The sequence below is a fragment of the Plecotus auritus genome (genome assembly GCF_963455305.1).
Source record: "Plecotus auritus genome assembly, chromosome: 1".
In the NCBI taxonomy this organism is placed as follows: domain Eukaryota; kingdom Metazoa; phylum Chordata; class Mammalia; order Chiroptera; family Vespertilionidae; genus Plecotus; species Plecotus auritus.
In genome coordinates this window covers 244,327,926-244,460,928 of record NC_137770.1, presented here as the reverse complement: position 1 = coordinate 244,460,928, position 133,003 = coordinate 244,327,926, and the positions used below count along the sequence as shown (strand labels likewise).

At 54.8% G+C, this 133,003-nt stretch overlaps 4 protein-coding genes across 5 annotated transcripts in view; 3 read left to right on the top strand and 1 right to left on the bottom strand.

Annotated features, from left to right (window-relative positions):
* TMEM128 (transmembrane protein 128) overlaps window positions 1-507 on the top strand; it is a 22,628-nt gene extending 22,121 nt beyond the window's left edge. Inside the window, exon 5 of the mRNA XM_080658332.1 lies at window positions 390-507. The gene's annotated coding sequence lies outside the window, so the exon portion shown is untranslated. The remainder of the gene's footprint in view (window positions 1-389) is intronic.
* The window catches only part of OTOP1 (otopetrin 1), a gene marked incomplete at its 5' end in the record, with an annotated part of 21,842 nt that extends 11,516 nt beyond the window's left edge, over window positions 1-10,326 (top strand). Inside the window, 5 exons of the mRNA XM_080658311.1 lie at window positions 394-526; window positions 999-1,057; window positions 4,538-4,668; window positions 6,574-7,493; window positions 8,830-10,326. Of these exons, the coding sequence (XP_080514437.1) occupies window positions 394-526; window positions 999-1,057; window positions 4,538-4,668; window positions 6,574-7,493; window positions 8,830-9,000 (1,414 nt within the window). The 3' untranslated portion in view covers window positions 9,001-10,326. The remainder of the gene's footprint in view (window positions 1-393; window positions 527-998; window positions 1,058-4,537; window positions 4,669-6,573; window positions 7,494-8,829) is intronic.
* A 9,232-nt stretch (window positions 10,327-19,558) lies between these two features.
* On the top strand, window positions 19,559-20,992 carry DRD5 (dopamine receptor D5; the record flags this gene model as incomplete). Its single annotated transcript, XM_080672948.1, has 1 exon — window positions 19,559-20,992. The coding sequence occupies one exon, from the start codon at window positions 19,559-19,561 to the stop codon at window positions 20,990-20,992; it is 1,434 nt and encodes a 477-aa protein (XP_080529074.1).
* A 22,789-nt stretch (window positions 20,993-43,781) lies between these two features.
* SLC2A9 (solute carrier family 2 member 9) lies at window positions 43,782-100,997 on the bottom strand. 2 transcript variants are annotated; one of them, XM_080649408.1, is made up of 13 exons: window positions 100,935-100,997; window positions 94,669-94,770; window positions 88,312-88,410; window positions 80,447-80,607; window positions 76,959-77,083; window positions 73,971-74,116; window positions 71,493-71,625; window positions 65,963-66,150; window positions 61,052-61,162; window positions 52,181-52,282; window positions 51,164-51,239; window positions 47,964-48,091; window positions 43,812-45,469 (listed from the first exon to the last, which is right to left on the bottom strand). In XM_080649408.1, exons 2-13 carry the CDS (start codon window positions 94,729-94,731, stop codon window positions 45,215-45,217), a joined length of 1,587 nt encoding a protein of 528 aa, XP_080505534.1. In that variant the 5' UTR covers window positions 94,732-94,770; window positions 100,935-100,997; the 3' UTR covers window positions 43,812-45,214. The 2 variants fall into 2 exon arrangements, with proteins under 2 accessions (XP_080505533.1, XP_080505534.1); XM_080649407.1 differs by lacking the exons at window positions 94,669-94,770; window positions 100,935-100,997 and adding an exon at window positions 91,693-91,832 and having other exon boundaries at window positions 43,782-45,469.
* Between the last annotated feature and the right edge of the window lie 32,006 nt (window positions 100,998-133,003).

Genomic DNA, 133,003 nt, shown 5'->3' with positions numbered 1-133,003 from the left:
TTTTCCTTTTGATGTGGCCCAATCTATCTACTTTTGCTTTTGCTGCCTGTGCTTTTGGAGTCATAGTCAACAAACCGTCGCCAAGTCCAACATTGTACGGATCTCCCCCTACGCGTTCTTCTCAGAGTTTTCCAGCTTTGGGTTCTGCATTTAAACCTTTGACTCACCCCGAGTTCATCTGTGGACATAATCCGTGAAAAGTCGGGGTCCAGCTCTCTTCTTCCTCACCCTCATTTGTTGAAATGGCTGTCCTTTCTCCAGGCAGTGGTCTCGTCTCCCTTGTGGGAGGTCGTTCGAGCACGTGTGCGAGGGTTTGCTATAATCTACTGTGAAATGCTATCAGTGAGTAGTAACCCTTGTATGTGTGTTTCTGCCCCTCGCCCATGCAGGTAGCATCGCCTTGTTTGCCGTCATCACCGTCGCCCTTGGATGCCTTAAAATCGGGTACTTCGTTGGGTTTTCTGCCTGCCTGTCCGCCACCGAGGGCGTGTTCCCCGTCACACACGCAGTGCACACGCTGGTGCAGGTACAGCACGCTGTTAGCTACGTGCCTCTGTATCCCAGGGCATCCAAAACGGGACCCGTGCGGCCGCGTGAAATGACTGGCTCGGATCAAGGCTGCTTTTCACGTGAAGCACTTGACCTTTGCTCTGGACGCCGGGGTAGGAGCTGTTCACCGGGTGATGGAAGCAGGTTAACGGGGCGAGGACAGGCGTTCGTGCAACATCCTCAGTTACGGCGACACCATTTCCTCCCAAACCTGGAGAACCCCCTCTGGTTCTCACCCCTGCTCCCAGGCCCTGTCCCCACCGGGAAGGGCTCTGCCCCCCGAGATGAGGAGAGCCGGAGAGGCGGAGAGCGACTCGCCATGCTGAGGGCGGGAGGCCACGGGCGCCCCAGCATTCACGCCCCTACCCCCGGAGTTTTAGAGCCTCTGGAGTGTGCAGACAGAGCGATGGTCCCCACTGAGGCGCCCTCTCTCATTTATTCCCGTCCAGGTGTACTTTCTCTGGGGACACGCCAAGGACATCATCCAGTCTTTCAAAACCCTGGAAAGGTAAAACCGGGACCATGCTTCACGCGTTGAGCCCGGGGTTCCTTTAGAACAAGCAGAGCCTGCCAGGGCCCTCTTGCTGGGTTACAGACCTGTGACCAAAGCTCCCTCCATCCCAACAAGCAGAGCCTCTGCTCCTGGCCGGGAGGAGGCCCTCTGACCTTCAGGCCCTTCCTGCAGGGACAGGGAAAGCGACGCAAACATCAGTGATGAGAGAGAATCATTGACCAGCTGCCTCCTGCACACCCCCTACTGGGGACTGAGCCTGCAACCTGGGTGTGTGCCCTGACCGGCAATCGAACCGTGACCTCCTGGTTCATAGGTCGATGCTCAACCCCTGAGCCAGGCCAGCCGGGCTCGCTGTTTTTGTTTTTTTATTTCATTTATTTTTTAAAATATATTTTATTGATTTTTTTTACAGGGAGGAAGGGAGAGGGAGAGAGAGTTAGAAACATCCATCAGAGAGAAACATCGATCAGAGAAACATCGATCAGCTGCCTTCTGCACACCTCCTACTGGGGATGTGCCCGCAACCAAGGGACATGCCCTTGACCAGACTCGAACCCGGGACCCTTTAGTCCCCAGGCCGACGCTCTATCCATTGAGCCACACCGGCCAGAGCTGTTTTTGTTTTTGTTTTGTTTTTTAATGTGGCCACTGGAGAATGCAAGACCCCACACGCGTGTCTCGCATTACCTGCGTGTGGACAGCGCTGCTCCAGGCAGGGGACCGGGCATTTCCCGCCAGGGCCTCTCCTCCGAGGGGACTCTGAGGGGCAGGGGTGTGCTTGTGGTGTGGTTGCACACAGTCTCTCTCTGTCTCCGCCCGTGCGTGGTTTGAACCAGGTACGCACACAGCTGCACATGCCCTGTTTTGCTTGAAGGAGCAAGCGTGAAACGTTCCCGAGTTACTCACCACCTTTAGGTTTATTTATTTATTTATTTATTTATTTATTTAATTTTTTTAAAGAGGTATCTTTTTTTAAAAAATATTTTATTGATTTTTTACAGAGAGGAAGGGAGAGGGATAGAGAGTTAGAAACATCGATGAGAGAGAAACATCGATCAGCTGCCTCCTGCACACCTCCTACTGGGGATGTGCCCGCAACCAAGGTACATGCCCTTGACCGGAATCGAACCTGGGACCTTTCAGTCCGCAGGCCAACGCTCTATCCACTGAGCCAAACCGGTTAGGGCACCACCTTTAGGTTTAGACTTTCCTAGGAAGATGGGAGGGTTTGGCAATCCCAGTGTGCAAGGCAGCAACGAGCTGGAGCTGTGCGCTCGAGGGGGCTGCCCCTCCGTTGCTGCAGTCCCCACCCCGCCCTGTCGTGCCCCGACTCGCTTTCTCCATCCTCCATCCACGTTTCCGGCCGGGCCGAAGGCTCGGGACTTGCCACCGGGACTTGCTGCTTTCTCCTGCCCTTTCGCGACCATCTCCCAGCATCCCGTGCTTTTAGTACATTCAGGGCCTTTCTCCGGATCCAAGAATTCCTCTCACCGGTTCGAGTCCTTTTCTTTTCTCATGAGTGAGGGTCAGCGGAACAGTCATTTGGAAGCAGAGCTGAAAACATACGCTGAGATCAGGAGCGGCTCATGGAAGCCGTCTCTCGTGTGGTCTGGGGCCATCGGAGCCGCGCACGAGAGGGCGGCTGGCAGGAGGCCATGCCGCCTGCCCTGAGCTTGCAGGGCCGTTTCCAAATCAAACCAACAGGCGCTGCCAGCTCCAGGGCGCATGACCTCCTCGGGCTCAGGGGGCCCGGACTTGGACAACCGCCCCTGGGGCCAGAAAAGAGGAGGAGAAAGGGGAGGTGAAGTAACGCTGGCGGCGGGGGGACAAACGCATTGCCTGCATTTGTGAAGGGCTCTGTCCCGTGGCCCCGGCACTCTCAGGAGGCCGGTTCCTTCCCCAGGGGCGCCTGCGAATCGTGCAGCTGCCAAAGGAAGCCAGGTTTTGCCCGCGTCACTCGTGGGAGCTCCAGGGGGGTCAGCTGGGGTTAGAACTCAGAGGAGAGTCAAGGCCAGGGTTGAGGACCCACTTGCACGGCTGTCCTGCAGGCTGATCATGGCACGCTGTTCTTGGCAGGACAGGGAGGGGCAAACTTCCTCTGGGTCTGCTCTCCAAGGAGGAGCCATCCGTACACGCCAGTTTCAAGGAATTGCCGCCACCCCCCCCCCCTCTGCCCCGCAATCACCAGCTATGCCTGCTACATGCCAGGCCCACTGCTACCTGCCCTGGAAGCTACCAAGGTGACTCCGTCACAAACCTGTAGGCAGGGGGGGATGCTGGAGGTTTTGAAATAGGCAGTGACCCCATTAGAACCATAGTCCCTACACATCTCCCTGTTCCCCCGAGGCCAGCATCCACCTCCCTTTTCTTCCTTCTTAGGAGGTCACATGGCATAGAGGCCAGGGCAGGTCTCTGGGGTTACTGACTCTTCACACGCAAATATCACTCCTTCCTCTATTTGGGACCTCATTTCTGAACCTGTCGGAGACATCAGAAGCTCACCAATGTCGTCACAGACAGGCTCTTTTTAAAAATATATATTTTGATTGATTTCAGAGAGGAAGGGAGAGGGAGAGAGAGATAGAAACATCAATGATGAGAGAGAATCATTGATTGGCTGCCTCCCGTACGCCCCCTACTTGGGGATCAACTCTGCAACCCGGGCATGTGCCGTGGCCAGGGGTAGAACCGTGACCTCCTGGTTCGTAGGTCAATGCTCAACCACTGAGCCAGGCTGGCCGGGCCAGAACAGGCTTTTTAATGTTTCCACTCTGCCATCCTCCGTGGGTTAGGGTCTCATCCCGTGCTGGTTGCTTCATGGTCACAATATTGCTGCCAACATTCCAGCCTTCATGTTCAAGGCTGGGAAAAAGGGAAGCATGACAGTAAGTCTGCCTTTCTTATGCTTACCTTACTCCTTAAGAAAACAAACGCTTCCAGTCCCTCACATCCCACTGCCACCATGGCTATGCCTAGCTGCAAGGGAGGCAGACAGCAAGTCTGGGCTTGGCTCAGTGTGGTCAGAGGTAGGTGGCGAGGCCGAGGGGGCGGATGATGATTGTTGGGTTGGCCAACCAAGTGTAGTGGCGTTCCCAACTCTCCCGACGTCCGCTGTAGCCCTGCCATCGCCCCCTCATTCTTCTCTCCTCTTCCCCTCTAGGAGAAAGGGCCTGGGGTATCGTTAGGGTTCATTGCCCGCTTTTAACAAATTCCCTTCCCCACGTCCCTGATTCCAAGACCCAGTTTCTTTTTGTTCCAGAGACAGTGAGTTGAGGACTGGCAGGTTCAAGGTTAAGGGGGAATGCCGAGGCGGTGGTTTAGGTAGTTCTCATGGAACTGCCCCTCCCAGCCAGTCAGAGGACCCACCCAGGGACCGAGCTGCCAGATGAAGCCAGGGTCATGGCTAAGAAGGAGGCCTGCGTGTGTGCATGTGTGTGCACATGCGTGTGTATGCAATGTCTGTGTGTTTTGCAGGTTCGGGGTGATCCACTCGGTGTTCACCAACCTGCTTCTGTGGGCCAACAGCGTCCTGAACGAGTCGAAGCACCAGCTGAATGAGCACAAGGAACGGCTCATCACCCTGGGCTTCGGCAACATCACCATCGGTGAGTGTGTGCGTGGCCGCTGCCGCGCTGGCGCGTCCAGGAGACCTGCAGACACCAGAACGTCCCGAGGCCTGGTCGGCCAGACAGCCCCCCCACCCCGCCCCAGTCTGCCTGCTGGCCCTGTGAGTGGGGGTGCTGAGTGTAATGAGAGGGTTCCTCCGTGACTCAGGGCTTGTCAGACCCCAGGGTGATCATCTGGGTCACCCTCTGCACGGCCCAGGTTGGCATGGAAATACGTGACTTTGTGTACAGCTGTGGGAGATTGGCGGTTGTGTCTGCCTGTGTTTAATTAAGCCCGTACAAGCCTCTAGTTCTTTCTACTGAAAATATAGCTTTTAAAAACCCAGAGCCGTCTAATGGTAGGTTTGGGTTCATTGGTTTCGGTTCATGTGAAGTTTGCGTCGAGGTCTACGTTGCTTGTCCTGTCGGCCCTCCTCGATCCTCCTGCTCCCGTGGGAGAGCCTGCAGGACTAAGCACCTTCCTGCTTTCTCCCCAAGTCCTTCAGCTCTTCGGGTCTGTCGCTTCGACACTGGGACCCTGGGGCGGAGAGGAACGTGGGGTAGAGGAAGGGCCAGGGGACTGGGGACTGGATTTGGGTCTTGTTCCCATCACATGTTAGCTTTTGTGGTGTATTTCATCATTTACCCCCAGCAGGTCCCCTGCTGGTTATGGAGCGTGTCTTTGTAACATGGCCAGTGCCTGCCACTGGGGCTGGAGGTGCTGTCTTAGGCCCCCCCGGCGGCATCGGATGGTCTCAAGAGGAAAACATCTGCTGATGAGATGGGCCTTTCCCTCACGAAGTTATTATTTTTAAAAAAATATATTTTATTGATATTTTACAGAGAGGAAGGGAGAGGGATAGAGAGTTAGAAACATCGATGAGAGAGAAACATCGATCAGCTGCCTCCTGCACACCTCCCACTGGGGATGTGCCTGCAACCAAGGTACATGCCCTTGACCGGAATCAAACCCGGGACCCTTCAGTCGGCAGGCCGACGCTCTATCCACTGAGTTAAACCGGTTTCGGCATGAAGTTATTTTTTAATGATAATGTTTAAATCACACATGTAATCACATTCACGCTGAGAGTTTAGAAAGCACAGGGAAGCAACATCGAGAAGAAAACCAGGGACTCTGCACCGTAACCTCACAGTGCTGAGTGCTGGTTGTGTCTCAGTGAAGCTGGGGAAAAGGGGCGTATAAAAGTTTCCTTTGCTGGAAAATAGAAAAGAAACACCAGTGGCCATTTTCCTCCCAGAGATGACCATTGTTTGCATTTTCATTTATGTCTTTCCAGACTTTTCCATGTCTGTCATCTATAGATCTGTAATTTACAAAAGCAGAGTCATGCTCTGGATGCTTTGACCAGCTGCTTTAAAAAAAATGAAATTCTGTTTTAAAATACATTTTTATTGATTTCAGAGAGAGGAAGGGAGAGGGAGAGAGACACACACACACCAATGATGAGAGAGAATATAGATCGGCTGCCTCCTGCACGCCCCACACTGGGGGTCGACCCCCACAACCTGGGCATGTGCCCTGACCGGGCATCGAACTGTGACCTCCTGGTTCATAGGTCGACACTCAACCACTGAGCCACTCCTGCCGGGCGGCAAACTGCTTTTTGGTTCAACGATATCTTGCGCACATTTGTGTATGTTGCTAAGTCAGTTTCTATATTTCTAATAGATTGATACTACGATAGTTCAATGGGTGGATAAAAGGTGATTCATGTAATTAATTCTCTGTTGGGGGTGTTCATGGTTGTCAATTTAGCCAGGGTATTAAATGCGATAATGAGCCGTGAAATCGAGCTTTTAATTCCCCGGGGAAACCCACGCGAGCATGCCCGCAGCGACCGTGCCTTCGGCTGGTCCATGTGCCCGTGGCCCCTCTCTTCCCAGTGCTAGACGACCACACACCGCCGTGCAACTGCTCCCCGCCGGCTCTCTGCGCCGCCATCTCCCACGGCATCTACTACCTCTACCCTTTCAACATCGAGTACCAGATCCTGGCTTCCACGATGCTCTACGTCCTGTGGAAGAACATCGGGCGCAGCGTGGACGGCCGTCAGCACCGGAAGATGCAGTTCCGGTTCCAGGGGGTGGCGGTGGGCTCGGGCCTGGGCCTGGCAGTGCTGGCGGCCACCATCGGGGTGGTGGCGGTGTACCTGATCCGCATCGGCCGCTCCAAAACCAAGAGCGAGTCTGCGCTCATCCTCTTCTACCTGTACGCCAGCGCCCTGCTGACGCTCATGGGGGCCGCGGGGCTGGCCGGCCTCCGGCTTTACAGGCTGGACGAGCAATCCCTGGACGAGTCCAAAAACCCGGCCCGCAAACTGGACGCGGACCTCCTGGTGGGCACGGCCTCCGGCTCCTGGCTCCTGTCCTGGGGCTCCATCCTGGCCATCCTCTGCGCCGAGGCCCGCCCCGCCTACACCTGGTACAACCTGCCCTACTCCGTCCTGGTCATCGCGGAGAAGTACATCCAGAACCTGTTCATCATCGAGGCCACGCACCGGGCGCCCGGCACGCCCCGCGAGGACATCAGGGCCCTGCGGGTGGCCGTGGTCTGCAACGGCAGTGACGCACCCCTGGCTTCTTCCTGCCTCAAGAGCCACCCTGTGGCCCGGGACCTGGGCAGCCAGATGCCACCTGCCGCCAACGGAGGTCTGTGCCTGAGAGAAGTCGGTGGCCCCGGGGAGGCGGACCCGAGCTGGCCAGGGGCCCGGGGCCCGGCCTGCCGCCCCCGCCTCTTGCAGGGCCGCACCCAGAGGACCCTCCTGAGGAACATTGCAGCCTTCTTGTTTCTCTGCAACATCTCGGTAATCTGCTTCCCTCCTTCCCCAGCCCTGCACCCCCAGCTTCTCTACAACCTACTGCCGCGTACGAAACCACCCCCACGCTCGGCAACGTAAACGCACCCACGTTATTTTTCAGGGTGTCTCCGGGTCAGGAATCCAGCCCTGGCTGGCGCCTCTGCTCAGGGCCCCTCACGGGCTGCAGTCATTTCAAGGCTTGACTGTGGGTGGGAGGGGACCGGTGTCCGCCCCCCTGTGTGGCTGCTGGCAGGCTGCAGTTCCTTGCTGACCGCAGCCCGAGACCTCCTGCGGGTCCTGGCCACATGGCCTCTCTGTAGGGCAGCTCACCACGTGGCAGCCGCTTCCTCTCCTGCAAGAGGGGATGAGCGAGGTGGGGCCCAGGGTCCTGGCAACCTAATCCCAGAAGTGACATCCCCTCACTTTGTCCTATTCTGTTTGCTGGAAGCGAGGCCCTAGGTTCAGCACAACACGGGGGGGCGGGGCTCCAGGAGGCTGTGACTCCCAGGAGCGGGGTCCCAGGGGTCATCCGAGAGGCTGACTGCACCGCCTGGGCGGGAGAGCTGCAGAGGCGAGCGGTGTGACGGAGAAGTGGACCGGAGCCTGACATCTAAGGGGAGGCGGAGGAACAGGGACAGGGAGACTGAGGAGGGGGACCAGTGTGTAGGTTCCACGGGCAACAGAAATAATAGGTCTTGCCCATTAGTTGCCATTGTATTCTCATCGGAGCCCTCTGAGACAGGTGTTAGAATGCCCATCTTCCAGGTGAGGAAACTGAGGCTTGGAGAAGTTGTAGCCTAGCGGTAGCAGGAGTAGCATGAACTCAGGTCTGGCTCCAAAGCAGGTGCTCCTCCCTCTGACCAGGGGGATGCGGGCAGGGTCTGGGCTGCTCTCTAAGCCAAGGACAGGCCAGCGAGGACACCACAGAACTCACAGCCAGACCGTGTGGCCGAGGGCTCCAAGCACCAGTGTAGGCACGCGCAGGTGGGTGTGGCCCACAGGCGACCTCTGCTCTAGGTAAACCCTGGGGGCGCAGGGAGCACAGAGGGAGTTCCTGCCCAGACTGGGTCCATCCAGGAGGGCTTCCTGGGAGAGGTGGTGTCTCAGGACTTGGAGGAAGGTAGGATTTAGCAGAGGGAAGCCAGGTGGTCCCTGATAGAGAGAGAGGCAGGAGGCAGCCCTGAAGACTCGGGAAAGGAAGGCACATTGGGGAGCGCACAGCCCTGGGGCAGAGGCTGCGTATCACTGACAGGCGTGCCTCAGGCTCCCTGCCCTGGGGGCCCCGGGATCGGCTGGGGTCTCCTGGGCGGCGGCGGCCAGGACGGTCTCCCTTCTCTTGCAGCTGTGGATCCCCCCCGCCTTCGGCTGCCGGCCCGAGTACGACAACGGCTTGGAGGAAATCGTCTTTGGCTTCGAGCCCTGGATCATCGTGGTCAACCTGGCCATGCCCTTCTCCATTTTCTACCGGATGCACGCAGCTGCCTCCCTCTTTGAGGTCTATTGTAAGGTCTAGTCTGCGTGCACATGAAAGGCCGGGGCGCGGGGTGCGCGAACAAGGGCGCTCCCCGGAGCCACCTGGGGTGGCCAGGCTGGGCAAACATTGCCTTACAGATGCCAGGCCTGCCTTTTGTCTGCCAGGGTTGGGTCCCGTGGGCCGGATGGCCCATCACCCCGGGTGAATGTCAACAAGTTAGGTCAAAATCGATGAGGCGGCTCAAATCCGTCCCCTGTTCGTTCATTCTAGTCAAAGCCCATTTCATCTCCTTCTAAACCGAGGGCCTCTGTTTTTGAAGAATGTGATCCTCGGCTGGAAAACTGTTTATCCCGTTTGTTTTTCATAAAAACCACCTTGTGTTTGCAATTCATCATGTGACTACATTTAGCCTTTTACTACCATCTGCGTAAGCGAATCACCCCATAGACTGCATCCTCCCCGGAGCTGGCGAATGTTGATACAATCACATGTAGTCTCTATTGTACTTGCTGCCTGTGTTTAATTTTTTTAAAATATATTTTATTGATATTTTACAGAGAGGAAGGGAGAGGGATAGAGAGATAGAAACATCGATGAGAGAGAAACATCGATCAGCTGCCTCCTGCACACCTCCCACTGGGGATGTGCCCGCAACCAAGGTACGTGCCTTTGACCGGAATAGAACCCAGGACCCTTCAGTCCGCAGGCCGACGCTCTATCCACTGAGCCAAACCGGTTTCGGCCTGTGTTTAATTTTTTAACCAAGTTATTTTTATGGTTTGGGTGGAAATTTGTGCGTCGATCCATCTAAAGACATATTTCTTACCTGAATCTTGGCACATTTTCGTTTGTGATCATTTTGAGGTTTTTTAAAAATACCGACTTTACTGTGTTCTCTCTCACGATAAGCGCACACGTGCTTTTTTAGAATGTTTGGACGGTCCAGAAGTCTAGAGAGACAAGAGTCAGCCAGAATGCCGCTGGTAAGCAGACAGCCGTCTGACGTCTTGGCGTGTGCCTTTTAGCTGCGGATGCTGCGATGCTTGTCATGGCCGCCACTGTCACACTTGCCCGTGACGACGAGACAGCGCCCATTTCGTATGCATTTCCCCCACTTAGCAACCTGCCCCAGACCTCTCTCTGTTGCTATCCACGCTCTGTAAGTACCATGTTAGTGCTGTATTATAGTCTGCCCAGGGAATGTGCCATGCCTGACTTGGTTTCCTGGTGCTGGCTTTACTGTCTATAACTTTTTGCCTTTATGAGTGACTCTGTGGCAATTAACCATATTTGTAAAGCCTTTTCTACATTTAGAATTCTTCGTGAAGGTGTGTGCTTATGCTCAGAATGCCTTGTCTAAAGGTTGTGGCTATCTGAAAGCCTTGTGAGGAATACGGACGGTTGGGAAGCCTTTGTATGTGTTTTTTCATACTTATTTTAAAATCATAATAAAGTTAGTTTACTTATTACAAATACGAACATCTTTTCATCTGATTGCTGTTGTTTTTTTTTGACAGCACAGGCAATGGGACATTAAGAAACACTGATGTTTTTACATGATTAAAGTATGTTATGTTTATTTTATGAAAAAACACAAAACTAAAAATGGGCAGATACACTAAAAACAAAGCAAAACATCACCGAGGGCGGTGGCTCTCCAGCTGCCGCAACCTGTTCCCTAGGGACCCTACAGCGATGTTTGCAGATGTTTCCATGGCTACCATTAGGGGGTGTCACTGGCATCTAGTGGGTAGAGGGCTGGGGTGCTGCTGAAGTTCTGCAATGCACAGACGGGCCCCCACCACAGAGAGTTATCTGGCCCCAAATGTTAATAGTGCTGAGACTGAGAGATTGTGATATAGCCCGGCCTGCGTGGCTCAGTGGCTGAGCATCGACCTATGAACCAGGAGGTTGCGGTTTGATTCCCGGTCACGGCACATGCCAGGGCTGTGGGCTTGATCCCCAGTAGGGGGCGTGCAGGAGGCAGCCGATCCATGATTCTCGTCATTGATGTGTCTCTCTCCCATTCTCTCTGAAATCAATAAAACTTTTTTTTTTAAAAGAGGGAAATAGTGATATAGAGGTAATTGCTGTTAATCGTGCCACCTAGTTAACTATTAGTATACACACACACACACACACACACACACACACACAAATGGATTGTTTTTATATATACTGAATTTGCATGTAACTTGCCTTTTTAAAAAATATTCTGACCTGCTGGTCATGTTCTTCCACAGCAATGCTGTGTACATTCAGGGCAGAAACACCGACTGTTGGAGGACAATGGTGGGTGCAGGGTGTCCTCGGATGAGGAGAGTCCCCAGCTTAAGGGTGGCAGGGATGGCACTTTCCTGGGGTCTGATGGGAGTGATCGTGACCTTCGCTCCCCCTCAGAGCAGGCCTGAAGGGGGCACGGGGAGGGTGAGTGGTGAGTGCAGGGTTTTAATGCTCAGAAGGGATGGACATTCTGGCCTGCTGTTGTAGCCACACTAATATGAAACACCACGACAGTGATGATAATGCTACTTGTCCAAAAGATGTAAGTTAAATCAAGTCGCCTGCTAAAAACCCATCCATGGCTTCCCGTTGCTAAACTCCTAACCGTGGTCTATGGGGATCTTCGCGAGCTGGCCTGATACTCTCCCTTCTCCTGCCAGTCCCTTCCTCTGCCTCCCTCCCCCAGGCACCCAGGGGCGCTGCTGCGGCCACATATGTCTCCCTCACTTCCTCGACTCTCCCAAACGCTTCTGTGCTCCGGGACCTTGGCACGTGCTACTCTGTCTTGGGAGTGTGTTTCTCTGGCTCCTTGAAATGGATCAGTCTCTTTCTCATCCTTTAGGCCCTGTGGGAGGTCCCTACATAGTGAGGTGTGCTCTGGCTATATATATATATATATATTTTTTTTTTTCAATCCTCACCCAAGGGTATTTTTCCATTGATTTTTGGAGAGAGTGGAAGAGAGAGGGAGGGAAAGACAGACAGATCAATGTGAGAGAAACACATCGATTGGTTGCCTCCTGCATGAGCCCCAAGGAGCCTGCAGCTGAGATAAGTGCCCTTGACCGGGATTGAACCCGGGACCCTGTGGTCCGCAGGCTGATGCTCTACCCACTGGCCCACCCCGGCTAGGGCTGCTCTGGCCAACTGCATGCACACTGCCCGTTACCCTTCACCGCGGCACCTTACATTGTGTGTGCTTGTCTCTCCTGCGGAGGACTGTCTGCCTTGTGAGAGTAGGGACTTTGCTGCTCTCTCTCCCAGGCTCTCACCACACAGTCACATGAACACGTGGCTGCCTCACACCACCGGACTGTTGCAGGGCGTGGGGCAGCGCCGGGAACACGGTGGGCTCCTGTGATTGGTGAGTTTCCTGGAATCGGTTGTAAGACCTTGGCCAGACTCTCCATTCGCCTGTCAGACACAAGGTGGCGCTGGAAGCCTGGCTGGCAATAAAGAGCTCAGCAGAGCCCGTGGGTGTGGCTCAGTGGTTGAGCTCCGACCTATGAACTGGGGGGTCAGGGGTCAGCGCGCAGGTCCTCAGTAGGAGGCGTGCAGGAAGCAGCCGATCAACGATTCTCTCTCATTGGGGATGTTTCTATCTCTCTCCCCCTCCCTCCGTCTCTGAAAATCAATAAAAATATAGATTTTTAAAAAAGAGTTCAGCAGAACCCTGAGCTAGAACGCGCTCCCCTCTGCTTGCTCCGACGACCAGGAGTGGGGCCGCCTCCACGGAGACGGCGGGCTCTGCTCCTGTCCTTCAAAGGGAAGAAGCACACGCTCCTCCGAAGCAAGCATGTCACACTCCAAGGCTACCGGAGGCCCCATGGACGGGGCCTGAGGCTGGCGCGTGTGACGTGCTCGCTCCAAAGCCCCTGGAGGGCACACACTGTTCGTTGCCTTTCCGGTAGTGATGCCTTTGCTTGCTAAGAAAACCCTGATTTTGGTTGGGACCGCAAAGCGCCCCGTCTCAGGGGACGGGCCATGGTTTGTTTAAGACAAGCCTTGGCCTTCTGTGCCCTTTGCCTTGTACCTGAAACAGTTTACGGTCTGCCTTGTGGCCAGGGGCGGCCATGTGATTCAGTTCTGGCCAATGGGACATAAGGTCCGTCTAAGATTTTCTTCACTGCTGACGGGCAAGAGACACATAAAGAAAAGTCGCTCTGATGTGGCTTCCCTGGAGTTTGGATTTGGTCGTGGTGCCTGAAGCTGTAACAGCCACCCGGCGACCACGAGGCTCCAGGGTCACAAAGCCACAATGTGGATAAAGTAGAGAATTGGGTGAAAAGAGGAAAAAAATGAAAAGAATCTGGGTCCTCAGTTACATCGCTGAGTTTTTGCACCAGCCCTTGCCTGCTTCCTCTTAATTTCCTGTTACATTGCAGGGGTCCTCAAACTTGTTAAACAGGGGGCCAGTTCATTGTCCCTCAGACCGTTGGAGGGCTGGACTATAGTTTAAAAAAAAAAAACTATGAACAAATTCCTATGCGCACTGCGGGCCCGGACGAGTCGGCTGCTAAGCAGGACAGGCAGCGGCACCCGGCGGTCCGGATAAATGTCCTCGGTGGGCCGCATGTGGCCCGCGGGCCGTAGTTTGAGGACACCTGCGTTAGAGAATTAAATGTCTTTATTGTATAAGCCACGAGCAGTCAGGTTTTCTGGCACTCACAGCTGAAGGCATTTCTAATCAATATATTCATTTAAGATTTCTTTTATTCTGAGATAATTTCAAACTTATGGAAGAGTGTACAACCTTCCCAGCTAACCACAGACCAGTAGTGAGAAACAAGTGTTTGTTGTTTTAAGCCACTAAATTGGGGGGGGGGGGCTGTTTGTTATGCAGCATTATAACAATTCCTGACTAATACCAACTTACCATTTCCTAAGTACAGCATGTCATTTATTTATAATAGCTCTGCATAGTAAATATTGATGTTAGCATTAAAAAAATTTTCATTTTAAATTACAGTTGACATTCAGTATTATTTTATATTAGTTTCAGGTGTACCACTTAGTGTTAGACAATTACATAATTTGCAAAGTGACCCTCCCTATAGTTCAGGTACCCACCTGGCACCATACAGAGTTATTACAATACTAGAGGCCTGGTGCACAAATTCGTGCATGGGTGGGGTCCCTCGGCCTGCCTGGCAATCAAAGCCTATTGGGGGGGGGGGAAGGACCGTGGGAGGTTGGCCGGCTGGGGGGGAAGTTGGCCAGCCGACCCCCTGATTGGGGTCAATTGGGGGACTGGCTGGGAGGATGGGTTGTGGGAGGTTGGCTGTGGGAGCGCACTGACCACCAGAGGGCAGCTCCTGCATTGAGCATCTGCTCCCTGGTGGTCAATGTGCATCATAGTGACTGGTCGACTGGTCGTTCCTGTCGTTCAGTCGTAACAGTCACTTAGGCATATACATACATACACACACACACACACACACACACACACACACACACTAATAAAAGGGTAATATGCTAATTAGACCGGGAGACCTTCTGGACAAAGCCATGGTGGTGGGGCTGAGGCAGAGGTGATTAGGGGTGATCAGGCCTGCAGGGGGGGGCAGTTGGGGGTGAGCAGGCCAGCAGTGGGGGGCAGTTGGGGGCAAGCAGGCCGACAGAGGGGGACAGTTGTGGGTGAGCAGGCCGGCAGGGGGCAGGGGGTGGCAGTTGGGGGCTATCAGGCCAGCAGGGGGTGGTATTTGGGGGCGAGCAGGCCAACTGGGGGTGGCAGTTGGGGGTGAGCAGGCCAGCAGGGGGGCAGTTGGGGACAAGCAGGCCGGCAGCGGGGGGCAGTTGGGGGCAATCAGGCTGGCGGGGGGGGGCACAGTTAGGGGTGATCAGGCCAGCAGGCAGAGTGGTTAGGGGCGATCAGGCAGGCAGGCAGGTGAGTGGTTAGGAGCCAGCAGTCCTGGATTGTGAGAGGGATGTCCTATTGCCCATTTATGATCTTCAGAGATCATAATAATCTGGCCACTCAGTGTATATATGATTATTGACTATATTCCTTATGCTGAACTTTATATCCTTGTGACTATTTTGTAACTACCAACCTGTACTTCTCAATCCCTTCACCTTTTTCATCCAGTGCCCCAACGCCTTCTCCCTTTAATGTTACCATTTTATTTTATTTTACTAGAGGCCCAATGCACAAAATTCATGCCAGGGGCTGGGACCTCGCAGCCCCAGCTTCGTCTGGAAGGTCGTCCAAATGGTTGTTCCACTGTTTGGCCGTCTGGTCTAATTAGCATATTATGCTTTTATTATTATAGATTATTATTTTTTAAAAAAATATAGTTTTTATTGATTTCAGAGAGGAAGGGAGAGTGAGAGATAGAAACATCAATGATGAGAATCATTGATCAGTGGCTTCCTGCACGCCCCCCACTGGGGATCAAGTCCACAACCCAGGCATGTGCCCTTGACTGGAATCAAACCGGGACCCTTCAGTCTGCAGGCTGACGCTCTATCCACTGAGCAACACCAGCCAGGGCTAATGTTACCGTTTTAAAGATGAGGAAACTCAGGCTCAGAGAGGTTAAGTAACTTGCTCCGGGTCCCAGAGCTAGTAAGTCAGAGAGGAGGGATTTGAACCCAGGACTGTCTGACTTGCAAGCCCATCTCCCTTCCTCAATCTGCACGCCTGCGCTACCTTCTGGCATAACTGTTTCCGCCTGCCTGACACGCTGCTCTCGGCTCCCCGTGCTTCTGAGCTGTGGAGGGCTGGGACCTGGGCACTGACCTTGGGGTTTTCGAGGCCTCAGGTCACCATCCATCAGGGAGGTGGCTTTTCCAGCCGCAGGGTGGATGCGGATGACGGGCCATCTCTATCCTTCTGCCTGGGCTCTGCCGAGCCAGGCTGAGCACATCAGCAAGGGCTGGCGCCAGGGGAGCTCAGGGGCGACCTGTCACCAAGGAACCAGCCCCGTCTGGGTGTAAAACGGCGTGGATTCTTTGATAGCAGCCGGGGCAGCCGCCACAGCAAATCCTGGCTGTGATCCTATCGATTCAGCCATTTGTCTCAGGGAGACAAATCCCTTTTAGAATCCGCCTTCAGAAAAAGGAGGATCAATGAGTTTAAACAAAAGAATATTTGCGGACCGGATTAGGAAAACCCCGTGGGCTAAAAGGTTCTTAGAAAATCCTCTTAGTACACTTTTCCAGGATTCAGGCATGTGAGGGGATCGCCTCCTCGCTGTGTCCTCGGAAGACAGGGCTCCGGCTGGGACCCGGTAAGAGATAAGGAGTTTATTAGCGTCTAGTTGGGGAGAGTCCTTGCCAGCGAGGCTGGCTTCTGAGGTTGACTGAAGACACTCCTCGCTTGCAGCTGTCTACTCTGCCCGCTCTTTTAAAAACCGTGGGCCTGAGTGAGCAAGGGCAGCCACCGCCTCCACGGAACCATTGCCCCCGGCACGCTGCTCCGGAGCCGTCCCGGTAACAGGGGACAGACTGACTGCATACTGTTACTTTGCGTGCAGAAGGTCTTATCGGTGAAGAGAAAAGTCTTAGAGTTCTGAAGACCTACCCATGGAGCGTGGCGCCTCTGAGCCTTTGCACATGCTGTTCCCTCTGTATGGAATGTCCCTCACCCCGGAATGCTTTACCCGCAGCCCACGTGTCCTCTCTTCTGGGCAGCCCTATCCCGGCCAGTCCACCCTGTTGCCCTCACACCGCCATCTGACTAAGACACCTTGTTTATTTCCTGTGCCAGGCAGCGCCTTCTCAGCTGCAGGTGGCAACTGAAACTCAACTCAGATACGTGTGAGCCAAGGGTGACTTCCTGGTTTTTGTAACTGCAAAGGCCAGGCTGTGCCTGGAGCTAGAGGCTCAAAGACGTCCTTTTTCTCTCGAAGACACAGGTACAGCCAGAGGGGAAGGGCGGCGCAGAGCCACTCGTGGAGGATCCACTTGCCTTTGAAACTGCTGTGATCAACCCATTTTGCAGATGAGGAAACTGAGGCTCAAAGATATCAAGCAACTTGCCCAAGCTCCCACAGCTAGTGAATGCCTGTTCCTGCCTGCCTCGCCTTCCCTTCTCCCTGTCTTCCCTTTTGTCCACTTCACTGTGATTTCAACCCAAAGAGGGACTTCCCCAGGGAAGCCTTCCTTAACTATCGGGCCTCGGTCAACCCCTCATAATGCTCTGTACCCTTCCTTCCTAGCCCGTGGCACAGCTGTAACTTTCTCGGGACGATTCTCGGGTTAAGTCTATCTCCCACACTGGACTCTACCCTTGAAGAGAGAAAGGATAATACATACCTATATATTTTATACACTCTTGCATTCCTGGCAGATAAAACAGCATTTGGGACGTAACAGGTGCTCAATAAATATTTGCTGAATAAAAGAATCAGAAACTGAAATTCAAACCCGTCTCCAAAACCCAAGCTCTTTTCTGACCTCCTAAGTTGGTGTTCTCCAGGACAGGAGGGGATGGGGCCTCCGGAGTGAGGGGTTACCGTGTGACCCACTAGGAAGATGTGTATGCGCGTGCGTGTGCAGGATAGTGGCTTGGATCCACTGTCTATGGACGAGGAGGAGCAACAAGAGAAGCAGGAGGATCCAGCAAGGGCAAGGTGATGACAAGAATGAAAGACCTCACCTGACTGTCTAAGGATGGGGGGCGGGGGGGTCACAGGGAGCTCCCAGGGCTGTCCGTCGGGGGGTGACACGCTCTTAGTTATATTTGACAAGGATCCCTCTGCCTGCCGTTGAGCGGAGGGTGGACAGAGGCTCACAGCAGAACCCAGAGTGCCCGAACCCAGGAGAGTGTCACCGTCACCATAAAACAGGGTGGGGAGGACACAGTCCTGGACAGGGACGCCAGCGACCGAGAGGAGTGGTCCAGCGCCTCGGAGGTGGGGAGACAGGTGGCGAGTGTGACTGCAGTTCTAGGCGTAGGCATCTGGACAGATGGTCTTGCCATCCCCCACAGCAGAGAGCAGGGGGGCGGAGTGTGAGGGGGAAGGGCTGAGCCAGCTGAGTCTGGGACGCTGGGGCCCTGAGGTGTGGCTCCAGGTGAAGGCGCAGGTGGTTCTGAGTGGAGGGGGGAGGGTCCAGGCCCTGTTTCTAGACCTCACAGCGGGTCTCAGATGGGAGGCTGCAGCAGGCCGGTGCCCCATTCATTTCTCGCCAGCAGCCTTCCCATGAGCGGCACAGGGCAGAGATGGGCCGGTCACAAGCGGAACTTGTCCGCGGGAGGCGTGGTGAGATCCTGGAACAGGTCTCTCCCTGCCCAGCCTTTCTCCACCTCTCTCTCTCTCTCTCTCTCTCTCTTTTCTTAATTTTAGCCCTGCGCCACCCATTGAAGCCTCAGTTTCCCCTCTGTGAAGCACTGAGGTGCTATTAATCCATCCCTCTCAGGGCGAATATGGAGGAAGCCTGTGCTGGCGCCCTGCAGAGGGGAAGCCCCCCAGCTGGGGCCCCTTCCTCTCCTTGTCTCCGGGTTCTCAGCAACTATTCCCCAAAGCACAGAGGCTCTACAATTGGGGGTGCTGGCAGGGAAGAGGCCTCTCCCAAGGCCAGGTGAACCCCCCCATCTTAGAATGTGAGTGGAGGGGAGGCTGGGAGGCGTTCCTAGGAGACAGCCTCCTGCATAGGGGGCCCAGGTGAAGGGAGCAGGTGGGCCTTCCCTGGCCCGTTTCAGGGACCCTTCCACCACCCGCAGGCGTCGGCATCATTGCCCCATTTTGAGGATGAGGAACCAAAGCCCAGGGAGGTCAAGTTTCGCGCTCAAGGTCACACAGCCTGGAATCAAGTCCGAACTGGGACTCAGGTCTGTGAGAAACCCAGAGTCACCCCCTGTACCCCACAAGCGCTCTTTCCCAGCCTGCAGGCCAGTGCTCCCGCCCACCCCGCCCCCATCCCTATCCTACCCCACCTTCCTGCTTATTAAACATGGCCATGGCCAGCACCGGAGCAGGGCTGGGCCACGCGCCTATTTGTCTTCCCGGGCGCGTTCTGCCCGGCGCGCTGCGGGACTCTGGCACTGGGGTGCCTCTAGGACCTGCGGGTTCGTCCCCAGACTCCGTCAGGCAGGGCGCCGGGAGACCCTGCCCAGGCACCGGCCGAGCGGGTGAGCAGGAGAGGGCGCCCCGGAACCCGTGGGGCGGGCGGGCGCGCGGGAGAGCGAAGACGCGGAGGCGCGGGGGCAGGAGCCAGGGCCCGGGAGCCGCGGGGACCCGGGCAGCGCCGCCACGCTCGCCTCCAGCCGGCCGCCCCCGCCCCCGCCCCCTCGGTGGTGACTAGCTCCGTGCGTCTCCGGCTCGGAACCAGACACAGCTCCGCGCGCCGGGGCGTTGCGGGCTCCCAGGGACAGCCCCGCGGGCCCGGCTACTTCCTGTCCCCGTCCCCAGCGCCAGCTCCGAAGGGGCGCACCGCGGCCACCCACCCGGAGGCGCCCGAGGCGAGAACAGTCCCCGCGCGCCCCGGGGTCCCAGCGCAGCGCACGGTGAGCGCCCCCCGGGGGCTCTGGGATCCTTGGCCGCGGGTTCCCTCGCGCTACCCCCGGGTGCCCGATGGGGCCGCCCGGGGGGCACAGGGCCGACGTTTGGAGCGCACGCAGCCCGCCCCTGCCGCCGAGTCCGAGTCCGACATGCTGCTGCGGGGGCGCAATGGCACGGAGTACCCCGCGCGATTCGGGCGGCGGCTGCCGGCTCCAGGAGGCGCCCTGGAGGGAGCGGAGGGGGCGGCGCCGCTGGGGCCCGCGCAGGTGCTCACCGCCGGCCTCCTGACCCTGCTCATCGTCTGGACCCTGCTGGGCAACTTGCTGGTGTGCGCGGCCATCGTGCGCAGCCGCCACTTGCGCGCCAGGATGACCCACGTGTTCATCGTGTCTCTGGCTGTGTCCGACCTCTTCGTGGCCTTGCTGGTCATGCCCTGGAAGGCTGTGGCGGAGGTGGCCGGCCACTGGCCCTTCGGGGCCTTCTGCGACGTGTGGGTGGCCTTCGACATCATGTGCTCCACCGCCTCCATCCTGAACCTGTGCGTCATCAGCGTGGACCGCTACTGGGCCATCTCCAGGCCCTTCCGCTACCAGCGGAGGATGACCCAGCGCGTGGCCCTGGTCATGGTGGGCCTGGCCTGGACCCTGTCCATCCTCATCTCCTTCATCCCGGTCCAGCTCCACTGGCACAGGGACGAGGCAGGCTCCCCGGGCGCGGTGGACCCGCCGCCAGCCGACCTGGCCAACGGGACGTCCTGGGGGAAAGCGGGGGACCCAGAGGTGCGGGAGGAGAACTGTGATTCCAGCCTGAACCGCACTTACGCCATCGCCTCCTCGCTCATCAGCTTCTACATCCCCGTGGCCATCATGATCGTGACCTACGCGCGCATCTACCGCATCGCGCGGGCGCAGATCCGCAGGATTGCCTGCCTGGAGAGGGCGGGGCAGCGCGCGCAGCGTTGCGGGAGCCCGGTGGGCGGTGCTCCGGTGCCCGGCCTGCAGGCGTCCATCCAGAAGGAGACCAAGGTGCTGAAGACCCTGTCCATGATCATGGGGGTCTTCGTGTGCTGCTGGCTGCCCTTCTTCCTCCTGAACTGCATGGCCCCCTTCTGCAGCCGCCGCCCCGAGGGCGCCCGCGCCGGCTTCCCCTGCGTCAGTGACACCACCTTCGACGTCTTCGTCTGGTTCGGCTGGGCCAACTCCTCCCTCAACCCCGTCATTTACGCCTTCAACGCGGACTTCCGGAAGGTGTTCGCCCAGCTGCTGGGGTGCGGCCGCCTCTGCTCCCCGCGCACCGGGGTGGCGACGGTGACCGGCAGCAACGAGCTCATCTCCTACGACCAGGACACCGTCTTCTCGAGGGATACCGCAGCTGCCTACAGCCACGTGGTCCCCAGGGAGGTGACCCCCCGCCACAGGGAGGGGGACAAGGAGGAGGAGGAGGAGGGCCCTTTGGATCACATGTGCCAGATCTCTCAGGCGTCCGCAGAGGGTGACCCTGCCGCCGAGTCTGTCTGGGAGCCGGACTGTGAGGGGGAGACTTCCTTAGGCAAAACGCCTTTCACCTCAAGTGGGTTCCATTAAACGGCATACAAATGCCCTTCGTGGACCTACAGAGCTGCTCAGACTCTACGAAGCATGGAGAACACACACACACACACACACACATTTCCACACACACATTTACACACACACATTTCCATACACACACACATTTCCACACACATTTCCACACACACACACATTTCCACACACATTTCCACACACACACACATTTCCACACACACACACACATTTCCATACACACACACACATTTCCACACACACACACATTTCCACACACACACACATTTCCACACACACACACACATTTCCACACACACACACACACACACATTTCCACACACACATTTCCATACACACACACACACACACATTTCCATACACACACACATTTACACACACACACACATTTCCACACACACACACACATTTCCACACACACATTTCCATACATACACACATACACACACACATTTCCATACACACACACACACACATTTCCACACACACACACACACACACACACTCATACACATTTACACACACACACACACATTTCCACACACACCTCCAGTGTTGCCCGGATCATCATCGCTCCTCTCTCTGTGTAGTAGCGTTTGTGCTTAGAAACCTTACCTGATTGGTTTGTTGTTGTAAGAATTGGCAGAAGCAATTGGGACAAATTCAGTCTAATACACCCCAGTCTGGCAGATGTGGACCGATGGTCCTTTTAGAGGTGGTGTTTGGTCCTTACAAAAAAAAAAAAAAAAAAGTGGGACTTGGTCTTAAAAATATACACTCTTCCCTGCCCCTTTAAACCAATGGATGGCTCAGTGACTTGGGCTCGGGGGCTTTTTAAATAGGTTCAGTGTGTGTGCAGTGCTGACAGGGCGGGTGGCCCTCCTGTATCTTGCTTCCCAGGGCCTGTGTTTAAGCTGCATCTGCTCTCTATGTCCTCCGACGGCTGAGGAACTCTTCCCGACTTGTCCTGGTGTCTAATAAACACAGATTACGTGTGTGATGGGGTGACTCTCTTGCTTTGCCAGGTTGGTCTGCAGGAACCATGAACGCATCCTTTCAAAGTCGGGAGGACCTTGCTGGGTCTGGAAGCACATGCTCCGTTTCTTTCCTTTACAGACAGCTTGACCTTAAAGAGGCACGCAGGGCCGAAGGATCTTTTTATTGTTTGTTAATCCTCACCTGAGGATATTTTTTCCATTGATTTTTAGAGAGCGTAGGAGGGTGGGAGGAGGAGGGGGGGAAGAGAGAGAAACATTGATGTGACAGAGACACATCGATTGGCTGCCTCTGCACACTCTCTGGCTGGGGTAGGGCACAAACCTGCAACACAGGTACGTGCCCTTGACCGGGAATGGACCCCTCGACCCTTTGGTGTGCAGGCTGATGCTCCGCCACGGAGCACACCGAGCCAGGGGATCTTCAAGAGCTTCGATGCCTCAGAATTTTTTTATTAGACACAGACATCTGGAGTCTGTGCTGAGAGCTAGCTTCAATGCCTGAGATTCTTTTGATCTGATTTGGAATCCTCTTTTTAAAAGAACATCACACGAAACAACTCTCTGATTCCTAGACGGGTTCTGTCAGCTCAGGGAGGCGATGGCGTGGCCTAACGGCGAGATCTGGCTCAGCCTCGGCTGGAGTGTCGAAAGGCATGTGGCTTTTGACCAGCCGTGTGTTCTGAGGGACTTTGACATGCTGACCTGCTTTGAAAAACAAATCCCAGTTTGAAACAGGGATTTTTACTTGTAGACAACAAGCAACGAGGGAATGCACTTTAACTAAAACGTAGGAGCCAGAGATGACATTTGAATGAACTTAAAAAAACCTGTGCATCGAGGGGCTCCCCAAAATGCCCAATGAGGTTCAATCATTTCCCTTCCCCACCTCACCCCCGCATTCTGCACAGGAAGGGGGCCGTCGTGTTCCAGAACCATCCCGGTCAAGAGCAGCTCGCTGCCATTGGGGCTAAGTCTGAGCACTGTTGGCGAAAGCGAAGGAAATGTGGATATGTAATTCCGTGCAGCCGGCCTCCCTCCACTTTGAAGCAGGTTTATCAAGACCCATTCGATCCATTGGGCTCCTCTTAGGGATCACTTCATTGTCCCAGTCCACTGACCAGCCATATCTCGTTCACTGTAAAATGTGCGGTGCCCGGCGCGGGATGTGTAGCAGGTCATTTGTTGAATGAATCAGTGACTATTCGGGAAGGGCGAAATGGAAAGCAAATCCTATTTGGAACATTCATTTTCCTATATGATTTGGAACATTTCATTTTCCTATATGATTTAGTCAAATCGATGCTGGAGTCTGAGTTCCGTTTCTGACCTCCTGTGAACCGAGAGCGAAATGGGCCCTCAGGGAAGCACTGGGACGGTGCAGGGTGCCTGCTCTGTGGTTCAGGAAGTGGCTGCGTGACCTTGAACGAGTGGACGCAGCTCCCTGGCCTCAGGTTCCCGCTGCATTTGTCCATTGCGCTCCGCGGTGCAGATGTGAGTGGATGGAGTCCAGGGGGAAACAAGGCTCCGTGTCCGTTTCCTCCCTGGGGCTGCCTGGAGCGTTCCCGGTGCAGCGAGAAGGCCCTCGCGGGAGAGGTTTTCTGCATTGTTTCCCACTCTCTGCCCTGGAGAACCCCTGTTAAAAGGGGAATTCCTTATCACGGCTCTCTGGAGACCACAGTGTCAGGGAACCCAGTTTGAGAAACTCCGCTTGATCTGGAAGTCTCGAAAATGCAGCTGTTTTAGACAGGCTGTTAGAGGCCAAAGCTTTTGTGGTAAACATTGTTCTAGACCAGGGGTGGGCAAACTTTTTGACTCGAGGGCCACAATGGGTTCTTAAACTGGACCGGAGGGCCGGAACAAAAGCATGGATGGAGTGTTTGTGTGAACTAATATAAATTCAAAGTAAAGGAGCGGAGGGGAGAGCAAGAGAACCGGATAGAACAGCCGGATCCGGCCCGCGGGCCGTAGTTTGCACACGGCTGTTCTAGACCCCAGTTCAAATGGTTTCTGTGTCGGGAAGTCTGGGTTATGTGAGGACTCTGGAAGCCCCTTCTGAAAGATATCAATCATTTCCATTATTTACACGACCATGTGGTGGGCGATGTTTTAGGGATCTAGTCACCCACCCAGTGCTGGGTGTCCTGAGCTGCTTTTTAGGGGGAGAGACAAGCAGATGGACCGGACGGGGCCAGGCTGGCGGCAGTGTGTGGCCCTGTGCAGACTGAAATGTCCCGCCAGGCGGTCATGACTGATGTGAGGCCACAGGAAACTGAGCGAGAGCAGTGACGAAGCTGTGTTACCCAGGGTGGTCCAGGAGGGCTTCTTGGAAGAGGCTGATGGAGAGAGACCCAGATGAAGCAGCAGGGGTTGGAACAACTCTCACGCCGGGAGGAAGAGTGCGCCAGGCAGAGGGGCTGGCTCCAGCCTGGGCCTGGGAATGGGACCTGGGGGGAGAGAAAGGCCGCTCCTGTGGCTGAGGGCCATGACAGGTCGGAGCTCTAAGGTGCTATAAGGCAGGCCCTGTCTTCACCAGCTCGTTCAGTTGATGCTCAGCCCGGGGGCAGGCACTTTTATCACCCGCTCACCGATGAGGCGATGAAGGCATGAGGAGGCTAACTCACCAGCCCAGGACCACAGAGCTTAGGAGCGGCAGAGCCGGACATGAACCTGGCGGCCTGGCCGTGGCGTCTACACTGCCCGGCAGTGGTGAGAGGGGCCACAGGGCGTCCCCCGTCAGCCACTGCACTAGCACCTGGACCAGAACAGCCCTCGTTCCCGTGTTAGGAGCTGGTTACCTGCGGCGTTCCCATAGCCACCTTGCCCGCGCACCTGCGTTGGGGGGGGGGGGGGGGTGAGCAGCAGGCAGCCGTGGGGCAAAGAGCCACGTCCTGAACCCGTCCGTGGTGGATCCTCATATTAACCCCACGTGCTAGGATTTTCCCATTTTACAGATTCAGACCCTGAGGTCCAGAGGGGGTAGTTGCTTGTCCAATGTCCTGTCACTAGAAAGTGGTAGGACCAGGGTGTGCACCTGGGCCAGTGGTTCTCAATTGGGGTGACTTTGTCCTCCAGGGGCCATTTGGTCATTTTGGGTTGTCGCAACTGCGTGTGGGGTGCTCCGGCCGTCTAGTGGGTCGTGGCCAGGGATGCTGCCAAACACCCTACTGTGCACAGGATGGCCCCACCCCCCCACCGGGACTCTTCGGCCCTGAGAGTGCTTGACCCAGGCTGGTGGAGTCCAGGTCCCAGCTGCCTGTCTACAGAACGCACCGCCCAGGCTTGGAAACAGCCCCCCAAATTAAAACCACAATGAGACAGCCCCTCAACCTGTCAGAATGGCTACCGTCAACGAATCAGCAAACAGCACGTGTTGGTGAGGGTGTGGAGAAAGGGGAGCCTCGGGCACCGTGGGTGGGAATGCAGACTGGTGCAGCCGCTGTGGAAAGCCGCGTGGATGGAGGTTCTTCAAAAATTAAAAATGGAGCTGCCTCATAGCCCAGCGATTCTACTTTGGGGAATTTATCTGAAGAACCCCCAAACACCAATTTGAAAGGATATATGCACCCCTATGTTGGTAGCCGTGCTATTCACAATAGCCAAGATTTGGAGGCAGCCCAAGGGCCCATCGCAGACGAGTGATAAAAAAGTCGTGGCCCATTTACCCAACGAAATACTACTTGGCCATAAAACGGAAGGAAATCTGACCATTGGCACCAGCATGGATAGTCCGGGAGAGCTCTATGCTGAGTGGAATAAGCCAGTCAGAGAAAGACAGGCACCGTATGATCTCACTCCTCTGTGGCATCTAATGAACACACAGAACTAACAAGCAAAATAGAGACAGACTCACAGATAGAGAGCAGGCGGACAGCTGTCGCTGGGGAGCGGGGTGCCGAGTGGGGGAGTGGAGGGATTGAGCAAAATAGAATAAAGGAAACACCTATGGCCATGGACAATAGGCGTGGTGCTTGCAGGGGGAGGGGAGGGGGCCAGGTGAAGGAGGGAATGGGGGGATAAATGGTGACAGCCGGAGACCTGACGGGGTGAACACACAACAGTGCCGAGATGATGTGTTGTGGAATTGTGCCCCTGAAACCTGTGTAATGTTGTTAACCAGTGTCACCCCAATAAATCCAATGAAAAGAAACAACAAGAAACTCCACAGCCCCAAGTTCAAATTTCAGCTCCCCCCGTTTAGTGGTTGGTTGACTCGGGGCACCTCTCCTAGCTTCAGTTTCTTTGTCTGAGAAATGGGCTCCTCAGCCCCAAAGGCGTGGGGGAGGGCTAAAAAGGAGTGTGCGAAACACTGGGGTTATTGTTGTGTTGTTCTCTTCTTTCCCCTTTTCTCTTCTCCTTTTCATAAGAACTCTGTGGTCTGACGGGAGCCTCTGGGGTTCCTAGCTTGGGCAGAGCTACACTGTCCTGGAAGCGAAGGGCCGTGACAGCTGAGACTCGTCTCAACTCTGCTTCCTCTCAGCCTAGAACAGTGGTGTCTGGCTCGGAGTAGGTGCTCTCTAAATGTCAGCCTCTTGACCTCGGCGTGTCTCTCTCTCTCTCACACACACACACACACACACCCCTCAGGTGTTTACACAGTGAGTCCCAGGGTGGTGTTGCCCAGGGGGGATGGTCCCCACAGTTGGGGCTGATCAGAGGCCTGCAGGGCTGCAAGCCACACAGGAAGTGTTATCATCACACAATACACATAAATGCTCTTTTATCCCAGCAAAGTGTGTGCAGTCTTCCCCCAGGGCTCACAAACACCTCGAGGCCCTTCCAGTCTGCCCATTGAAGAGAAGAGACAGGCCCTAGCCGGTTTAGCTCAGTCGATAGCGTGCCAGCCTGTGGACTGAAGGGTCCTGGGGTCGATTGCGGTCAAAGGCACATGCTCGGGTTGCGGGCTCGATCCCCAGGAGGGGGTGTGCAGGAGGCAGCTGATCAATGATTCTCTCTCATTGATGTTTCTCTCTCTCTCTCCCTCTCACTTCCTCTCTGAAATCAATAAAAATATATATAAAAAAAGACACACACACACACACACACACACACATAAGAGAAGTGACAGGTGACCTGGGGAGGGCCCAGAGGCTTATCAGCCAGAGAGACTCCCCCTGAACTTGGGGTTGGCCTTCTTTCCCGCACTCTGTCCAGCTCACAGGGCACAGAAGGGACATGTGACCAGGTGAGCCGGGAGCACTTCCTTAAACTCGCGTCTCACTCTCCTCACCCTATTCCGGGCTCCGTGTGATGGCAGGAATGACCCGTCCCCACTTGGGGAAGGTCCACGGCCTGGTTGGCGAGACACAAAGTGGCAACTGAAAAAATGACGCTTCGTCCTAGGGAACAGCGAGGGCCCTCAGCCATTCCCGCCTCCTGGAGGCCTCCCTCCCCCTGGCCTCTCCTGCGTGGGGGCTTCAGGGTAGGTGGGCTCCTTATAAGGGCTCACAGCTCACAGGTGTGCACCCGGGGCCGGGGGAGCCAGGTGGGCCCTCCGTCTCCTCTATGACTGGCCTCTGTGAACCACAGACATGAGTCCCTGAGGCCAGACATTGGTCAAGGGGAGGACATCAGACTCCGCTTCTTGATGGGAGGGGTGTCCAGGAATTCCCAGATATTTTACATTTTCTGTTTATTAAAAAATTATCCTATCTAATAAAGACAGAATATGCAAACTGACCGTCACTCCACGACAAAGATGGTGGTGCCCACAGCCAATAAGGAGGGAATATGCAAATTGATGCGACAGAGATGGCTGGGCCTCTGGGCAGTGCGCGCGTGCAGGCGCGGAGCGGCCAGGGCAGGGCGGGACACCTGCTATTGGGGGGGGGATGGAGGGAGCTACAGGAGGGCGGCAGGGCCGGAGTGAAGGTGCAAGGTGGCGGCCAGAGCAAAGGCCCGGGTCCTGGGTGCCGGAGGGAAGCCGGTGCCGGCAGCCAGGGGAAGGAAGGCCTATTCTTGCACAAATCTTTGTGCATTGGGCCTCTAGTTCTGATATAATATCAGACTTACAGAAAAGTTGCAAAATATTACAAAGGAATTTCTAAATGCCCTTGATTCAAGTCCCCCAAACATTAATATTTTACTATGCTACTTGCTTTATTCCTCTCTCTCTCTTTTTCTCTCTCCACTTAAGACACAATGTCCATTTACTCCCAAATATTTCATACTTCAGAGCATTTTTTCTACAAGCAAGGAGTTTTCTTTCTTTTTAAAATATATTTTTATTGATTCAGAGAGGAAGGGAGAGGGGGAAAGAGAGATAGAAACATCATTGATGAGAGAGAATCATTGATTGGCTGCCTCTTGCACACTCCCCACAGGAGATGATCAAACCCACAACCTGGGCATGTGCCCTGACCGGGAATTGAACCCGTGACCTACTGGTTCATAGGTCAATGCTCAACCACGGAGCCATGCTAGCTGGGCAGGAATTTTCTTATCAAATCTGCAGACCTTATTCAGAGTTCATGATGATGTCCTTTAGAACAGTTCTTAAACTGGACCGGAGGGCTGGAACAAAAGCATGGATGGAGTGTTTGTGTGAACTAATATAAATTCAAAGTAAAGGAGCAAGAGAACCCTCCGTTCTTTCGGCTCCGCGGGCCAGATAGAACAGCCGAACGGACCGGATCCGGCCCGTGGGCCGTAGTTTGCCCACGGCTGGTCTGAGCCTTGGGTGGGGACACCACGGAAGCGATGCCGAGTTCCTCCCAGAGCATCGTGCCAGGGGGTGTGTGCCGCCAACGGATCTGCCATGAGCAACGTTAGCCCCCCGCCCTCCGAAAGCTCTGTGTACCTTGTGCAGTGCGTACGTATCCTTTGGAGAGGTACTTGGAGGCTGTGGAAATACCCTCTTCACCTTCCAACTTTCTCCCGTTGGTTTTAACGTCAATGAAGGACCCTCCCCCGAGGCAATGATGATTGTGGTTGCCAAATGGCGTTTTTGAAAAATTCCACCATCTTTTTATTGTGGGTCTTCTACTTTAAGGAAAGGCATTTTTTTCTTGCTTTTTTGTTTTTGTAGATTCTGGGATGCCTGACGTTCTCAGTAGGTTGTAACCCTTTCCTCTCCACGTTTATCATGATGTCTATATGGCCCCAGGTTTGGCCAGTGGGAGGCCTTGGCGGTCAGCTCCCATGTCCTTCATTATTCTCTGAGCTGTTTGCTATTTCTTGGTACAAGACACCTTGTGTATCCCCTGCCGGAGCCCTGGAATCGGCCATGTCTCCAGCACACCGATTGCTCTCAGCAGAGGGAGGTACGTGGGAATCTAACCCTGGGCACTGGGGTGTCATTGCTCCTGGGGTGACACAGCTGCTAGGCCCCCTCAGAGGACAGAGCTGGGAACCAGATACACTCCTATGTGCATCTGCTCGGATCCTTAAGCAGCCGCATCTATTTCTGTGCCTCACTGTATATGTACATTAAGTACCGTGGGTTCATTCTGATCCTTTATGGGCATATTTTGAAAGAATGACCCCTGGCTTAAATCTTTACTTCCTTCATTTCTTAGTTCTCGAGACCAGGAAGGTAAAGGAATTCAGTTACCTGCCAAGGTGTTTTCCCCTCCCATATTAAAATGGGGGTAGCAACTTGTAGTTCGTTGGCAGGGTTATGTGACATGACCCGTGGCACGTGTGAGGCTACGCACACAGTGAGAATTCGGAAACCGTCAGCTGTGTGATCGGGTCTCTAAGGCCCGAGAGCAAGGGCAGGCCCACTCCGTGTCCGGGTAGCCCAGGGCCAGGAGCTCAGGGGCCAAGATCTAGGCGAGGGAGAGAATGAATCAACAGCAGCCCAGACTCGGCCACACCTGGAGCAGGAAGAGATGCTAAGCTTGATAAGGAGATAAACGGTTGGGAGCAGGGAGGGGTCAGAGGAGAATGTCCTGTTCTTCTTTTTGTTAAATTTATTTATTTTAGAGAGAGAGAGAGAGAGAAGGAGAGAGATATGGATTTGTTGTTCCACATATTTATGCATTCATTGCTTGCTTCTTGCATGTGCCCTGACCGGGGATGGAACCCACAATTTTGGCCTATCGGGACGATGCTCTAACCAACTGAGCTACCGGCCAGGGCCTGAAGGAGAATGTTCTTGAGGCCAGATAGTCGCCCTGGAGCTCTAGGCCAATGTGAGAAGAACTCACAGGAGCATGAGTGTCCCCACTCACAAGTGGGCACAGAGCTGGTAGCAAAGTGAGAGGAGGCGTGCGGGGAGGGGACAAATGCTTTTTGCGTGTAGGAGGGACGTGGCTGGTTGCGTGTGGAGGACAGACCAGAGGCAGCCTCCGCGAGGGCCTCCAGGGACCGCTGCCTCCGGTCTTCTCCCTGAGTAACTGCCTCCACTTGAGTGTGGCTGAACCTCATGGTTTGCGTCTCATGAACAGAATATGGCCAACATGATGGATGGATGCCACCTCTGGGTTTAGGTTCCGAAAGGACTGTTCTTTCCGTCTCACCCGCTATTTCTGGCCCTTTATCTTACTTTTTTTTTTTTTTTTTTTAAATACGTTTTTATTGACTTTTAGAGAGAGAAGAAAGGAGAGGGATATAGAGAGAGGAACATCTATGAGAGAGAAACACCATGGATCGGCTGCCTCCTGCACACCCCCTCCTGGGGATGGAGCCCTCGAACCCAGGCACGTGCTCTGACCAGGAATCCAACCAGTGACCTCTTGGTTCCTGGGTCTGTGATGCTCAACCACTGAGCCACACCAGCCAGGCACCCTTTCTCTTTCTCATTTGGGTGGAAGCCAGCTGCAATGCTGTGGCCTGTCCTGTGGGGGGGGGCAGTGGCATGAAACTAAGGGAGGCCTCTGGCCCACAGGCACCCAGGACCCGAGGCCTGCCCTAGCCACGTGGGTGAACTTGGAGGTGAAGCCTCGGCTGAACCTGTAGCCCAGGCTGGCACCCTGACGGCCGCCTGGCAGCGACCCTGAACCAGAACACCCAGCGCAGCGCGGCCTAGGCTCCCGGCCCCCAGGAACAGGGAGATAATAAACTCGCGCTGTTTCCGCTGCTACGTGTTGTGCTGATTTGTTCCTGAGTCATAGATGCCTCACTCAGGAGACAAGGGAGGAACATGCTGTGCGCCTCTGAGTTGGGGTCAGGGGGAAGGGTGCTCCCTGTCCTTGGACATCCGTTTCCAAAGGAGACCACCAGCCCCAAAACGTTCCTCCCCAGTCGTTCCTCCCATGTAAATGACGTTGGTGACATTATGCTTTCCCCACCACGCCTCCCATGAAGATGGAACATCATTCACTTGCTTGCGGATTAAATATAGGTGCTCAGCCCAGCCAGGTGTAGCTCAGCGGTTGAGCATCGACCCAGGAACCAAGAGGTCACCGGTTCGATTCCCGGTCAGGGCATATGCCCAGGTTGCAGGCTTGATCGCCAGTAGAGGGTGTGCAGGAGGCAGCCAATCAATGATTCTCTCTCATCACTGATGTTTCTATCTCTCTCTCCCTCTCCCTTCCTCTCTGAAATCAATAAAAATATATTTAAAAAATTTTTTAAATAAATAAATAAATATAGACGCTCAGAGATGCTCAGGACTTGATTAATCCTGATTGAAAGAAGTGTGGAGAATGGTCATTTACAACGGACCACTGTGAGCTCCTGGGAAGACAAAACAGCATTTCAAAGGCTGGTCTGTGTTTGCTTTTGGTAATCTACGGGAGAGAGTTTTGTTTTGTTTTCTGTGCAAAGTGGCAGGAAGCCATTTTCAAAGAAGAGTGAAGGGGGAAAAGGAGACTTCAACAATGAACTGAAAACAAACTCAGAGGCACTGGGTCTTCATCACGGCAAACTCCTGTGGGGAGAGAGGCTGTTCAACTACAATCCAGAATCGAAGCAACTTTCTGGTGAAATGATGGGGACATTTCGGGAGACAAAGAAGGAGTGTTAGGCAAGGAAGCGGGAATTTGGGTTTGAGACCAGTTGTGTGATTTTTTTTCATTTTTATTTATTTATTTATGTTTCTAAATGATTTTTTAAAATGGATTTTTAGAGAGGGAGGGAGGGAGAGAGAGAGCAAAACATCGAAGTGAGAGGGAAACATCAATCGGCTGCCTCCTGCACGCCCCCTACTGGGGATTGGACCTGGGTTATGTGCCCTGATGGGAATCAAACCGGCCACCCCTTGGTACATGGAATGATGCCCAACCAACTGAGCCATACTGGCTAGGGCCCCGTTGTGTGATTTTAAGTAAATGATTCAACATCTCCTGAGTTCGGTCTCCTCACCTCGAATAATGAAAACCATCATGCCTACATCACAGGGCCATTATTAATGTAAAAAAATGTATATTTCCTAGAGTTTACCCCCTGCCAGATGCCATGCTTGGACCTGTGCCCAGGAGTCTCATGGATCCTGTGGGGGTCAGAACAGGTCACCCCAAGGTGTGCTGCTGTGGCATGTGGATTGTTTTGAGCTAAAGGCAACCTAAACCCTGTGGCCTCAAGGGAAACTTCTGCCCTGTCCCTTAACTACCTAGGATAATTTGAATTAGGGCCTTGCCCGTAATAAGAGATGGTCAGAGATAACCTTTTGAACTATCTCTATGGTAGGGCAAACTACAAATCACTGAACATCTGTTCTTCTTATCGTTAACATCCTCCCCTCGGAAGCCCTAAGGTGCCTTACATCATCTTTAGCTCAGAATGTCATAGACACCTCATTTCCCCTTTCTGTCTCTGAGCCTGTCAGGTACGTGGGGTTCCCGTACAGACACATGTAGTTACATTTGGTTACTTTTCTCTTGCTAATCTGTCTCATTAGAGCAGCTGAAAGAACCTCGGCAGGTAGAGGAAAGTCTCTTCCTTCCCACAATCCTTTGTAGCAGCTTGCTGTGGTCTAAATGCTTGTGTCCCCCTCCATTTTATCCATTGGCATCCTAACCCCCAAAGTGATGGTATTAGAAGGTGGGGCCTTTGGGAGGTGCTTAGGGCAGGAGGTCAGAGTCCCCATGGTTGGGATTGGTGCTCTTATAAAAGAGATTGGAGGGAGTTCCCATCCCCTCTGCCACGTGAGGTTGCAGCTACAGCAAACACAGGGCTGTCTTGGAAACGAGCTCTTGCCAAACACTGAATCACCAGCACCTTGACCCTGGAGCTCCCAACCTCCATGCTGTGAGGGATGAAGTTCTGTTGCTTATATGCCACTTAGTCTGCGTTATCTATACTAATAAAAGAGAAATATGTAAATTGACTGTCCCTCTGCGACACCCCCAGCCAATCAGGAGTGAGTATGCAAATTAACCCAACAAAGATGGCAGGTTAATTTGCATACACAGACGCAGAGCCAAGACTGAAGGCTCCGACCCAAGCGAAGACTGAAGACTGAAGACTGAAGACGACTGAAGACCAAAGAGGCTTGGCTTCTCTGCTGCGGCTGGAGCGAAGGCCTGGGTCCTGGGTGCCGGAGGAAAACCGGTGCCGGCAGCCAGGGGAAGGAAGGCCTATTGCACGAATCTTTGTGCAACGGGCCTCTAGTTTTGTTATAACAGCCTGAGTGGACTGAGACACAGCCCTGTGCATAGGTGTGCTCATTCCCATTGTACAGCTGAAGATGCTCAACAGAGAGGTTCAGAGAGGTTATGCTGCTTGCTTCAGGTCACACAGCTAAGAAGTGGTGAGATCTGCCTTGACACTATCCCACATGGTAAGAATGTGATGTGCAAACAAACTGCAAAACCAAACCAAACCCACGAGTCCCAGAGACGTCCTGCCCTCCTGCCCTGTGCCCCGTGCCAGGAGCCCGGAATTAAAGACCCATCGGCAGCGTATTCTGTGGAGCCCTCAGTGGTGCTGGAGGAGGAGCCTGGTGGTGGTGGAAGGCGGGATGATGCTTTTAGACCAGCCGTGGGCAAACTACGGCCTGCGGGCCGGATCCGGCTGTTCTATCCGGTTCTCTTGCTCTCCCCTCCGCTCCTTTACTTTGAATTTATATTAGTTCACACAAACACTCCATCCATGCTTTTGTTCTGGCCCTCCAGTCCAGTTTAAGAACCCATTGTGGCCCTCAAGTCAAAAAGTTTGCCCACCCCTGTTTTAGACTCAGCTTCGGACTTGGGTGGAAGCTGCATGTGGGCCACCCAGGCAGGTGTATGAGGTGAGGACCAGAGCAGAGGTCTGGACCTGGGCCCCCGGCACCAAAGATAACTGCCAACGTTGGCCACTTAGTTTGTCCTGGGCACTGTGCCAAAGGTTTTGGGGTGTCAACCCAGTCAGTCCTCACAATGGCACAGAGACATGGCTGCTCTCAGTGTCCCGGCTGTGCAGAGCAGCGAGGGGACCTGCTTCTCAACCACATGCAGGCAAAAGCGAAAACCTCAAGGAGAACAACCTCGGACGTCCCAGGCCTTCCTCTTTGGGGGTTCCCGGCTCAATCTCACCCCTCCAGCTCCAATGTCCCCTCTACTTGAACCACTTTCAGTTTTCTAAGAGCTCCCGCACCGCACCACACCGTTGTTTGCTTCACGTGAATTCTCCTGGGCTCAGTGTGTGCCAGCAGTGTTCTCCCTGAGAGCTGGGAAGCATTCCTCTGGTGGTTGGGCTCAGGGACCCTCAGGGAAACACCTTCGCGTGCCAGGAGGGGGGCCGGAAGCCTCCCTTCCTGATCTGAAAGACAACCCAAAAGGGTTGCCACTGGGGATGTTGAAGGAAGCTCTGACTACCCGGGCCTGGCACAGGTCCCCCGCCCCGCCTTCAGTTTCCCTGCACAAATGCAGGCCATGTTCATGCTCTCCGTCCCCAAAGGACCAGGGCCACGAGGGAGCGCCCTGGTGGTCACGAGAGCAGCGCTTTATTGGGTCCGCGCTACACGCACAGGCTGCGTGCGAAACATTCTATAAACATTAGTTCATGTGGTGCTCACCACAAACCCAGGAGGCAAGTACAGTGAACAGGACCGCGTTACAAATGACAAGACTGAGGATTGGAGAGGTTCAGTGACTTCAAGGCCACACAGCGAGTGTGGCAGATCGGAGTCCTGAGGGCCCAGGGGGACCCTCATAGATCCCATCAGGCCACACTCCGTACCCCAGAGCCCAGTCTCCGTACCAAACACCTGCCTGTCGTGGCTAAGGCCCTTTTGGGGAGGGGGAAGCCCCCTTCTCCTCTTGGTTCTAAGGGCCGGTCGAGTAATTACAATAACATACAGTGGATTAACCGGAAAAAGAATCAAATGTAATTCCTATGCACAGGGAAGTCACATGAACATGACGAATTACAAAGACAGTGGCTGTCCCGAAGGCAGAAGGAGGTCTCTCTGTCATTGTGGACCGAGGAGAAGGAAGTAAGGCAGTTTACAGGGAGATGAAGAGGGTTAATGTTTAGTAAAAACTGTTCGCTGGGCCTCGTGAAGACAATGGGCTTCAGAGAGGACTTTGATCAAATGGGCCTGTCGAGGCTCCCCCCCCCCCCCCGCCCCCCTCCCCCCTGGCCTGCCACACCTAGTTCAGGTGAGACCGGTGGCCCGGCCTTCCATCCACATTCTTTCAGGCAGTTAGGGGGAGGCCAAAGGTTCTTCCTGAGCCTCCTGGCCCTTAAAAATAACCGCTTGAAAGAATTGATTTTCCAAAGAGGCATATTTGGGGGTGGCCAACTCTGCTCCCCATTCCCTCCCTTAGGCCTGAGTCCTGGGGCCCAGGAGGACCCTCATATATCCCATCCGGGCAGATCCATCCCATCTTTTCTTGAGCAGCCCTGGTCACAACGCTTTGAGGTTAGTAAGAGCGTTTTTTCTGACCCTGCCATCGCCATCTGTCGCTGCTCCCCAGACCATTCCCATGCTCACGGCTGTGCTAGGCCCGTGATGCTCATGAACGCAGGGGCCCTGGTTCACTTGGAGGCACCAAGTGCAAAGGAATGACATGAAGGGGTTGACCAGATGCCTCACTGGAAGGTGTGTCAGCTGTGGGCTCCTCGGCCACCCCACAGGAAGTCTGGGGCGTTGACCAGCTTTATCCTACAGCTGCGTTCCTTGTCTCTAGACCTGAGGCAGATGGCTTTCCTCTGGTTCTGAAACTCTGCCCCCACGTGCCTCTGGGTTTGGTTGTCTGGAGGCAACAGAGAGAGCGAGGAGGTCAGTCTGGCTGGAGTGTGAGGTGTCTGAAGGAAACCAGCCCAGGAAGGCAGGGGGAGCTGAGTCACATGGGCCCCCTGCCAGCCCAAGAGGACGGGACAGGGGAGCTGTGGGAGGCAGCTAGACAGACAAGAGCAGAGTGAGGACGATGGGCCAGGTCCAGAAGGCCACCAGGGCGGAAAGCCCCGGGTGCCTAGCAACAGACAGTTGTAGGGTGGGACCTCGTCCCCAGGTTGGCCTTTCCTCCCCGGCATATCGCTGGTGATGCGATTTCAACCCCTGACCTTTCCTCCCTAGGATAACATCTAGGCTCAGCTCCAGGCCCACAAAAGAAGCAAAACCAGACAATCAACTCCACGGCTGACCTCAGGACCGGCTGCATGGAATAGTGGCCCCCTGCCCTGACGCCCATCAATCAATCAGTGGAGACCCTGACCCTGAAGGACCCACCTGGAAAGCTGCTGAGTATTCTACTGAGAACTTCCCTGGGGACCTCCCCTACGCTCTGCCCTTAAAACCCTTAGGATGAGGACCCAGTGTGCTCTCCCTCCTGGGAGTTCATCTGCCCTCTGCCTTCCTTCCTCTCTCGTCCTCCCCCCACCCCAGGCCTCAGTTTCATCTTCCTCACTTCTAAGATCCAAGGGCCAGCCCTTCCTCTCCCTCTACAACTTGTTTCCTGTGTCCATTTCTTCTACAAATTACATCTTCTACCTCGGCAAGTTTCTAAATAAGTGTTTGAGTCTTGGCTCTGAATTCTTTCCCAGCTAGAACTCAAGTACCGCGGTTGCTGAACCCAAGGCCAGTCTGATCCCAGCGGTCTAACACCTGGCACCTTTCTCACCTCCCCCAACACAGCCACTGAGGGTCAGGCAGCAGGAATGAGCACAGCATTCAGATTCCTCTTCAGGCAGATCCGCCGAGCAGGGCACGCAGAGGACGGGACAGAAGAGTAAGAAGTAGGACGATGGGAGACTGTCCCGCTGGCCAGATTGACTTCGCGATGGGGCACGTGATGGGGAGGCGGCTGCGTTTGAGGACTGAGAGCACAGGAAGCCTGGTGGTGCAGAGGGGAGGCTGCTGACATAGCCTTGGTTACCGCACGGGCGAGTCCTGAGCCCCAAAGATGTTCGCATCCCAGTTCCCAGGGCCTGTGAATGGTACCTTCTATGGCAAAAGGGGGCACATTCCTTTAAATGGCAAGAGACATGATGAAGTTAAGGATCTTGGGCGGAGGGATTATCCCGAGAGGCCAGGTCATCACGAGGGCTGAGCCGGCATCTGCTGGCTGGCTCCCGACTCTGCACATGGCTGCTTCTAATGGTGCCGCAGGCTGTCCCCTAGTGCCGTGGTCGGCAAACTGCGGCTCGCGAGCCACATGCGGCTCTTTGGCCCCTTGAGTGTGGCTCTTCCACAAAATACCACGGCCTGGGCGAGTCTATTTTGAAGAAGTGGCGTTAGAAGAAGTTGAAGTTTAAAAACTGTGGCTCTCCAAAGAAATTTCAATCGTCGTCCTGTTGATATTTGGCTCTGTTGGCTAATGAGTTGGCCGACCACGGGTCTAGCGCCATAAAGCAGACCGTAGCAAATATGAGACCCCAGAGAGAAGCCGCAATACATCACTCAGAGGCGCTGCCGGCTGGCTGGCTCCTTTAACTCGCACAGGTCTGCGGAGAGGGGCTCCTTGCCCTGACACCCAGCTCGGAGAGTCGGATCCCCACCAGCTCTCACCTGCACCGCGTGCCTCCTCCCTCAGGCCTCCCTCGCCGCCTCCTCCCACCATCGCAAAGCATTTTTAGCCAGAGGACACGGCAATTAAAAATTCTATATACAGCCCTAACCGGTGTGGCTCAGTGGATAGAGGGTCGGCCTGCGGACTGAAGGGTCCCAGGTTCGATTCCGGTCAAGGGCATGTACCTTGGTTGCCGGCACATCCCCAGTGGGGGGTGTGCAGGAGGCAGCTGATCGATGTTTCTCTCTCATCGATGTTTCTAACTCTTTCTCCCTCTCCCTTCCTCTCTGTAAAAAAGCAATAAAATACATTTAAAAAAATTCTATATACGCCAGCGTTCCTTTCCCTCACCTTCCTTTTTCTTTTTTTAACTCCTCACCCGAGGACATTTTTTCCATTGATTTCTAGAGAGTGGAAGGAAAGGAGGAAGGAGAAGAGAGAGACACATCAACCGGAGAGAGACACATCGATTGGTTGCCTCCCCGGCTGGGCCCAGGGAATTGAACCTGCAACCCAGGTACGTGCCCTTGACGGGGAATCCAATCCACGACCCTTCAGTCTGCAGGCTGATGCTCTCACCACTGAGCAACACAGGCCAGGGCTTCCCTCACCGTTCTAGTAGACGTGCACTTGAGCTGGAGCGCCCGCTCTGCCTTATCTCCCGTTCGCCTTGGGATCCTGGCAGACGCCGTGCTGAGCGCCCTGGTGGCAGACACGCCCAGCTCTTTCAAGGTCACCTTGCCCGTCTCCCGCTATTCCACATGAAGCAGTGTTCCAAACACTTCCACCCAGGGGTCCTCAAACTTGTTAAACAGGGGGCCAGTTCACTGTCTCTCAGACCACTGGAGGGCCAGACTATAGTTTAAAAAAAAAACTATGAACAAATTCCTATGTGCACTGCGGGCCCGGGACGCGTTGGCTGCTAAGCAGGACAGGCAGCGGCACCCGGCGGGCCGGATACATGTCCTTGGCGGGCCGCATGTGGCCCGCGGGCCGTAGTTTGAGGACCCCTGCTCCAACCGTTCACACAAGCAGTGTGTGCAGGAGGCAGGCCCTGAGCCGGGCTGAACAGAAGTGTGTGGAAGGAGAGAAGGAATGGCGGGGTCGTAGAGGCTGCTGAGTCCACAGGAGGGCAGGCAGCTGAGATTTAGGTTGGTCCCCATCCCTCTCTGACCCTTCGGAGGGACTTTAGTCGGGGGGTCGGGGGAGGGTCTGTGCGGGCAGGGGAGGGGGGTCTGTGCACCGGAGCACCAGTGTCCCAAGGCTGCAGGCACGGGGAGTGAGGCGGCCCCGGGCACCTCAGGACGCTGTGGCCGTGGGCTGTCTTTTCCCTTCCGAGAAGCGCCCTGGTGTTTGCTGGCTCCTACCTGCTGCTTTAGCCTCAGCGAGGTCCCCCACTATGCCCAGCAGCAGCCCAGACGGGCAGAAGCGGCAGCTTCCCAGTCAGTCGAGAGCGTCTGCACCCTCACAGACGGGCCCGATGCCCCGCATCCCAACACCCACCCCTATCAGGGCCTGCGGAGGGGCCTGATTCCTTCGTGGGCTATTTATAAGCAAATCAGAGCGGAATCTTTAGGTAAAGAGGCCCCCCCTCCCTCCCAGCGTTGTCCATCTCTCCCCCTCACGTGACGCTCTGGCTGCAGGAATGAATTGGAAAGTGCTGAAGGCTCATCCCCTTCCTGTGCACAGAGCCTGCCTTGGACGTGGCCAGCTTCAGTTTTGTTTTCTGAACACACGGTCAGTCACATCCTCTCTGGTTCGCTCCGGACTCCCTCCCTGGTTCCAGAGGGCTCTGGAAGGGTCGTCAATCAGTGCCCTGTGCCCCGCCTACCACTTCTGGGTGGGGCATATGAGCAGCTGGGCCTCTTTGTGACTTGACCACTTGACGGGGAAACCAGTCTCTGTGAAGCTGATGCCTGCACTTTGCAGGCGGTGGGCTGTGTGCAGGGCCGGCCACAGTCACCCCAAGCTGGCCACGTGACTTTGGATGTGTCCCAGCAGGAGGTGAGATCTATTTCCCTTCCCCCTGAATCTGGGCTGGTCCTAGACTGGCTTTGATCAGGGGAGGGGTGCTGTGTGAGTTCCCAGCGTCAGCCTCTAGCGACTTTGCAGGTTCTGTTCTCACCCTCTTAGAACGCTGCTGCTCTGTGATGGCCGGGGCCTCGCTGGCACTTCATGCAGAGTCCACGCAGAGAGGGGCCCCTGGCCCAGCTGGCTAGCCATCCCAGTCGAGGCCCCTGACCTGTGAATGGGGCCTCCTGAGGCTCCTGACCTCCAGCTGATACCACCTGACCACAAGTGCCAGGGGGATCCAGAAACACTGCGTGCACCCAGAGAACTGCCCAGTTTGCTCACACACAGAACTGTGTGCAGGAGACTGCCCTTCCTTTTAAAAAATATTGTTATTGATTTCAGAGAGGAGGGGAGAGGGAGAGAGAGATAGAAACATCAGTGATGACAGAGAATCATTGATTGGCTGCTTCTTCACACCCCCTACTGGGGGTCGAGCCCACAACTCAGGCAGGTGCCCTGACCGGGAGTTGGTTGGTGCTCAACCACTGAGCCACGCCTGCAGACCAAAGGTTCCCAGGATCGATTCTGCTTGCAGGCTCCTCCCTGGCCCAGGCTCTGGTCAGGGCTCGTGCAGGAGGCACCCCATTAATGTGTTTCTCTCACATCGGTATCTCTCTCTGTCTTTGCCTCTCTCTTACACTCTCTCTAAAATCAATGGAAAAATATCCTCGGGTGAGGATTAAAAAAAAATCACCGTGATTCTAACGCAGTGACGAGTCCTCAGTAAAGGGGAATCCAGGCTTCTGTGGGGATGGAAAGGCCAGAACCGGGCAATCCTGGGGCCACAGGGAGCGTTCCAGCGGCCGGAGGGCCTCAGCGTCCTCGTAACAATGAACGGAAGTTATCCAAGCGGAGGGAAGGAGAGCCGCAGAGGCGCTGCCAAGCTTGGCTGAGCATCAGTGGTTTGTCTTTCTAAACATCTTCTCCGCTTCTTGAAGGGAGGGATTGGTGTCCTCCGTTTCTGTATCCCCACGACCTAGGACAGGTGCAGAGCAGGCGCTCGACAGACATTCGCAGGATGAACGAGCTGGACTCCACTCCAGAGAATGTCAATTCTGTCCTTGTCCGGGGCATCGTCTCTAAGCGGTGCAGCCTAACTCACCGAATGAGAACGTGTAGCCAAGAATAATGGGTCTGTGTCAGCTGTCTGTACACGATTGAACAAACCGTGCCCGAGCTTGGCAGCTTGAAGCAACACTTTCTTTTAAAAAATATATATTTTTATTGATTTCAGAGAGGAAGGGAGAGGGAGAGAGAGACTGAAACATCCATGATGAGAGAGAATCATGGATCAGCTGCCTCCTGCACACCCCACCCTGGGGATCGAGCCCACAACCCGGGCATGTGCCCTGACAGGTAATCGAACTCTGACCTCCTGGTTCATAAGTCGATGCTCAACCACCGAGCCACGCTGGCCGGGCTAAAGCAACACTTTCTTCTTTCTTGTGACTCTGTGATTGGTTGGGTGAGCCTTCTGCTGCTTTCCTGTGGACTCACCCACACAGCTGCATCCAGGTGGAGGTCACCTGGGGTGGGCTCAGCCTCGTATGGGTCCTTCCTTCCCAAGGAGGCTGGCCTGGGCTTCCGCACACGATGGCATAAGCATCTAAGAGGGAAAGCCCTGGAGCACAAGCCCCCATCGAGCTTCTGCCTGTGTCACCTTTTCTGACGTCTCAGTGGCCAAAACACATTGTATGGATTCCATGCGATGGAGGATGACACAAGGGCTGTGACGCTTCGGTCCACCACAGGTGAGGGGGTGGCGGGCTCTCACCGTGGAAGGGATCGATGTGCGGGTGGGGTTCCCAGGTGGAGATGCATATCAGAGTGGTTGTTCTGGAGACAGGGGGCTGGGCCAAATGACTGAGGTCCTGTAGAGCAGTGATGGGAACATTAAACTTCGCTGGACCTAGAGGGGGGCGCACAGGGTCTGGATCAAATGAAAGGAATCCAGTGATGTTTACTTCACGGGTTTGCTCTCGCCTCATAGTCGATACCGTGGAGGTATTTTGCAAACTTGAAAAGAAGGGAAATGGATGTTGTCAGGCAGAAAACCCAGGTCAGCACCCCAGACAGCTCCGAGGCAAAGCAGCTGCACCCAGAGACTCCTGAACAAGAGTCCCTGCAGCTTAGCTGGCTGCACCCGGCCCCAGGGAAGCAGCTTGCCCAGTGTCTAGACAGCTGGATCGGCTCGATTCATTCTCATTTGCCGGGGCTCCTTCCTGTGGCGACTGTATGAACAGAGTTTAGGTTTGGTCATGAGTACGAGAAACCCCATGTAAGAGAGGTTCTGACTCTCATAAGCAAAGGCCGTTGCTAGGCCGGTCGGGGCTGTCATGGCCCCTCTGCTCCAGGAAGTCCAGACCTGGATCCCCACTGCTCGCTGCCCCGCACCCTTAGAGGGGGGCCTTCAACTTCATGGTCTAAGGTGGGTGGCCGGTGTGCCTGTCACTGCATCCACATGTTTTCATCGGCTCCTCCCTCCAATAAAGGCAATTTTTCTGGTGCCTACTATGTACCAGAAAGAGGCGTAAAGCCGGGCCGGCGTGACTCAGTGGTTGAATGTTGACCTAGGAACCAGGAGGTCATGGTTTGATTCCCTCTCAAGGGCACATGCCTGGGCTGTGGACTCCATCCCCAGTGTGGGGTGTGCAGGAGGCAGTGATCAATGACTCTCTCTCATCGTTGATGTTTCTATCTCTCTCTCCTCTCTTCCTTCCCCTCTGAAATCAATAAAAATATTTTTTAAAAAGAGGCTAAAAGGTGTTACATATGTGGCATCAAAAAGTCAGCATTCGCCCTAGCTGGTGTGGCTCAGTGGATAGAGTGTTGACCTGCAGGCTGAAAGGTCCTGGGTTCGATTCCAGGCAAGAGCACATGCCCAGGGTTGTGGGCTCGATCCCCAGTAGAGGGGGTGGGGGGCATGTAGGAGGCAGCCGATCCATGATTCTCTCTCATCATTGATGTTTCTCTCTCTAAAATCAATAAACATATATGTGTGTGTTGTTGTCTTTTTATTTTTATTTATTTATTTTTTAAAAAATATATTTTATTGATATTTTACAGAGAGGAAGGGAAAGGGATAGAGAGCTAGAAACATCGATCAGCTGCCTCCTGCACACCTCCCACCGGGGATGTGCCCGCAACCAAGGTACATGCCCTTGACCGGAATCGAACCCGGGACTCTTCAGTCCGCAGGCCGACGCTCTATCCAAAGAGCCAAACCGGTTTCGGCTGTTGCTGTCTTTTTAAAGTCAGCATTCCTGGGATTCTGAGGAAAAGAGGAAGGGAGAAGCTTTTCGAGACGTCGTGTGGAGAAGCAGCGGAGATGAGCCCTGGCTAGTCTGGGCGGGGCGGTGTTTGAGTCCGACACAGGCTACCTGGTGTGACTGTGCTTCAGAAAGATTGTGGGGTTGTTTTTTTTTTGTTGTTTTTTTCAAACAAAAGGTTTGCGGCCACCTCACGTCAGCAGATCTATCGGCACCATTTTTCCTGGTGAAGACGCCGTGGAGATCATTGAAATGACAGCTAAAGACTGATAACGTTTAATACACTTTGTTGGTAAAGCAGTGGCAGGGTTGGGGAGGACCGGCTCCCATTTTGAAGAAGTTCTGCTGTGGATAAAAGGCTGCCACACAGCATCGCACGCGACAGAGAAATCATGCGTGAAAGGAAGAGTCGATGGGTGTGGCAAGCTTCTCTGCTGTCTTAAGAAATTGCCTCCCCAACTTCTTGCCTCCCCAGCCTTCTTGCCTCCCCAGCCTTCAGCCACCACCACCCCATCAATCACAGCCACCAACCCCGAGGCTAGACCCTCCACCAGCAAAAAGACTGACTCACATCTATAATAACCACGACCACCAACAACAACGACGAAAAGACTGAGACGTGCTGAAGGGCTCAGAAGACAGTGTTGTGTTTTTTGTTTTTTTTCCCAATAAATAGCTTTTAATTAAAGTATGTACATATTTCAGACATAATGCAATTGCACACAAGATAGACGACAACAGAGTGTAAAAATAACTCTTATATGCACCAGGAAACCACATATTTGTGTGACTCGTTTATTGTGAGACTTGCTTTACTGTGGTGGCCTGGAGCCGAGCCTGCAGACTCCCCGAGGTGCGCCTGTGTGTATACTTCTGTGCCCCTGGAGAACCCTGACTAACACGCTCTTTCAGCGACATCTCTTCCAGGATCCGCGACCACGAAGCACACGTGGGGCAGACAGCACTGGGCCATCGCCGCGTCCTTCCCCTCCACGCCTGTGTGCAGCTTCAGAACCAGTCTTAACATTGTTGGAGAGCTCCAACGGAAGAGCGTGCCATTTGCAGGGCCTGCCCCACCTCCTGAAACGTTACTTCTTGCATCGGCCTTCCTGGGTCTTCCACAGCTGGGTCCTCTCTCTGTTCTCTGCGACACGTCTGGCCCTTGGAGGTGACGGTGTTTCAGGGCTGGAGGCCTTGAGCCCCATGGGACAGAGCCAAGGAAGGCAGAGCAGAGGTGGCGGCGGGGTGGGGGTGAGGGGGGGTTGGCACCAGGCTCCCCTGAGCCAGAGATCCACAGGGCAGAGCCCGAGATGGGGACCAGGCATTTGCCAGGCGGTCTGAAGTGTCCTTCACCTGAGTTCTGAACATCTGCGCCCAGGACCCACGCCCAGGTTCACTGGGGATTCAGGAGAAGGCAGGCCGGGGATCCGTGTAGGAGAACGTGGGGTCTGCTAAGACGTAGGGTGGCTGCTTCCAGCTTCCGGAAGAGTTTGGAGGACACAGCCATGCATGAAACCCAGATGGTTGCAGTATTAAATGAGCCAAGTTTCACTTTTAAATACTTAATAATGTTCAACATGTGGTGGGGGGAGGTCTTCAGTTTTCTGAAATGGTGAGACTGTCCGTGTGGACCAGGGGTGGGGAACGTCCGGCCCGCCGGCTCTGTAAAACCCTCGGAACCATGTGCTCCGGCCCTGCCAGGGCATGAGGGGTGAGTTAATGAAATGCTTGGCCAGATAGAACAGGCTGCTTTTTAAGTGGATGATTTTGTATGGCCTGAGGACGATGTCACAAATACCCAAATGGCCCTTGGCAGAAAAAATGTCCCGCCCCCCCCCCGCCTCGCCCACCCCCATGATTTAGACCTGTGGTTGGCAAACTGCGGCTCGCGAGCCACATGCGGCTCTTTGGCCCCTTGAGTGTGGCTCTTCCACAAAATACCACGGCCTGGGCAAGTCTATTTTGAAGAAGTGGTGTTAGAAGAAGTTTAAGTTGAAAAAATTTGGCTCTCAAAAGAAATTCCAATCGTTGTACTGTTGATATTTGGCTCTGTTGACTACCACTGGTTTAGACAATCCCACTTTTGACGTAACGGTCCAGCGTGGAGGAGGCCTCTGGTTCCGGCCTGTCCGTGGCCTTGTCGTCAGTGACGGCCGAATCTGTCTTCTCCGCTGGTGGGTAAGCCTTGTTCCTTTTGGCAAATGCCTGGCTGATTTCGGCGTGGGTTTGGTTTTTGGTCTCAGGGAGGACAAAATATAAGTAGAGAGCACCCGTGGAGCAGATGGCGGCAAAGACCAGGAAGCAGTAGGTGCCCAGGCCTTTCTGTGGAAAGGTGGAGACAGAAGCGTCAGCTAGACAGACACCACACTGGCCACGAAACCACCTCTGAGCAGACTGTTCTTTGTTAAAAATAAAAAAATTATTAATTAAAAAATATATATATATAAAATTGATTTCAGAGAGGAAGGGAGCGAGAGAGAGAAACGTCAATGATGACAGAGAACCGTTGATCGGCTGTCTCCGGCATGCCCCACACTGGAGATCAAGCCTGCAACGCGGGCATGTGCCCTGGACCAGAGTCGAATCCTGGACCCTTCAGTCTGCAGGCTGATGCTTTATTCACTGAGCCAAACCAGCTAGGGCCAGACTGTTCTTTATGGTCCCCATTCATCAGCCAACATTCCCAGGTGCAGCTGCGCACGCAAATGTGCCTTATAATCGTGTACAGGAGACGTCTCCCATGAGGCACGAATAAATCAGCTTCAAACCTCAGGAAAGATGAGGAAGTGGCAGTCTTTATTTATTACTTTTTTTTTTTTTTTTTTTTTTGAGAAAAGTGGGCATGTAGCCCAACCGGTGTGGCTCAGTCGTTGAGCACTGACTTGTGAACAGGAGGTCACATTTTGATTCCCGGTCAGAGCACATGCCCGGGTTGTGGGCTCGATCCCCAGTGTGGGGTGTGCAGGAGGCAGCTAGCTGATCAGTGATTCTCTCTCATCATTGATGTTTCTCTCTCTCTCTTCCTCACTCTTTCTTGCTGAAATCAATAAAAAAAGAAAAAGAAAAATGGGTATATAAAACTTAATCATTGTGTAAGCCAATTACTATCTACGGTTATCCTTTTTAAAAGTATGTTTTAAAAATTGGAATCGGCCTAACTGGTTTGGCTCAGTGGACAGGGCGTCAGCCTGAGGACTGAAGGGTCCCAGGTTCAATTCCGGTCAAGGGCATGTACCTTGGTTGTGGGCACATCCCTAGTAGGGGGTGTGCAGGAGGCGGCTGATTGATGTTTCTCTCTTATCGATGTTTCTAACTATCTGTCACCCTTTCTCTCTGTAAAAAAAATCAATAAAATATATTAAAAAAAAATTGGAATCGAACTTGACCTCCTGTTCATAGGTCAGTGCTCAACCACTGAACCACACTGGCTGGGCTATCTAACATTATCTTAAGTTCATATTTACCATTAACCACATTCTTCCTTCCCTCCAATATACACGTGAGAGAAGTGTGATGTCAAAAGGAAGTGAAATTCCTCCATTCACAAGAAAAATATGGAACATAACTAGGCCCAGATTACATCACCTTTTCTAATAGGCAAAAGATGTAACTCACTGACTGCTACTCCGATGCAGCCTGGGACAAAGGAGAGAGAGAAATGTGGGATGCAGTCCCTCCAGCTCATGCATCCCGCTTATGGCGGCGAACGCTCGGACGAGAATGGCCCTGCCGGCTGCACTAGACCAGCTGCACCAGTCACCTCGGCAGCTCCCGTGCCCGCAGAGCCTGGCGCATGTAGTTGCTCAGTAAATGTTTGTCAAGTAAAAGGCTCTCAGGGTTCCAGCTGTCAGGGGCTGTGCCCCCGCCCCCCCCCCCCCCCCCGGATGTGCCTCTCCTCTAGGGGCCCCGAGACACGTTTGCAGAGGAATCCCCGGGAAAGCTTGGTGACCACCTGGGAGAAGCAGGAAGGGGACCCACACATTTTATTGGGGTTCCCTGTCCTACACTGAGACCCGCCACATCCTCGGTTCTTCCTTGTCACAGCCCCTGTTTCTCAGAGCCCAGCAGCTTTTCACGGACGCGCTGCGCTGACCCTGGGGGTTCCCGCAGAGGGGCTCTGGCTGGAATTCCTCCCTGCCTCTTCCAGACCCCCCCCACCCCGTCCACGTTTCTTGTGTGGCCCCTGGGGCTCCAGCCTAGTGCCCTGCTGAAAGTGAGCCCGTGGGAATGAAGGCGATCCCCCTCGCAACACGCTGTGGCTCGGCGCATGATTGTACAGGAAGCACACAGCGACAGACACAGCAAAAGCGATGAGCAGGTTGCAGGTTTGAGATTCTACCCAGGTTTCCTTGCATACCCTCCACGACAGGAGGCTCACTCCCTCTGAAGCAGCCCTTAACAGGGGTCCTCAAACTGCGGCCCGCGGGCCACAGGCGGCCCGCAGAGGACATGGATCCGGCCCGCCGGGTGCCGCTGCCTGTCCTGCTTAGCAGCCGACGCGTCCCGGGCCCGCAGTGCGCATAGGAATTTGTTCATAGTTTTTTTTTTAAACTATAGTCCGGCCCTCCAACGGTCTGAGGGACAGTGAACTGGCCCCCTGTTTAAAAAGTTTGAGGACCCCTGCGTAGGGAGCGCCTGGAAGGTGCAGGAGGGAGAAGGGTGAAAGGTTTGGGCCGAGGCACACTTCTCCCTCCCTTAGGCCAACAGCGTGAGTCTCCAGGGGATAGACCAGCCTCTGCTCTGTGACTCGCCCCGCGCTCTGAGGGCTGCCGAATCAGAGGGTACCCGGTGGGCGAGAGGCCCCAGCCAGCCATACCTGGATGAAGGGGAAGACGAGGCCCACGACGAAGTTGGAGAGCCAGTTGACCGTGCCCGCCACGATGAAGGCCGCCGGCCGCTGGGACTGCTGGAAGAACTCGCCGGTCAGGACAAAGGGGATGCCACCTGCAGGGAGAGCCGGGGTGAGGAATTAGTCACCCCGAGGAGGAGGCCATGCCGCCAGCCTCCATCTCATGTGGCAGGGAAGGCGGCAGGAGAGCCCTCAGCCTGTGTGAGCAATGGCCTCAGAGTGGGTTACAGCCCAGAGCTCCGAAAGGCATGAACACCATCTCTGACCTGGCCTGTCTGAACAAGAGGTCCCCCCCCAGCCAATGCTCCCCCAACTCCCCCGCGCTCTCCGAATGGCCGGGCAGTGGAAGACTGCGTGTGCCAATCTGATGATGCAGCAACTGACATTTACGGAATACGTTGCATTAGGAATGCTTAGCATTTCATCTCTGGGACTACTGGCTACCATGTACCTGGGGCGGGTTGGGGGCGGGGGGACTGCAGCCCAGAGAAATGCCTTCACTTACCCAAGGTGACCCAGCTCTGAGGGGCAGAGCCAGGACGCAGGCCCTGACTTTGGTAGACGTTTGCTCAGGCAGCACAGGTGCTGGGAGGCCTTTCCCTACAGCCTCGGTTAAAATGCGCCCCCTACTGTTCATCCTGTCCCTCTTCATCCCCTTATGTTGGTCCCCTCCTCCCCATGGGACTTCCATTGCCCTGGCTTTATCCTATCTAATAAAGAGGGAATATGCGAATTGACCATCACTCCATCACAAAGATGGCTGCAAGTTCCCATAAGGAGCCTTAATGAGCAATCAGCAGGGACCTGAGGCTATACCCTCCCCCGCCCCGTAGGGCTTGACAGGGGATCTGAGGCCATGCCCCCCGCCCAGTGGGGCTTGATGGGGGACCTCAAGGTGTGCTTCCCGTCCTGGTGCTGGGCTAGGGGACCTCAGGCTGCTCCCCCCGACCCAGCTCCAGGCTGGGGGACGTCAGGCTGCACCCTCTGCCCCAGCACTGGGCCAGGGGACCTGAGACTGTGCCCCCTGCCTGGCGGGGCTTGACAGAGGACCTCAGGCCATGCTACCCACCCAGCGGGGCTTGATGGGGGACCTCAAGTTGCACCCCCAGTGCTGGGTCGGGGGAACTCAGGCCGTGCTTCCTGCCCAGTGGGGCTTGACGGGGGACCTGAGGCTGTGCCCCCCTCCCAGTGCCGGGCTGGGGGACCTGAGGCTGCACCCCTCCCCCCCCCACCTGGCGGGGTTTGACAGGGGACCTCAGGCCATGTCCTTCACCTGGCGGGGCTTGACAGGGGACCTCAAGGCACGCCCCTGCCCCAGTCTGTCTGGGGGACCTCAAGCCATGCCCCCCGTCCTAGCACTGGGCCAGGGGACCTGAGGCTATGTCCCCTGCCCGGCGGGGTTTGACAAGGGTGGAACTGGCCAAGTCTGGATCTAGCCCAATGGGGGTGGGGGCCAGCCGGGTCTGGGTCTCACGCGATTTTGAGGCATACATGGGTGGGCGGGGACTTGACTCTGGGTCCCATGGTGTGCCCCAGACTCTGACAGGAGGAAGGTTTTCATATACATTTTACTAATTTTCTTTCATCTCTGACACTTCTATTATAGAGAAAGGGCAAACAGCAATATTAAATTATTTCCTCTAATGAATCCCATTAATGTGCACGAATTTCGTGCACTGGGCCACTAGTATTTACATATTTCTTGGCTGTGCCTGGCTCCCTCTCTGGGAGTGTAAGCTCCGTGGGGGCTGGTCTAGCAGCTTCTCCCAACACCTGGGTCACAGCTGGGCACAGAGCAGGAGCTCTCTGACAGGTGCGAGGAATACGGAAATGAACAAAGTGTGAAAATCCTTCCGAAGGAAAGAGGGCCAGGCTACTCGGTCCCGTCCCCGCCTCAGCGGCCCTGGCTTCTTGGTCCAGGGCCTTTACTGGTAATCACTGTGATGGGCTGAATTGTGCGCCCTCCCTCCCCCCCCCCCAATCCACACGTTGAAGTCCCACCCTCAGCACCCCAAAATGTAACTGTATGTGGAGATGGGATCTTTAAAGGGGTGATGAAGGTACAAGGAGGTCATACAATGGCCCTGATCCAGTCTGACTGGGGTCCTTAGAAGAAGAGGCAACTCAGCCCGGCCGTGTGGCTCAGGGGTTGAGCATCGACCTAGGAACCAGGAGGTCAGGGTTCAATTCCCGGTCAGGGCACAGGCCTGGGTTGCGGGCTCAGCTCCCCGTGTGGGGCGTGCAGGAGGCAGCCGATCCATGATTCTTTCTCATCGCTGATGTTTCTATCTCTCTCTCCCTCCCCCTTCCTCTCTGAAAAAAAGAAAAAAAAAAAAAAAAGCGGCAGAGGGACTTTGGGACAAACATGTAGAGGAGAGGCAATCTGAAGACAGGGACAGAGATCGGAGTGAGTCTCCCCAGAGCCTGCCCACAGACACCAGGGGCTCCTTCCAGAGAGCAGGGCAGGGGCCACACCACCCCGAACCCCTTCTCAGGCTCCCGGGGACACAGAGCCACGGCAGGGCAGGGCTCTCGGTCTCATCCACGCTGGCCATTTTACAGATGGGGAAACTGAGGCTCAAGGAGAGGCGAGGACTTTCCCACGAGGGCAATGCCAGAGCTGGGGCTGGACACGGGTCCTGGGTGCATACACCAGACTCCACTCTTGCAGGCACTCAAGGTGGTGGTTAGGGGCTGGGAGTCCGGCATCGCCATCCTGTCAGCTCGGGCCAGGTTCCCTCCATCCCCACCTTCTCTTGAGCTGCCACGAGCCTTGCGTGAGCTAAGAATAGCAATGTGGTCAGCGATCAATACGTCTTAGCCATGGCCATGGTTATCATCATCACTGTATCTCCCACACGGAATTGGGACTTGTCTGCGGGTGGCCACAGACTGCACCTTGAGTATCATGAATGCATCCTAAACTCGTGTGTCTGCCTCACGCCCTCACAACCGTGAGTTGTTGTATGTTATCGCTAACGTGTCTTTGGGCGGCGCATTGCCCTCCATCTGTGGGGTGGAAATGAAGGCCGTCACTGAACCTGAATGGCTGGGAACTCTCTCTCCCCGCTCCATCCCCAATCAGGCCCTGCCCCTCCCTGAGCCCCTGACTTTCATGGTGGTGCTGGGAGCCCTGGGCCAGCTGGTGCGGAAGGGGGGCGCCCTACCTGGGCCGCTGCAGAAGGACGCAATGATGGCCAGGATGCAGACGATGCTCAGGTAAGGGATCCAGGGGGCCCGGTCCTGCGAGGGAGCAGCAGTGGGCAGGTGAGGCGGCAGGTACGTCGAGGACCTGGGTTCCCACCCCAGCCCCTCCTCCATCCATCTGTGTGACCTCGGACCTTACTAGCAAGGGAAGGGGGTTGTGGGGCTGGGGACCGGCACAGGGTCATGGTTAAAGGACATCTTTGACCTTGTAAAGATCACTTTACATCTATGAGCCCCGTTTCAGCGTCCAGAAAATGGGGATAATGGTAACCCCCAAGCCATTCCAGCGCCTATGTTACAGACACGAGGAGCAGAGAGGCTGAGTTGCCGAAAGTTTTGTGCGAGGAAGTGGGACAGCGGGGATTCACACCCAGGCGGGCTGGCCCCAGAGCCCCTGCTCGTACCACCAGCCAATGAGGGGACAATTGCGCAAATGCTTTTTGTATGGCAGAGCTGGGCGATGTTTTAGGAAGCATCGAGTGCAACCTCTTCCACTCCACAGAGGGGTAAACCAGCCGTGGGCAAACTACGGCCCGCGGGCCAGATCCGGCCCGTTCGGCTGTTCTATCCAGCCCGTGGAGCCGAAAGAGCGGAGGGTTCTCTTGCTCTCCCCTCCGCTCCTTTACTTTGAATTTATATTAGTTCACACAAACACTCCATCCATGCTTTTGTTCCGGCCCTCCGGTCCAGATTAAGAACCCATTGTGGCCCTCGAGTCAAAAAGTTTGCCCACCCCTGGGGGTAAACAGAGGCTCAGAGAGGGGATGTAACTCACCCAACGTCACACAGCTCCTCAGGTCTCTGGTCTCCCAGGCCCAGGACCCACCCCTCAAGTCCCCCCAGCAGCTTCCCGGCTGAGATGCCCCTGGGGGAGCCGTGTCTGCAGACATTGCCACCTTCCCAAGCCCAGGGCCCCGGGCACCGAAGCCGAAAGCCAGCTCCCCGCCGAGCAGGGCGGGACAGGCACGTGCTCTCACCTGCAGCGTCAGCGTGACCGTGAGGATCCCGAAGAAGAGGGTCATCAGCCCGAAGCCGCCGATGAGCAGGGGTCTCCGCCCCAGGCGCTCGATGACCAAGCCCTAGGTCAGGGTCAAAGAGGGGTGGTTACTACAAGCAGCACGGGAAGGGGGTGCAGGGCTGGGAATGGGCACGGGGTTGTGGCTCAAGGATGGCTTTGACCTGAGACAGGCAGGTGACTCTCTCCACAGCCACACCCGGAGGGGGAGGGGCAATGACCTTGATGAGAAGGAAGAAAGAAGAAATTCCCGTGTGTCCACCCGTTCACCTTTCCTCCCATCTCCCTCGTGAGGGGCGTGGGCTTATCTGCTGGGGAGCCTGGACGAGGGGCCGAAAGGATGTGGTTGCCGCAGCCCTCCCTTCCCCCACCCGGGAGCAGGCTGCATGGAGTCACGCTCTCTATTCCTCTCCGCCCCGCGGTGCCGACTTCAGAGGCGAGGACCCCGGGGCGGGCATGGGGCTGCCTTTTTCCACACTCCGGGTGACACCAGCGAGTGCAGCCCCGGAAGCTGCGCCCAAGCCCAGCGTCCTGGGGCCGTGGGGTGGCACCGACCCCCACTCGCAGCCCTGGTGCCTGCCTTTCCCTTGGGCCAGGGCAGGCTGTTCACTGAGCGCCTTCAAACGCCAGTGATCCCGAAGAGTGTGATTGCAGCCGAGTTCCAGAGACAGGCTGGGTTAGCAGGTACACCATACTCTAAGGAACGTGCAAAGACCAGGCTGGCAGAGGTACGGTATGACAACGGCTTTCCCCCTTTCTTTCCGTCTATTGTGCAACACACACGTGCCCACGTGTGCATACATTCGTGAACACACTCCGAACACTGGAGTGAGATGACACCGCCCAGGTGGGGGCCAGCGCCCAGGATGCCAAACGGCTGACCTTGACCTTGACCTTGACACTGTGGGGTTGGGGGGCCCCTGAGGAGCCTCACCACACCAGCCTGAGGGACTCTCCCGGCAAAAGTGGGTTATTGCCAAAGCCCGAGCTATGGAAACCTGGGAGGAAGAAGGGGAACGGCTCGGTGACGGCTGGTCAGCTCTGAGCAAAGACAGCAAAGGCGGGAGCAGGGAAACGCTCGCTTTCCGCCCCCGTCACCTGCTGGCGATGCCGCTTTAAATACGCAGGCAGGCCTTCATCGTGGCCTCCAGGGACTTCTGTCCGAGGAGAAGCCGAGGCCTGGGAAGGCCATGGCTATTTTCAAGTTACCAGGGTTTTAAAGTCTGTGATCAGAGGACAGGACCTCGGAAATAACTGTCTACTCGGGACAGCTCTCTGCAAACGGAAACTGAAAAATAATTCGTTGAAACGTAAACTTCGCTTGGCCATTTCTGCGTCTAAGAAGAAATGTGTGTGAGAACCGTGTATCTTTTGGGGCCAAAGGTATGAGAAGTGGAAAAGTTACATTTAAAGGACTATCATTCCAGGGTAGTTCATGAACCCTAAAAATAATAAACGAAAATGGCCTGGACACATTTCATCCCAAGTATAAACCCAGATGGGGGTCGGGGCCAACTGGCCCTCCCGTCCTCACTCCTGGGAATCGTCTTCCCTGGGGCGTCTGCAGCCCCAAGGGGAACACCCCCACCTGCTGCCCCTTTGAGACGAAAGGGAGCCTCTTAAGAGGCTCATGATCACCAAGTTGCCCCGTTCTTAATTTGGGGCACCTGGGAAAAAGTCAGCTCTTAAAGCTCTTGCCCCGGGCCTAGCCGGTTTGGCTCAGTGGATAGAGCGTCGGCCTGCAGACCAAAGGGCCCCTCGTTTGATCTTGGTCAAGGGCACGTACCTCCGTTGCAGGTTCCTCCCCAGCCCCGGCCCTGGTCAGGGCGCATGCAGGAGGCAACCCATCGATGTGTTCCTCTCACATCAATGTTTCTGTCTTTCCCTCTCTCTTCCACTCTAACAATCAATGGAAAAAAATATCCTCGGATGAGGAGTAAAAAGCAAAATAAGAAAAAGCTCTTGAGTGAAGTTGAGAAAGAGACACTGTGTGGACAGGTGACGGGGGAGTCGGTGCCTGGCAATTGGTACGTGGAGCCGAGAGCCTGGTGGGCAGAGGGATGGGTGGTGGGAGCGGCCGGCACCTGGAGCAGCTGGTACGAAGGAGACACAGCCTGCTGCCGTCACCGGAGCCAGGCGGGGCGGGGACACAGCCCAGCCACCCCATCTTCTGCTTGGCTGTCTCTTCCACTCTCTCCTGTAACATGCGTTGGAGCGGGGGGCTCGAGGTGCCGCAGCGAACTCTAAAGGTTTTGATGCTGAAACCGCGGGATTGGTTGGGAAGCAGAGGGGTCTGTAGACAATGGAAACCAAAGGATGTTTTTCTTTCTTTGCTTCAACTCTATGGTGTAAGGGTCCTCAGACTTTTTAAACAGGGGGCCAGTTCACTGTCCCTCAGACCGCTGGAGGGCCGGACTATAGTTTAAAAAAAACAACTATGAACAAATTCCTATGCGCACTGCGGGCCCAGGACGCGTCGGCTGCTAAGCAGGACAGGCAGCGGCACCTGGCGGGCCGGATACATGTCCTCGGCGGGCCGCATGTGGCCCGTGGGCCGTAGTTTGAGGACCCCTGGGTCCATTCCTGACAGCGACACGCACGCACTGCGATGGCTGAAAGGTGAGAGTGACTCATGGGAATTCTGTTGCCCTGGCTGGAGGAAGCTCGGGGTCTCAGCTCCGAGGGATCGAGTCTCGAGTCTCGAGTCTCGTGCTCGCGGCCACCACCCCACGTGGCTGGGGTGCTTGGGCTCCTGGGGCCAGGTGACACCTGTGGAAGTTCTCTCATCGGAGAACTGATGCTGCACCAAGACAACTGATGTGGAACCCAGCTGTTTCTGCAAAGTGACAGTCCTTCCCAGCTGCCCACGCCGAGGAGCAGGGCCAGGAGCCAACATCAACGGCAAGTCAAAGGAACAAAAATGTCTTTCTCACCTGCCTCACAAGTTGTGGTATACGTATGTAAATGCGTATACCACCAGGGCAATGAAGCCGTCCCTCCCAGGTCGGGGCCACATGGAGGCACCCAAACATCTAGACCAGTGGTCGGCAAACTGCGGCTGGCGAGCCGCGGTTTGCCGCTCTGTTGACTAATGAGTTTGCCGACCACTGGGATAGGGGCTTAATCACAAGGAACAAAAACAGCCTGTAATTATTGGAATCGAGAGTCTAGGTCAGTGGTCGGCAAACTCATTAGTCAACAGAGCGGCAAACCGCGGCTCGCCAGCCGCAGTTTGCCGACCACTGCTCTAGAACAAAGCCATTGTCATGGGCTGTCCAACTCGCAGGGGGAAGAAAGAACAGAAAATGGGCAAGTCCTGTTTGAGAGGCAGTGACCTCACAGGCGGGGTGAAATCGCAGCTGTAAGTTTGGAAACAAGGCCATAAAGCGTTGGAAGGGGCCAGGGACCCACTGACTACGGACTGCCAGGGGCGCTGGGCCTTCGGGTGCCTGGAGCATGTTTCCATGGCAATTCTGTCCGGTGGTGGAGTCGGTCCTGTGGCCGCTGGAACAGGGGGCGGCAGAGTGGCCTAAGGAAGCAGTTATTCTCGTTCAGTCCTGGAGGTCAGAAGTCTGCACAGGCCGCAGGGGCAAAGCTCGGGGCTGCCGGAGGGCCGGGCTCCTTCTGGGCGCTCCAGGGCAGGGTCCGTTCCTTGCTTCCTGCAGCTTCTCAGGCCTCCTGCCCGCCTGGGCTCCCGCCCCTCCGTCCATCTTCAAAGCCAGCAATCGCATCGAGGCAGCCTCTGCTTTGGTCTCCGCGCTTTTTCTGACCCTCACGCTCCTCCTCTCGATGTCACTTCGAAGGAGCCTGCGATTCACTGGGCCCCGGGGGTCCAGGAAACCTCCCCACCGGAGGCTTAGCTTCGTCACAGTTGCAAAGCCTCTCTTTCCACATCAGGCGACAGAGGGGCAGCTTCCAGGAGTTTGGACATTTGGGGGGTTGGTAGTCTGCCCACCACACGTGGGCACGGTTACATCCATTTAAAAGATGAGCAAATACATCCCGAGACGTCAGGCAATGTTCCTGAGGCCCCTCAGCTGGAAGGAGGACGAGTCCGATTTGAACTCGGAGCTGCCAGGCCCTAATGCCCAAGCGCTTCCTCCCCAGCACACTCTTCTACCTCAGATTCCCAGACGCATGCTGAACTTGACCTCATGAGTGTCCAGGGATTAGGGCAAATGCTACCACTTTAAGGACCGTTTCCAATAGACCAGTGGTCGGCAAACTGCGGCTCGCGAGCCACATGCGGCTCTCTGGACCCTTGAGTGTGGCTCTTCCACAAAATACCACGGCCTGGGCGAGTCTATTTTGAAGAAGTGGCGTTAGAAGAAGTTGAAGTTTAAAAAATGTGGCTCTCCAAAGAAATTTCAATCGTTGTCCTGTTGATATTTGGCTCTGTTGACTAATGAGTTTGCTGACCACTGCAATAGACTATTCTGCATCTCCAGCTCTATTAGAAGATAAAGTGGGCAGAGGACAGATGACTGTGGACATGCACACAGGGCCAGGGGACAGGCTGCACAATGCACTCACTTCCTTTCGCCAGGCTCACTCCAGCGCCCTCAGCTCTCCCTCCCGGGTCCCTCCTCCAGGAAGCCCTCCTGGGATCCCTCACAGGAGAGTTCATCCCAGTGTGGCACGTGGTGCGTGTCTGTTTCTGGGTCTGTCTCTCTCTAGATCAGCCGTGGGCAAACTATGGCCCGCGGGCCAGATCCGGCCTGTTCGGCTGTTCTATCCGGCCCGCAGAGCCGAAAGAGCGGAGGGTTCTCTTGCTCTCCCCTCCGCTCCTTTACTTTGAATTTATATTAGTTCACACAAACACTCCATCCATGCTTTTGTTCCGGCCCTCCGGTCCAGTTTAAGAACCCATGGTGGCCCTCGAGTCAAAAAGTTTGCCCACCCCTGCTCTAGATCATGACAAGGTCCCTGGTGACGCCCTGGCATGAGCAGGGTGTGGGTGCACCACAGCTGCTTGTGGGCGGATGAATGCATGAATAAATACGTATACCTCCAGGGCAATGACACCGTCCCTCCCAGGTCTGGGCCACATGGAGGGCCCAAACCTCTAGAACACACAGGGTCCAAAATGCAAGGCAGCAGCAGGCAGGCCCTGCCGAGGCTGCGGGGCCCGTGCTGATTTCAGGAATGCGAAGCCAGCCACCTCCTCTGGGGGCTCATACTTCTAAGAAATACTTCGTCAAATGTCGCCAGCTTTTAAAGATGACGATCTGCCAGCCAGAGAGTGGGGAGCGGAAGGAGGAGTCGGGGAGACCGCGGTTGGAAGTATCACGGCCCGCCCCCCCACCCCCCGCTCCTGTGTTTGCTCCTCTTTTGAATGGGGGTGAACACTGGACTTTCAGGAGTGATGGGAGCCTTCGTGAGACTCCAGGGAGAGCACCGGGGGCTGGGGAACAGCAGGGGCCCCAGATGTCAGCCCCCTCGCTCCCTCAGGTTCTGACCTACTGGCTGCGTGACGCTGGGTAAGTCACTTCTTTGAGACTAGGTTTCCTCAACTCTCAAGACTGTGAGTCCCTGTGAAATCCTGCTCTCTGCCAGGGTGCGCTCGTCACAGCCTCGTCAGAAAGGCAAGCCGGGGGAACGTGCCTGCTTAGAGCCGGCATCGCCACCGCTTACTGAGGGCCCATCACCTGCCCGGCTTGCGTCACTTACTCTGTATTCCCTCACTTAATCCTCACTCACCCCTCCCCGCCCCTCTCCGCCAGAGGCAGGGGCCATATCCTCATTACAGAAGTGGGGAAATCGAGCCACAGAACTGGGGAATGACTTGCCCAGGGTCACGCAGCTCAAAAGGGTCGGCACGGGGGTCAGAAGCCAGGCAGTGTGGCTCTAAGCGGAGACTGCACCCCACGCCCCGCAGACAACGGTTAAGGAAACTGCCGATGGCCAAGCGGTGAAGAATGATGGCGCTTTCACATCAGAGCTAGGTCAGGGGCGATGGTCTGCTTCGCTTCCCGTACGCACGTCACACTCCCATACAATGTACTCAACAAGAAGTAATAAAGTGGGAAATCGTTCTGACATCAGCCTGGGGAACAAACGCAGGATTAAGGTGGGAACACAGTAGGGCCGCTGTGGCGAGGGATTAAGACATGCATCTCTGAATAGATGGGGGGGGGGGGGGGGGGCAACTGCCTTGGGTATCACGTAGGTGGTTTCTTCTTTGTTTCTTCCTATTTTCCCCCCGAATTTTACGAATCTATCCTAATGAGCGCATGTTGATTTCCTGTTACAACAAAATACCTGAAAACCCCCCAAACAAACCCTGTAATTTCCCCATCATTTTCTTTCCCCGCTGCGATTTTCTGCTGATCAATTTAAAAATGAACAATAGAGCTTGGGGGAGGGCGTCTGGTCTGTAACTTGAGACAAGAATTTTGTAAAACTCTTGTGAAATATTGAAGCATTTTCCCTCCAATAAAAAGACTGTGGATGGTGGGAGTGGGAGACAGACACCAGTCTCAATACTTTTATGGAATCTGTTTGCAAAAGCCGCTTGTTAAAACGCCCCGTTAAGATCAAGGAGCAGAAGTGTTCTGTTGAAAATAAGTCTCTGCTGGTTTGCACCGGCCGCAGCCTTGCACAAATCAGAGAGCAAGAGTGAAAGAAATCGGCTGCTCCATCAAGGTCAGAGAACAAGGTCACTCGAACCCTCTTCTCTCTCCTTTGGAAAGGAACCCCATGGTGGATCGTGAGCCCAGAGGGCACCCCACGAGGCAGAGGAGACAGGAATAGCTCATCAAAAGGGAAGCTGTCCCCTAGGGCATGGGTGCCTTATTCAGCATCAATGGCCACGCTGAGACAGCGTTGGGATCTGGTGCAGAGCTGAATGCAGACCTGGGCAGTTTCTGTGGGACTCCACAGGCCCCACTGCCCCACCCCACATGGGGACTCCCCAGGCCCCCACTGCCCCACCCCACATGGGGACTCTCCAGGTTCCCACTGCCCCACCTCACATGGGGACTCTCCAGGTTCCCACTGCCCCACCCCACATGGGGACTCTCCAGGTTCCCCCTGCCCCACCCCACATGGGGATTCTCCAGGCCCCTCTGCCCCACCTCACATGGGGACTCTCCAGGCCCCTCTGCCCCACCTCACATGGGGACTCCCCAGGCCCCCAGTGCCCCACCCCACATGGGGACTCTCCAGGTTCCCCCTGCCCCACCCCACATGGGGACTCTCCAGGCCCCCACTGCCCCACCCCACATGGGGACTCTCCAGGCCCCCACTGCCCCGCCCCACATGGGGACTCTCCAGGCCCCCAGTGCCCCGCCCCACATGGGGACTCTCCAGGCCCCCACTGCCCCGCCCCACATGGGGACTCTCCAGGCCCCCACTGCCCCACCCCACATGGGGACTCTCCAGGCCCCTCTGCCCCACCCCACATGGGGACTCTCCAGGCCCCCAGTGCCCCACCCCACATGGGGACTCTCCAGGCCCCCAGTGCCCCACCCCACATGGGGATTCTCCAGGGCCCTCTGCCCCGCCCCACATGGGGACTCTCCAGGCCCCCACTGCCCCACCCCACATGGGGACTCTCCAGGCCCCCACTGCCCCGCCCCACATGGGGACTCTCCAGGCCCCCACTGCCCCGCCCCACATGGGGACTCCCCAGGCCCCCACTGCCCCACCCCACATGGGGACTCTCCAGGCCCCCACTGCCCCACCCCACATGGGGACTCTCCAGGCCCCTCTGCCCCGCCCCACATGGGGACTCCCCAGGCCCCCACTGCCCCACCCCACATGGGGACTCTCCAGGCCCCACTGCCCCGCCCCACATGGGGACTCCCCAGGCCCCCAGTGCCCCACCCCACATGGGGACTATCCAGGCCCCCACTGCCCTGCCCCACATGGGGACTCTCCAGGCCCCACTGCCCCACCCCACATGGGGACTATCCAGGCCCCCACTGCCCTGCCCCACATGGGGACTCTCCAGGCCCCCAGTGCCCCACCCCACATGGGGACTCTCCAGGCCCCACTGCCCCACCCCACATGGGGACTCTCCAGGCCCCTCTGCCCTGCCCCACATGGGGACTCCCCAGGCCCCCACTGCCCCACCCCACATGGGGACTCTCCAGGCCCCCACTGCCCCACCCCACATGGGGATTCTCCAGGCCCCCACTGCCCCACCCCACATGGGGATTCTCCAGGCCCCTCTGCCCCACCCCACATGGGGACTCCCCAGGCCCCCACTGCCCCACCCCACATGGGGACTCTCCAGGCCCCCAGTGCCCCGCCCCACATGGGGACTCTCCAGGCCCCTCTGCCCCACCCCACATGGGGACTCTCCAGGCCCCCACTGCCCTGCCCCACATGTCTGTCTTGCAGCCCGGAGGCTGAGAAAGAGTGGCCAGCGGATTTTAGACCCTGGCTCATCATCAAAGCCCCTCTGTGTTGCACGAACCGAAGGGAATGTCTTTCTCCTTCTCTCTGCCTGCAAATACCTACATACCTGGGCCGGGAAGATGACAGTTCATGGTCTGAAATGTTTTTAAGGTCATGACCACAGACCTGAGGCTCCTGGGCCTCTGGTGAGGACTCCCAGGGAGATTCGCCCCTCCTCAGAGGGAGGTAGCTGCTGTCATCTGTGACGAGGTAAGAGCTCTAAGGAGGGAGTGATTTTTTTAAAGGAGGAAAATGGTGAAGCAAAACAGACGTTCTCTAGATGGTGAGACATCCATGATGGATGGCACGATCACTCCTCAGATTCACACACCCTCAGAGGGACCCAGGGCGCCCGCTGCTATGAGACCTGGGTTCCCCGAGGCCCTGCTGACTCCCCTGTGAGTTCTCAGGGTACCGTCCCTTTACTTACAGAGAAGATGGAAGCCAGGGTCTCAATGCTGCCGGTGCTCAGGGTGATGTAGGGGATATTTTCCGGAGCAATCCCTGCTTTCCCAAAGATGCTGTTGGTGTAGAACCAAATCTGTAGGCAGGGAAGGAAAAGAGGGGAGTCGGTCAGCGAGGGGCGTCTACCTCCCAAACTAACACCAGGCACACGGTGGCCTCTGAGGTTCCCTGCCCCAGCCAGAGTCACAGGTACAGCTGCCTGGCAGACCCACTGCCTGCTTCTCCCATCCCACATGTCCCCCTCTTCATTCATACCAACAGATCTCTCCACATTCCCCCTCTTCATTCATACCAACAGATCTCCCACATCCCCCCTCTTCATACCAACAGATCTCCCACATTCCCCCTCTTCATTCATACCAACAGATCTCCCACATCCCCCCTCTTCATACCAACAGATCTCCCACATTCCCCCTCTTCATTCATACCAACAGATCTCCCTCATTTCCCCTCTTCATACTAACAGATCTCCCACATTTCCCTCTCTTCATACTAACAGATCTCCCACATTCCCCCTCTTCATACCAACAGATCTCCCTCATTTCCCCCTCTTCATTCATACCAACAGATCTCCCACATTCCCCCTCTTCATTCATACCAACAGATCTCCCACATTCCCCCTCTTCATTCATACCAACAGATCTCCCACATTCCCCCTCTTCATTCATACCAACAGATCTCTCCACATTCCCCCTCTTCATTCATACCAACAGATCTCCCTCATTCCCCCTCTTCATTCATACCAACAGATCTCCCTCATTCCCCCCTCTTCATACCAACAGATCTCCCTCATTCCCCCTCTTCATTCATACCAACAGATCTCCCTCATTTCCCCTCTTCATTCATACCAACAGATCTCCCACATTCCCCCTCTTCATTCATACCAACAGATCTCCCACATTCCCCCTCTTCATTCATAACAACAGATCTCCCTCATTCCCCCTCTTCATTCATACCAACAGATCTCCCTCATTTCCTCTCTTCATTCATACCAACAGATCTCCCACATTCCCCCTCTTCATTCATACCAACAGATCTCCCTCATTTCCCGTTTTCATACCAACAGATCTCCCTCATTTCCCCTCTTCATACTAACAGATCTCCCACATTTCCCTCTCTTCATACTAACAGATCTCCCACATCCCCCCTCTTCATACCAACAGATCTCCCTCATTTCCCCCTCTTCATACCAACAGATCTCCCTCATTTCCCCCTCTTCATTCATACTAACAGATCTCCCTCATTTCCCTCTCTTCATACCAACAGATCTCCCTCATTTCCCCCTCTTCATACCAACAGATCTCCCTCATTTCCCCCTCTTCATACCAATAGATCTCCCTCATTTCCTGCTCTTCATACCAATAGATCTCCCTCATTTCCCCCTCTTCATTCATACCAACAGATCTCCCACATTTCCCCCTCTTCATACTAACAGATCTCCCACATTCCCCCTCTTCATACCAACAGATCTCCATCATTTCCCCCTCTTCATTCATACCAACAGATCTCCCACATTCCCCCTCTTCATACCAACAGATCTCCATCATTTCCCCCTCTTCATTCATACCAACAGATCTCCCACATTCCCCCTCTTCATTCATACCAACTGATCTCCCTCCTTTCCCCTCTTCATTCATACCAACAGATCTCTCACATTACCCCTCTTCATTCATACCAACAGATCTCCCTCATTCCCCCCTCTTCATACCAACAGATCTCCCTCATTTCCCCTCTTCATACCAACAGATCTCCCTCATTTCCCCTCTTCATACTAACAGATCTCCCACATTCCCCCTCTTCATACCAACAGATCTCCATCATTTCCCCCTCTTCATTCATACCAACAGATCTCCCACATTCCCCCTCTTCATACCAACAGATCTCCATCATTTCCCCCTCTTCATTCATACCAACAGATCTCCCACATTCCCCCTCTTCATTCATACCAACTGATCTCCCTCCTTTCCCCTCTTCATTCATACCAACAGATCTCTCACATTACCCCTCTTCATTCATACCAACAGATCTCCCTCATTCCCCCCTCTTCATACCAACAGATCTCCCTCATTTCCCCTCTTCATACCAACAGATCTCCCTCATTTCCCCTCTTCATACTAACAGATCTCCCACATTTCCCCCTCTTCATACCAACAGATCTCCCACATTCCCCCTCTTCATTCATACCAACAGATCTCCCACATTCCCCCTCTTCATACCAACAGATCTCCCTCATTTCCCCTCTTCATACCAACAGATCTCCCTCATTCCCCCTTTTCATACTAACAGACTAGGAGTGACAGGGGTTTGGCCTAATGTGGCAATGGGCTGTCAAAGAAGTGTTAGTGGCGCTTAAAGGAAGTCTGGGTATTTATTCCAAAGCGTTGAAAGCAGGACCTCAAAGAGATATTGGCACTCCTGTGTTCAACAAAACATCATTCCCAATAGCCAAGTTGTGGGAATAATAACCTAATGGTTTATCGATGGATGAATGGATAAGGAAGTGCAGCCAATTCGTCAGCCTTGAAAAAGAAGGGAATTCTGCAGCATGTGACATCATGGAGGACGTTCCCTAAGTGTAATGAAGCATGGAGGACGTTCCCTAAGTGGAATGAAGCCTGGAGGATGTTCCCTAAGTGGAATGAAGCATGGAGGACGTTCCCTAAGTGGAATGAAGCCTGGAGGATGTTACTCTAAGTGGAATAAAGCCAGTCACAGAGGGACAGGTACTGCCCAAGTCCACTTATATGAAACTAGTGGCCCGGTGCCTAAAATTTGTGCACATTAAAAGGGAATTAATTAGAGAAAATATTTTAATATTGTTATTTGCCCTTTCTCTATAGTAGAAGTGTCCAAGATGAAAGAAAATTAGTAAAATGTATATGAAAATCTCCCTCCTGTCAGTCTGGGGCGTGCCACGGTACCCAGAGTCAAGTCCCCGCCCACCTGCGCGCACCTCAAAATTGTGTGAGACCCAGACCCAGCTGGTCCCACCCCTGTCAAGCCCTGCAGGGTGGGGGGCACAGCCTCAGGTCCCCCGTCAAGCCCCACCGGGTGGGGGATGCGGCCTCAGGTCCCCGGGCCCTGGCGCAAGGGCGGGAGGGTTCGAGGACGTGATGACCATTTGCATATTAGCTATTTATCATATAGGATATCTGAAATAGTCAAACTCACAGAAGCGGAGGGTAGAACAGTGGTTGCCGGGGGTTAGGATCAGGGGAAATGGGGACCTCTGTTCAGTGTAAAGTCTCAGTTCCGGAAGGTGACTAAATTCTAACAATCGCTGCACATTGAGCCTGTAGTTGATATCGCACGGTGACCTCAAACATTTTCTAAGAGGGTGGATCTCACATCAATAAAACATCCATAAAAGGCGATCAGTGTGAGGGGCGCACCTTCCAAAGCGGGGGTCTCGCCGCTGCTGACTTGGGGAGAGACAAGTTGCTTTCCCACCTATGCTCATGCCTGGGCCTACAGATTTGCCCTGGTGGAGTTTATACAGTTACACAGGGCATGCAAATCAGAAAACTACACCCGAACAGAGGCGAGAATGGTGCTTAGAAATATCATGATTCTCCATCTGAATGCCTCATTAAATACAGATCCCGTCTGTGGCTTCTTTGAGTCCAAGACTGAGCATTAAGAAACGGATACATTCTCCCTCTCTGCTATCTCAGGCGGGGAGGGGAGGCTCTGAAATCCTGGGGCATGACCTTGACCTTGTAAAGAGAAGGCAACAGCAGGACTGGTCCAAGGTCACACTGGTGACCTAGCCCCTCCCTATTCTGCTGACTTTAACCAAGAAACAGGTAAAACCACTCTGGCTGTAACTGTCTACGCGGCCACTCTCCCCTGGGCCTGGCCATGGCTCTCCTGAGCACGTAAGTGACCGCAGAGGGAACAGGGTGCTTCCGTGCAAAATGTCCTCTACACACCCCTGCCACGTGGCTGGCAACACCTTCATGGACGGGGAGCTCACCATCCCGGTGGCAACCCACTGTTCGCCAGAAGCAACAATGATGATGATGATCTCACGTCAGCCTAGATTCCCAGCTTCTAATTCTGGAGCAGCCAAGGGGTGGCTGAGCTCATCGGAGGGCTTGGGGGGCTCCATGGGGGGACCTCCTCCTCCTACCTCCCCACCTATGTCAGCTCAGGCCCCAGGAAATGTACCCTTTAAAGCCTTGAGATTTTCTCAGGCCAAAGTCGCCCACTGAAGCCAGCCCAGCTACAAGTACTTTATTTAAGTCATCTCCATGTTTCTTCCTTATGACTTCCTAATTCCCGTTTTATGAAGAAACTAGAGGCCCGATGCCCAAAGATTCGTGCAAGAATGGGCCTTCCTTCCCCTGGCTGCTGGCAGCGCCTTCGCTCTGGCCGGAGCCGCCTTTCCACAGGCCTGGAGCCGCCTTTCCACCTTCCCACACTGCCCAGAGGCCCGGAGTGGCTGGGGTGGTGTGGAACGCCCCACCCCCAGCTGCTTGGTGCCTGTGTATGCAAATTAACCCACCATCTTTGTTGGGTTAATTTGCATACTCACTCCTGATTGGCTGGTGGGCATCGAGAAGGTACGGTCAATTAGCATGTTACTCTTTTATTAGGTAGATAAGACTTTTAAGGCTTTCCAGGGATAAGTAATAACAGGGCTAGGCAGCATGTATTAAGGATAAATCCACTAGCTGCTGCACTGAACACTTCGCATGGAGTCTCTCTTTCAGGGTTATGTCGTCCCATTTTACAGATGAGGAAACTGAGGCTCAGATGATGTGGTTGCCCAATGGCGCAGAGCTGGGACTGGAACCTGGGCATCCAGGGCCCGAGCCTGACCCACCCCACCCCTCTCCTCCCTCCAGTCCCTCCGACTGTGCGGGACGCTCACCGCGTTGAGGCCGCAGAGCTGGTAGCAGGCCATGGTGACCACCACGGTGATGACCTGCCAGCGGACGAAGCGGGCCCTGAGCAGCTCCAGCACGGACACCAGGCGGATGTTCCTCTGCACGCGGCCCTCGGCCAGGGCCTCCTCCACCTCTCGGGACACGTCCTCCTTGCCCAGGAACGTCCGGAAGGCTGTGCACAGGGACAGGCAGGGACGGTCAGCCGAAAGCAGCTCTTTGTGAGTCTGATGCTGGGCCCCGCAGGGACAGTCCCACCACCCAGACACACACCTTGTCAGGGACAGAGCCTCTGAGACCACGGCGTTTAAAAATAGGAAAACGAAGCCCCTGAGCACGCGGTGACTTGCCCAGGGTCACCCGGCCGGCCAGGAGAAGAGGCGGGAGAGAACCAGGACCTCCCGAGTGCCCCAGAGCAACGCCGAGTGCGCCCCGGGTTCAAGTCCCGTCTCTACACGGGGCAGACAAACAGCTTGCAGTCATCCCGGCCTCCTGGGGCTGCGGAGGGACTGTGCTTTATTTTACACACTAACTTCACACATAGGGAGTGCTCCACACACCATGCAGAGCACCTCCAGGTTGCCTCTGCGCTCGTCCTCACTGGACGTGTCAGGATGCCCGGCAGCCCGCTCCACCATCGGCAGGAGGACCTTTGGGCCCCTTCCCCAGGCCCCCCTGAAATGCAGACACCTGGGGAGACAGTCTCAGAGCTCATCTCCCCAGGATTCAGACGAACCCATGCGACCTAGGCCTTTGCCATGCTGAACGCAGCAAATTTCCGGCCTCGGCTGGCCTGTCATTTGTTCGCCCAGACCTGAACTGCGCCGGCCTGTGGGTGGGTGCGTGAAGGTGGGCTGACTGGTCAGGACCCTGCGGTCATCATAACCAGATGGTGGGAGCGACTTAAAGGGCAGATGCAGATGGTCAGCCGTGAGCTGCGTCCTCCTGCAGGCGAAGGGGCTGCCTCTGAGGTGGGGGTGGGGGGAGACAGCCCATGACCGTGGGCGGCTGCCTCAACCACACTGCTCGAGCCGCGGGCAGGGGCAAGTGCTCTTCTTAAGGAGCAGAGAGGAAAAAGGCCGTTAAACTTGCTCCAGATTCTCCAAGAAGGCGGCCAACAAGGGTGTGGGTGTCGCTCCTGAAGTGACCTGGAACTGCCTCAGAAAGTCGCTTCCCTAGCGGTGACCTGGCCCTTCCTGGCGTTTACTATGGGCAAGTGCGAGGAGTGGCTGTTGAGTGACGTCCTTCGCTTAATGTAATTCACGTAATGTAAAGGCATGCGGCTAGGAACAAAGCTCTAGCTCATTAGATTTCCAGTCCCGCCGGGGGTTGCCTTGGCAGGGCCAGACCGAATGATTTTGCGGGCCTTCCCCACCCCTGCCTTATCACATCCCCTATCTGGTATTTCACTTCTATTCAACCCAATAAACCCCTTCCCCCATAGTGGACATGTGGGCTCTTTCCCCATTTTTAGGCACAGGAAGCTTCCCCTCAACTGACAAGAGCGGCATGAATAAATCAGGCCCGGGTGGGACTGAGTCGCTCTGAACTGGGGGGCAGGGGGGAGGGGGAAGCCTGGAAGGGGCCTTGGACTCCGATGGATGGATTGTACTGATGCGCCCACTGCCCCCCCCCCCCCACAGGCCTCCTGACATCTATGTCCTTCACTCTGTAACTATGTAGCCCCTCCCACTCTGGCTCTGGGCTTGACCATGTGACTTATTTTGGCCAATGGGATTTGAGCTGATTTGAAGCTTGGGAAACGGCTTGTCTTTCACTTCCTCTCTGGGACCTGTGCTCACCAGGGGAAGGGGCCCAGCTAGCCTGCTGGGGGATGAGGCACCCGGAACAGAGGTGACGCTGCCCTAGGTCGGCCAGCTGACCACCAGGCATGCGAGAGAGCTGCCCCCGAGACAAGAAGGGTTCTAAGGGCAGGCCCTATGCGGATGAACAGGACGTCACAGCAGGCCCAACGCGCACTAATGTCTTAAGCCAGGGAGTTTCTATCAGGGGTCCTCAAACTTTTTAAACAGGGGGCCAGTTCACGGTCCCTCAGACCGTTGGAGGGCCGGACTATAGTTTAAAAAAAAAAACTATGAACAAATTCCTATGTGCACTGCGGGCCCGGGACGCGTCAGCTGCTAAGCAGGACAGGCAGCGGCACCCGGTGGGCCGGATCAATGTCCTCGGCGGGCCGCATGTGGCCCGCGGGCCGTAGTTTGAGGACCCCTGTAAGATGGTGTGCTACGCGGCATTATTATAGCAATAGTTAACTGCCACAGGGCCCCTTCCTCCCCAATTACCAACAGACCGGACGAGCACCAAACACGGAGCGAGGTGGTGAAATGTGCTTTGTTTATGTCCAGAGCTCCCAGAGCGACACTGTCAGGGTTCAGATCCCAGCGCTGCTAGGTGCTCGCCCCGATGCGGGGTCAGGCAGCCCCATCCTCAGCGCTGTCTTACAGTGGGAATGATAATGTGACCTCTTCCCCGTGCTGCTGTGAGGGTCTGCCCGTCTGAGATCGGCGCAGTGCTTACCATGGGCAGCTCTCAATGCAGATGGGCTGCACAGGGTGTGCTGGTCCCTGGAGGGCTGGAAGGCTTCTCCCACTTGGTCTCCGCGCCTCGCCTCCCAACCCCTCCTCCCCCCCCCCCGCCCCCCGCACACAGGATGCCAGGCATAGTAAATACCCATTGTTTTCTGGGTGCCTGGGGTGAAATTAGCCCTTTTATTAGCACAGATGCACATTTTAATACTCCCTTTCAATCTAAGCCCAACACCTTTGTTCTTTTTATAGAGCGCACATCTAATATTAACCTTTTTTTTATAATTAGCCTTCTCGCTCACTCCCTACTGTGCTATGAAGTAAATCTTACAAGCCTTCTCCACTGTCTGACATTTACTTACATGCACTGCCCATTCCAACTGCTCTTAACTGAAGCGTTTCTAAGAGTGCTTTCCCCGTAGAGCCAGAGGGTCAAGGGGCACCCTCCCCCACTAGGAGGAATCGCCCTCTTCCAACAGTTAGCCCTGCTGCTTTGGGGACCCCTCCCCTCGTCCTTCTCAGCCACATTCTTTCCTCGGCAGACCCTCCACCTTCTGACCATCACCTGCCTTCCCTGAAGCCTGCCTCCGCCACGGGCCCCACAGGAAGTCCCCAGGCACTGCCCACTGAGGTTCCTCTGGGCATGAGGTGTGGGAGGAAAGGGACCATCAGGTTCCAGTTCTTCTGTCAATTGCTGGGTCCCCTGTGGGCTTCTGGGAGAAAGAGACCTCAAGCTGCCCCCGCCCCCACCCCCACCCCAAGCTCCACCACTTTTGTGCATAGAGGCTGGAGGAAGACCTGTTGTTCCCATCATATGTTCAAAGGCCTCTGGAAACTCAAACCATAAACCCCAGCTGTGGGCAGGAAATGTCACCCCTGGGGGCCTCCGTTTGTTTCTAGAAACATGAAGGTAACGGAACGTTCTCTGATTTCATGTTAGAGAAATGTTGTAAACGGGAAAATACATCTGAACCACAAACTGCGAGACAAATGTAGGCAATTACTGATATTTCATTATGCCATTTGTGAGTTCAGAAAAAACGTTGCTTGAATTTTAAAAAATGTTACACTAATTATATTAAACAAGACTGTATGTCTCAACTTTTTTCTTGGGTGTGGACGTTAGGGAAATTTAGATTAGAGGACAGGGTCTGGATTAAAAAGGGGACAGAGTTCTCAGTAGTAATGACAGCAAATGATACCACAAACCATAGGTAGACAGATAGATATATAGACAGATAAATGATAGATAGATGGATAGATGGATGGATGAATGGATAGATGGATGACGTATAGTTGCATAGATAGATGGATGGATGGATGGAAAAATGGATGATGTATAGATTCATAGATGGATGGATGGATGGATGGAGAGATGGATGAAGAGATGGATAGATGGATGGATAGATGGATGATGTATAGATGCATTGATAGATGGATAGGTAGATGGATGGATGGATGGAGAGGTGGGTAGATGGATGTATGTATAGATGGATGATGTATAGTTGCATAGATAGATGGATGGATGGATGGAAAAATGGATGATGTATAGATTCATAGATGGATGGATGGATGGATGGAGAGATGGATAGATGGATAGATAGATGGATGATGTATAGATGCATTGATAGATGGATAGGTAGATGGAAGGATGGATGGAGAGATGGGTAGATGGATTATGTATAGATGGATGATGTATAGATGCATAGATGGGTAGATGGGTGGATGGGTGGATATATGGAGAGATGGGTGGATGGATGGATAGATGTATAGATGGATGATATATAGATGCATAGATGGGTGGATGGAGAGATGGATGATGGATAGATGGATAGGTAGATGGATGGATGGATGGAGAGATGGTAGATGGGTGGATGGGTAGATGGATGATGGATAGATGGATAGATGGATGGATGGATGGAGAGATGGGTAGATGGATGTATGTATAGATGGATGATGTATAGATGCATAGATAGATGGGTAGATGGGTGGATGGGTGGATATATGGAGAGATGGATAGATGGATGGATGGATGGATGGAGGCATGGGTAGATGGGTGGGTGGATGGATGGATGGATGGATGGAGAGATGGGTAGATGGATGGATAGATGTATAGATGGATGATATATAGATGCATAGATGGGTGGATGGAGAGATGGGTAGATGGGTGGTTGGGTGGGTGGATGGATAGACAGATGAGTGTTCCGAGGCTCAGGAAGGTTAAAATAATTGCTCAAGGTCAGACGGCAGAGCCAGGAATTGCAGGCAGCACTGGTTCTTCCTGCCCCGCATGCTTACCATAAATGAGACTCATTTTATAAAACTGAACAAACGCACGCTGGTGCTCATGCGCGTGGTCTCTCAAGGCAGAATGGCTTTGCCTTTGGCGGCTCGGCAGAAATGCCCGATCCCAAAGGCTGAGCTTGCCTTGGGCGCACACGTCACCACTCAGGGGCTGAGGAGAGCCACCTAAGAGGACGCCACACCCACGTGCGCCTCGTGCTCCTCTTCTGCAAGGGGATCCTGCCTCCCTCGTGGGGGCTCCAGCATGGGCTGCTGTGCCGCTGGTGCTCACCTGCGCCTGCCATTCCCTTTCTTGCGGGTGAATGTTGACATGGAGAAGTGGGCAGCGAAGAAGAAAAGGAACAGAGGAAGCCAGCAGAGACCCGAACCACTAAGAAATCTGTGTTCTGTCATCTCTGAGGTTGGGACACCCCATGGAGACACCGCGGCACAGAAGTGAGCAGACCTGGGTCCTGTCCTGCTCTGTCCTGGCTTTTCCAGGCTCCCAGGGTGGCCCGCGTCCCCTCCCTGGGCCGCCAGAGCAGGCTGTGGGGAAGATGAAGTGGCTTAGAGTGCCCCCAGGCACCCAGCACCACGCCTGCAGAGAGGGGTGGCCCAGGTCTCCGCACACCCTGCGCACTGACCCCGTGAGATGTCGGAGCCGCGTGGGAAAGGCCCAGGGCCCTACCTTTCTCGGCCGCCGCCTGGTCATGCTTCTCAAACAGCAGGTAGCGCGGGCTCTCGGGGAGGAAGGGCAGGCTCACCAGCTGGACCACAGCGGGGATGAGGATCACTCCAAACAGGTACGGCCAGGTGCTCTCCTGGAGGGAGAAGGGGGGGGGGGGGGGAGGGGAAGGGGGGGAGGGGGGGGCAATGAGTGGGCGTGTCAGAGCGAGGAGTCTATAGCTTTCCGATTCCACTGTGCCCTGAGGGGGGTGGGGGGAGAGGGGGCTGGCGTGACCCCGCAAATGCACTGGCGCAGGGAGGTGGTCTCAGCTGTGACTGCGCTGACAGGGCAGGGTGGGGCTGCTCTCTCGTCACTGCCCCCTGGTGCTCTTTTTGAGCCACTGCAGTTTCCCATGGGCCGAGCTCTGCCCCCATCTTATTTTTACTTTTTTTTTGCACTGGCTCTTCGCTCTGCCTGTGGTGGTGTCTCCCTCAAGGTCTGCACCCGCTTCTCCAGAAAGGCTCCCCGGCCCTCCCTGCCGCATCAGGGCTGCTCCGGGCTCCCTGAACCCCAGGCTTCCTACATGGCCACCACGTTCGTTGTCCCTTCCATCTGTCCCTCTAGCAGCATGATCCTTGCAGGCAAGGACCTTGTCTCCCCACCTCTGTGGGGTCTAGTGCCCCGGGGATGCTCAGTAAATGTTGGTTGATCGGGGCAGAATGAGTTGATTGGAATTATATGGATCTAGGAGGCAGAGATAGTTGGAGGCAAGTCCTCTGCTGTGGCCCAGAGGTGAGGCGAGGAGGGGTTGAATCGAAGGGCATCAAGGGGAGGGAGAGAGGCCCTGTATGAGATGGAGACCTGGAGGGAGATGGGCCAGACCAGCAGGGAGTGGGAAGAGGCCGGGTTGGGTGAGGGTACTGATGGAGGCATCTCGGGGAAGGGCTAGGACGTCGTTCCCCAGGGATCTGCCTGGGCTGCTGGGTGCTTCACAGCGTGAGAGGCCCGAGGCCTCCCTCCACGGCCACGCTGTCTAAGACAGGCTCCTTGCCCCCCTCCCTCCTTCCCACTGTGCTCTGCCTCACATCACCCGCGAGGAGCCAGCTTCCTAGATCTGTGTCTCAGATGGGTGTCCTCCACTGAAATGCAAGCGAGGTGCATGAGGCAGGCATCCCTGCCTGGCTGTTCTCCGCTGGATGGAGCCTAGAACAGTGCCAGGCACACAATCGACAATAAGTGTCAAATGAGTGAATGTATCAGGAATGAACTAACTGCTCCCGCCCTCTGTGGACACTAGGGGGCGCCTGATCACAGGCTGGGTCTGGGCACAGCGCCCCTGAGCACCCCAAACCTTGAGCCCTGGGTGAGGCATGCACTGAAGCTTTCTATGGAAGTGTACTGAAGTGTATGTCCCCTGCCTTCCCCTCCTGCCCCCTCCTGCCAGGACTCAGCCCCAGGCGAGGGGTATCAGCTGGGCTGTCCCAGTGCATTCGACCATTACTCCTGGTCTCATCTCCTCCCTCCCTCCTGGCCTTCTGTGTAAGCGGGAAGGGGAAGTGGCTGCATCCCTCCCTCATCCTTGTCCGACACTCAGGCGGCAAGTCCTGGACTCGTCGCCCCTCCTCTCTACCCCCAGGGCCACTGCCTCTGCTCCCCCCACCCCCGCCCCCGGGCACAATGTCAGCTGCAGCTCTGTGAACATGGGGCCTCATCTCACGCTCCGCAGGGTCCCCACATGTGCTCTTCCCTCGGCCCCCAGCCACTCGTGATTCTTTCCCGGGGCTGTTCCCCACCTCGCGGCCTTTTCTCCAGTTACTCCCTTTCTCTGCAGTGTCTTCTCGCTCACGCTTCAGGGCTCAATTTCGAGGCCACCTCTTCTGGGAAGCCTTCTTTGATGTCCCCCCCACCCCACCTGAACCTAGGTGAGACGCGCCTCCTTGCCAAGACCACACGGCAAGGAAATGGTTGAACAGGGACTCAGAGCCAGGCCTGTCTGCTTCCAAAACAAAAAGCCAGAAACAGAAGACTGTGCGATCCCATATTTATATGGGAAAGGAAGACTCCAGAGTGAGGGAGAGCTAAGCAAAGCATCTTGGGAAGATGCCCAACACACATTAAATGAAAAGCAAGCTGCAGAACGATGATGGGACACGATGCCATTAAAAAACTACGTAGGTTCGTAAAGGTGTGCAAAAGCATAAGGGAATTGTAATTGAGCTGTTCACAACAGCTGTGCGTGGGTGGGTGTGAACCTGCTGTGAGGTTAGAGTTGGTTATATATTCCTTATGCCCTTAAAAACCCAAAATCAGAGGTACTCAGCAATCGCTTTTCTCCAGTAATAAGTGGAAGGCTGGATGCTCAGGAATTCCTAGGCATAGGGACAAGCTTTGGTGTGGGGCGGGGGGGCCTCACTCTGGCTCCCCTCTGTCCTGCCAGCGGCACAGGGAGCTGAGATGGTGACGTGAGAACAGACGCAGTTTGCCGAGAGCCACGCTTACCTTGCCCAGAAGCTCAGGCAGGCCCAGCAGCTGCCCGGTGAACACCCCGATGCAGATGAAGATGGCGGTCACCTGCCCCAGGGAGCCCCGGATCTCCTTGGGCGAAATCTCGCTCAGGTACATGGGGAGCGCGCTGAGGGCGATGCCTGTGGAGGAAACAGGGCACTTGTGAGAGAGCTGTCTCCTCCTCTGAGGAGCCCTCAGGCCATTGAGAGAGCCGTTTCCTCAAGGAAGACTCTGGTCACGGCCCCTTCCTCTGCTTTACCAGGACAAAAGCACCATGCCCGCGCTCTGCACACAGTGCCAACACGTAACATGCCCGGAGTCATTCAGTCCACAGGTACGGCTGGGAGGTGGATTTCACAGACGAGGAAATAGCTAGGATGGTAACACTGGTGGTGCTGATGCAGGTGATGGTGATGATGGTGGTGATGATGGTGGTGATGGTGGTGATGATGGTGGTGATGGTGGTGGTGGTAGTGGTTGTGGTGGTTGTAGTGGTGGTGGTGATGGTGGTGGTGGTGGTGGTAGTGGTGATGATGGTGGTGATGGTGGTGATGGTGGTGGTGATGCTGGTGGTGATGGTGGTGGTGAGGTGGTGGTGATGGTGGTGGTGGTGATGGTGGTGATGGTGGTGGTGGTGGTGGTGGTGGTGGTGGTGGTGGTGGTGATGGTGGTGGTAGTGATGGTGATGGTGGTGGTGGTGGTGGTGGTGATGGTGGTGGTGGTGGTGGTGGTGGTGGTGGTGATGGTGGTGGTGAGGTGGTGGTGATGGTGGTGGTGGTGATGGTGGTGATGGTGGTGGTGATGCTGGTGGTGATGGTGGTGGTGAGGTGGTGGTGATGGTGGTGGTGGTGATGGTGGTGATGGTGGTGGTGATGGTGGTGGTGGTGGTGGTGGTGGTGGTGGTGGTGATGGTGGTGGTAGTGATGGTGATGGTGGTGGTGGTGGTGGTGGTGATGGTGGTGGTGGTGGTGGTGGTGGTGGTGGTGCTGATGGTGGTGATGGTGGTGATGGTGGTGGTAGTGATGGTGGTGGTAGTGATGGTGATGGTGGTGGTGGTGATGGTGGTGGTGGTGGTGGTGGTGATGGTGGTGGTGGTGGTGGTGGTGATGGTGCTTGTGGTGGTGGTGGTGGTGGTGATGGTGATGGTGGTGATGGTGGTGGTGGTGGTGGTGGTGATGGTGGTGGTGGTGGTGGTGGTGGTGATGGTGCTTGTGGTGGTGGTGGTGGTGGTGATGGTGATGGTGGTGATGGTGGTGGTGGTGGTGGTGGTGGTGGTGGTGGTGATGGTGATGGTGGTGGTGGTGGTGGTGGTGATGGTGGTGGTGGTGGTGATGGTTGTGGTGGTGGTGATGGTTGTGGTGGTGGTGATGGTGGTGATGGTGATGGTGGTGGTGGTGATAGTGGTGGTGGTGGTGGTGGTGGTGGTGGTGGTGGTGATGGTGGTGGTGATAGTGGTGGTGATGGTGGTGGTGGTGGTGGTGATGGTGGTGGTTGTGGTGGTGGTGATGGTGGTGATGGTGATGGTGGTGATGGTGATGGTGGTGATGGTGATGGTGGTGGTGGTGGTGGTGATGGTGGTGGTGATGGTGGTGGTGATGGTGGTGGTGATGGTGGTGATGGTGGTGGTGGTGGTGGTGGTGGTGGTGGTGGTGGTGATGGTGGTGGTGGTGATGGTGGTGATGGTGATGGTGATGGTGATGGTGGTGATGGTGATGGTGGTGGTGGTGGTGGTGATGGTGGTGGTGATGGTGGTGGTGATGGTGGTGGTGGTGGTGGTGGTTGTGGTGATGGTTGTGGTGGTGGTGGTGATGGTGGTGGTGGTGGTGGTGGTGGTGATGGTGGTGGTGGTGGTGGTGGTGGTGGTGGTGGTGGTGATGGTGGTGGTGATGGTGGTGGTGGTGGTGGTGGTGATGGTGGTGATGGTGGTGGTGGTGGTGATGGTGGTGATGGTGGTGGTGGTGGTGGTGGTGGTGATGGTGGTGGTGGTGGTGGTGGTGATGGTTGTGGTGGTGGTGGTGATGGTGATGGTGATGGTGGTGGTGGTGGTGGTGATGGTGGTGGTGATGGTGGTGGTGGTGGTGGTGGTGATGGTGGTGGTGGTGGTGGTGTGCACTGAGTGGATGTGTCTCACCTCTTTTACTGAAATACATTAATGTTGTAGCATGTAGCTATAATTCGTTCATTTCCATTGCTGTGTAGTATTCCAATGTATAAATATACCACAGTTTATCTACCCTCCTATTGGTGGACACTTCAGTGCTCTCCAGTTTGGGGTCAATACTAATAGTAACCCATGAACACTCTTGCACAAGACTTTCATTGCACACATATGTGTGTAAGTTGTTAAATACACTGTAATCATAATGTATGCACGTTCAGTGCTAGTCGTTAAGCCAATTTCCTCAACGTTCATACCAATTTACCTTTGCTCCACATAGTCACCAACATTTGGCATTAACCAGCTTTTCAACTGTAGCCATTGTGGCTTGAATTTGCATTTCCTTAATTACTGAAGCAATCGTATGTACCTACTGGCCACTTTGTGTAGGTGCCTGTTCAACCTCTTAGCCGCTTTTGTATTGGGTTGCTTAGAAACAGCCATCGCTGTCCACTGGAGACCTTCTAACGCAGCCGACGTGGGCTCGCACCTCCGGGAGAGTGAGCAGCACAGTCGTCCACAAACACAGAACAGCTCTGCGTGGGCCAGAGCCGCCTGGCCCACCCACAGAGCTGCAGGCTCAGCAAATGGTATTTGCTTTCTGCCATTATGGCTTGGGTTGGTTTTTTACTTTTATGCAGTAAGATAAGACCTAACTGATACAGACAAGGTGATGAAATTAACCCAGGTACGTGGCAGAACCAGGCAGTCGGAACCCATAACCCTGCTCTTAGCCATTTCCTGTCCCACGTCTCTGAGCTTTGGTGTCCTCACGGGATTTAGCGGGAATTGTCACTGTCCCTCCCGGCCACCGGGAGCCTCACCTCCATCCACGCCCATGATGAAGCGGCCCACGATGAGCATTTCAAAGGCTCCTGCCTGGAGCGAGAAGGCCATCAGCAGCGCGGCGGTAATCGCGAAGAAGTTGTTGACCAGTAACGTGCACTTCCTGGAGGGAAAGGAGGGGTTCAGACTTGACTTGAGGTGGCAAACCCACAGAACAATATATAGGCGATGTACCGTAGAATCATATACCTGGCACCGATATAATTTTATTCACCAATGCCACCCCAATACATTCAATAAAAAATAAATTTAAAACAAAAGGAAGGGTTTGATGAAGAGGCCTGACCACGAGGCTGTCCATCCTAGGAGCGGGGTCCCCACTGGCCCCCCACAGCCACCTCTGGCTGTGTGATCCTGAGCCAGGTACTCGCTCCCCCCGGGTTCACCCTGGGGTTGATGATCACGCCCACGAATCGCTCCGTGCCGGGACTGTTCCCACTGTTGTGCGGACCCATCGCTAAGACGCCATGGCTTAGCAGCATGACCTGTGTGGGGGCCTGGGACCAGGCTCCTGCACCCGCTCTGTCTTTGTGAGCCGGTGACTTCGCACTTGATTGCTCCGTGTTGTCCGTCCTCGCCTGCCATGTGGTCATCCTCGCACACTGCAGAACCCTGCTCTGTGACAGACGTCATTATAAGCTCTTTACTCGAGTCGCTCCGCCACGGCTCACAATGAGCCTCTCAGGTAGGCCACGATCCTATTCCTGTTTCATAGAGAAGTTAACCAGGACAGAGGAGACACTTGCTTGAGGTCCTACAGCTGGTGCATCAAGGAGCTGAACAAACACCTTCCAGGGGTGGGCAAACTTTTTGACTCGAGGGCCACAATGGGTTCTTAAACTGGACCGGAGGGCCGGAACAAAAGCATGGATGGAGTGTTTGTGTGAACTAATGTAAATTCAAAGTAAAGGAGCGGAGGGGAGAGCAAGAGAACCGGATAGAACAGCCGGATCCGGCCCGCGGGCTGTAGTTTGCCCAAGGCTGCCTTAGCCTCTCGCAGGGTGCTGCCCTCGAAAGACTCAGCGAGTTAACAGGTGGTCAACTGTGTTACCGGTTGTAAGAAGCTGGGCGCTTGCCAGGGGGCCTGTTACTGCTTTTTGGAGCCAGAGCTAGTTTCACCGTTTCTGACTTATCTCAAACTTGCCATAATTCCTCCCCCCACCCCCCCAGCCCCGCCTACATCTTCTTGGAGAATCCCCGGGTTACTGACCTATGCAACTCAGCGACGATGGTTCAAAGGCTGCTCATTGCCACATCGTCTCTGATAGCAAATGACGGCACCGACCCAGTGTCCGTGAACAAGCAACTACGGAAGTAAGTGATGATGCATCTGCCAAGTGCACACTGTGCAGACACTGAGTCAGAGACAAGCCTCTATGGTCTGATACGGAAAGGACTCCGAGACACGCCGTGAAGTGCAAAGAGCAAGGTACAGCCCTGTGGAGGCTGAGACTACCTGCATGAAAAGGGGTGTGTGTGAGGGTAGAGATGGGCACAAGCCTCAGAGAAGACACACAAAAAGCTGATAACACCGACGGCCTCCAGAGGGGCCGGGAACTGCGGGAAGCACAGAGACTTTGAGGCACGCGTCCCGGGCCCCACGAGCCGTGGGTATCAGAGTCCAGGCGCGAAGCTGGGCCTGCAGCCAGCACCTGGGCACCAGCATGGCCATCGTCCTGTCTCATGAGGGAGCAAGGGGTCTGTCACTAGAGCCAGGCAAGCCGAGGACGAATGGCCCCAAGTGAGGGACTGGGGCTTAGAAACTATTCTCTACAGATAGACTTCTCCAAGCCAGAGAGTCCAGGAGACAAGGAGCCTGCATCTCTGAGACCAGATACTGGGGCGGCTCACACCCTCCCTGTCCTCACCCCTCTCCCAAATCACAGACGAGTTGAACGTGCCCTGGCCGGGATGGGCCCCACGGTGGACCTGCCGGTGACCACGCCGAGGACTCCCAGGATGCCCAGCTCCACCTGAACTTCTCTCCCAGCCCCTTCCGCTGGCCTTGAACCCAGCCTTGCACACCAAGCTCAGCCCCCTCGTCCTCCCTGACGGCCCTCACCAGGGATGAATAACGAGGCCTCAAGCAGCATGGCCATCGACACCATGTGACAGCAAGGGCGGGCTGGTGGCCACACAGACCCAGATCTGAATTTCGTGTCAAGTGCGTTCTTCGGAACCCGGGACACCTGCTGGGCCTCGCGGCCTCGATGCATCCTGTGTGGGAAGCATCGTCTGTCGATCTTGGCATGTAGCAGGAGGGGGACAGACGGTAACCGTCCTCAGTGCCTGCTGCTTCTCCTCCCCCCGGAGTGACGATTCCAGCTGAGCCTTCACCCTGATTCGGCTCTCACTCTGTCATGATGCAAACAGGAGTCGACTGCTGCCTGGGGCATGACAACCCACACCTTTGACCTAATCTCTCTGCCTCCGTGGATCGGTCACTGAGAAGTTTAGTGTCGCCCAAAGGCGTTTCCTCTTCGGCTTTCCTTTCGCTTTTGTGGCCACCACGCTGCTGAGGTCACTGTCATCGCCTTGGCCGCACACGCGGGGAGATGAGGTGCTGGCTGAGAGGGAGGTGCCCGCCCCATGTCACACGCGGGGAGATGAGGTGCTGGCTGAGAGGGAGGTGCCCGCCCCCCGTCACACACCTGCCCAGGTGGGGAGGCAGGACTTGCTGGCCCACGGCATCCTGAGCCCAGCCCCAGCGACCCTTTCCTGTGCCACCTGCTCAGGTTCAGGGCTTCTCACGGAAGACTGTCTGAGCGCCTGATGTTTTAAGAAGCGGAGCTGTGTGAGCGCAGGGAGGGGTCCCACAGACACCGTGCTGCGTGCCGTGGCTCCGCCCTGCTCTGTGCCCCGGAGCCTGGTCCTCTGGACCTAACTCAGAAAGCTCCTGGTTCTTCTGGCTTCTACTTGGGTTAGACCAGTGGTCGGCAAACTGCGGCTCGCGAGCCACATGCGGCTCTTTGGCCCCTTGAGTGTGGCTCTTCCACAAAATACCACGGCCTGGGCGAGTCTATGTTGAAGAAGTGGCGTTAGAAGAAGTTTAAGTTTAAAAAATGTGGCTCTCAAAAGAAATTTCAATCGTTGTACTGTTGATATTTGGCTCTGTGGACTAATGAGTTTGCCGACCACTGGGTTAACCAATGGGTGGCGCCGGCAGCAGATTCGGGGGAGAGGGGGTTGGAGGAGAGAGAGGCCAGGGTGTTTCTTCCCGGCTCCCTCCCTGTTGGGACAGTAGAGTTTTGACCTCCCCAACCTCAGCTCCTGCTGGGCAGCCCATTGTCCGCGGCTTCCCTGCCCCGTGGCCTCTGGGACCCTATTTCCGCCCCTTGCCCTTCCGACATTCAAGCCTCTCCAGCTGAACGACGTGGCATTTTGTTGTCTGCGGGGTCCTGATGAGACACCGATATATTATGAACATGATGGAGGGGATCCCCCAACACAGACAGCCCCCACTGACCTCCCACAAAACTTTCCGATCGGCTTCACCAGTAACGTCCCCACGAGTCCACCGATGGCGAATATGGACACGGTGACCGACCAGAGCAGCGTCAGAGTGTCGGGGTCGATCGGGTGTCCATGCCTTCTCTCCCACGTCTCATTGTAAAAGGCCTTGATGTACTGAAAGCAAACAACACACCGTTACTCCTCCTGCTCCCTCCGGCAGCCCAGAGCAGCTGTGGCTAAACCAAACAGCTGCTGTAGAACGCGGTCTCACGCCAGGACTGCGCTGGGTTCTGCCTGAGCCTTAATCACGGAACCTTCTGACAAAGTCTGAGGATGGGCCCTATTTTTTGTTTGTTTATTTTGTTAATTCTCATCCAAGGATACTTTTCCATTGATCTTTTAGAGAGAGTGGAAGAGAGAGGGAAAGACAGAGAGAAACATTGATGTGAGAGAAACACATCGATTGGTTGCCTCCTGCACGTGCCCCAATGAGGGCCCTGGGCTGGGGAGGAGCCTACAACCCAGGTACGTGCCCTTGACTGGAATCGAACCCAGGACCCATTGGTCTGCAGGCTGACACTCTATCCACTGAGCCAAACCTGCTAGGGCGGAGGAAGGGAGAGGGAGAGAGAGATAGAAACATCAATGATGAGAGAGAATCATTGATCAGCTGCCTCCTGCACACCCCCTATCAGGGATTGGGCAACCTGGGCATGTGCCCTGACCAGGAATGAAACCAGTGACCTCCTGGTTCATGGGTCGATCCTCAATCACTGAGCCACACTGGCCGGGCAGATGGGCCCTATTTTTTACCTCGTTTTGCAGATAGAGAAACTGAGGCTCTGAGAGACAATGTGACTTGCTTAGGAAGTGGCAAACCTGGGAGTCAGACTCAGATCTGCCTCCAACCCTAGAGCGATCATGATACCTGGGCTTCTCCACCTTCGGTGCCCAGCAGTCACCCGGGCAAAGTGTTAAAATGCACATCCCTCACGTTCGAGAAAAAGCTCTGTCCCCTCGGGGTGGGTCAAGACATAAGACCCAGAAAACTCAAGCCAGCAAAGGAGAACAAAGTGCTCATTTGCATGTCATCAAAATTGACGTGCTCTGTTCTTCAAAGGACACGGTGACAACAGGGAAAGACAGGCCACACACATCACATCTGCAACGCATCTGTTGCAAAGGACCGGCATCCACAGTCGATGAAGAACTCTGACACGTCAATGGGAAGACAGACGACCCACTTTAAAAATGGGCAAAAGACTCGAACAGACTGCAGAGAAAAGTCAAGTGACCAGTAAGCTGATGACACGATGCTCAGCATCATTAGTCAACAGTGCAGTGAGGTGCCACTTCATGCCCATGAGGTCCCCGTCACCGTCAGTTCTGATGCAGTGGGTTTGGGATGGGGACGGGGTGAGTCTGATGCGAACCAAAGACGGAGGTCCCGGCCCTGCACTCCCCAAGCGGGTTCCATCCCTGAGATGTTCATAGCTTCCCCCGCTGTTACCCACTAGTGTCTCCATAGCCAGCAGATGACATTGTGGAAAAATCATAGGTTCAGACTGCATAGACCTGGGCATGAATCCCAGCATCTTGACTGGCTAATCATTTAAACCGGCTGGATCTCGGTCTCCTTATCTGCACAGTGGGACTGATGACACCGATATCTCGGGGCTGCTGTGAGGCTCAAACAGGAGCATGGAGCAGGGCTGCCCAGGCCTTGGGTAGAGCTAGCACAGCCCCCAGGAGCCACTTCTCTGCTAGGTGATCTTGAGTAAGTTACTCAACCTCTCTGTGCCTCAGGTTCCTCATCTGGGACACCCTTTCCCTCCGGAAGGCGTTACCATGGGGGTTTAATGTGAGGATGAGTAGAAAGTGCAGTGCTGGGTCCACAGAGGTGTGCAGTGAGAGCCGAAGCTGGGTGGCTGGTGGTGGCATGGATGTGTGTCCGTATCTGTCAGCTCAGGGTCCTCGATGTGTCTATTGCGCGGGCCGATGGCTCCATGAATAATTTAGCACTGTCTCCCCAGCCAGTTCCTCAGGGGCCAGGCCTGTGGCAGCGCATTGAACTGTGCAGGCTGCAGCCAGGTAAACCGGCTCAGGACACCTCCAGATGATGGCAGGAACTTGCTGGACAGGGGAGGGGAGTGACCCTATAGCCTGTTTCATGATGTTCAGTTCCTTACTGAGTCACACCGAATCTGTCGTGACTCCGTACGTACAGTTACCCTCAGGAGTGCTATAAAGTGCACACAAAAGGACACGTTTGTGGCCAGGCCAGAGTGCACACACTGCTGTGTAATACAGCCCAGGCCTGAGGGATCTGTGAAGACAGGCCACACGCCTGTGCAGCCCAGAGAACCGTACGGACGTCCTTATGAGAGTGCCCACCCCAAGCCAGGCTCTGGGTGCCGGAAGCCAATTCCAGCATGTCATAATTGCAAGAGTTTCATCAAAAGGTTGATGGAACTTGGGGACTCAACAAGGGCTGAGTCACATATGTTATCACCTGTTGGGAATGGCTGAAGGCATTTCCCCAAACCTGAAAAGGATGCATAAAATCATTGCTTGCTGCCAGACAGCTCAGGGCATCTTAATCTACATGTTAATTGCCTCCTACTGGCCAAACACCTGAACAGCCGAAGGCAATTCCCCAATCTGACAATGGATTCTGCACGAAACCCTACCCTTTGATGTGTATATCACCACCTTGCCTTAGGACAAATTGTGTTAATAAAAAGCAAGGGGTCCTGAGACAAAGAGAACTTAGCTCCTTTACCTAAGTCTTCTCTGACTCCCTATAATGCCTTTCAAAATTACGTTTAGTCTCTGGACTCTTGATTAATTTATGCACAGCGCCTTCTCCAGATTGCTGAACCCTTCTAGATGCTGGATCAAGACCACTGGCATTATCTGGGAAATGAGGGCCACACAGACAACATCCATGAGCCCTGCAGTGCCACTGAAGGTCCCCGCGTGGCAGAGCTAAGGCCTCCCGCACTGAAACATGGCCCGAGGCTACTCTCCTGAAAGACCTGCTGGCACCATGGCCCTGGGATGGCTCTGGGGATTGTGGGTTCGGGAGGGCCCCCACCATTCCTGGGACCGAGCAGAGCGGCTGCTGGGCCTGGCCTGTGCACAGCCTGGCACAGGCTGATCACCTCCGAGATGGAACTGGGGACCTGCTGAGCCCCTAACAAAAATCCTGATGGAGCCTCAGATGAGCTTCCCCATGGACACCTCACAGGTGTTGTCCCAGCTTAGTGCAGGGGGCCGAGTGTGTGCTGGGGGACCGAGTGTGTGCCAGGGCCTGAGTGTGCACCCAGGCCCAAGTGTGTGCCCGGGCCCGACTGTGTGCCGGGCCCGAGTGTGTGTGCCAGGGGACTCCGCTGGGAGCGCCCCGAGAAGGTGGAGCCTATTTCCTGCGGGCTTCACCCCCCTGCCCCTGCTCCTTTTCCCTTTGCTGATTCTGCTTCCTGTCCTTTCACTGAATTAAGTCACAGTTGTGAGCGTGCCAGTGCTGGTCCCATGAGTCTCCCGGTCCGGCATCGGACGTGGGAGTGGTCTCAGACCCAACACGCCTCCCAGGTCCTCAGGTACATGCCCAGCTTCAGTTCTGACGGCTATTCAGTGTGCAGTGCTTTCTCCCCACTCCGTGGTTCCCGGGGACTTGGGTTAACTGACAGGTGGGAAGGAAGCTTCTAGACTTCTGGGCAGCTGAGAACGCCTGGCTCCCGCTGCTGGCTCTCACAGTGCTGAGAGAGGACGCTGCGAGGGATGGACCTGCACAGCTCTCTGGCCCTCCCTCCCCACCCATGCCTGAGGGTTTCCTGCTCTAGAACATGAAGAAAGTTCCATTTTCTCTTTGGCTCCAGGCAGAGGCAGGCAGATCCGTGTGTCCCAAACAGCCTTCTTATTAAAACGAGAGCAATCCTGAGCCTCACTCCTGCGGGACACTCCCCGGGGAGACTGCAGAGCTGTGTGGGGGGCGGAGCGCACATCCACGGGGACCTGTCTTTCGCTCTGAGAGCATTTCTGCATCTCCCATGGAACCGCTGGCTGGCTGGTGGGGACGAAAAGGGCGAATGTGTCCATTCCTGTCCAAGTTGCTCGCGATGCTCAGATCAGCCTGGAGGCGGCAAGACCTTCAAGGGGCATCTATCTCTTCAGCCCACGCTCATGGGCAGGTTTGAGCACTGGTTTAGAATAACATCTTTGTAGAACAGGAATCATGACCGTGGCTTGCAGGTGGGGCTGCTAGAAGAGCTACATGAGGTGTGTGGCCCTTGGCATGATGCCCAGCACATAGTAGATGCTCAGCAAATCCCAACGTCTTTCTCCTACAGGTCAGAAACAGCATGTTTCTACTTGTCTGGGTGTGATCACACCAGCACGCTCCTGCCGAGGGCCGGGCCAGCTGAGTCTCTGCTTCCCGTGTCCGTCAGCAGCCCCCTTGGCCCCTCCCCGCTCAGCAGAGCTTCCCCGAGCTTCCCCATGAGGCACAACAAAGGCACTTTCCAGAGGGACTTGTGAAATGAGAGCATTCTGAACTCAAGAGGCAGGCTTCCCAGCTCCACTAAGCTGGGGGCCCCCAGGGGGAAGCAGGCAGGGGCAGCACCCACAGTCTGGATCAGGGGTGGGCAAACTTTTTGACTCGAGGGCCACAATGGGTTCTTAAACTGGACCGGAGGGCTGGAACAAAAGCATGGATGGAGTGTTTGTGTGAACTAATATAAATTCAAAGTAAAGGAGCAGAGGGGAGAGCAAGAGAACTGGATAGAATAGCCGGATCCGGCCCGCGGGCCGTAGTTTGCCCAAGGCTGGTCTGGATCATCAAGATGCCAGCACCCAGGCCTGGAGAGGGCCCCCCACCTCCCCAATCAGAGGCAGCTCTGCCAGCTCCAATCCCAACCCAACCTAACCCAACCAAACCATGACTCACAGCTGCCAACTTAAACGATGCCGCCGCATCGCATATTCGAGAAAAATTGACAGCCACCTAAGCGGCCACATAGGAAGGCGGGAGGGGCAGCAGCACACAGTGCTGAGAAATCCGGGGCGGGCCCAGCCCATGGCTCAGCGGTTGAGTGTCATCACATGAACTAGGAGGTCAAGGTTCAATTCCCTGTCAGGGCACATGCCTGGGTTTCGGGCTCCATCTCCAGTAGAGGGCTTGCAGGAGGCAGCCCATCAATGATTCTCGCTCATCATTTGATTTTTCTATTTCTCTCTCCCTCCCCCTTCCTTTCTGAAATACTATCTAATAAAAAGGCAATATGCAAATTAGCCATCACTCCGTCACAAAGATGGCGGTGCCCATAGCCACAAGATGGTGGTGCCCAGTCCTCTCAGCCCCGCCGGAGTCCCCCAGTTCAGGGGGGCGGGGGCTGTCGCTGAGAGCGGGCACGTGAGCGGCCTGGCGGAATGCTTGCTTTGTTGCTGCGGCAACGAGGCAAGCATTCCACCCTGGCCGCGGAGGGCCTCTGGGCAGCGGGCACTGAGCGGCCAGGGGGGTGGGGGAGGCAGAGAATGCTTGCATCATCGCCCCGGCGACGAGACAAGCATCCCACGCCTGGCCGTGGATGGGCCTCTGGGCCGCGGAGAGCCTCTGGGCAGCGGGCGCAGAGAGGCCAGGCCCCACAGAGAGCTACTGGCACACGGATTCGTGCGCAGGGCTACTAGTCAATAATAAAAACAAATCTTGGGATGGAGAATTTTCAACAACATGGAAAAATGCTGATGATATAAGTATGAAGTAAAAAAAAGGATATATAAACAATCGTGGGGAGGGGAGTATATTTAGATAAAGCCTTAAAAATTAAAGAAATCTATTTTGTAAGATATTACAATGGTGGACACAGGTCGTTATACATTTCTCAAAACCCACAGAACTATAGCGCCACGCGGGAACCTTACTGTGAACGATGGACTTAGATGTGTCAAGACAGGTTCACGGATTGTAACACACGCACCGCCCTGGGGGAGCTGTGGACCGTGGGGGATGCCATGTGTAAGTGTGTGGCGGGGCCACGGGGTACACGGGAGATCGGTATTTTCTGCTCAGTTTTGCTGTGAACCTACAACTGCTCTCGAAAAGAAAGTTTATTCACTAAAACCATTTGGCCCTGGCTGGTTTGGCTCAGTGGTTAGGGTGCTGGCCCATGGCTCCAAGGGGTGGGTTTGATTCCCGGTCAAGGGCATGTACCTGGGTTCTGGGTTTCATCCCCAGCCCCATTGGGGTGCATGTGGGAGGCAACCCATCAATGCATGTGTCTCTCTCTCCTCCCCTCCTCCCTCCCTTCCACTCTGTCTGAAAATCAATGGGAAAAATATCCTCAGCTGAGAATTAAAACAACAACAACAACAAAAATAAACACCCAATTTTGAAACAATGACAGAATTGCCCCTTGCTCGTGTTCCCATGGTCGTTGCTCCACCCATGTCATTCCATCCCAGGGTGAAGCGTTACACGTCCCTCCTCCAGCCAGGAGTGACAAGGTCCCCCACCCTCTACTGAGTTTCAGCTGAACTTTCCAGGCGAAGCAAGAAGGCAGACTCCCAGGCCTCTTTGAGAGGCAAACACAGGCCAATCAGATCCCCTCTCAGGCTGCTGGCCCGATGACCAAATCAAAGCCATCGCGCTGTAAGACTTAGGAGGGCCATGTCCACCCCCCGGCTTGCAAACTGTTTTCAGCATCAGAATCAATTTTTCAAATGAACTTACACAGAGTTAACAGTAAAAAAAAAGGGGGGGGGGTGTCAATGGGGAAAAACAGGGACATCTGTAATACTTTAAACAATAAAAATACATTAAAAAATAAATGTTTTAAAAAATGTCCACAGCAGGCGTCCTCAAACTGCGGCCCACAGGCCACATGCGGCCCGCCGAGGACATGTATCCGGCCCGCCGGGTGCCGCTGCCTGTCCTGCTTAGCAGCCGACGCGTCCAGGCCCCGCAGTGCGCATAGGAATTGGTTCATAGTTTTTTTTTTTAAACTATAGTCCGACCCTCCAACGGTCTGAGGGCCCCCCATTTAAAAAGTTTGAGGACCCCTGGTCCACAGCCTGGCTCTTGGCTGCCTCTTTGCTCCCGCCCTCCACGCCCCAAACACACCTGGCCTCAGCCACGTCACACCTGCGTTCCCGCAGGCGTTTCGCACCCCAGCCCTCTGGGCCTTTGCTCCACTCTCAGAACACAGTGAGCATCACCTCCTTCAGGAAATCCTCCCTCACACCCACCCACCTTGCCCCAAGGGGGGCGGCAGGCCCAGTAGAAGCCAGCACCCCCAGGAATGGGGTGCCCCGAACCCTCACAGCCCAGGTAGGTGAGAAGCAAACCTTGCCCTGCCCAGCAGCAGGGCGGTGTTGGGGACCTGGAGACATGGCACCTGACGGCCTGGTTCCAGGGAAAACGAAGGCAGCAGTGGATCTTAACCAGCAGGTCCCCAGGTGCCCTCCAGCTCCGATGAAAAGACATGAATGCAAACAGAACAGAGGAAGAGAAGGGGGTCCCTCTGTGGCCCCTCAGACTCGTGCTCCTTGCCCTGGACTAAGACCCTCGAGATCCGCCCTGGCACCTCCGGGGGCCCCCTCCTCTTCCTGCACTCTCCCAGGACACTCCCACTCCAGCCTCAAGGCACTGCCGGGGCCCACACATGATCGCCATCGTCTGTTTCTGTATCTTCCACCTCCCCTTCGAAGGTGGAGGCTGGTGCCTCTCTCTGCCCGGTCCCCCCAGACCCCCGGCTGGCACAGAACCTGCCTGCAAAGGTTTGCAGCACCCGGCACCACCCAGCTCCAGGGGGTAACACTCAGCTTTCCCACGCCTCCTCAGCGCCCCCTGCAGGGCGCGTCCCGTGGCGGCGGGGCACTCACCGGAGTGGGGGCGTTCACCACGGAGAGGTTGTACCCGTACAGGAAGGAGGAGCCGAAGGCGCCCAGGAGAGAGGCCATGATGAGCGAGCAGGACCAGTTCTGGGGAAGGAGAGGACAGCGCATCAGACCCGCACGCGGCTGCACGCTGCTGTTTTAGCTGAATTTGGCCAGTTTCTGGCCCTCAGAGGCGCACAGAGCAAAGCCAGACACAGCTGCCAGCAGTAGCCGCTGGCCCTTCCTGAGAGCCACGGGCCAGGTTTGTTCTCAGCACTTTCTGGGAACAATGTCCTGGAACTCACAGATCACCACTATTGTATCCGGGTTGCGTAGGTGAGGAAACAGGCAGAGCTGTCCCGGGGGGTCTGGCTCAGCCCCGCATGGTCACCCTCCTGCCTCTTCCTCTGGGAGCCGTGTCAGGGCCCTGCGGCTCATGCCAGCCACGCAGACGCACCCACCAGTGCACACACTGCTCCCGGCGGAGGGGAGGGCCCATCCCCTAGGCTGCTAGGAGCACCTGGGGACAAGGACCCGCAGACAGAGTTACTGCACTTGGCCCGGAGATCCAGGCCCACCTCCGTGTAATCCTGCCCGTGGCTCCCTCCAAGCATGGCCACAGCCACGGCAGAACCTCAGAGCAGAAACGTCCGGACCCCTTGGCAAAGGCTGGCCAGCTGGCAGGAGCTGGACACAGGAAGTGCTGCCATCGAGGCTGGCCAGGGGGTGTGGGCCACTCGCCAGACGGAGGGGACCCAGGTGTCCTTGGACGGCACATTCTCTGCCATTGTTCAGTGAGTGTGTGTGTGTGTGAGAGAATACGTGTGTGTGTGTGTGTGTGTGAGAGTATGTGTGTGTGAGTGTGTGAAAGTGTGTGTGTGAGTGTGTGAAAGTGTGTGTGTGTGAGTGTGTGAGTGCGCGTGTGAAAATGTGTGTGAGTGTGAGTATGAGTGTATGTGTGTATGTGAGTGTGTGAGAATGTGAGTGTGTATGTGCGAGTGTGTGAGTGTGTGTGTGAGTGTGAGTATGCATGTGTGAGTGTGTGTGAATGAGAGTGTGCGTGCGTGAAAATGTGTGAGTGTGAGTGTATGTGTGTGTGTGAGTGAGTGTGTGTGTGTGAGAGTGTGAGTGTATGTGTCTGAGTGTGTGAGAGTGTATGTGTGCAAGAGTGTGAGAGTGTAAGAGTATGCATGTGTGAGTGTGTGTGTGAATGTGTGAGGATGTGTGAGTGTGAAAGTGTGAGTGTGTGAGAATGTGTGTGAGTGTGTGTGTGTGTGCTGTGAGTACCAGCCATTGACAAAGCTCCGGGGACACAGCATTAAATGAGACAGCTGAAGTCCAGAATTCAGGGAACTATGTTGGTCAAATGCTCTTTGAAGGGACCCCGATAGCCAAACCCCTGCTCTGCCCACCTTGTGGCCTCCTCTGGCATGGGCTCCATGCCGGACGGCCCACCACTCCACTGTGGCACCTGAGCCAGTTCCTGGACCTTCCTGGGCTCAGCTTGCCCAGCTGTGAAATGGGGCCGCACAGGATGGAAGGGGTGGATGTATGCTGGGTGCGGAAGTTTAGAGTACCGTGTGCACATAGCAAGTGTTCAGAAAGGTTGTTTCCTCTCTGTTTTCTCTCCCCACGCCCTTCGACCCAGGCATACAGAATGGCTGCTGCCGAGGGACGTGCCAAGGCCTCTTCGGGCCTGGCTGGTATGGCTACACCCCCGAGGTCCCCCTCCTAGAGACTACTTGTCTAGGACCCATCGCCCTCGGCTCCTCCCTGAGAGCCCCACCTCCTGCTTTTACACTCAGATCTGATGCTACTCCATCTGACTCCCAGCTCTCACCATGTGTGACCTTAGCCCAGTTACACAGCCGCTCTGTGACTCAGGTCCTCACCTGTGCAATGAGGCTGATATTAACCCCCTCCTAAGATAGCATGCTGAAGGAAGGAGTTCAAGCAGGTAAGGTCTGCACCTGTCCTATGTCAGGTGCCCAGGAGTGTCCGCAGCTGAGGCTGGACAGTGGGCGGGGCCTTACTGTCCAAGGCTGGACTTCTCGCTTCCTGCCCTCCGCTTCCAGGCACTGAGCCGGCTGCAGACGAGACGCTGGTGATCACATGGAGGGCAAGACGGAGGATGGAACACAGCCCGCCCTCTGTATTCAGGGGTTCCACCTCCATGGGTTCAACCGACCACGGATTGGAAACATCCCCCCAAAGTTACGGTGCTGCGGATGTGTACTTCCTAGTCACCCGAATGATGGTTATGTCTGTACTGAACACTACGGCCTTTTAGTCTTGTCATTATTCCCTAAATAACACAGTATAACCACTATTTACACCACATGGACACTGTGTTAGGTAGGATAAGTAAACTGGAGATGATTTAAAGCATACGGGAGGGTAGGGTAGGTTATATGCAAACACTACGCCATCCTATAGAATAAAAGGCTAATATGCAAATCGACAGAATGGCGGCATGACCAGTCGCTATGACACGCACTGACCACCAGGGGTCAGACACTCAACGCAGGAGCTGCCCCCTGGTGGCCAGTGCGCTCCCACAGGGGGAGCACCGCTCAGCCAGAAGCCGGGCTCACGGCTGGCGAGTGCTCCCGCTTCTGCGGCAGCGCTAAGGATGTTCGACTGCTGGCTTACCAGGAGCGGGCCTAAGGCGTCAGTCGGACATCCCCCGAGGGCTCCCAGACTGTGGGAGGGTGCAGGCCAGGCTGAGGGACACCGGGCCTCTAGTTTCATATAAAGGACTGAAGCATCTATGGATGTGGGTGTCGGAGGGAGTCCTAAATAAATCCCTGTGGATACCCAGGGACGACTGTGTTTTTCTGCAGAAAGAGCAGCTTGAACTTAACAGGATCCATTGACGGGACAGAATCGCACTGCAGACAGAACACCATTCTCCGTCGCCTGTCTGTAAACTCACCCTTAGGGTCTCAGCTCGGATGCCACATCTCCTAACCCCCACCCTGGGCCTTCCTGGCTCCCCCCACCATCACTCCTGCTTGTCTGCACCATTAGAGGGGGGGGGGAGGACAGGGGGAGCCATCTCCCGGAGCCCCCTGCCCCTGCGTGCCCCCCTGTGCCCACCACCCCTCCCCACCGGCCCCAGGGGCAGAGGGTGCCTGCTGTGGAGACAGGGAAGGAAAAAAGGGCCACTGCCCAGCAAGGTCTCATTACACGAGCACAGTCACACCGCCAGAAAGTGCTGTCGGCCCCGGGACACTGGCCACAGGGTTGGAACACCGATGGCCGAAGTCACCTGGACGGAATGCAAAGCCCCGTGGCCTCGGGGCAGGCAGTAACAGGCACGCACTGCGACCCACACCGGGACCCCAAGCCCTCTGTGGGGGGACGGAGGCCCACGTTTCTGTTTACCTGCTTTGTCCTCCCACCTGGCTTCCCGCTCCTCGGCCAGGCCCCCTTGGGGGGCGCCGGGGGGCTGCGACCCCCCGTGAGGGGCGCTGAGCCGGGCTCCTCCCGGGAGTCCATGCTCCGCTTCCCGCAGTGCCTGGGGCAACTCCGAGGGCCAGGAGGCAGAGTCCACGGGAGGGGCGACCCCGGCCGGAAGTGTGGCAATTCTCTTGTTTGAACAGGAAATGGGAAATATTTTTTTTTCCCTGATCCCCAGTCAAAACGGCAACTGGAGCAACAAGGGAAACCTGTCTTCTCAAGGATCACCCCTGGGTGTGGGTTTTCCTTTTTAAGGAGGCCAGCGCGGGGAGGGAGAGACAGCATAAAGCCAGGGCGACTCCCTCAGGCAGGGGTGGGGACGTCCACCCGCAGGCGTGGAAGCCCCGAGAAATCAGGTGGTCCGGCCCTGCCCAGGCATGAGGGCTGAGCAAAGGAAATGGCTGACAAACAGAGCAGGCTGATTTTTAAGATGGTAATTGTGTATGGCCAGCGAATGATGCTATAAATACCCAAACGGCCGTTGGCAGGAAAAAGGTTCCCCGCCTTTGCCTTGAGGGTTGGGACGGATGGACGTGGCAGTAGAAGCCGGTGGGAAGCCAAGCCCGACTCCAGCCCCCTTGCCCTCTTTCGATGCCAATCGCCGCTTGGTGACTGCGCGTCCTCAGGCAAGTGGCTTTGCTTCTCTGAGCGACCCCGTCTCCAAGTGCCAAAGGGTCTCGCCCCGGCCCTGACTGTCCTGCAGGGTCCCTCGGGCTCAGACAGAAACCACGAAGGCATGCGCAGGTGGGTGGCTGCCTGCAGCTCTACACCTGCAGGAAGGGAAGAATGGGCCAGGGGCTCATTACCCGTCCCGCTCGCTCAGCGTGGGCTGCGGAGGTGCCTCCCTCTGCCCGCCCCCGACTGGCTCAGGGGCAGCGTTCCCGCGACCAGACCCCTCATGCACAGGAGGGCGGGGTGAGACTTCATTGACCTTGTGGCCAGTCTGCCCCAAGTCAGAGAAGCCCCTTTAAATCCTGTTCGGGACAGGTCGCCTTGGCCCTGTGCTCCTAGAGGCAGAGCAGATGCTGAGGCCACAGGTGTGTTTGGGGGATGAAGAACCCCTGGAGGCCAGGGCGGCCTCAAGCCCCCAGACAAGAAGCCGGCAGACTGGGCTAAAGGGAAAGCGCGTGTTGGAATCAGACGTGGAGCCCTGCAGACGCGCTGGGAGCGTGCCGTGTCACACGCATGTGGGAACGTCCAGCCCATGATGCACAACATGGGGAAGTAGCCACTCAGTGGGGAACCAGGACTTCCGGGGGGACAAGGCAGCCCTCACTGTCAGGTGAGCGATTCCCTGAGCATAGGAAACAGTGCAATGGCCGTTCTGCACATCAATCCCACAAGGAGACTCGGGGAGAACCGGCTCTTCTGGAATCGATTTGCGGCCCGCCCTGCCCCCCTCCACGCGCCCTCTCCCCCATCTAGGCGGAGCTGTGGTCCAGAGCAGGATGTTGACATGGACACTCTGAGCTATACCATGTAATACGATGGCTAAGAATTCCCCGGGGAGACACAGAGGAAGTATTGAGCCAGCCTGGGGCTGGATCATGGAAGACTTCCTGGAAGAGGTTGCTCTTGGGTCACTAAACCTGGGGAGTATGCTGGCCAAGAAGGGTGTGGTGTGGGAGGGCACTGAACCAATTATTAGGGGGTATCGTGGGGGGGGAATAGTCGGGTGTGGTGTGGTGGGGGCCTACGGAGGGAGGCAAGCACCTCAGATCAGTGCCTGCACAGGGGAGGCGTGACTCAACCCAATACAAACCCTGGGAAAAGCCTACGGTGTCCGCCTGGAGGGAGTGTCTATGGAAGGACGCTGGATGGCCTGGGCGGGTGGCCCTCCCCTTCACACCTGCGAGGTGAGGATAATCGCACCCAGCCTGCCCGGTTCACACTTCCCTGGCCGCCTGGCCAGTACGCTCGTGTTGATCTTTGCCCTGCCAAGCCAAGGTTTCATATAAATGTGGGCTTATTCTCCTCCGAGTCCTGGCAGCTCCCGCACCCGTCCCTGGAGACCAGTCACACATGGGTGGAGGTCTGAGACCGGCTCCGCCTTGAACTGGCTACATAGCCTTGGACGAGTGGCCTCAGCCCTCGCCGAGCCTCGCTTCATCGCCTGTGAAAGCTGGGTGGCGATGCCTTCACCCCGGTGTGGCCGGGAGAAGCGAATGAGAACCTGTGTGTGGAGGCCCAGCACAGAGAGGGTGCTGGCTGGCTCCTGGTTTTTGCCTCTGGTTTAGAGAGAGGGCCCAGGGAGTCCTGAGGAGCGGGGAGAGAGGCTTTCTAAGTGCTGAGGACTTCCTGGAGGAGGGGGCGGTGACCTGGGCCTGTGGTGGGAGGGGGACAGGTTACAGTGTATCCTGAAGGATGATGTCATCCTCCCTTTCCACATCAATGTCCCCTTGATCTAGGGCAGTTGTCGGCAAACTGCGGCTCGCGAGCCACATGCGGCTCTTTGGCCCCTTGAGTGTGGCTCTTCCACAAAATACCACGGCCTGGGTGAGTCTATGTTGAAGAAGTGGCGTTAGAAGAAGTTTAAGTTTAAAAAATGTGGCTCTCCAAAGAAATTTCAATCGTTGTACTGTTGATATTTGGCTCTGTTGACTAATGAGTTTGCCGACCACTGATCTAGGGAAATGACCTCTGGAATGGAGATACCTCCCCGCTCCAAATCCAGAAGGTCACCTGCAGATAGGATTTTTATCAACCGAAGTACAAGCCACCCGAGGCCTGTGCCTCACCGCATACACTTTATGGTCCTTTCCACGTCAGTGGGCATCCAGCCTCTGCTCTCCTGGCCTGACCCCCCGTAGCCTGCATGTCCCCAGGCGGGAGGGGAAGGAGAGACAGCCCCGGAGTCCCCGGGCGGGCGCTCCTGGAAGAGGTAAGGGAGCCAGGACTGACCAATTTCTTTTCCTCCAAATCGCTTTCTTTGTTAGCGGCAGGGTCCTTGTCACTGAGCTTCATGGCTTCTTTCTCACGTTTGGGACTGGCCTCTTCTTGTTCCTGAGGAAGAAGGAAGAGGAAGAAGCCATTGGCCTACTGCCGTCAGAGAGAGGTAACTCAGGGGAGTGGGCAAGGAGTGCCGGTGGAGACACCCGCATGGGGGACCCCTGCTCCTGGGCACCCCCTGCTCCTCTCTGGCCCCAGTTTCTCCGTTTACGTGATGGTTGGGTTGACTACGTCTGTGTCTGGAATGCTGGCTGGATGGCTTTTAAATGGCCTCTCCCCGAACATCCTTGTCCACATGGTCATGCTCGCGCTGGGCGCATGTTGTGAACACTAGCCTTCCTGTTCCCAAGATGTGAAAATAAAAGCCGGGGAAATTAAAACGAAGCAGTCCCTCTCCTGTCCAACCGGAAACAGTTATCCAAATTGTCACCTGGATCCCTGGCATGACAGAGCTAAGGAATGGGACAGCTGCTCTGGAGATTGGAAATGTTTAGGCCCTGTGGCCCAGCTACTCCATTTGTAGAAACTCATCCTGAAACAGTAAAAAATGCGCACTAAGATTTCAGCCAGAAAAGGCACTGAAGCATTTCGTGTTAGAAAAAAATGGCACTCGCCATAGGAAAAAATATGTAAGAGGGAAGTTTAAATAAATGGCGGTACCTCCCAAGATAAAATGCACAAAGCACTTAAAACCTGACGTTAGAGAACGTTACTGTCCTGAGGAAATACTCAGGGCTACTCTCACTTGACAAGAAGGGGAAGATCTATGAAAGAATGTACATTAGTCAACATTAAAAATAGATGTACTCTTAATAGCCACTCTTTTTAAAACATATATTTTTATTGATTTCAGAGAAGAAGGGAGAGGGAGAGAGAGAGACAGAAACATCAATGATGCGAGAGAAACATGGATCAGCTGCCTCCTGCACACCCGCTACTGGGGATTGAGCCCGCAACTGGGCAGGTGTCCTGACCAGGAATCGAATCGTGCCCTCCTGGTTCATACATTGATGCTCAACCACTGAGCCACGCTGGCCGGGCTGAATAGCCGCTCTTAAAACAACGTACTTAAACTGTGCCCCTGCGTTTTTTAAATGACAAATTAAATTTAAAACAAAATATTTATACAGTTATTTATTCAACAAATATTTACTAAGCCCCTAGCATCCGGTGATGGGATTGCAGTTTCGAGCAAGGCAGCCCATGCCCTGCCTGCGTGGAGCTTACATGCTAGGACAGTGGTCGGCAAACTCATTAGTCAACAGAGCGGCAAACCGCGGCTCGCAAGGCGCAGTTTGCCGACCACTGTGCTAGGAGAGACCAATAGGAAGGGGGTGCAGATGACTCATGGGCACGCAGATGGCTCATGAGCACGCAGACGGCTCACGGGCACGCAGACGGCTCACGGGCACGCAGACGGCTCACTGGCACACAGACGGCTCATGGGCAAGCAAACTGCTCATGGGCACACAGACGGTTTACGGGCACACAGACGGCTCACGGGCACGCAGACGGCTCACGGGCAAGCAGATGGCTCACGGGCAAGCAGATGGTTCACGGGCAAGCAGATGGCTCACGGGCACGCAGACGGCTCACGGGCACGCAGACGGCTCACGGGCACGCAGACGGCTCACGGGCACGCAGACGGCTCACGGGCACGCAGACGGCTCAGGGGCACGCAGACGGCTCACGGGCACGCAGACGGCTCACGGGCACGCAGATGGTTCACGGGCACACAGGCGTGAGCGGCATGTCCCAGGCGGGGTCCTGCCTGGGCTACAGACCAGCAGAGGACAGGTCACAGCTGTACGTGCTTAGAAAATGAACGGCCTTGGCCGTGATATGTTAGCCAATTATCCTGATTTGTTTTCTATGGTTTTCCAATTTCTACACTGGGGAAAACAAAACCAAAACACCCACCTCTGCAACTGGAAAAATGAGTTTCTACGTTTTCTTTAAATTAAAAAAAGTTTTTTGAAGAATTAAGCCCTGATGTTCTCAAGTAGCCAAAAAGATTTAAAAGATAAAATTCTGGAAGAATACCGCTCTTACAGAATCACGAGCCCCGAGGCCCAGCGTCAGCTCTGGCCTGGCGGGAATGTGGCTGGGGGAGCTGCTGTCGCCAGCACTGGCGTGTGACCTTCGAGGCCCTCCCCTGCGAAACGCCGCCTGCCTCATGCCAGCGCCCCCCAGGGACCCTCAGCTCGCTGGACCGCCCCTCCCAGGCTCTCGGGCTCCCCCGTGGCCAGAGTCCTCTCCTCCTTCCCCGTCTCACCTGCAAGGCTCCGGGCTCCGCTCTGCGCCCTGCCCCCCACCCCCGGCACATCTGAAGCGCTTCCTCCGGGCCTCCCCTAGCCTGTCCCATGAGCCCCCAGAGCTGGGCCGACCTGCTGACTGCTCTCCTGTGTCCCCAGTGACCAGATGGGTCTCTGGAGGGGTCACCTCGGCCAGGCCGTGCCGTGTGGTTGGGCACCTGGAGAGCGGGCACGCTGTGGCTGGGGTTTTAGAAACGAGGAATGTTCACTTTAAATAAAGTGGGTGACCCTCTGTGATACTGTGGGCGCCTCCTCCCATCGCCTGGAGGCCCCGAGTGCAAACACTGAGGTGCCCCGAAGAGGAAGGAATTTGGCCTTGAGATGACAACATAGAAATTCGGCCTGTGGTCCCCGACTTCAAGTGAAAATGGCAACATCAGCTCTTGGGATTTCTATGCTCGCTTGCCTATGGGCCTGGGGCTTGCCAGCGCCCACAATTAAGTGAGCCAATTCCTTAAAATGCCTCTCTCTCTCTCTCTCCCCCCTCCCACCCCCCACCCCCCGCCCCTCTACCTCTATCGCTGTCCATACACATCACTATATCTAACACACAGATACATAGCCTTTGGGTTCTGTTCCCTGGGGAACCCTGACCGATACACTCCTCACACTGGGGCACAGCTGATTACCACTCTGTCCACAGAGTCTGACACAGTGCCTGGCCCCAGAGGCGCCTGGGAAACAGAATGGGTGGGGTGCCCGAGAGGGGAAGGGAGAACTCAGACTGGGGTCAGATGGGATGGCCTGGGGCAAAGGAGCCAGAATGAGGGCATCTATGGCCCGCCCTGCCCTGCCCGCCTCTGGGGCCTGCATTCCCATCCAGCTTCTGTGAATGAATGGCTGACACCACAGAGCTCCAGGGAGTGCCATTCGCACAGGTGACACTAAATGTCCCCCTTGAGTCATGCCACTGCCACGTCTGTTTCCTTATCAACCGATCAAGGTAGTCATCGTTCTCTCCCCTTAGGTGAGGCATTGTTTAGTAACAGGCCTGGGGGGAGGCCCAGCCAGTCCCCGCTGTCTAATTACTGACATCGATTGGTTGTTCACTGGGCTGGAGACGCCAGGCAGTAACAGATGTGGCCGAGGCTGAGGTGTTTGTGAGGCACCAGGTGCAAGTACCACTTGGGGTGCAAGTACCACTCGGGCAGCAGAAGGAAGAGCGGTGCTGGGAGGAATCCGGGTGGTGGGCAGTGTGGGAGGATGGGTCAGGTCGCCAGGGAGAGTGGAGGAAGAGAGTGGCCCTACAGAACCCCACCCTGGAAGGAGCAGGTGGGGGAGGGAATGGCACAGGAGGCCGAGCTGGAGGAAACAGGGAGAGGAGGGCGTTAGAAACGAGCAGACGGTAGTATCCAAACTATATCAGGAACCCACAGGACGGAGATGGGAGGCGTGCCCGCAGCCCCGCGGGGAGAGGCTTGGCTCTTCCCAGAAAACACGGGAACGAGCCGGCACCGGGAAGGGGTGTGGGCGTGGGTTGTGCTTCCTTCGGGGTCACGGGTCACGCCACTTCTGATCTAGTCCCAGGCAGCAGGGGTCTGAGGCCCCGAGACCGTGCAGCTCCCCCTAGAGGGACCCCCACAGAGCTGAGCATGACCTCATCACCCCCCCCCCCCGAGACATCACGTCACAGGTGGGAAACCGCCCGCCTGCGCAGTGCAAGGCCAGGTGCAGAGAGCTGGCGCCCCAGGCAGCGTAGAGCGGGGGCTTCAAATCCCGGGTCTGCTGCTCACTCGCTGTGTGACTTGGAGGAAGTTACTTAACCTCTCTGGACCTGTTCTTCTAGGGCAGTGGTCGGCAAACTCATTAGTCAACAGAGCCAAATATCAACAGGACAACGATTGAAATTTCTTTGGAGAGCCACATTTTTTAAACTTAAACTTCTTCTAACGCCACTTCTTCAAAATAGACTCGCCCAGGCCGTGGTATTTTGTGGAAGAGCCACACTCAAGGGGCCAAAGAGCCGCATGTGGCTCGCGAGCCGCAGTTGGCCGACCACGGCTCTAGGGGATAATAACAGGGTCTGCCTCCTAGCGACCCTGTGAGGACTCAGTGAGTTAATGTGGGTGGAGCACATAGTAAGTGCTAAGTGATCGCAAACCACTGTCATCATCACCAGACGTCCGGCCAAGGGCCTCAGCCGAGCACAGACAAGGGAGGAGGAAGAGGGGAAATTGCCTGGATTTGACTAAAGCATTCTAAACTGCCTTGAAGCGATTCTCTAAGGCAGGGGTCCCCAAACTCTTTAAACAGGGGGCCAGTTCACTGTCCCTCAGACCGTGGGAGGGCCGGACTATAGTTTAAAAAAAAAAACTATGAACAAATTCCTATGCGCACTGCGGGCCCGGGACGAGTCGGCTGCTAAGCAGGACAGGCAGCGGCACCCGGCGGGCCGGATCAATGTCCTCGGCGGGCCACATGTGGCCCACGGGCCGTAGTTTGAGGACGCCTGGGGGTTTCAACAGAACAACAGATAAATAACACAGCATAACAAAATAAATGCCAGCTGGGGACCGGGGTTCTGGAAACTCGAACTTCCTGTCTTTTGGATCCACAGTAACAATGCTGACATGGCTGCTTTTCAGCTCTAATACGACGCCAGGGCCTGCCGGTGTGGCCCGCCCCTTCTGAAGACACAGGGCTGAGGTACTCACCGCTGGATCCCCACGTCCCGGGCCCCTGGGTGCCCGCCTGCCATGACTCAGCAGCTCCATGGAGCAGACCTTGCTCCCGGCGATTTGATGGGCGGCGCCCAGGCCGAAGCTGGGGTTAAATACTTAGGGAACTACCTCCGCTACGCCTATTGCGGCTTCTCCCAATAATGAAGCCCTCATGGGCACCATCTGTGTCTGACCCGTGGCCTGTCCTGTTAGAAAGAAAGCAAGGAAGCCCAGCTGGTGTGGCTCAGTGATTAAGTGCTGAGCCGTGCACCAGGAGGTCCCTGGTTCGATTCCCGGCACGGGCACATGCCCCGGTTGTGGGCTCGATCCCCAGTGGGGGGTGGGGGTGGGGGCGTGCAGGAGGCAGCTATTATTTCTGTCTCCCTCTCTTCTCCCTCTCCTTTCCCCTCTCTCTGGAAATCAATCAAAACATTCAAAAAAAAAAAAAAAAAAAGGAAATAAAGCAAGTGAGCCTCGAAGTGTCTGTACCCAGCGACCTGTCGCGGAGCTCGGATCTGAATCCCGACGGCTTGAAGGCAGACCCTCGCGTACTACGAGCCTGTGCTGTGTAAAAGGACCAAGGCGGAGAAGGGGCTCTGGCTCATCAATACCCCGCAGAAGGTCGCGACAGCAGCAGGCCTTGTTCTCCCAAACCTGGCACATGCCAATGGTGCCCACTTCCCTGCAGGGCCGGGTGCCGCTGCCCTGAGCAAAGCCCCGGCTTCCAAAGCCGCCGGCAGACACCCCTGAACAGGACACGCCGCACACACCCTGGTTCCCGAGCGCTCTGAGTAACACTCGCTGGGACTTGACTCTTTATTTTCAGGATTAATTCTCTGCTGATTTGGCATGGAGCTAGAGCTAATCCCAAGGCGAGCTAACGAAAAGGAATGTGGAAAACAGAGCAGCAAAGAGAGAGAGAGAGAGAGAGAGAGAGAGAGAGAGAGAGAGAGAGAGAGAGAAGGAAGGGAGCAGGGAGAGGGTGAGTGGCGGGAGGTTACAGCCCGGGCCACCAGCCGTGGGAGGAATAGCCAGCATTGCTCATGGCCAATGTCATTGTTACATTCTCATCTGCCAGACACCACGCTAGGCACTTCATGTACATTTCCTCAACTCCGTCTTCACCACATTGATTTCCAAGTCCCTCCGTTTCAAGCCCCTCCTTTCACTGTCCGTAGGAGTCCCAGTCCCCCCCGAAACCGCTCCCCAAGCCGATCCAGGACTGCGAGGGAGCGTAGCTTACCTGTCCCCGAGCTTCGCTCCCCTGTCCCAGTCTAAAGAGCAAACAGCTAGACCGGCTCCCGGTGAAATCAGATATAAACCTGGGAAACTGCGAAAGACAGCAGCGTTAATGATTACATGGCATCCAGCGTGCCTGTTGCTGTCAACAGGCCACGAGGCCTATCTTGACGAGCGATAAATGATTAACACACAGGCCCAGGTTCGGGTCAGCAAGTTCTGGACCAGGAGCTGGTGGCAGAGGTGTCCTGGCTGCTTAAGGCCCTGCCGGCTAACGGGCTGACCTTCCTGGGCGTCGGGTCCCTTCTCGCGGGTGTGAAGCTGTGACCGGCGTAGGACCAACATGCCGGGCTGTGGGGAGGGTCAGGTGAGATGACATGCCGGACACAAATGAATGAGGCTGGTCAAGCCCTAAACCCAAAGGACCAGGAGGGGGTTAACTTCTCCTCTGTGGGTGCAGGAGGACGGTCAGCCGTGGAGAAAACACGAGAGCCATCACTCCTGTCGAAAGTGATGCGCACGAGCTAAGCCTTCCCCTTCAGGACCCTGTGGGACAGAGGGCTGGAGGGGCGGACAAGATGGAAGGGACCCACGAGAGTGCCTGTGCAGCTGGTGCCAGTCCAGGCTCAGCCAAGGGCACCTGCCCAGAGAGAGGTGGGGGTGTGGGAAGGGGGGCACAGAAAGATGGGTGCCTGGGAGTCCCCCCAGCATGTGAGAGGGATGCTGGGAGACAGGGCTGTGTGGGGAACATGGAAAAGGCCATCCGATTCCCCGGGCATCGACTGAGAGCAGCCGGACAGCCTTGCCCTGGCTAATCTCGTTTCCCAGCGCCTTCATGTTGACCACGTGGTGGGCCTGGTGACCCGGGAGAAGTCACCTGGGCCCTGGGAGACAGCTGCCCGCGATGCCCTCATCAACCTGCCTCTGAGGGCCGACAAGCTGCACACCAGCGAGATGGCATGCGTGCGCCCGGTGATGTCGGCTGTGCTGAAGGCAATGCAGACACACCCAGACGGAGGTGCTGGAGCAAGCGTCCCGCATACCCGGCTGGTGCCCACCCTCCTGTGCCCACACAGCCGCCCAGCCTCGCTCTTGCTGTCTCGTTATGCCGGTGAACGGCCTGGCCCAGCCGTGGGCAAGCTATGGCCCGCGGGCCGGATCCGGCTGTTCTATCTGGTTCTCTTGCTCTCCCCTCCGCTCCTTTACTTTGAATTTATATTAGTTCACACAAACACTCCATCCATGCTTTTGTTCCGGCCCTCCGGTCCAGTTTAAGAACCCACTATGGCCCTCGAGTCAAAAAGTTTGCCCACCCCTGGCCTGGCCTCTCCGACTGCCCCTGGCTCGGCCTGCCTCGCTTAGCTGCTTATCCTTGAACGCAGACAAAACAAGCGTTGGAGGAATTCTGCTTACGGTTCACAAAAACAAAAAAACCTAAAACAGGACAAAACAAAACGCAGCTCCTTGCTCGGAACCGCCTCCCCTGGGGCGATAAGGAAGTGTGTACCAAAATAATGAGTGTTTGTCCAGGGTTTATAGGAACACGGAGACCAAACCCACAGCAACGGGAGTCTGTTGCCCGAGAACGAAGTTCACCTCCCGGCCCCTGCTGGCTCCTCGATGCCTGAGATCCTCAGTCCCCTCCTGACCTCCATCCCTCCTGTGTCCCCTCCCCTTGACATAAAGAAAGCCCGAATTCTGCGCTTTCATGAGGTGGTTCTTTGGGAGGCTTATCCACCATCCCCTTGGCTCGCTGGCTTTCCTGCCCAACACCTGTCACACGCCTTATTGGCCGCGGTGCGGCGAGCGGCCCACACTTGAACTTGATTGCATTTTCAGCCGCGGTCAATCGCTCTCTGACGCCAGGATTGTTCAACCGTTGGTTCTGCAGCATCCGGATAGACAGTGTCAGAGGGTGACGAGGAGCCTGGGGTCCAAGGTCAGACCTCAGGGTCAGCCCGCTCGCTGCTCCCCAGCCACGTCACACCAGACACCTGCGCTTTGCGAAGTGGGGTAGGGGAGGACTCGTCTCAAGTCTGTGCAGATTGAATGAGCTGCTGCCCTTGGCAATGCCTGCCCTGTCGCAAGCAGTAAATATTCACTGTTGCTATTATTATCGAGAAATCCCTTTTTTTAAAAATTTCTTTATTGATTAAGGTGTTACATATGTGTCCTTATTCCCCTATTACTCCCCCATCCCCCCCACTCATGCCCTCACCTCCCTGTTGTCTGTGTCCATTGGTTAGGCTTATATGCATGCATACAAGTCCTTTGGTTGATCTCTCCCCCTTACCCCCACCCTCCCCTACCTTCCCTCTGAGGTTTGATGGTCTGATCGATGTTTCTCTGTCTCTGGATCTGTTTTTGTTCATTAGTTTATGTTGTTCATTATATTCCATAAATGAGTGAGATCATGTGGTATTTATCTTTCTCTGACTGGCTTAGAGAAATCCCTTAAAAAAAAAAATTCTCACCCGATGATATTTTTTTCCATTGATTTTTTGAAAGAGTGGAAGGGAGACGGAAAGAGAGAGAAATATTGATGTGAGAGAAACACATCAATTGGTTGCTTCCTGCACAGCCCTGACCAGGCCCCGGGCCGGGGAGGAGCCTATAACTGAGGTACGTGCCCTTGAGCAGAATCGAACCCGGGACCATTCATCCTCAGGCTGATTGGTGCTCTTTCCGCTGAACCAAACCAGCTAGGGCGGGAAATCTCTTGTTTTATCATTATTTTTATTCTTGGATCTTTATTCTTTTTCAAATATTTACGGAGCACCTACTATGTGGCCATCGTACCGCTCGATCCTGAGATGGGTAAACCTGCTACTTCTATTGGGTAATGCAGAGTCTGGTCAGAAGGATGAGCCAGAAGGAGGGGCCTATGTTCAATAAGCACCTACTATCTGCCAGGTGCTGGTTATAAGTAGCCTCACTTACTCCAAAAGGCGGATCCTGAGGTTTTGTTATTTCCGTTCTAGGCTGAGCATACCTGGGTTCTGGAGGTCAACCCACTTGCCCAAAGCACCACGGCTTGTGAGTGAGAATTGAGGTTTAAAGTAAGACCACCCATGCCCGGCCGATGGGGCTCAGTGGCTGAGTATCGACCCATGAACCAGGGGGTCATGGGTTCAATTTCCAGTCAGGCACATGACCAGGTTGCCGGCTCAATCCCCGGTACAGGGTGTGCAGGAGGCAAGTGATCGATGATTATCTCTCATCATTGATGTTTCTATCTCTCTTTCCCTCTTCCTTCCTCTCTGAAATCAATAAAAATGTCCTATATAATAAAGAGGGAATATGCAAATTGACTGTCACTTGCCACAAAGATGGCTGCACCCACAGTGGAGGTCCAGTTCCCTTAACGAGCCTTAACGAGCAATCAGCAGGGACCTGAGGCTGCACCCCACCCCGCCCCTGTGGGGCTTGACAGGGTACCTCAGGCTGTGCCCCCCACCCAGCAAGGCTTGACAGGGGACCTCAGGCTGCACTCCCTGCCCAGCGGGGCTTGACAAGGGTGGGACTTGCTGGGTCTGGATCTAGCCCAATGGCGGGGGGGCCCAGCTAGGTCTGGGTCTCACACGATTTTGAGGTGCATGTGGGTGGGTGGGGACTTGACTCTGAGTCCCGCGGCGTACCCTAGATTCTGACAGTGGGAAGATTTTCATATACATTTTACTAATTTTCTTTCATCTCTGACACTTCTATTATAGAGAAAGGGCAGATAGCAATATTAAAAGATTTCCTCTAATTCATCCCCTTTTAATGTGCACGAATTTCATGCACCGGGTCACTAGTATTAAGATAAAATAAAATAAAACCACCCACTCTGCCAGCCTGACCAGATCACTGTGGGAAAACTCCTCCCAGAGGACACGCCCATCAGGGAGCCTCAGGGCCTAGAGTTCAGAGAACCTCTCTCTTTTGCTTTTGGCAGCCCAGCCTCCAGACTGCCCACTTTGGAGGGGACCCCCCCCCCTCCCCACTCCTGGGTTTCGTGGGCTCATCCTTCCCACCTTCTCTAGAATTTCTCTCCAAGCATCTGTCCTACTTCTCTGCAGCAGCATCCATTTCTCCATCTCTGTTCCAGGCTAGGAACACAGTTGTCTTAATATCACCAATTAAAACAAACAAACACACTAAAAAGGTGAGGATGTGGAGAAACTGGAGCCCTTGGGCGCTGCTGGTGGGGCTGTGACTGGTTTAGCCACTGTGAAAGGGAACTTGGTGGTGTCTGAACCATTAGACATAGAATCCCCATGTGGTCCAGCGCCTCCAGCCCCAGGTGCACACCCAGACCTGCAGACACGTGTTCAAGACAAACACGTGTGCACGAATACTCACAGCAGCCCTGTTCACAGTAGCCAAGAGGCGGGGTAGGCCAGATGCCCGTTGGCTAAGGAGAGGATAAGCGGTTGTGGTTTATCCACACAAAGGAATGACGATCTGATACGTGCGACAACGTGGAAGGACCTTGAGACCATTGTGCTAAGAGAAAAGAGCCTGACACGAAAGGTCACCTGTTGTATCATTCCGTGTCAATGCAATGTTCAGGTAAGACGACAGAGGCAGAGAGCAGACGAGGGGTGGCCGCGGGCTGGGGGACGGTGCGAAGGGGAGCAGCTTTTTAATGGGGAAGGGGTTTGCTTTGGGGATGGTGAAGATGTTGGGGAAGTAGACAGGTGTGGCTGCATGACACTGTGAAAGTGCTAAGTGCCACTGAACTGTTCACTTTAAAATGGTTAATGAGCGTGGCTCGGTGGTTGAGCATCAACCTATGAACCAGGAGGTCGAAGGTTCGATTCTGGGTTGTGGGCTTGATCCCCAGTAGAGGGGGTGTGCAGGAGACAGCCGATCAATGATTCTCTCTCATCATTGATGTTTCTATTTCTCTTTCCCTCTCTCTTCCTCTCTGAAATCAATAAAAATATATTAAAAAAATAAAATGGTTAATTGGATAGTAAGTGAGTTTCATCTCAGTTTAAAAGGAACACTTAGGCTGGCCCCACGCCTCCCATGATCACCTGTTTCCCATGCTCTCTGTTGCAGCAAAATCTCCCAAAGAGAATCCACTGTCTCCGCTCTCTCCTCAGCTCCCGCCCGGCGGGGTTTGGCCCCACCACACCACTCACGTTGCGTTTCTGAGGACATCCATGATCCACAGTCAGTAGTCAAGTCCCATCACCTCCCAGCAGCCTGGATGAAGCTGACCACTCTTCTTCCTCTGGGTCCTCCTAGAAACGTCCTTTGCAGCCACTACACTGGCCTGGTCTTCCCTCCACCTCCCTGGCCACCCCTTCTTAGTCCATTCAGCTGCTCCCCTCGCCTACCAGACTTTGTAGTGGAGGGTCCCAGGATACAGCCCAAAGCCCCCCTTCTGTTCTACCCACACTCTTCCCATGAGTGACTCATCCAGATGCGTAGCCTTAAAACCAATGATATGCTGTTGACCCCCAATTCTGTCCCTCCGGCTCAGACCTCTCCTCCAGGTCCAGATGCATATGTCCACCCTCCAGTCAGTGCCCCCATGTGGCTAAGCAGCGTCTGGAACATAGCCGGTCCTAAACTACACTTCTGATGTCCATGTTCCAGCCCCTCTAGCCCCCCAAATATCAAAGACTCTTTTCTTCCTCCAGACTCCCTCCTAGTGCCTGTCCAAATCATCAAAACGCTTGTCGATTCTGCTCTCAGTTCTATCCGGGGCAGATGACATCCTCTGTCACCTGGGAGACTGCCTGCCATGGCCTCCCGACACCTTCCCTGCTCACCCCCTACTCCCCAGACGGTTCCATCCAGCGGCATCTCGAGTGACTTCCTATAGCAAAAACCAGGCCAGGTGACCCACCCTGCTTAAAGCCTCCATGGCATTCCTAGAGGCAGACTCCCCCCCGGCCCACCCCGCCGGCCCGGATTCAGACCCTCCTGTGCATCAGTGTGGTTTAGTGGGACGGACGCGGCTTTGGCCCCACAGTGACTCAGCTTCCATCCCTGACTGCCACCAACCAGTGAGTGACCTTGAGCAACTCCCTTGACCTCTCTCAGCTCAGCTTCCTTACCTGTGTCACAAGCATGACAATATGTCCCTGTGGGAGGAGGAATAATAACGTGTGGACACAATACCAACACATAGCAGAGACTCGTGAATTGGACCTATTTTTAACACCGGTTAAGTCAATCATTCATGAAATGGAGCGTGTCCAAGATAAATATTTATACTTAGCTGCTCCTTCAGAGCTCCTCCCTGTTTCTTGTTCGGCTTGACCAGAGTTGACTAACAAGCCCGTAGGAGGCTTTGGCCGCCCTGTACGGGCCTTGATGACCTTGGGATTCCCAGGGAGACTCGGTACGTGGTTTGGATGTCGAGGAAAGGCTGTGGACCGGATGCTGGCCAGCTTGCATCTTCCTTAGACTTCCACAGGCTCATGGGAGCTACTTCACTGAGCTCTGAGCTCCCACCCGGTTCTTTCTTTTTTCACTGCCCTCCTTCCACGTTCCTCTCCCCCTCCCCTACCTTCTCCTCCTCCTACCCTCCCCTTCTCCTCTCCCACCTCCTCTTCTCTCTGCACTCACTGCACAGGGTCTCCCATTCCATCTGTTTGCTGACTCCCTCCATGCCATTAGACCCCCCTGCTCCCCCTCCAAACCTGCTCCTCTACGTCTTTACCTTCCAGGTAAATGGCACCGCCATTCTCCGCACTCTCCACACCCCAACTTAACCCTGAGATCCATCCAGAATCTGACCACTTTTCATCAAAAGCATCTCTTCCACCCGAATCTGAGCTACTTCCGTGGCCTCTTGCCTCTGCCCCTGCCCCTCATATCACCACCATCACCACCATCACCACCACCACCACCATCACCACCACCATCACTACCACCACCACCACCACCACCACCATCACCATCACCACCACCATCACCATCACCACCATCACCACCACCATCACCACCACCATCATCACCACCACCACCATCACCACCACCATCACCATCACCACCATCACCATCACCATCACCACCCCCACCATTATCACCACCATCACCACCATCATCACCTACACCTACATGGTCATGAAAACATAAATAGAAAAAATAAATGAACAGAATCCATGGGTCCCTTTTGGTTGTGCTCCACAGAGTTCTGAGTCTGTGGCCTGTACTGGCTCTTACCTTGAGGGTCAAGATGAAGGAACTTTCTTCCCACCAGATGGATCATCTCTGAGATCCACTTGACCTTGGAGCCCCAGCTGCTGGCCCACCTTCCCAGCTGAGGTTGTGCATACAGAGTTCAGGCTGATCCTCTGCCCTAAGGCAGCAAAGACTCTTTCCCTGCTCAGGGATAGTCCTTGCCTCACAGCCTGTACCGAGGACCGGGAATGCTAAGGGGACCTTCCTTGCTACCAGGAGCACTGACCCAGCACCTGCTCCCAAGACCCCTCGCTCAGCCAGTTGTAATTTCTGTGGCCCTGTGACAACTCTTCTAAGTGGGGATACCCACAGCACCTTAGCCTTCCAAGGTGGGCAGTTACTTTTCTGGGTCTTACAAAGCTTGGGTCAGGGCAAGGGGACAGGGAGGAAAAACAAAACAGAAAATACCAGTGCTCTGGGCGCTGGACCTCTTTCCTTCTGTTTCCTGAGGAGCAGCTGCTGGGGAGGGGACAGGGGAGCCAGCGGAGGATGCCCTCTGTGCCACAGCGTGAGGCGGGCAGGCCAGGGAAGGCGAGTTCTCCCTCCAGGTTGGTGAGGGGCAAAGAGGCAAGGGAGGGGCAGAGTCAAGACTGACGCCCCCACTGACCTCACCGTTTTGCCCTGGCCAGCTGGACTCAACATCATTGTTCAACTCTTCCATCCCCAAATGAGCTCCTGGGACTCTAAACCTTCCAACCTGAGGAGCAGCCACAGGCCAGGCCACACGTGGACACCTGTTTGCTGCATTTTGCCAAGCAAGCTCTCCTCTGGAAAAGAAATCACCTGCCCATCCTTCCATCCATCCATCCATCCATTCATCCATCCAACCATCCTTCCATCCATCCAACCATCCTTCCATCCATCCATCCATCCATCCATCCATCCATCCATCCATCCAACCATCCTTCCATCCATCCAACCATCCATCCATCCATCCATCCATCCATCCATCCATCCATCCATCCTTCCATCTGCCGAGAACCAATTCCAGCATATAATAATTACAAGAGTTCATCAAAAGGTTATGGGACTTGGGAAGCTCAACAAGGGTGAGCCACATATGTAGTTTACCTGTTGGAAATGGTAAACAGCACTTCCCCCAAACCTGAATAGGATAACAGTTTGCTGCCAGACAGCTCAGGGCATTTTATTGCCTCCTGTTGGCCAAACACCTGAACAGCTGTAGGCTATTCCCGAAACTGACAATCTCTGTAAACCCTTTGATACCTTACCCTTTGAAGTATATATTTCCATTTTGCCTTAGGGCAGGTTGTGTTGAATAAAAGCACGGGTCCTTGGTCAAGGTAGAGTCTTCTAGCTCCTTCAGCTGAAGCTCCTCTGACCCCCAATGCCTTTCAAATATATCTTTCATCCTTGGACTCCTTTTTAATCTACGCACAGCCCCTTTCTCCAGAAAGCTGAACCCTTTGTAAGGCTGGGAAAAGAACCCGGCATTCATCCATCCATCCATCCATCCATCCATCCATCCACCCACCCATCCATCCATCCTTCCATCCTTCCATCCTTCCATCTATCCATCCATCCATCCATCCATCCACCCATCCTTCCATCCATCACCCATCCTTCCATCCATCTGTCCATTCATCCATCCATCCATCCACCCATCCTTCCATCCTTCCATTCATCCTTCTATCCTTCCATCCATCCTTCCATCCATCCACCCCCATCCATCTGTCCATCCTTCCATCCATCCGTCCATCCATCCATCCATCCATCCATCCATCCATCCATTCATCCATCCATCCACCTATCTACTCATTCTCTTATTCATTTACTAGAGGCCCAATGCACAAAATTCATGCAAGAGTAGGCCTTCCTTCTCCTGGCTGCTGGCACTGGCTTCCCTCTGGCACCCAGGATCCAGGCTTCCCTCTGGCACCCAGGACTCAGGCTTCCCTCCAGCTGCTGGCACCTGGGCCCTGGGCTTCCCTCACAGCCCTGGCTTCGTCCAGAAGGACGTCTGGTCTAATTAGCATATTATGCTTATATTATTATAGATTATTTAAAAAGGCTTCCTGAGGACTTACTAAGAGCCAGGCTAGGCTGCTGGTTAGTTGCTGGAGATAAAGAAATGAAACAGATCAAGTCCCTCCTGGAAGGAGCTCATGGTCATAGGAGGGAGACAGACACACGCAGAGAGCTGTAACCACATGGAACCTGTTCCTTCACTCACTCCACACACACTGACTGAGTCTGACTCCCAGGCACTGAGCCTGACTCCCAGGCACTGAGCCTGACTCCCAGGCACTGAGTCTGACTCCCAGGCACTGAGCCTGACTCCCAGGCACTGAGTCTGCCGCCCAGGCACTGAGTCTGACTCCTAGGCACTGAGCCTGACTCCCAGGCAGAAATGCCTGCCCTCGTGGAGCTTACATTCTAGGGAGGGAGACAGACCAGAACACCAAGCATCTGTGTGAGTGACGCAGGGCCATGGAACGTGACAGGTGTGGGAAAATGGAAGAACGCAGATGGGATGCTGGGTTGGTGGCAGAGCTGGGGAGATGGCAGATTTTATTTTATTTATTTATTTATTTATTTTTAACTGAAAATTTATTTTTTTAAATAAATCTTTATTCAGATTATTACAATTGTTTCTCCTTTTTCCCCCCATAGCTCCCCTCCACCCGGTTCCCACCCCACCCTCTGCCCTTACCTCCCCACCACTGTCCTCATTCATAGGTGTATGATTTTTGTCCAGTCTCTTCCTGCACCCCCCATACCTCTTCCCCCCTGAGAATTATCAGTCCACTCCCTTTCTATGCCCAATTCTATTATATTCACCAGATTATTCTGTTCATCAGGTTTTTAATTCACTTGATTTTTAGATTCACTTGTTGATAGATATGTATTTGTTGTTCATAATTTTTATCTTTACTTTTTTCTTCTTCCTCTTCTTTAAGAATACCTTTCAGCATTTCATATAATACTGGTTTGGTGGTGATGAACTCCTTTAGCTTTTTCTTATCTGTGAAGCTCTTTATCTGCCCTTCAATTCTGAATGATAGCTTTGCTGGTTAGAGTAATCTTGGTTATAGGTTCTTGATATTCATCACTTTGAAAATTTCTTGCCACTCCCGTCTGGCCTGCATAGTTTCTTGAGAAATCAGCTGACAGTCATATGGGTGCTCCCTTATAGGTAATTAACTGTTTTTCTCTTGCTGCTTTTAATATTCTCTTTTTGTCTTTTGCTCTTGGCATTTTAATGATGATGTGTCTTGGTGTGGTCCTCTTTGGATTCCTTTTGTTTGGGGTTCTGTGCGCTTCCTGGACTTGTAAGTCTATTTCTTTCACCAGGTGGGGGAAGTTTTCAGTCATTATTTCTTCAAATAGGTTTTCAGTATCTTGCTCTCTCTCTTCTTCTGGCACCCCCATAATTCTGATGTTGGTACGCTTGAGGTTGTCCCAGAGGCTTCTTACACTATCTTCAGCTTTTTGGATTTTTTTTTCTTTTTGCTTTTTCGGTTGAGTGTTTTTTGCTTCTTTGTATTTCAATTCTTTGACTTGATTCTAGTCTGTTGTTGGGTCTCTGTATAATATTTTTTATTTCAGTCAGTGTATGTTTAATTTCTAGTTGGTCCTTTTTCATATCTTCAAGGGTCTCGTTATATTTATCGGCCTTTTCTAGGATATTCTTGAAAAGCCTTATAACCGTGGTTTTGAATTCTATATCCATTCATTTGTTTTCCTCCATTTCTTTCATTTGTGATCTGTTTCTTTGACGCCACATTTTCACTGCTTCCCTGAGTTGGTAGGATAGATTTGTGTGCTAGGTTTCCTATAAGGTCCAGTGGGTCGGCCTCCCCAGTTAACCTGAGGTGGACACTCTTGGTGCACCCCTTTGTGGACTGTGTGTACAGCCTTGTTGTAGTTAAGTCTTGATTGTTGTTGGTATCACTGGGAGGAATTGACCTCCAGGCCAGTTGGCTGTAAGGATCAGCTGTGTCTACGCTGGGAGAAGTTCAGTGCTGGAGACAGCCTTATAGGATTAGACTTGCCAAATTGCAATAGCCTCTGTGCTCAGCTTGGATGGCGTGGAGTCTCAGGGCGGAGCAGACAGTCTTGGCTTCCAGTCAGCCTTGCCCTTGCGCTGGCGCGCCTCCAGACTTCTGCTTTCCCCGACTCCCGAGTCTCCGCCTGAGAGTCCAGACTCCCCCCACAAGAGCGTGGGTCCCCAGGGGCTCGCCTGGAACTGGGGTTCAGTGCAGTCAGAACTGGGGTTCAGTGCAGTCAGGAGCTTCCGACTCCCTTCTGCTAGGGAAAGCCTGTGGCAACCTCCGCAGCCTTTGTGCACACTGTCTCGCGCGCCTCCAGACCCCTGCCCGCCGGGGCTCCCCGGGTCTCCCCCGGGTCTCCGAGTGAGTCTCCGGGTGCCTTTCTCTCTACCTGACAGTCCAGACTCCCCCTGTATGAGCCTGGGTCCATGGGGTTTTACCCGGGACTGGGGTTCAGTGCAGTCAGAACTGGGGTTCAGTGCGGTTGGGGGCTTCCTTCCCCCTTCCGCCAGAGAAAGTCAGCCAGGCTCTCAGCTGCCCTTCCTCTCTGCGCGCACAAAGACCCTTTGCCGTACCTCCAATTCTCTGTGAGCTTTTCTCTTTCCTTCTAGTTGTAGAATTTCCACTCAGCCAGTTTTCCTGTGGTTCTGGATGGTGTTGGTTCTGTCTTTTAGTTGTAGTTTTGAAATTGTTGTGCGGGGCAGCAGTTTAGGTGCTTACCTATGCCACCATCTTGGTTTCTCTTGAGATGGAAGATTTTAAAAAGATGGTTCTGGAAGGCCTCCCTGGCACCATGCCAAATCACCGTTTCCTTTTGGGGAGGGAAACCTGAACTTCTCCCTGCGGGTAGAACGCTACAATGGAATAAGATGGGTGCAGAGTCAGGCACTTCGGGGGGCCCCAGAGGCCTCTCTCCAGGGGCCAGAGAGCCTCTGAAAGTCTCACTCCATTTCTTCTTTGTGTCCTGGGCCCTGGAAAGTAGAAGTTCTGCTTTTAGGGGCTCGTGGTAACTGACTGAGTCTGTTATCCTGGGTGACATCACTGCCAAGAGCGAAGATTGTTTGTCTTGCGCTGGAAGCTGGATGTTGGGTCTCGTCTGCCCACCCTTCCCGTGCTGTCCCACACCCGCTGGGCTCTCCCGAGACCCCACCCCCACCCCAGCCCGGACTATGTTCCTCCTCCCTCGGTTCCATGGCTCCGGACATTCTCTTCTCTCAAAACTCAACTGGAGCCATGCCTTTCCCAAGACCTGCCCCCCCCCACACCCCCAGCCCCATACCTAACCAGAAATCTCCCGGATAGAGCATCCTGTTTTATAAATGAGCCCTGAGCTTGAAACCCTCGGAGCCAGTGCAGGCCCTTTTGCCTGGTGTTTATCATGTAGGCGCCACCTGTTATCATCTGGTTTTTATCTGGGCCCCACCCCGGGGAGAATCCTGCTGGCAGGCGATTTCTGAGGCCCCGGGCCTGGCAGCAGGGAGGTGGCGTGCTAAGTAGCATCCTTGGCACTGGGCTGGGCTTTTTCTGCTGTGGCACCCAGATGCCTGGTCTTTGAGACCTCGGGTTCCATGCACCACCTCTCAGTGACTCAGCTCGAGACCGACCCAAGGCCTCCTTCCCACGCTGCGGCTGCTCCCTCACACTGTCCTCCTTGGCCCTCGGCCCGCTCTCAGCCCGCCCTCCTGGGCAGTGAGCTGTCAGGAGCACAGCCCTGGGTCATCGGCAGCTGTCCCAGCCCCTTCACTCTGAGCGGCTTGGCCCTGAGCGATTATCGCATCTTTCTGACTTGGGCATCTGCACCTGTGACATGGGAATGAAAGCAGTAAACCCCAGCTCATGGGCCGCTGGCAGGGACTCAGGGATCCTTGGAGGGCTCAGCTGCGTGGCTGCCTCAGACAGTCTACAGCAAGCATGTCAAACCCCGTGGGCCGCATGCTTTGTTTATTTGGCCCGTGTTAGCCTGTGAGTTTGACATGTTTGGTCTTACAGGGACAATGCCATGCATAAATGTGAGTTGTCGCTGTTCAATCAGAACTCACAATTAACCCTACCCTTTACACGTTCACAATTTTTGTAAGAAAGAAAAAAATTACAGCGTAACAGTTATGATATAGAAATGAGAGCTGGCAACGTGTGGCCCACTGCTTGCACATTGTGTGACCCTGAACAAGTTTCCTTACATCTGAGGTTTAGTTTCCTCATCTGTGCTATGGAGAAGGCAACTCCTAATGCACACACTTTGTGTCATGGAGCCTCTCTCACAAGTTCTCCTCCCCAGAAAAAAAATCCTGTAACTGTGTGGTGATGGGTGCTAACTGAACTCACCGCGGTGGTCCTTCCACAATACATACGTATATATCAAATCATGTATGTTGTGTACCTAAAACTGACACAATGTTCTAGGTCAATTATATCTCAATCGAAAAAAAGAAGGCATTTATTGAGTGCCCACTCTTTGTCCAGGGGCTTATCTCAGTATCAGACACACAGGAAGCACCCCATAAACGTGGGCTGAATGGATGCAGGGCTGAGCGAATAGGAGAATAAAGATGATAAAACGAAGAGGAACCAGTCCCTTATCACAGAGGTTACAGTCTAATCAGGGAGACAGCCCGGCTGTAACTTCAAGGCCTGGTGATAAATTTTTTTAAAGGGAACACACAGTGCTGAGAAAGCATGTAAGGAGATTGTTAAATCCACAGGCGATGGCTGAGAGGCCTCGGCCGCAAAGGCAGTGCTAGGGCTGTGCTGCCAGAACGGGACCCGGATTGAGGGAGGACTGTGTTCCTCATCTGGAAGGTGGAAAACAACAGCGTAGTAACCACTGGTTTTATCTACTCAGCACCTTTCCCTTCTTCTTCTGGAGGAGAGAAGAGCTACGCAAATACGCACTCCACACTGCCTGACCTGAGCATCAGCATGTTAGAGGGCGAGACAGAGAAATTTTTTTGCTCTCACTGAGTAAAAACTCAATAATCAAGATAATCACTTGCTATGTCACTGTTTTGCTTTTACTCTCTCTATATATACACTGAGTGGCCAGATGATGATGATCTCTGAACGCATAATAATCTGGCCACTCAGTGTGTATCCTATATAATAAAAGGCTAATATGCAAATTGTCCCCTCGACCAGGAGTTCGACCAGCAGGCAGGCCGGCCAACTGCCCATGTCCCCTCCCCCTGGCCAGGCTGGCCGGACCCCGCCCATGCACAAATTCATGCACCAGGCCTCTAATATATATATATATATATATGTATATATATATATATATACACACACACACACACACACACACACACACACACACACACACTGAGTGGCCAGATTATTATGCATTCAGAGATCATAATAATTTGGCCACTCAGTGTATAATCCCACATTCTCTGAAACACAGCCTGTGGCGCCCTGGGGCCACTTCCCACATTATTTTTCTTTCTAAACTGGATCAACCGGTCAGCCCCTTGAGTGTTGATTTGCTGTGTGAGTACGAGGGTCTCACAGGTGAGGCCAGGGGACGGCCAAGGAGCAGAGACGCTCTGGCGTTGGCACTCCTCCCTCGGAACAGAGTTCAGTAAAGGTGGGGGAACAGAGGCAACTCAGGCTTGTGTCTCCCGTCTGCCCAAGTTTCACATCGGGGGTCACCCAGTGATGCGGGCGGTGTCTCCCTCACCCCAGAGCGAGCCTTGGAGGACGAGCTGAGACTCCTGAGGTCTGCGGTGGGCATGGAGAGATTTTAGCTCCCGCCCCCCCCCCCCCCCACCATAACAAACACCCCCCACCCGCAGCAGGAGAGGGAGAGGGGTGCCGAGAGTGGGCTGACGGCGTTTTCTGCACAGGCTTCTGGAGGGTTTTCAGCGTTGCTAGCCGTGGGATCTGCTGCCACCCTCAATCCTGCCACTGGAGCGGAAAGCAGCCAGAGACGATGTACTCCGATGAGCGTGACTCCGTTTCAATAAAACTTTATTTACAGAGGCGGGCAGTCGTTTGCTGCCCTCCGCCCTGGAGCCTCCGTGTGGGCTCACTAAAGCTCCGACTCAATGCACGGCTGGGGGGGGGGGGGGGCGGGGGGGGGGCGGGGCTGTCTGGGAGCAGGTCTCAGCAGCGCTTTCCTAAGAACTCCTCAGACAGCGCCAGTGCCGCTGGCACCGAGCAGGACCCAGGCAGCGCCCAACCCCTCATGCCACCAGGGCTTTGGGAAAGGGTGGCGGCGGGCGGCGGATGGCTGAGTGCACGGTGACTGTATGTCCTCGATAAACAACAGTCTGCTCCCACGAAACCCTCAGTCTCTCATGAAGACACTTCCTCCTCCTCTGCCCCATCTGCGTGAACAGCACCGCCAAGCTCCCCCTGGGGAGCACCTCGCTGACTTGTGCTGGGTCCCCCATCCAGGTGATCCCATCTCACTGGGAGGTGTCTCACCCGGTTCTCCCTATCCCCCTGCCGTTGTCTTGGGCCAGGACATCAGCCTTCTGACCGGTTTCCCTGCCTCCAACCCAGTTCCCTGCAGTCTTTTTAAAGATATATATTTTTATTAATTTCATAGAAAAAGGGAGAGGGAGAGAGAGATAGAAACATCAGTGATGAGAATCATTGATTGGCTGCCTCCTGCACACCCCACACTGGGGACTGAGCCCGCAACCCCAGCATGTGCCCTGCCCGGGGAATTGAACCGTGACCTCCTGGTTCATAGGTTGATACTCAACCCCTGAGCCACGCCTGCCGGCCGGGCTTCCCTGCAATCTTAACCATTCTCAAAGGACAACAGCCTGCTCAGAAGCCTTCGGCGGCTCAGCTGCTTCTAGGCTAAGCCTCCAGCGCGGCACCAGCAGCATCACTGTATCCTCTCATCCTCCACTCCCAGCCCCACCCGGGGCAGATAGAGCCCTGGCAGTGCGGCCTGCCCCTGCCCCTGCCCCGCCTCAGTTCTGGCGTGGGCCCTGCAGACAGCCCGCCCCAGGCACGAGAACGGTGCCCTTCCTCACTCACGTCTCCCTCTGCGTGGGTGTCCCCCATGCGGGCAGCAGTGCCCTGCGCCCACACTCTTCATCTGACCAATCCCCACCCAGTTTTAGGACTCCCCCCACCCCCCCAATCCAAATTTCCCCATGCAGCCTGCAGGTGGCAGTCTCAGGCAGAGTTCACTTCCCCGCTGGAGTCCAGAATGCTTTATCCCAACGCCCTGGGCCAGGCCCAAGGAGGACACGCAGCCAACCGGCGGTGAAAGACTAACTGGCAGTCGGCGTCTGTTAGGGAGAACGGCTATTGATCAGGATCTAATGGTAATTGTTTGCATGACTCTTCAAAATTAATCCCTGAGCAAACCCATCAGAACCAAATGCCTAGTGAAGAAACTGCCAGGGACACGCTCCTCACCCTGCCGTGCAGTAAGGCTTCCCCGGACGTGTGCTCACTTCCCTGGGAGAAAGCCACCTTCTGCACCTCTCTGTGGTGCTTTCTCCTCCGTCTCATCTGCTCCTGTGATACAGCCGCGTGCCATTCCCAGGTGAGACGCAGAGAAGTCAGGCAACTTGCCTGCGGTCACACAGCCAGAATGGGCACGGACTGCCCTGTCGTTCCCCACACGGAGCTGCCCCCGGAGACAAGAGAGCCACCTGCAGCTGCTATGCCTCCTCGGTGGGATCGGCTGCACTGTGCTAGCTAGAAGCCATCTGAACGCATTTTAAGAAAAAAGCTTCGTGCCCAGCCGGTGTGGCTCAGTGGTTGAGCATCGACCCATGAACCAGGAGGTCACTGTTCACCCGGTCAGGGCACATGCCCAGATTGTGGGCTTGATCCTCAGTGTGGGGCGTGCAGGAGGCAGCCGATCAAGGATTCTCTCTCATCATTGATGTTTCTATCTCTCTCTCTCCCTCTTCCTTCCTCTCTGAAATCAATAAAAATATATCCTATCTAATAAAGGAGTAATATGCAAATTGACCATCACTCCAACACACAAGATGGCTGCCCCCATGTGGTCAAAGATAGCTGCCCCCATGTGGACACAAGATGGCTGCCACAAGATGGCCAGCAGGGGAGGGCAGTTGTGGGTGATCAGGCCTGCAGGGGAGGGCAGTTAGTGGTGACCAGGCTGGCAGAGGAGGGAAGTTGGGGGCAACCGGGCCTGCAGGGAAGGGCAGTTGGGGGAGACCCAGGCCTGCAGGGGAGAGCAGTTGGGGGGGACCAGACCTTCAGGGGAGGGCAGTTCGGGGTGACCAGGTTGGCAGGGGAGGGCAGTTAGGGGCAATCAGGCTGGCAGGGGAGCAGTTAGGCATCGATCAGGCTGGCAGGGGAGTGGTTAAGGGGTGATCAGGCTGGCAGGCAGAAGCAGTTAGGGGCAATCAGGAAGGCAGGCAAGTGAGCAATTGGGAGCCAGCAGTCCTGGATTGTGAGAGGGATGTCCGACTGCCTGTTTAGGCCCGATCCCATTGGGGGGGGGGTCCCAGATTGGAGAGGGTGCAGGCCGGGCTGAGGGACAACCCTCCCGCCCCCCATGCACGAATTTTGTGCACCGGGCCTCTAGTTTAAAAAATAAAAGCTTCATGACATACATATCCAGTGGCTGCTGGCCTTGTGATGGATGAACTGCAATCTGTTCTATCCCTTGCAGTGTGAACCTGACTTCGAGCCGCCCTACCTTTGTGGCTTGAGTGGGAAGGAGACAGAGTCCCTCCTCTAAGGCAGCGCCTATGAAGTGAAATCTTAGCTCCATGGCATTGGGACCTCGGTCTTAAGCCAGACATTTAGCTGGAGCATCAGCACCCATGATCTTCCCCTGGTATCCGCCGCTCAGAACCTGCTTTTCACCATGACTATGGCTTGTCAACCTCCTTGCCCAAGGCAAACATCGGCACCCGATGCTGCCAGCCCCTATTTGGTGACACACCTGCTGGAGGTTTTGTTTTTGTTTTTTTTTTAATCAGAACTGAAAACCAGGCTAATTGCTCCAAAGACAGGCTTTCCCTTTGCTTGGCTGCCAAGGAAGCTGAAAAGGAGAGAGAGAAATGCAGAGAGACCGGCTGAGGCAGGCCAGCGGGAAAGGGAGGCGGCCGAGGACCGCAGAGTTGGCAGGTGTCGGGAAGGAGGAGCTAACCTTCTCTGCGTGGGAGAAGGCATCCAGGCTGAGGGGCCGCGTGGGAAAGACGCGCCGGTATCCCGGACCCCTTCTGCCTCCCTCTCAACCTCATCGACGCATCGGCAACACTTACTGGTTCTAGACCAGACGGCCCCAGCCCCCTCTCTCCTCGGACCGCTGCCCCCGCTCGCGGCTCCTCTCCCGCAGGGCCATCACTCCGCGGCTTCCGCTGCTTGGAGGACACTCTGTCCTGTCCTCCCTTCCCATCCGCTCTTGGTTTTTGTCCTTCCTGGTCCCTGCCACTCTTTACCACCTCCTGTCTGTGGACTGGTGTCTGCTGTCTTTCTGCTTCGCTCACCGATGTCCCTCCAGCAGCTGGCGTGGTGTCTGCCTCAGAGAAAGTGCTCCGTGAAACCTGGGTGACGCGTGACGGCAGGCTGACCCGCACCCGGGCAGGTGTTCATGGGGGACCCAGACACGGACAGTTCCGGCCGTGCCGTGGGCGTCAAGCACTTCGCTCATGTTGCCAAAACATCGGCTGGCGAAGTTAAACACATCACCGTGAGCGCAGTGCCAGAGGGCGCAGGAAGGAGAGGCCCCCCAGGTTGAGGCGACCTTTGACCCTTATGCCAGGGGTTGCTCCAAGGCGCGGCTGCAGGTCACTGACTGCGCACACTCACCCTGCAAACAGGAGCGGAGCCAGGGGTCGGTCCTGACCTCTCCACGCATGTCCACTCCGCGCCCCTTCAGCCACCTGGCTAATGCCTGACACCTTTCATTAATGACGCCCCATCCCAGGCCACCCTCCCTCCCACAATGCTTCAGGTCACCGCTTTTCCTTTTCCTCACTCTCCCCCTCCCCCCATTTAAACGTTCACGTGTAAAACTGGAAGACTGGCTGCCTTGGGGGCGGCGGGGAGGTGGGGGAGGTGGCCAGGGCCCCAGAGAGCAGTGGTTCTATTTCTAGGGCCAGTGGCAAGCCCGCACGCCCCCCCCCCCGCCCCCCGCCACGTGCGGGGCCCTGGCTGTCTGCTGGAGACAGCGAGCGAGCGCAGAGAAACAAAGAAAGAAAGTCTGCGCCTTCGCCTCTCTCATCTGATGTCATTCGCTTCCTATTCTTATTTTTAACCGTTCATTAGAGAAACCTAGTTTGGTCCTAGGAAAGTCAAGTTAAGAAAAATATGGCTTTATTCTGTTTTTGAAAAATGACCACATAGATAAAACCCAGCTCCTCTCCCCAGGTCCTCAGCCACAGGACACCAGAAGCCCATGTCAGAGAGAGGGAAGCGTGAGGACAGTGTCAAGGTCACACTGCAAGGACGGAGATGAGGGGAGATTTGAACTCAGGTCTGTCTGGTTCCAACGCCTGGGGTCTCTCCTGTGTCCTTCCTTCTTCCCCCATCCGAGCACCCAGAGCCTCCCCTTTTCTCTGCCTGTGAAGGCGCCTGGCTGGGTTTTCCAGGCCCCTGGTCACTTGGCTGAGCTCCCCTTGTCCCCCTGCCGGAGCCCGGGATCTTAGCCCACCTCTTTCCTCTTAAACGCAGTCACCCCCACCCCCACCCCCACCCCAACCCCCAGCCAATAGCCCCTCCTTGCGGTCACTCTGACCCTGTGCCCTGACGCTGTGTAACACAGCGCCCCAGGGTCGTCCGTGCACCTAGCATGGATCCCTCAGGGAGCAGTTGAGCAATCCAGCGATGATGAAACTTTGACTACTGTGCAGATGTTACACCTCACAACCACCCCCGGAGGGAAACACGATTTTCATCCGTGTTTTCACAATGCAAACAACTGAGGCCAAGATCACCCAAAACGTGGTGAGCAGGGAGCAGAGCCGGAGTCGGGCCAAGCCTCCTATACACTGAGTGGCCAGATTATGATGCTCTCTGAACGCAGAATAATCTGGCCACTCAGTGTATATCCTATATAATAAAAGGCTAATATGCAAATTGTCCCTCAACCAGGAGTTCGACCAGCAGGCAGGCCGGCCAACCGCCTAGGTCCCCTCCCCCTGGCCAGGCTGGCCGGACCCCACCCATGCACGAATTCATGCACCGGGCCTCTAATATGTATATATACTGAGTGGCCAGATTATTATGCGTTCAGAGATCATCATCATCTGGCCACTCAACGTAGCTCCTATGGCTGGAAGTGGGCCCACACTCACACGGCCTGGGCTCCGACCCCAGCTGTATGACCTTGGGCCAGTCACATCCCCTCTCTGGCTTTCTCGCCCTTCCTCTGGGGTATAGAGACAGCGAACACCCTCCCTGCTTCACAGGGTCGCCCTGAGGGTTGTTTACTAACACGGACATAAGAAATCCTCAGACAGGTGCCTGGCCCACGGCTTCTCATAGGTTAGCTGCTCTGTTTCTTTAAGAAGTTTTGTTATGGGCAGCCCGCATCACGGGGGCCAGGTAAGACCTTAACTAAAGTCAGAATTCCAGAAGGTCAAGCTGACTCTGCGGCCCACGCCGCTGACTTTTTTCAGTAGCGCCTGTCTGTTCGGTTGCTCTTCTCTACGAAGGAAGAAGGAAGGAACATACAACAGAAGGCTCGTCAATGTGATGGGAAAGGGTCTTCTCCTGCTTGCCCTCGTTTCTCATTATGGGGGGGCGGGGGTGCTAGTGGATGACGTAGGCGTTCAGCAGAGCCGGAGCTGGCCTCGCAGCCTCGCTGTGTAGAAGCAGAATGACCTTGACCGCGTTCCTTAACCTCACAAACATCTGTTTACTCCGCGGTCAGACGGGGAGGGGAGTGCCAGAGTCACTGGGCTGGGGGACAGGCCCTCTGACGACCCATAGGGATCTTTCCATCAGGATGGAGACCCAGACCCTCAGCAGCCCTGCCACCCGCCCTGCGGGAGCGCCCTCATACCTGCCATTGTCCCCTCAGGGCCTGGGAGACTGTGTCCCCCTCGCTCCTGTCTCCAGATGCGGAGTGATCGGGGCTTAAATAACGACTCTGCTTCGCTGGGGAGAGTGCACCCCAGAGTTCCCCACACCCACATCCCCACTGAGGATACCAAAGGCCATCACTGGCAGAGACAGGACCAGACCTCTGCCCTCCTAGCTTCCCCACAGAGCACCCCCCACCGCCGCCATGAGTTTAACAGATTGCTCCCCAAATTAAAAACACAAGACACTACTCACCACCTCTGCGCGCGCTAAGACTCAGGGCCAGGACTCCCCATGGGAGGAGCGCAGTTCAAGCCACACGTGGCGCCGTGGCGTTCCCACGGGCTGGATTCCTACGAACTTCCCGGAGCTCCCTGGCCTTTTCGGCAATGTTTTCCCCCAGCCTGCTCTTCCAGTCCGTCTGTCAGATTCCTGCTGCCTTTTGAGGCTCCTCGCTCCTCCCTATGTTCATTTCCTTTCAAGTGTTTCCCCATCCTACCCCAGGCTTTCTCAACCTTGGCACTGCTACACGTTTGGCGGGTGTTTCTGACCCAGGGGCTGTCCTGTGCTTCAGTTCACAGGGTATTTAGAGCATCCCTGGCCGCTACCCACTAGATGCCAGCGGCAAGGTCTCCTGAGTTTGTCTATTGCAGTGTTCGGCAAACTCATTAGTCCACAGAGCCAAATATCCACAGGACAACGATTGACATTTCTTTGGAGAGCCAAATTTTTTAAACTTAAACTTCTTTTAATGCCACTTCTTCAAAATAGACTCGCCCAGGCCGTGATATTTTGTGGAAGAGCCACACTCAAGGGGCCAAAGAGCCGCATGTGGCTCGCGAGCCGCGGTTTGCCGACCACTGGTCTATTGTGCCCTGACCAGACCACAAATGCCTCCATAATTGCCAACTGTCCCCTGGGATGCCAAAGTGCCCTAGGCAGGAGCCACTGTGTTAATACTCCTGAGTCCTGTCCCTGTTGATGGAGTAACTTTGGGAGATCGTATTTCCATCTCTGTGCTTCTCTGTCAGCGAGACCAAGCGCTGTGTGGCCATCTGCCCTGGACCGGGAACCCTGTGCTTCTAGCTCAGGGGTGGGCAAACTTTTTGACTCGAGGGCCACAATGGGTTCTTAAACTGGGCCGGAGGGCCGGAACAAAAGCATGGATGGAGTGTTTGTGTGAACTAATATAAATTCAAAGTAAAGGAGCGGAGGGGAGAGCAAGAGAACCGGATAGAACAGCTGGATCCGGCCCGCGGGCCGTAGTTTGCCCAAGGCTGTTCTAGCTCCTCCTTCTCCAGGGTGGTGTCCACAGAAGAATGTGAGTTGGATGTTTATGTATGACCATGTTCAACAAGAGGCCAGTGTTGCTCGTGGCACTGTATGAGTCAGGGTTCTCCAGAAAACCAGAGTGAACAGGATGTGTGTGTGTATAAAAAGAAATTTATTTTAAGGAACTGGCTCATGCAATTCGTGAAGATTACAAGTCCAAAATCTGCAGGGCAGAGTTGCTCTGAGTCCAAAGGCTGTCTGCTGAGAAATTCCTTCTAGATCAGGGAAAGTCAGTGGTTTCTCTATCCAGGCCATCAGCTGATCGAATGAGGCCCACCCACATTAGGGAGGGTAATCTGCGTTCCTCAAAGTCCGGAGATTTACTAGTAAATGTTGATCTCATCCCCACCCCCCAAAAAAAACCTTCACCAAAACATCCAGAATAACGTGTTTTTAAAAAAAATACATATTTTATTGATTTTTTACAGAGAGGAAGGGCGAGGGATAGAGAGTTAGAAACATTGACGAGAGAGAAACACCCATCAGCTGCCTCCTGCACTCCCCCTACTGGGGGTGTGCCCGCAACCAAGGTACATGCCCTTGGCGGAATCGAACCTGGGACCCTTCAGTCTGTAGGCCGACACTCTAGCCACTGAGCCAAACAGGTTAGGGCCAGAATAATGTTTGACCAAATATCTAGGCACTGTGGCCCAGCCAAGCTGACACAAACAACTAATCATCACAGGCAGTGATGACAAATTACTTGATGACAAAGAGGGTGGTGAGGCCAGGCTTCCGTGATTACTGTCTGAAATGTCAATGCTACAGATGCCACACCGGGGCCACCAGCGGCCCTTCAGCCTGGTCAGAGCAGTCACTTGGGGATCCTTGAAAAAATCCAGGTGCCAGAGCCGCCCTTGGAGAGGCAGGTTCATTTGGTGTGAGGCAGAGCTCAGGTAGCGATGCATCGTGGGAGATCCTCAGGTGGTCCCAGCCTGCGGCCCGGGTGGAGAGCCGCTGGGCTGAATGAATGAGTGCATGACCCATCCTGCCCCAGGACGGACCAGCAGAGATGAGCACAGGCTTTGCAGGAGGTGGACTGGGCTTTTGAGTCCCACTTCCCTTCAGGTGAGTATGGGGTGTTGCGATGGCCATTGTGCCTGCCTCAGCCTGTGAGGGGGGTGAGAAGAAAATGCTTGGAAAACACCCAGCACAATCCCCGGAGGGGGGGGACGTGTGTCCCATGCCAACAGGTGCCTGTTCCCATCTCCCATTTGGCATGAACAGCCTGGTGTCCCTGCCTGTCGTGTGAAGTTCCTGTTGAACTCGAGTAACACTCACGCTTTCTCTCACATGGATTGAGCTGGGAGAGGACACTGCTAAAGGTAGGCGTTGTTTCATCTTCACAGGGACCCGGCGAGGAGGGCTCGATGGCAGACCCAGGCTCTGGAAGGAAATGGAGGCTCAGAGAGGTTAGGGGACCTGCCCGAGGCAGGTGCCGACAGTCCGGGATCCACCTGACGCTCAAGGTTAAAGCTTTGTGAGTGTCTCGCATCCAGAAGACGGAAGTCCGAGCGATGGCCCCTGGGAAGGAGGAAGCCCCAAAGGCCGCATGGTTTGCAGATGTCACACCGTGTGCCGAGGACGCCTGAGAAATAACAATACCTCTTTCAGAATGAGTGTGCGGTTCGCTGAGGCCTGGCGCATGTCCAAAACCAGCATGTTCCCGGAAAAGAGCAGCCATCAGTGGGGACCATGCTTTAAAAGAAAGGGCTCCTTCACTACAGGAAGCAGCCATGCAACCCCCCGTTAGCAGGAAAGGCGAGGCCCACGGTGCACCTGCCCGGCCGGCTAGGCGTGGCCTTGGAGCGGGCCTGTGCACAGGGCGGACAGCGCCAAAAGGTCCACTCTGCAAATTCGTGACAGGTAACACAATTCCTTTCTTTTTTCAAGTCAAAATTAGGCATTGAAGTAATCTCTAAACAGTTTCAAAGATTTCAGAGTGTCACACATTGAGTGACTCGGGGTTCCCAGCGACTGCCAGCATCTGAGACGTAGGCATCTGTCTGCCTGGGCACTGAGTCCCCGCAGGCTCACTCTAGACTCCGCCCCAAGGCCATGAGGCTCTTTCTGCTCGATGTCCCCTGCATGTTCATTTCCAGACATTCACATGGCCTCACACTTTAAAAAATTTTAAATTGTGAAACATACTGTAGGTTTTAAAATAGCAATGAAATATGTAAATACATAATATAAATATATACTTATGATATATTTTATAACTATTCCATTTTACACAAATATCCTATCTAATAAAGAGGGAATATGCTAATTGACCCTCACACCATCGCAAAGATGGTGGCACCCCACAGCCAATAGGAGAAAATATGTTAATTGCTGCCCCGCCCTCAAAGATGGCGGCTCCCACAGCCACAAGATGGCGGTGCCAAGTCCCCTCAGCCCCCCAGCCGCCCAGGGCCAGCCCAAGGCTCAGGTAATCAGGGCCAGCTGAGGCTTGCACAGCCGGCAGTGGCAGCAGCAGAGGTGTGATGGGGACATCGCCTTCCCCTGATCACTGGGTCGCCTCCCACCCCTGAGGGTTCCCAGACTGTGAGAGGGGCAGGCCAGGCTGAGGGACCCCCCCACTCCAGTGCATGAATTTTCATGCACCGGGGCTCTAGTATATTTATATATTTATTATATATTACAAGGATATATTGTACAATGTTATATCCTATCTAATAAAAGAGTAATATGCAAATTGACCGCACCTCCGCTACACCCACAAGCCACGCCCACCAGCCAATCAGGAGCAAATATGCAAATAAACCCAACCAAGATGGTTGCGGCCACAGAGAGCAGGAGGGAGGCTTGGGTTTCCCCGGCAATGGAGGAAGCCAAGCTTTCTACCTGTCCTTGCTGGCCTAGGCCTCCACTCAAGGCTACAAAGTTTCAATGATAGAAGATAAATAAATTCCAACAAAAATGGCAGCAGCCATGAAGCTGGAGAGAGCAGGAGGCTAGGGTTGCCCCTGGCAATGGAGGAAGTCAAGTTTTCCTGCACACCCTGGCCTGCCTTGGCCTCCGCTTAAGGCTACAAAGTTTCAATTATAGAAGATAAAGAAATCCCAACAGAACTGGCTGCTGCCACGGAGCGAGCAGAAGGCTTGGCTCTGCTCCAGGCTACAAAGTTTCAATTGTAGAAGATAAATAAACCCCAGATACCAGGGCCTCTGCTTGGGTCGCCGGGGGGCATGGAAGGCCTGCAAACCACCACAGGCCCCTCGCCCAGGCCGCCCCACGCCCCAAGGGAACCCCTACCCTAATCCAGGACACCCTTCAGGGCAAACCACCTGGCCCCCACCTGTGCACCAGACCTCTATCCTATCTAATAAAAGAGTAATATGCAGATTGACCATCACTCCAACACACAAGATGGCTGCCCCCATGTGGTCAAAGATCCTGCCCCCATGTGGACACAAGATGGCCACCACAAGATGGCCAGCAGGGGAGGGCAGTTGGAAGGGACCAGGCTTGCAAGGGAGGGCACTTGGGGGCGATCAAGCCTGCAGGGGAGGGCAGTTAGGGGTGACCAGGCCAGCAGAGGAGGGAAGTTGGGGGTGACCAGGCCTGCAGGGAAGGGCAGTTGGGTGGGACCCAGGCCTGCAGGGGAGGGCAGTTAGGGGCAAACAGGCTGGCAGGGGAGCAGTTAGGCATAGATCAGGTTGGCAGGGGAGTGGTTAAGGGGTGATCAGGCTGGCAGGCAGAAGTGGTTAGGGGCAATCAGGAAGGCAGGTAAGTGAGCAGTTGAGAGCCAGCAGTCCTGGATTGTGAGAGGGGTCCCAGATTGGAGAGGGTGCAGGCTGGGCTGAGGGATACCCCCCATGCACGAATTTTGTGCACCGGGCCTCTAGTACTTATATAAATATATCATATTTTACAAAAATACATTTATATATGTATTTTACATAATCTACATATAACCTGATATATAATCTTTATATTTTTTTTATATACATATATACATATACAGTTTAACAAATGATTGTATAAACACCTGTGTAACTACCTTGGCAGACAAACTTTTTTTTAAAAAATCCTTACCCAAGGATATATATTTTTAAAATTGATTTTTAAATTGATTTTTAGAGAGAAAAGAAGCTACCTGGAGAGAGAGAGAGAGAGAGAGAGAGAGAGAGAGAGAGAGAGGCATCAATGTGGGAGGGGGACATTGATTGATTGCTGCCTGTAGTTGCCTGGACCCAGAATGAGAAGACTAAGAAAAGCCGGTGAAACATACTTAAACCAGCGTGAGGTGGTGTCAGCTTGCTGAGATGGAGATCAAGGGCTCCCACCACGTGCCAAAGACTAAGAAATTCATACAGAAGAAGTGAAAATAATAAATACACTGCCCTAGCTGGTGTGGCTCAGTGGATAGAGCATCGGTACTAAAGGGTCCCGGGTTCGATTCCAGTCAAGGGCACATGCTTGGGTTGTGGGCTAAGTCCCTGGTAGGGGGCATACAGGAGGCAGCCGATCAATGGCCCTCATCATTGATGTTTCTATCTCTCTCTCTCTCTCCCTCTCCTTTCCTCTCTGAAAGCAAAAAAACATATACTTAAAAAAAAAGAATAAATACACTAAAATGATCCCCTCCCTCACGCAGATTGAATTGGGATGTCCTGCTGGCAGAATTGGTTTTCAAGTCATGACACCCAGCCTTGGCAAGGTGTAGTTCATTAAGAGGCATGCAAATTAACAGGATGCTTTTGGACAGTTTGGCAAAACTTCCGACATCTTAAAAATGTACATTTGTGCTGAAACCGGTTTGGCTCAGTGGATAGAGCGTCGGCCTGCAGACTGAAGGGTCCCGGGTTCGATTCCGGTTGAGGGCATGTACCTTGGTTGCGGGCACATCCCCAGTGGGAGGTGTGCAGGAGGCAGCTGATCGATGTTTCTCTCTCATCGATGTTTCTAACTCTCTATCTTCCTCCCTGTAAAACATCAATAAAATATATTATTTAAAAAAATGTACATTTGTTCTAGTTACCCCGTTTATAATAATTTATCTCAAATAATAATCCCAAATGCAATGGTGGATTTAAAACATGTTCAGCAAGACATTTGCACTGGCAAAGACGGACACCGAGTAAACATTAGGAGGATGCTTAAGTAAATCAATCCACTTGTTGGGTGAAGGCTGATCGCTAAGGGGATGTTTGCTACGGCGTTGAATGCCAGTGGTAAGTTCCGTGGCTGTAAATTAAACAAAAACAAGCCGGCAGCCCGGTAGCGGACGCCTCCCACCGACAGCAGCTCTTTAGTGCCGTTGGGCAGATTGGGGTCAGGTCCCAGCGGCCCCACCTGTACGCCGTGGATGTTGGGGAAGTTGCTGAGTCCTTCCAAGCCTCGGTTCTGCTCACAGTTCTGTTTTCAGGATCCACTGCGATCCCCAAAAACACAGCAGCCCTGTGCATTCCGGACACTCGATGAACGCCACCTGCCTCTTCCGTTTGTGAATTATGCGGAGTGTGGTGGGGATATGGGAGCACGTGGAGAGGAGGGGGCAGAGTGAAAAATCGCCTACAGACTGACTGTATGTTTGAAACATGCTCGGGTGGCGGGGTAGGGTTGGGGGAGGTGGAGGGATTGAGCAAAAAAGAAAAAAAGAGAGAACTCATGGGTATAGACAACAGTGTGGTGATTGGGGGGGACAGGGGGTGGATGGAGGTGGAAGCGGGCCTAGAGGGGATGAATGGTGAAGGAAAAAAATAAAATAGAATGTATTAAAAATAAATCAAAGAGTAAAAATATGTCTTTCTCCACTAAGACCTAAAAGGATGAAAACATTGGGTTTTCCTTTTCAGTTTTTAAAGCCAAGCAGGAAAGAGGTGCCCGTGTTTTCACGAGAGCGTGGCTTCTGTCTCAGGTGTGACAGTCTTGTTCACGGCGTCCTGCCTCCGCTGAAAGGTGAGAAATCTCACCCCAACCTTGTTCCCTAGTGACGGACGGACGTATGAAAGCCTTGTAATGCTCCTACCGAGGTGGGCAGTAGGGTCTGGTGTGACTACAGAGGCGCGATTGGGAGATGACAGAAGCACCTCTCCCCCTCTGCACAGCCGGCCACACTGGTCTTCGGTGCGCACCATCGCCATCAAGGGAGCGCCAGGCTGGGAGGCTCGGCAGCGGAGCTGGGAAGTGGGTGGTGTGTCCCAATGGTGTGTCCCCTGAAACACAGGGGAGTTAACAAAGATAGCCCTCGCCGTTTGGCTCAGTGGATAGAGCATCAACCTGCTGACTGAAGGGCTGCGGGTTGGTTTCCAGTCAAGGGCACGTACCTTGGTTGCAGGCTCCTCCCCAGCCCTAGGCCCTGGTCTGGGTGTGTGCAGGAGGCAACCAAGCAATGTATTTCTCTCACATTGATATTTCTCTCTGTCTTTCCCTCTCTCTTCCACTCTCTCTCTAAAAAAAGGAAAGAATAAAAAAAAAATAAAAGGGATGTGCTCCAGGTGCTATAACCAGGGCACCTTCCTTTAAAAAAAAAAAAAAAACTCACAAAAAAGTTAATAAATATAGAACTTAATGTATATTTATATATCCATGCATATATGATATGCCTACCATATGGTATACTAATGTGTAGGTATATACCTAGATATATACACTGAGTGGCCAGATTATTATGATCTCTGAACACATAATAATCTGGCTACTCAGTGTGTGTGTGTGTGTGTGTGTGTATGTGTGTGTGTGTGTGTGTGTGTATTAGAGGCCTGGTGCATGAATTTGTGCATGGGTGGGGTCCAGCCAGCCTGGCCAGGGGGAGGGGACATGGGCGGTTGGCTGGCCTGCCTGCTGGTCGAACTCCTGGTCGAGGGGACAATTTGCATATTAGCCTTGTATTATATAGGATATACACTGAGTGGCCAGATTATTATGTGTTCAGAGATCATAATAATCTGGCCAGTCAGTGTATATATCTGTACTAGAGGCCCAATGCATGAAATTAGTGCATTGTGGGGGGGGGGGGGGTGGTCCCTCAGCCCGGCCTGCACCTTCTCTCAATCTGGCACCCCTTGGGGGATGTCCGACTGCTGGTTTGGGCCCGATGCAGGGATCCCTGCAGGATCGGGCCTAAACTGGCAGTTGGACATCCCTCTTGCAATCTGGGACCACTGACTCCTAACCGCTCGCCTGCCTGCCTGCCTGATCGCCCCTAACCACTCACCTACCTGCCTGATTGCCCCTAACCGCCTCTGCTTGCCTGCCTGATTGCCCCTAACTGCTTCTGCCTCGGCCCCCACATCTGGGACCCAGGCTTCCCTCCCTCTGGCCAGCCGCAGGCACCCGGCTTTGTCAGGAACAATGTCCAGAATGACGTCTGGTCTATCCGGTCTAATTAGCATATTATCCTTTCATTAGTATAGATATGAGTATTTTTTCATGTGTGTACATACCTGTGTAGCAACCATTCAGATGAACACATAGGACAGTCTGGCCCTGGCCGGGTAGCTCAGTTGATTAGAGAGAGCATCATCCCAATACACCAGGATATAGAACAGTTCTAACACCCCAAAGGCCCCTTCTCAAGCCAGAACCCCTACCCCAGGCCAGGTAACCATTATTCTGTCACACAGATTAGTTTAGTCTGTTCGTAAACTTCGGATAAGGCAGGGGTGGAAACGTCCCGCTCTAGGGCTTTAATCATGTGGTCTGGCCCTGCCAAGGCATTAGGGGCGAGTTAATTAAATGTCTGACCAAATACAGCAGGCTGATTTTTTAAAAAAATCTTTATTGTTGAGAGTATTACAGATGTCCTTTTCTCCCCCCACAGCCCCCATCCAGTTCCCGCCCCACCCAGGCTTTCATCACCCTACTGTCTGTGTCCATGGTAATGCATAGATGTATATAAGCTCTTGGTTAATCTCCCCCCCCCGCTTCCCTCTGAGATCCGTCCGTCTGTTTCATGTTTCCATGCCTCTGGTTCTATTTTATTCATCAGTTTATTTTATTCATTAGATTCCTTGTTCATTTACTTTGATTTTTAGATTCAATTGTTGGTAGATATGTATTTATTGCCATTTTATTGTTCATATCTTTTCTCTTTTTTCTTCCTCTTCTTCAAGAATACCCTTCAACATTTCATGTAATCCTGGTTTGGTGGTGATGAACTCCTTTAGCTTTTTTCTTGTCTGTGACGCTCCTTCTCTGACCTTCAATTCAAAATGATAGCAGGCTAGTTTTTAAGTTGGTAATTGGCATGGCTGGTAAATGATGTTATTACTACCCAAATGGCCCTTGGCAGAGAAACGGTTCCCCGCCCCTGGTGTAAAGGGAACCACTCCTTTGTGTCCAGGTTCTGTTCATCAGATGCATCGCACGGGGTAGTCTGTCTGGGCGGCCGGGTGGGGATGAGCCCACATTCTTCCGTCCTCCCGTCGGGGGGCACCTGGGCTGACCCCTGGCTGAGGCTCTTTGCACGGTGCTGCTCAGAAGTTCTATCGAATGTCGTGCTGGACAGACACCCTTCGTTCTCTCGTCCATACGTGGAGCACCAGGACATGATGTGTTTAATTCTAGTGGACACGGCCATGTATAAAAACCTGTATTTTTATGAGTTTCGGGTGCAGGTGGTCTTGGACTGCACTTTGAGAAACATCGCAAAGCTGAAAACCCGATGATGTGAGCAAACAGTCCCTTCCGTTCGCCCTTTCTCAGGCCACCGGCCGGGAAGGGCTCGCTTATCTGAGATGCTGGCGGGGGACGTGGGAGCCGCAGAGAATGAGAAGTTACTATCTCATGGGCGCCTCTTTGGCAGGGGTGACAGCGGAGGCCAGTGGCGGGGACACTGTCTTCCTTGGTCCACTGGCCATTTTAACACAGATGCAGGGCTTCCCTGAGGCGAGGCCGGGGAAACAGGACTCCTGCTGGCCGGGGCTGGGAAGCCTGCTCTGTGCTGGCCACGCTGGCTTCCGGGCCCTGCCTCAGCCTCTGCCCAGCCTGGTCGCAGGCTGCTCTCTGCTGTTCTTCGCTGAGCACTGCAGCCAGGGGCCTGTGCCACCGAACAGCAGGGATGGGAGGCCCTCACGTGGAGGCAGGCGGGAGAGGGAGTGGAGGCGGTACTACATCCTGAGCCCTGACAGGTGGGCTGTCATGCCGGCCCCGCCCCACCCCAGGCTGGTCTCCGGTGCATGGTCAGGTTCCTCCCCCAGCTTCCTGGGCCCTAACAGAATCACCTGTTTAAATCCTTTAGCTCACCATCAACGCCTCATCTCGCAGCTGAGTGCGTCCCCAGAGCTGACGGTGGTGTCGGGCTCCTAAGAGAGAATCAGTGAGTTCATGAACATGAGTGACTAAGTGACTGGCGTAGACTCGGAATAAAGTGAGGAAGGCGAGTAGCTCATGTAGGGACTTTTGAAGAGAACTAAGCTGTTAGGATCACAGTACTTCTACCCCCACCTCCACCCCACCCAGCTCTTCCAGACACAAAGGGACCTCTTGTCTGCACTGGCAATGTCTGGAGATGTTTTTGGTTGTCACACCACGGCACCTAAGTGTGCAGAGGACAGGGACACCGCCCAGCCTCCTGCAAGGTACAGCCGCCACACAGTGCAAACCATTCCTGGTA

Excerpts from the sequence above, each read along its gene's own strand:
- SLC2A9 (XM_080649407.1), bottom strand. The coding sequence starts at position 91,806 with ATGGACTCCCGGGAGGAGCCCGGCTCAGCGCCCCTCACGGGGGGTCGC. Across the intron at positions 88,411-91,692 it reads CAGGTGGGAGGACAAAGCAG|AACTGGTCCTGCTCGCTCAT; the intron begins GTAAACAGAAAC and ends CTCCTTCCCCAG. Across the intron at positions 45,470-47,963 it reads TCGTCTTCCCCTTCATCCAG|AAAGGCCTGGGCACCTACTG; the intron begins GTATGGCTGGCT and ends ACCTTTCCACAG.